The following is a 123,822-nucleotide window of genomic DNA, read 5'->3' as shown; positions in this document are numbered from 1 at the left end:
CTAAAATTTTAAATAGGGTGATACAGCTGGAGTTAAATTTTAACTGGGTAGAGACTTTCAAGTTCAGAGGAATCTCTGCAGCTTGTTGATCTCTTCTTAGATTTATCTGTGAGTCTCTGGATCATGGCCATTAATGAGCTTATATAGCACAGTTGAGGCAGTTCATGGGCGTGACTTCCTGGCTCCTGGAAGAACAGAAAGATGAGGGGAGGTTACCCAATCCCAACTCCATGAGAGCCTGGTTCACAAAACCCACATACCTGAGTTTTTCAACAAGTTCACTCATGGATGAGGCTCGTCCTGAGCCTGTGAAAGTCTGCCTTGAGCATAGCAGCAATTAGGTTCTGAAGATTTTTGGCTATAAGGGTTCTGTCTGAGTGGGTGGTGGACTCACCTATCTTCCACTGGGCCCCAGGATGAGATTTAGCCTGACTTGGTGTCTGGAAAGCCCCAGCCCTCAGTACTCTCTTCCAAGCTTTATTTTTTTTAAAGGGTGGTGTGGTTTGGGCTACACCCAGTAGTGCTCAGGGGTTACTCCTGGCTCTGCACCCAAGAATTACTCCTGTCAGTGCTCAGAGGACCAAATGGGATACTAGGGATTGAACCTGGGTCGGCTGGTGCAAGGCAAACATCGTACCTGTTATACCATCACTCTACCCCTCACCCAAAACTCTAATTTTAAAGTTAAATCACTGTATCACTGTCATCCCGTTGATCGTTGATTTGCTCGAGCGGGTCCAGTAATGTCTCCATTCATCCTAGCCCTGAGATTTTAGCAGCCTCTCTTTACTCATCCTTCCCAACAGTGCCACATTAGAGGCTCCTCAGGGTCAGGGGAATGAGACTCATCATTGTTACAGTTTTTGGCATATTAACATGCCAATGGATCTTGCCAGGCTCTCCCGTGCAGGCAGTAAACTCTCGGTAAAGTTAAATAAAAATGTAAAACTCAGCTATTCATTATTAGTCACAGTTCAATAGCCAATAACTACATGTATCTGTGACTAGTATATAGGGCAGCACAAATATAGGACATGTTCACCTTCATGGAAAGTTTTAGTGGATAGTATTGAGCTAATGAGCCGATAGTACCCTCTGTCCTGGTGTGTTCAGTCAGTTCTGGACATCACTCTTCAAATCAAACAGGGACAAAATAAAAAGTCTCCAGAAAAAGACCGACTCAGAGTCCAAAGATAGCTTCAGAGAAAGCTTAATGAACTAACTAACTAACTATGTGTGTGTGTGTGTGTGTGTGTGTGTGTGTGTGTGTGTGTGTGTGTATGTTTGGTTTGATTTGGGGACCAAACCTGACTGTACTAAGGGATTACACCTGGCTCTGGCTCTGTGCTCATTAATCACTCGTGTTGGTGCTGGGAGACTAAGTGGGATGCCCGGGTCAAACCCAGGGTTGACCATGTGCAAAGCAAATGCCCTCCCAGCTGTACTATCTCTCCAGTTTCTAACGAATACTTTAGATTAGAGAAGAAGAAAACCTAGTTCCAATGTGTAGATTCACTTCAAATACTGAAAGACTGTCACATGGAAAGGGAATTAGTATTGTTTTGTGTGACTTAAGGGATGAAATTGAACACATGGGTTAGAGTTAGAGGAAGGAAAAGATTTCAAGTTGAAGAAAATGAAGTGTTTCTTCCCCAAGAGAGCAGGCAGTACAAACAGACTGACTGCCTCCTAAAGACATGAGACTCCCCAGTCTGAATACATAAAAGCAGCCAACGACTGTCCCAGATTTGATGATGGTTCTTTTGTTTTGTTTGGGGGCCACATCTAGCTGTGGTCAGGTGCTCAGGGATCACTTTTGGCACTGCTCAGGAAACCATAAGGGTCAAAAGGGACTGGCCACATGCAAGGCAATACCTTATCTGCTGTACTATTGCTCTGGCCATGAACTTTTAGGGGAGGGTAGAGGAGGAGACCCACACACCTAGTGATGCTCAAGGTTTATTCATGACTCTGCACCCAAGAATTACTGCTGGTGGTGTTTGGGGACCATAGGGGATACCAGACATCAAATCCAGGTTGGCCGCATGCAATCAAGTGCCCTCCCCACTATACTATCTCTCTAGTCCATGAGCCTGGACTCTGAATGTCTGTTGCTCCTTTTCAGTCTTTTGAGTGTGAATTTCTGAGGAATACAGGTGAAGAATGAAATGTGAGGACTATTTTGAGCTAGGTCAGATGAAAATTCAAAAGTGAGAAATAGAGAAAGGGGGGGGCTGGAGTGTTAGCACAGCGGGTAGGGCGTTTGCCTTGCACACGGCCGACCCGGGTTCAATTCCCAGCATCCCATATGGTCCCCTGAGCACCGCCAGGAGTAATTCCTGAGTGCAGAGCCAGGAATAACCCCTGTGCATCGCTGGGTGTCACCCAAAAAGAAAAAAAAAGAAATAGATAAAGGTAAGGTACTTGCTTTGCAGGCAGCCAATCCCCCTTCAATCCCAGGCAACCTATATGGTCCCCCATGCCCAGTCAGGAGTGACCCCTGAGCACAGAGCCAGGAGAAAGCTCGGAGCATTGCTGGATGTGGTTAATTTAAAAAAAAAAAAACCTCTGAGAGATAGAAAGAGGAAGTAAGTGGGTAGTTAAGCAATTTCTGTTCTTATTAGAAGGAAAGAGAAGGTGCAAGAGGAAAGGGAGAACTTGAGGGCAAAATTACAGAAAAAAATCAAGAGGGGGAGAAAGAATGAGGTATGTGTAGATAGTTTGTGATAAAAGGTATGATCAGCATGGGGGTGGGTGGGGATTAGGGACATTTGTAGATGGCAGTGGACATTGGTAAAGAGATTTGTGCTGGGGCATTTTATACCTGAAACCCAAACATGAGTAAGTTTGTAACTCACAGTAACTTAACAAAAAGTTTTTTAAAAATAATAAAGGCATGAACAGAAGCTGTACTGTTGACTTTCCCAGTTTAATAAGTTCTTGGTAAGACCATTTGCTTAACTAGGAATAAAACAGATTCAATGAGATATCTGACCACAGAGTCTGGTAGAGGGAGAGACCCAAAAGAAGATGAACGTGATAAAGACAAAACATTTCCAAGTTTTTGAAATACCAGAGTGAAAAAAGATTTCCTCAACACCATCCACAAAGCTCAATTTCTTCTTCTTCTACCTGCCCACTCTCTAAAGTACTAATAATTAATTATATAGTGCTTCTCCTGTGTGTTCATTACAGCACTGTTCACAATAGCCAGAATTTGGAAACAACACAAGTACCCGAGAACAGATGACTGGTTAAAGAAACTTTGGTACATTGGGGCTGGAGCAATAGCACAGCGGGTAGGGCCTTTGCCTCGCAAGCAGCGGACCTGGGTTCAATTCCCAGTATCCCATATGGTCCCCTGAGCACCGCCAGTAGTAATTCCTAAGTGCATGAGCCAGGAATAACCCCTGTGCATTGCCAGGTATGACCCAAAAATAAAAAAGAAAGAAAGAAAGAAAGAAACTTTGGTACATTTGCACAATGTAACACTATGCAGCTATAATGAAAGATGAAGTTATGAAATTTGCTTATAAGTGGGTGGTCATGGAGAATATCATGCTAAGTGAAATGAGTCAGAAAGAGAGGGACAGACACAGAAGGAAAGCACTCATTTGTGGAATAGAAAATAACATAATATGAGACTGACAGCCAAGGACAGTAGACACAAGGGCCATGAATATTGCTCCATAGTTGGAAGCCTGCCTCATGAGTGAGGGGAGAAAGCAGATAGAATAGAGAGGGGATCACTAGGTCAATGACGGTTGGAGGAATCGTTCAGGATGGGAGATGTGTGCTGAAAGTAGATAAAGGACCAAATGTGATAGCCTATATTGCAAACCATAATGCCCAAAAGTAGAGAGAGAGAGAGAGAGAGAGAGTATGGGAGAAATTGTCTGCCATGGAGACAGGGGGAAGGTTGGAAAGGGGGTGGGCGTTAATACTGGGGACATTGGTGGTAGAGAATGTGCACTGGTGGAGGGATGGGTGTTCGATCATTGTATGACTGATTCTCAAACGTGAAACTTTTATAACTATCCTACAGTGATTCGATTTAAAAAAAATAATAATATAGTTTGCTTTTCTGCCAATGAAACTATATTAACTTTCTATTGCTGCAGTAACAAATTGCCACAAAGGCAGTGGCTTAAAAGGTCACAGTTTTATTCTCCTACAATTTGGGAAGTCTGCAATGAGTGAAGTGGGATAAAGGTAAAGTGTCACAAGGACTGAGCGTTTTCAGAGAGCCCAGAGGGAAGCTTCTTCCTTCCATCTTTCAATTTGCCCAGGCCGCAGCATTCCTTAGCTCATGATTGCATCACTCTAGTCTTTGGCTTTCCTGATCATATCTGCTGTTCTGACTTTTGACATTCTTGACTCCTCTTAAAAGAAGGCTTGTGCTAATTTTGGGCCCAATATCTAGGTGACATTGGATCTAAAAAAAAAAGTCTGATTTAATCCAATTTTTTGTTTTTACCCTGCAAAATAACCTATATATATACCTGAGGATTAGGACATGAACTTCTCTGGAAGGCTGTTATTCTGTCTATGTATAAAGATGTCAGCATGTGCTCTTCATAGTTAGAAAAATGATGCCAAAGTATTGCAAAAGGAGATGACAAACCCAACATGTGAAGAATATGTACTATGAGAGAGCAGTTGAGCAGAAAAAGCCAAGAACCAGCCTTAAGGGGACCTGGGTTCTCATTCTGCCACTGCAATTAGCTGCATGGCTTTAAAAAGATCCCTGCTCCCTCTCCACACTGTCCTGCCTATGAAATAAAATCCCTCAGTCTCTGATGGGGGATGACTGAAGCAGCACTCTTGGGCTCTTTATTCATTCATTGTCTCTATGATGCAATTTCCCCCTAGGATCCTGCTGGTTCAGCCTTCCAGGCCACTTGATGAGGCACTAAATCTGTTACTGTACTCTGTGTGTGTCAATAAAGTCTCCTGAAAAACAATGAAGTATGCCAGAAGAAGAAGGATAAACACTCAAAGATATCACTTGCATGTGATATTTAGAATAACTGGATGAAGAAATGCAATGGTTTAAGCAGGGGAGGGGAGGACATTGAGGGGCTGGAACCATAGAATACCAGGGAAGGCATATTTGCATTGCATGAGGCCAACCCACCAGATTTGATTCCCCGGCACCACAGTGGGTCTCCAGAGACAGCCACAAGTGATCCCTGAGTACAAAGTCAGAAGTAACACTGTGCACTGCAGGGTGGGGGTCCAAAAACAAAAAAAGAAAAAAGAGAGAGAGAAGGGGTTGAGGAGGTAACTAGATCACTCTTGGCCCCAGAGTACAGGAAGAAGGAAAGAAATCGAGTTGGGGGAAGGGGAGGAGAAGAGACACTTGAGAAACAACAGTGGGCAAAGGTCAAGGGCATTTAGGTACATAAGTGGTGTTAAGGAATGGTACAGCTAAATATCCAAACCACAGAGTCAACACTGAAATCATGAGACCCAAATTTTAACAACCGAATTTAAAAAGGTACCTGTTGAAGGTATAAATATAGATCTAGCTTTAATTCCTTGCATGTGATTATCAAATTTACAAAAATCAACTCAAAGTGGATCAAAGAGCTTGAGAGCAGACTTGAATATAATAAGTACACTTTGGGAAATATAGACAGGAACAGTCAATTCAAGACCTAGACCTCAGGGGCTGGAGCAATAGCACAGCGGGTAGGGCGTTTGCCTTGCATGCAGCAACCCGGGTTCGATTCCCAGCATCCCATATGGTCCCCCCATCACCGCCAGGAGGAATTCCTGAGTGCATGAGCCAGGGGTAACCCCTGTGCATCACTGGGTGTGACCCAAAAAGAAAAAAAAAAAGACCTAATTTCAAAGGAGTTTTCAATGACACGATGCCATTAACAATGGCTACAGAATCAAAACTGAACAAATGGGACTACATCAAACTTAAATGTTTCTATCTGGCAAAAGAAACACAGGCTAAAACTAAAACTAAACTGCTAAAACTAAAACAGCTAACTTAGTGGGAGAAAATATTTGCACTCAACACATCAGATAAAAGATATTCAGGATCTATTAAACTACTCGCAAAGATCAACAACAACAAAATCTAAAAGACCAAACAAAAATTAGGGAGAGGAAATGAACAGATACTTCTGTGAGAAAGGCCAATGGGTGGTCAACAGGTACATGAAAAACGCTCATCATTATTATTAGGGAAATTAAAATCAATACGACAATGAGATATCACCTTATTATACCTGTGAGGATGGCACATATCAAAAATACTGGGAAAATGGGGGCTGGAGCAATAGTCCAGCGGGTAGGGCATTTGCCTTGCACACGGCCGACCTGGGTTCGATTCCCAGCATCCCATATGGTCCCCCGAGCACCACCAGGAGTGATTCCTAAGTGCACGAGCCAGGAGTAATCCCTGTGCAGCGCCGGGTGTGACCCAAAAACCAAAAAAAAAAAAAAATTAAAAAAAATACTGGGAAAAATCTCTGTGGCAGGGACATGGTGAAAAAGGCATTCTCATGTGCACTGGTGAAGGGATGGGTGTTTGAGCATTGTATAACTGAGACTTTAACCTGAATGCTTTGTAACTTTCCACATGGTGACTTAATAAAAGAATTAAAAAATTAATTAATTAATTAAAAAATTAAAATATGCTGAATGAAAAAATAAAAAAAAAGAAAAAGAAAAAGGCATTCTCATCCACTTCTCATGGGAATGCTTCTAGTCCAACTCCTATGAAAAACAGTATGAAAGATACTCAGTAAACTCAGAATTGAGACCCAGCAATTTCTCTTTTAGGTATCTATCCCCAGGACAGAAAAACATTCATTCAAAAGAACATCTGCACACCACTATTCATCGCAGCACTCTGTACGATATCTAATATTTGGAATCAACCTAGATGTCCAACAACAGACAAGTGGATCATAAAGATGTGGTGTATGTACACAATGGGATATTACACAGCTTCAAGGAATGATGAAAACATGCAATTTGCGGCAACATGGATAGAACTGGAAGACATGATGCTAAATGAAATAAGCCAGAAGGATAAACATCGGATGGTATCACTCATGTGGGTATTTAGAATAACTAATTGAGGGAATGCAATTTTTTTTTTAATGAGTGCAACTTTTTATTTTAAAAAGGAGGTGCTCAGGAGGCTGGAGTGATAGCACAGCAGGTAGGGCTCTTGCCTTGCACGCAACCGAACCGGTTCGAATCCCAGCTTCCCATATGGTCCCCTGAGTAGCGCCAGGAGTGATTCCTGAATACATAAGCCAGGAGTGACCTCTGTGCGTCACCGCGTGTGACCCCCCCAAATAATAATAATTATAATTTTTAAAAAAATTTTTAAAAAGAAGATGCCCAGACCAACCTTGGCCCTGGAGTATAGAGAGGAGAACGAAAGAAAGAGTGGAGGAGAGAGGGAGAAGAGACAAATGAGAAGCAATGAGGGCCATAGCGGTCAGGGAAATCAGGGACAAAGATAGTGTTAAGGAATGATAGAGCCAAATATCCAAACACAAAGTCAACAACACTGAATTTAAGAGACTCAAACTGGGGCTGGAGCGATAGCACAGCGGGTAGGGCATCTGCCTTGCACACGGCCGACCCAGGTTCGATTCCCAGCATCCCATATGGTCTCCTGAGCACCGCCAGGGGTAATTCCTGAGTGCAGAAACAGGAGTAACCCCTGTGCATCATTGGGTGTGACCCAAAAAATAATAATAATAATTAAAAAAAAAAGACCCAAACTTTAACAACCAAACTTAAATAGGTGCCTGTCAAGAGGGCAGGTTTTCAGGCGGGGGGAGGGGTATATGGGCGGGAACCTGGGAACATTGTTAGAGAGAAGCTGACACTGGTGATGGGATTGGTGCTGCAATATTATGTGTCTAAAATTTTACGAGGAATAATTTTGTAAGTCACAGTGCTTTAATTTTTAATTTAAATTATTTTATTTTATTTTATTTTATTTGCTTTTGGGGTCACACCCAGCAATGCACAGGGGTTACTCCTGGCTCTGCACTCAGGAATTATTCCTGGTGGTGCTTGGGGGACCATATGGGATGCTAGGAATCCAACCCAGGTCAGCTGTGTGCAAGGCAAAATCCTACCTGTTGTACTATTGCTCCAGCCCACGATGCTTTAATTAAAAAAAAAAAAGGTGTTGATTGAAAGAAAAGATCAAGATAGCAGGCTGGGGGTGGAGGAGTAGAGGGGGAATCCTGGAGACACTGGTGAGAGAAGTTGATACTGGTAGCAGGATCAGTGCTGGCAACATTGTGCATCTGAAACCCAACTATCACTGTATCACTGTCATCCCGTTATTCATCAATTTACTCAAGTGGGTGCCAGTAACATCTCCATTTGTCCCAGCCCTGAGATTTTAGCAGCCTCTCCTTACTCGTCTTTCCAAACAATTGGAGGCTCTTTCAGGGTCAGGGGAATGAGACCTGTTATTGTTACTGTTTTTGGCATATCGATTATGCCACAGGGAGATTACCAGGCTCTGCCGTGTGGGCAGGATACTTTGGTAGTTTTCCGGGCTCTCTGAAATATATATATATATGCATATATGTATATATGCATATATATACACATATATACACAAACACACATTTCCCTCTAAGATTTTATGGAAAATGGGTAGGGAGTGTCTATGATGTGTCGCATGGCCGCTTTGGTCCAGGAATATGTTCACTCATGCATGAGGCTCGCCCTGAGCATGTGAAAAGCAGCCTGGAGTGCTTCGGCAGTATGGTAGTGGAGGTTGGCTGCCGAGGCTGGGTCCCTTGGGTTGGGGAGAGCTCTCACCCACCACCTTCTGGGGTGCCCCGAGTAGAAACTGCCTCTGGTGCGGAGTTCAGTGGCATGATTATGGGAGCCTCAATTTATGCTCCCATATATACCCAACTATAAATAACTGTAAATTATGGTGCTTTGGGTGCTGGAGCAATAATATAGCAGGTAGGGCCTTTGCCTTGCATGTGGCAAATCCCAGTTCCATCCCCAGCATCCCATATGGTCTCCCGAGCACCACCAGAAGTAATTCCTGAGTGCAGAGTCAGGAGTAACCCCTGAGCATCACTGGGTGTGACCAAAAAAGCCAAAGGGGAAAAAAGTCATGGTGCTTTAATAAAATAATTTTTGTTTAAAAAGACAATGTCTGAAGGTTTAATAAGAACGCTGGTATAATAAGAACTCTTAGTACAATATCCTAGACTCATTGTCTTAAACTACTATTTGAAATTATGATTTAAATTTAAAAATATTCACTAATTCGAAACCTACCAGAAGCTCTGGAGAGTTAGCCCATTGTACTGGAGCACAATGCAGGTGGCCAGTTTAATCCCCAGCCCCACATGATCTGAATAGTGGAAGGAGCAACCCCCAAGCACTGAGCTGGAAGCAACCTCTGAGCATCACTGGCTGCCCTAGAAACAAAATGAATAAGGACTGAAAAGAGAGTACAATGGGTAAGGTGCTTGCCTTGTATGCAGTCAACCCAGGTTTTATTCCCATCATCCCATATGGTCCCCTGAACCTTGCCAGAAGTGAACCTCTGAGCACAGAACTAGAAGTAAACCCTGAGCACAGCCGGATGTGGTCCAAAAGACAATAAAAATAAAACCCTGTCTGTCAGGGTCCTGGTCAGTCGACCCTGGCAAACTGGAGTATGATCAACCAGCCACCAGACTTACTCCCTATAGGAGAGGGAGTGGGAAGGGGAGAAGCCTCTGCCCTGCCCCTCAGCGCACCGTGGCCACCCCACCACAGCCACCGAGAAAGAACCACGCAGAAAGGGGGACTCTTTTTTCAATAGCGCTTACATACTGATATTTAAAAAAACTCTCATTTTAATAGTACTTACATACTGATATTTAAAGGCAAATTTTTAGGGAGGAGTGGACATTATGGACACCTGGTTATCAACTCTTGAGTAAACATTTTGCTGGGCCCTTTACAGATGTTAACTAATGATTTATGTTCCCCTCCTCTCAAGGTTGGGTATGCTAGCTCAGACAAGTGGTGACTTTCAAGTTTCATCGCATTATCTCCTCAACCAGGGAGCCTTTCTGGGTGGAGTGCTGGCACAGGGCCTTAGGGACCTGTTTGAAGAGAGCCTGCTCCTGCTTCTAAGGGCAGGGGATTTGGCCAGGGTCTCAGGCTGGCTGCTGAGACCCCAACAAAACCCCAGTAGGAGGCTGGAGAGATAGAACAGTGGATATGATACTTGCCTTGCACACTGCCCACCTGGGTTTGACCCCCTGAACCATCTCCAGCACCCAAACTTCTGGCAAGAGTGATTCCTGAATTCGGTCAGGAGTAATCCCTGAATACCACCAGGTGTAGCTGAAAATCACACAACAATGACGACAACAACAACAACAAAAAAACTACTAGAAACAGAAGACGGGGCTGGGCTGATTCCTAATAAGCTTGGTCCTTTCCTTTCTCCTTTGTTGTTGCTACAAAGCATAGCTCTTTTTTTTTTTTTTTTTTTTTTTTTTTTTTTTTTTTTTTTTTTCTTTTTTTTTTTTTTTTTTTTTTTTTTTTTTAATGTTTATTATATCACCATGTGGAAAGTTACAAAGTTTTCAGGTTTATGTCTCAGTTATACAATATTCAAACACCATCCCTTCACCAGTGCACATATTCCACCACCAAAATCCCCAGTATACCCCCTGCCACAGCCCCCCCAACTGTATATCTGATGAATTTCACTTCATTTTCTCTCTACCTTGCTTACATTCCATATTTCAAAACAAAACTCACTATTGTTGTTGGAGTTTCCCCCCAATGAAGATAGCCCTACTAAGGAAGCATTTGATAATTGGTTTGTCATTAAAAGATTGTATGTTTTCAGTTTTTAGAAAAGGTCGTGCGGCCGCGTAAGCGGCCGCGCGGCTCGGATGTGTTCCAGTCCCGCAACCCGGAGCCGTGTTAGTTGCTTCTCAGTGTCGCCAGGGTTCCATCCGGAGAAGGTGTACCAGCTGTACCTCCTCCGTCTGGATCCCTGGATCCCTGGTAAAGCATAGCTCTTGAGAGTAACAAACACTACATCGCCTAACAGAGTTCATTCATGTTTCACGAGAGTTCAAGATGCTGCTCTGTCTAAAGTTCATCGATTTAAAGAAGGCCTTTAGTTCTGTTGAGACTGAAGCGGTCATCGAAGCCCTAGTCAAACAGGGCGTTCAAACTCAATACATCAGGATCCTCCTCGAGCTGTATTACGGATTCACCACCAGGATCTCACCATTCTACAAGGAAGTGATCATCGACATAAAGAGAGGGGTTTGGCAAGGTGATATCGTTTCACCAAAACTCTTCAGTGCCACCCTCAAGAATGTCATGCAATGACTGGAATGGGAAGGAATGGGAGTGAAGATAGATGGTCAACAACGACACCACCTCTGCTTTGCTGATGACATTGTTCTAATAACACCAAACATTAGCCAAGCGGCACAAATGCTGACCAACTTCGACCGCGAGTGTGGAAAGATCAGACTGCAGCTGAATCTCAGCAAAACAATGCTCATGAAAAACAAACTAGTCCTTAACGTTCCATTTGCTATCAACAGAACAAACATCTCCGAATGCAGCAGCTATGTGTACCTGGGTTGAGAACTCAACATGAGGAATGACTTGGCGCCAGAACTGCACAGAAGGAAGAGAGCAGATTGGAACGCCTTCAAGAGCATCGAAGAAGTGGTTAAGAGGACCAAAATACTCCGGCCCTGGGCACATCTTTTCGACTCCACTGTTCTTCCTGCACTAACATACACCTCAGAGATCTGGGCCCTATGAAAAGAGGACGAGAACGCTATATGGGTATCCCAAAGAGGAATTGAAAGAGCTATGCTTGGAAAATCACATTTCACTCAAGTGAGAGAAGGAATCCGGAGTTCCAATCTTCGTCGATGATGAAGAATGAGGGACGCTGTCTCGTTTGCCAAAGCGTCGAAAATCAGATGGGCTGGACACATAATGTGATTTGGAGATGACCACTGGACTAGAGCTGTTACCGACTGGATTCCACGAGATGTTAAAAAACTGCGTGGCCGCCCACCTATGAGATGGTCAGACTTCTTCATCAAAACCCTGAATGAAGGGCTGGAGTGATAGCACAGTGGGTAGGGAATTTGCCTTGCATGTGGCCAACCCGGGTTTGATTCCCAGCATCCCATATGGTCCCCCAAGCATCGCAAGGAGTAATTCCTGAGTGCATGAGCCAGGAGTAACCCTTGTGCAATGCTGGGTGTGACCCCCACCACCAAAAAAAGAAGAAAAAAAAGAACCCTGAACAAACGGTTTAAGTCTCTTCATGTTCCTCGAGCGAGCAGATACCATTGAGCTATACTAGCACTCGACAGGGATGAATGGAGACGGTACTGGGGCCCGTGCGAGCAAATCAAAGATCAATGGGATGACAAGTAACAAGTGACCTAACAGAGTGAGCAGAATATTTGAGATTACTCAAAAGACAATTATGAGGAATAAATACAATAAATAAGGATTCAGTCTCTTGAACCTCAAATAATATCACACAAATAGAATTTAAACAACATATGAAACACACCCTACAATCAGGGGATGCCGGTGGCCCTGGGATAACTGGGCAGTAGAGCACCTACCTTACAAGTTTTTTCCTTAAGGACACAGTGTTGCCCCCTCCCCCCACCATGCCTACATGTGATCCAGGAAGTTCTAATGTTTGGAAGTCCTAGCACCAACCATCAAGTATATCTGAGCATCATAATCAAGTGTGGGAGCACTGAAACTAGATGTGTGACCTCCCAGTCATGCAGAAAAGAATGAAGGAAAGAGAAGAGGGAAAATAACAATAAAAATAAATAAAACAATAAGGAGTAGAACTTAGTCCTATATTGAGTTCCTCCCCAGCTGGAGAGTTTCTTTTCCTTTCCTTTCTACTTTCCAATAAACCTTTCTGTTACAAAACAAAACCAAAAAAAAACAAATCATGAATTACTTTGTAAACCATGGTGCCTCAGTAAAAAAAAAAAAAAAGAAAGAAAGAAAAAAAAATGGGGTATTTCCCAAAGTTATAAATAAATTGTTTTATTTATAACTTATAAAACAAGTATCATATCCCCTCCATTCCTTAGATGCTGCTCCTGCCACACAATATAAAACCAGAAGTTTTGGAGGCTAAAGAGATAGAATGAGGGGGCCAGAGTGGTAGTACTGCGGGTAGGGCATTTGCCTTACACACGGCTGACCTAGGTTTGAACACTGGCATCCCATATGGTTCCCAAAGGACCACCAAGAGTAATTCCTGAGTGCAGGAGTAACCCCTGAGCATCACTGGGTGTGACCAAAAAAGCTAAATAAATAAATAAATAAGAGAGACAGAATGGGCTAAGGTGCTTTTCTTGCATACAATCAACCTGGGTTCAATCCCTGGCACCACCAGGAGTAACTCCTGAGCACCTCCACGTATGACCCAATCCCCTCATCCCTTGCCAAAAAAAACCCAGCAGAAGTGTTTATCAAAGATTCTAAACATTTTTCCTGTTAAGATATCTTTTTACTGTTTTGTTTCTTTGTTTTGGGGGCAATATAAGGCTGTGCTCAGGGCTAATTCCTAGCTCTGTGCTCATTGCTCACAGGTGTCAGGGGCCATGTGTGGTGCTAGGGATTGAACTAGAGTCTACCACATGCAAGGCAAGCACCCTACCACTCTACTATCTTTCTAGTATATCTTTCTATTATTTTGGGGGGCGTATGAGGGCATGTCTAGCTGTGCTCAGGGCTTACTCCTCCCTGTGTGCTCAGGGGTCATTCCTGGAGGTGCTTGGAGCAACATATGCAGTACAAGGGTTGGAAGTGGGGTCTGCCATATGCAAGACAAGTGACTTATCCCCTGTACTATAGCTCCAGCCTCAATTTCCTTTACACTTAAAAAATATGTGTAGGGGCCAGAGTGATAGTACAACAAGTAGGGTGCTTGCCTTGCATGTAGCTAACCCAAGTTTGATCCCCAGTACCCATAAGGTCCCCCAAGTCCTGCCAAGAATGAATGATCCTCGAGTGCAGAGCCAGGAATGAGCCCGGAGCACTGCCAGGTATGACCCCCAAACCACAAATTAATTAACTAATTAAATTGAATTAAGGGGCCTGGAGCAATATTACAGTAAAGTAGGGCCATTGCTTTGCAAGTGGCCAACCCAGGTTCAATCTCCAGCATCCCATATGGTTCCCTTAAGTATCTCCAGAAGTATATTCCTTAGTGCAAAGTCAGGAGTAACCCCTGAGCACCACTGGGTGTGCCCACCCCCTGAAAATTAATTAAATTAAATTTAAAAGTATGCATATATTTTTCCCCTATAGGTTGGGATTTTGAAGGTTTTTTTTTTGTCAACATTTCAAATTTTTCAATAATGGACATTTATCATATAATTATATAAGAAGATATTCAATAGAAAGTAAGAATAAATAAATAAAAGTAAAATCCATAGTACTTATGATGAATTTACCATCTAAGTAATCCCTCTTTTGGAAAATAGACCTACTTAGCCAATCCCTAGGACAATAGAGTATGTCTGTAGCACACAACAGCTCTGAGTTGTCTTAGTGACCATAAAGTATTTATGATATTGGAAGATTAAACTTGAACTTCTCTCCTGCTCATTCTGGAGCTTGGGAAATGGTCAACAGTTTCTGGTCAGGCTTCACTCTGGGATTCTTTCCCTGACCTGGCACTAATTAATACTGATATGAACTTTGATGGCCCAATAGCTTTGGAAACTTTCTACATATTACATTTGCTAGTGGCCACTCTCTGATCTAAAGAACTGAGGGAGTCCACGTGACACTATTATTGCTAATCTCACCACACCAGTGCATCTCAAAACTTGACACACGCTAATTTTCAAGTGAGATAGAAAATCGTCATTGTAACTTCCTGAAGGTCAACAGGTGAAAGAAGCTAACGTAAGCACCAGCGTAAGGTTATAATTTAACTAGGGGTTCCCATTACAGATGACCACATTCCTACTCAGAAAAGGGAATGTTTGTTCAACAGTTTTATCTGTTCTTTTCCACGGGATTTGAAAGGATTTACCATTGAGAAACAGTAATGCATTATTCTAACTCCAACTACTAGAACAAACTTCAGGATGGAGCCCAATTCACAAATAAAGTTTATCAAAGGTGGACTGGGATGACAGGGTGGGACTCCTTTACTCAACCCAGAGAAATTAAGTCACATAAGGTCACATGATTCAGAAAAGAAGAAAGTTAAGAACATCGAGTTCCCAGTCTCTGGAATAATCAAGAAACTGTATTTAGTATTTTACAGAATCACACAGATTCCCTTGTAAGTTTTCGACTCTGACAGTCTCCAGTTCTCACAAGTTATAGCTTGCTGTGTCAGCCCACTTCTATTCATTCATTCAACAGTCATTTTTTGAGCACCTGCTCCCGGCCAGCCGCTGTATTAAGTGTTGGGAGAATAACCAACACATTGTAGTGTCAGGTCATTCACAGACCATTTTTTACCAACACCGTATCATGTGGCCACGTATTGTGAGCTATTCAAAATCAAACACCAAGGCTCATTCATCCTTGCGTCATCTGGGACATGGTTTGGTGCCTGCTCAATGCACCAATGTTCGATGAATAGATGAATAAATGCGGGAGAAAAATGAAGGCGTGAGTGCCTATATAAAACTGCAACTCCTGGCTCTCTGCCTTTTTTGTTGTTGTTGTTGTTTGCACAGTATTGTCAAACATTCGCTTTTTTCCTTACCTCTTTGTTTCCCTTTGGAAAAGCTTTTGGGCTTCTATTTCTCCTTTACAGAGCCCCTAATTATTCTGAGAGGCAATGCCTTGGCTCCCCAAAAGCCCCAAATCCCTGGCTGAGAGCCTTTGCATTTGGAGCTAACCAGCTCCAAAAAAGGGGGCACTGTGTTAATTTCAATCTGATTCCTTTGTTGAAAGTGAACAATTCTTACGAAGAATTGGTAACTGAATGGTGACATAAATGTTATCTCTCTCTTACTACTGTTTTTTCCCCCCACATACAAAAAAACAAATATTTTAATGTATAAAACTGGTTTCCACAACCGCTTTACGCTGAACTCCTAATTCTGTAAGTACTGGATACTCCACTTGAAATAAACTTTTAAATAATTTATTACAGGGTCAGAGCAAAAGCTCAACAGATAGGGCTTGTTGAGCTTTGTACATGGTCAACTTGGATTCAATCCTGGGCACCCCGTAAAGTCCCCTGAGCTCTGCCAGGAGTGATCCCTGAGCACAGAGCCAGGAGTATGCCCCTGAGCACTGCTGGGTGAGGCAAAAAAATAAATAAATAAACCACCTTCTTTACAGTCTAAGACCACAGAAGTTTCTTTACATTTCTTATTTAAAAATCCTTTTTTAAAATAAGTTCTGTGTTTTGTTTTGTGCCATACCCAGCTGGGCTCTTTTGTGCAATAGATAGCCCATTGGACTTCTAGAGTAACTTGAGCCACGTCCAGCAGTGCTCAAGCCATATGCTTGGGAATAAAACCCATGTTGGCCTAGTGCAATGCAAGCATCCTACCTGCTGAACTATCACTCCAGCCCCAGAAGTTCCTTTAAAAATATGTATACGTATTTCATGATTTGGGGGGAGGGGTTTTGAGGGCCACACCCAGCAGTGCTCAGGGGTAATTATTTCTGGCGGGGCTGGGGCTGGAGCGATAGTACAGCAGGTAGGATGTTTGCCTTGCATATGGACAAACTGAGTTGAATCCCCGGCATCACATATGGTCCCCCGAGCACCGCCAGGAGTAATTCCTGAGTGCAGAGCCAGGACTAACCTCTGAGCATGCCAAGTATGACCCAAAAAGCCATAAATAAATAAATAAAAATTTTAAAAATATTCCTGATGGGGCTTAGGGGACCGTATGGAATGCCAGGGATTGAACCACTACTACAGCACCACCCAAGTGCCAATAACCCTCCTCTTACCTCTGTCTTAGAGTAATTTTTATAAAGATAAATGCTGTGTAAATATGTTCTCCTAGGTAGACTAGAAACCAAGAAAGCAAGGAGAGGAGCCTCCTGCTAAGCTGATGATCACTGAATGCTCAGGAGGTGGGGGGGAGGGGGCAAGGGGCAGAGCACAGGAGCACAGGGAACCTTCTCAGCAATTAACTCTTGGCCTTACAAACAAAACTCTGTTTCTACTGTGTGTAAGAACCTTTCAGAGCACCCCCAAGTCTTTAAAACTTTTCAAAGCCTCACCTGGAAAACAGCCCTGAGGACAGATAACACACAAAAGATAAGCCCAGTTTTCCCAGCTATAAAGTGGCAAGAGTCCAATTTCTTCACACGTTCAGTTACCAACTATTTGAGTATTTGCTTATCGGGTACTGTGTTTTTTTTTAAAACACACACACACACACACACACACACACACACACACACACACACACACACACACACACACACACACACAAATAAAACCTAAACAACAGGCAGGCAGATCAAGGCCCTGCTGGGTGGTGAGGAAAGCGCCCCCTTAATCCCTAGCAGGAAAAAGACCCACAGAGATCCTACATGCAGAAGCTCCAGCTGTTCCCTCCCCCCAGAGATCAGAGTCCAAGAAGGGACAGAGTGAATTCTGGAAGGAGGCAGGAGCCCAGGAAGAAGGGCCTGAAGTCAGCAAGGACACTGAGTTTGACTCCAGCGACTCAGCGGAGCGCGGGAAGCAGTAGAGTGGGCTGCTACACAGCAAACCCAAGTCTGCTTTCCAGCATCACATATGGCCCCCAGAGTCCCGTCAAAATGAAAAATATCACGCTGCACAAGAACTGAGTGATAAAAGTAGGTAAAGGGATATACCCGACAACCTTTCAGTATCTGTATTGCAAAGCACAATGCCCAAAAGGGAGGGAAAGAGACAGAGACAAAGACAGAGAGACAGAGAGAAGAAAAGTGCCTGCCATAGAGGCAGGCAGGGGGTGAGTGGTGATGGGAGGGAACCTGGGGACATTGGTGCTGGGAAATGTACACTGGTGGAGGGCTGGGTGTTGGGACACTGTATGACTAAAACCTAATTATGAACAGTTTTGTAAGGCTCTATCTCACAGTGATTCAATTAAAAAAAAAAACCCTTGGAGAAAAAACAAAGAAGATGAGATGCACAGAAAAGAATTAAACACATGTTAAAACTAATAATAAAAGAGTGATCCCTGAACACAGAGCCAGAGTAAGCTCTGAGCAACATCAGGTGTGGCCCCAAAACCAACAAACAAAAAAGATGACCTGTGGAGCCACTCAAGAAGTGAAGTTCTGGGGGCTGGAGTGATAGCACAGCAGGTAGGGCATTTGCCTTGCATGTGGCCGACCCAGGTTCGATTTCCAGCATCCCATATGGTCCTCTGAGCATCACCAGGAGTAATTCCTGAGTGCGTGAGCCAGGAGTAACCCCTGTGCATTGCCGGTGTGACCCAAGAAAAGCAAAAAATAAAAATAGAAAATAAATTTTTTAAAAAAGTGAAGTTTTGGGCTGGAGCAATAGTACAGTGGGTAAAGTGCTTGCCTGGTATAAAGACCCCAGTCCCCCAGCATCCCATATAGTGCCCCCAAGCACTACCGGAAGTGATTCCTGAGTGCAGAGACAGGAGTAAGCCCTGAGCATCTTTATGTTTGGCCCAAACCCTTCCCATTCTCCCCTACCCCCAGCCCCACCCTCCCCCTCCAAAAAAAACCTGAAGTTCATACTTCCCAAGGCCAGGTCAGGAGGATGTGAGTAGGGGACTGACATATGGAAGAGTCTCCCTCTCACCCCCATCTTCCCTTTCTATTCTCAAATTGAGGCAGTGGCAGCAAAGCACCCTTGGGGAGGAGCTTGGGGAATGGTATGTGTGTGTGGCGGGGGAGCTCAGTCCGGTGGCTGCCTCCTCCACTCATTCTTAGGTTCCCACCCAGGACTCCAGATCCCTGACAGGAAAGCAAGTGGTCCTGAAGCGGTGGGACAGCATTCATGCAACAAGACACAACAGTGACAGTACCCCAGCAGACATGAACAGAGCAACAGAGGAAAGAGGGGGAGGCGGGCTACAAACCATGGGGAAATTTGGGGACACCCCCTTACGGGAGTTCTCCAAGGCTTGGAAGGGTGCATGGACCATAGAGACTGTGATGCTCCTTAGTTGATGAGAGAGATAAAGATTAACAGAGATAAAGATTGACAGAGACAAAGATTGACAGAGAGGGGAGGAGAATAGGGAAGGGGGTAAGGGGGATGTAAGGGAAAAGAGGGGAGGGGAGAGAAGAGAGGAGAAGGAGGAGGAGGAAGGAGGAGAGATGGGGAGAGGAGGGGAAGGCCGGAGAGGGGAGCATTAGCCCAAGGAAACAGGATCTGAAGAGGAAGAAGCTGTGTCTGTGTCTGCACCCCAGAGTGAGGTCAGGCGGGGCGCAGCACATAGGACAGAGCAAGAAACTCCCAGACGGGCTGTAGCGGTCCCTGCCCGTCACTTCCCCACCCACCCCTCACCCCCCACCCCCTGCTAGCAGAGGAGCATCGCCCTGCAAACCGAGAGAAAGAAGTGAGGCTGGTCCTAAGGGCTGGCCCTTCAAAGGCGCCATGGTTCCATCTGGAGAGTAAGAGCAGCAGCGGGCACAGAGACACGCAGCCTGTTGGCATTGTGCAGTGGGCCTTGGTCCCTGGGCAGTTTCCCTCAGTAAACAGGCTCCCTGGGTGCCTGTAGAGGGAAGAGGGCAGGGGAGTGAGTGACAGGAAGTGTGGGAAGGGTCGTGAGGCTCCAAGCACTGACTGGCTGTGTGAGAAAAACCAGCGGTCACAGGATGCTGTTGCACTGGGAGGAGGGAGCCAAAAGACTGCAGGGTGCAGGAGGGGGGACCCTCCCCACCCCCTTTGAGGGGAGGGCAAGCGTGGGAGGAAGAAGTTTGGAACAACTGCAGACCCCCTGGGCTGGGTTGACTGGATTCATCCAGAACCTCAGAGCACAGTCTTATGTGGAAACTGGGCCTCTGCAGGTAGAACATGCTAAAATGAAGTCAAACTGCTGGGGGAGGGGGGGTGTTTGCAGGCTGTGAACATAACCACTTGTGTCCTGGTAAGAAAGCAAAGATGCAGTGGGGCAATAGTAGTACAGCAAGGAGAGCTTTTGCCTTGCATGCCGCTGACCCAGGTTCGATCCCCAGCATCCCATATGGTTCCCCAAACATGGCCAGGAGTGATTCCTGAGGGCAGAGCCAGGAGTAACCCCTGAACACAGTTGGGTGTGGCCCCAGAACAGAACAAAACAAACAAACAAATAAACAAAAAAAAGCAGAGATGCGGAGTCTGGAGAGACGAGGGTGGCAGCCAAGTAAGGCAGAAGGCCCTGCAGCTGCCAGCACCTTGCTCTGAGGCTTCTGGTCTCCAGAAGTGTTTGAGAATGTAATTCCATGGTTTGAAGGCCCTTGGCTGTGCATGTGTTCGGGCACTCCTAGGAAATCATACCGACAGGAAGAAGGTCATGACAGCCATGTCCCTGCTCCCATTTATGTGCTGTGCCACAGCAATGTGGAAGAACAGGGCTGGTGAATGACAGAGAAGCCCCATGAGGCAGACTCCATGAGACAGGATTCTTGGATGCTGGGTTGGTGAGGGGGACGCTGCACACAAGGGCAAGAGACCTTCACCCAGCTCCCCAGTTTTCCAGTAGCTTGGCAGTCACACCCACAAACTGCCCTCCACGCCCCCCCGCCCCGTATCATGTAATCTCATCAACGGCCAAGATCCAGAGACTATAAAATAAATCCCAGAAGAGAGTGGTGCAGTATTTCCTGAATACTTATACTCTAGCCCAGCGGTGTACCTAAAGTAGCACACATTTGTTTGGTTTTAACATACTTGCTCGTATTCTCTTTTGTAGGGTTTAAATGGCTCCAGAATGAACAGAATGAAATACAACAACCTTCACACACTTCCCTCTTATTGTGGTGGGAAGATGCTCACTGGTGGGGTGGGTGGTGTTTGAATATTATCTGTAATGAACTATTGTGAACTACTTTATGAAAATAAAATATGTAAAAATCGCCAAAAAAGGGGGAGAAAGAGAGAGAGAGAGAGAGAGAGAGAGAGAGAGAGAGAAAGAAGAGAGAGAGAGAGAGAGAGAGAGAGAGAAGTGGGAAGGGGTGATGGGAGGGAAATTGAGAAATGTGTGTGTCCTGGGAAATGTGCACTGGTGGATGGATGGGTGTTGGAACACTGTGTGACTAAAACCTAATCGTGAACAGCTTTGTAAGGGTCTATCTTACAGTGATTCATCAAAAAAAAATTTTTTTCAAGTGGGCTCATGGGGCTCCAATCAGACACCCCCAGATTCTCTGAGCTATTTCCCTCCAGATGCCCTGCCTTGAGGCAGGACACTTTACCCCACAGCTAAAGAATGAGATTGCTCCTGTCTGTGCTGTCCTCGGTAAGTATGGAGTTGGGCGGCCAGGGAGAAAGATGGCTCAAAATAGGGGACACAGGCTTTGCATGCGAAGCCCTGGACTTGGTCCCCGGCACCACCTGGTCCCTGACTATTACTGGGTGTGTCCTGCCTCTCCCAAAGAACAATGCGATTGGGGGGTTATCAGCCGTGAGTTGATCCGTGTCCTCTACTTGAGAAATCCATCTTTCCAGGTTTAAGATGAAGTCACTCTCCCTATCCTGTAGGACCCTTTTTTCCTCCTCTACATCCTGGACACTCGCCCAGCCTGGGTTTAGAATATTTTTCTTCTCTTTCCCTTCCTTGCTCTTTCCCTTCCCTCTTGTCCTTGCTGATGTTATTATTGCAGGTGACATGTGTGAAGTGGGCAGTGAGGAAGGTGGCCTTGAGAAAACAGTGCTTCTACCTCTCTGTCACACCCTCCTCAGCCACCCCAAAGGAATGTCTGGCTGGCAGAGTTGGTCATGAGCACCCATGCCACTTGGATGCTTGTGTCTCATGAGGCAGCTGTAGAGCCATGCCTGAGGTCCACAGAAACCAGTCCTTAGCATCCAGTGGTCTTCCCTAGTACTACTCTCTCCCACTCCGGTGCTGGTTTCCTATATAGTAGGGCTTCTTCCACACTGCCCTGGCTGAAGTTCTCAACCTACAGAGACATTCATCAGGGTATTGTCAAGGGGTGGAAAAAATCTTTTTTGCACTTGACGGTCCTTTCATACCTTAGATTCTCCCTTACTGTTGGGGTACACCCTTCTCTGGGTGATGCACCTGGGTGGTTTTCTCCATCTCCAGGGAGCTCAGTTATTTGCTTCTCAAAGGTGCATGTTCTTCATGCCTCTGGGCTACTTCATCAGGTTCTTAACCTCTATAGAATCTCTCCAGATAAGCTCACTTCTCCTCTGATGCTAAATTTTATTTTTTCTTTTTGGGTCACATACAGCAATGCACAGGGGTTACTCCTGGCTCTGCACTCAGGAATTACTCCTGGCGGTGCTCAGGGGACCATATGGGATGCTGGGAATCGAACCTGGGTCGGCTGTGTGCAAGGCAAACGCCCTACCTGCTGTGCTATCACTCCAGTCCTGATGCTAGATTTTTGTTTTGTTTTGTTTTTTGACCAGTCAACCCAAAAAGGACTCAGGGCAAAGGGCAACTTTCCCTGTGCCCTGAGCAGGCAGAGATGACTCCAAGATTTCACAGCCAGGGAAGATCTCCTTTCCCTGATCACCTTATTCTGGGCGATGCTTCTGTTCTCCAGACAAGAGCCTTGTCAGAGAAGGACCTGGACTCTGGGTCTCAGCAACCCAGCTCTGGGCTCACAGACTGGTGAGTGGGCGCTGAGACAGGCAGGGAGTACAGTGGAGGCCCCCGGCAATGAGTTTCAGGAAGCAATAAAACTAAGATCTGATCTGGAAAAAAATAAGCAACTGCCTACTGTCACCAGCCCTGTGCCAGTCCTGTGCTAACCCCGAGGACAGGAAGTCTGGACCCCCTTTGGAGATGCAGGAATTGAAGACTGACAAGGCTCTTATCTTACAAGTAAGTAGTAGTAAGTAGTTTCTTCCAGTAACTAAGTAGGAAGTAAGTAGTTTCTCCTCTGGCAGAGGAGAAACTTTAGCAGGAACAAAAGGCCATAATAATCAGAAGATGAAAGACCACCAAAACGTCAAATTCCCTGATATGCAACCAACACTTATCTCCAGGAGGCCAGATGGTCTGGAAAAACCCTTTAAAACCACTCTGCAAAAGTGGGCAGAGTGCATTCCATTCTGGAATCACCATCTTACCAGCTTGGGGTGTGTCGTTCCTAAATATCTGGGTGAGGGAGTTGGACCACTGTGCTCAGAAGTGACCCCTGGTGGTGCTTGGGGGACAATGTGCCAGAGTAGACTTGAACCAGGTCAGCAGGATGCATGGCCAGCACCTTTCCACCTTCACTGTCTCTCGGGCTCCCTTTCCCTTTCGAGACCCCTCTCTCCTCTCTCCTGTTTCCTAAATAAGAGTATTTTTGTTTTGTTGCCCAAATCGAACGGTCTCCTCCTCAAATTCTCACCCATGAGAGTAGACAAGGGACGTGGGACTGACTTTGCTTTCCTGCAGAGCAGAGCCACAAACACAAGTGGTGGGAACTGACAGGTCCTTGATCTCAGCCAACACAGAGACAGAGTCAAGTAAAGTGAAGGAAGTCAGAGAAGTTTTGGGTTGGTTTGTTTATTTGTTTGTTTGTTTGTTTGTTGTAGGATAGCATAGTCTCAGGTAGCTTGGGTTTATTTGGGTTGTTCCCACCATAGTGTAAATATTGTTTTTCTCTTCTCCTTGAGTCCTTTGCATAGTTTATTCAAAGAACTGTTCTTTTTTTTTTTTTTTGGATCACACCACCCGTCGTAAGTAACACAGGGGTTACTCCTGGCTCTGCACTCAGGAATTACCCCTGGCGGTGCTCAGGGGACCATATGGGATGCTGGGAATCAAACTTGGGTCGGCCGTGTGCAAGGCAAACGCCCTACCCGCTGTCCTATTGCTCCAGCCCCGCACTGTCCTTTTTGTATGGGCACAGGAAGACAGTAGCAAATGCTATGCTTTTGTAACCTGAGAGTCATTTTACTCTACATGATATTTTCCTCCTGGGCATCTGTTCTCTCAACCTAAGCCTCAGCTGCCCTTACTTCCTAGCCCCCACCCCCAAAAGACAGGGTCCCGACGATGGACCCAGGGCAAGCGGTGAGTTATGTGCTACCCTGGCATCGAGATGGGCCTGTCCAAGGTGCCTAATGCTTAACTATAAGTTAAGAACTTGGTCATGGACAAATGCTGTCACGATCCAAAAAGTAATAACTAGATTCGGATCTGCTAGGGTTAGGAATGATTAGTCTGGCCTGAGTGCCGTAGTCTGAGTCTATGGCAAGTTGTTCCCAGAAGAGCTGCCCTATAAGCCTCAATGTATCTCTTACTGTGTCCGTACAAAAATAACTAGTATTAAGATGTTGGTTGAGTTTTTTGGACTGAGGAAAGGAGAAAAGCACCTTAAGAGGTATATTGCCTGCAGGCCGTCAGAAAGGGCTTTGGAATACCTCTAGGTGGTGTTTCCTTTGAACTTAGTGGGCCCTCAGGAAGGGCTTTCTTATATTGATTTTGCTCCAGACTGGGTGTAGTGTGTGCCTAGAGGGCAAGGTGGAGAGAGACAAGTTGGGGTGGAGAGCCAAGTGGGAAGAAGCAGAATCCAAAAGCTGGGATCGAAAAATGAGGGACTAGGAAGGGAGAGTGCTGCGGGAGAGAGATGAGAGAGTTGGAAGAGAGAGATGAGGGAGTTGTTGGAAGAGAAGCAGAATCAGAGTCAGAATCCAGAGAGGAGAGAGAGATGCTAGGCTGTGAGATGGAGAGCAGAGAGATGAGCGGGAGAGACAGGAGGAGACGGGAATGAGGGCCAGTGTGAGACTAGAATGGGGGGCTTAGAGAGACTCGAACAGGCATGTGGGGAAGATGGAATAAATGGCACTGATCACCAACTGGCTTGGTCCTCGTTTCATCTTTCATCTGCCCCATGGCCTGGGCTGCCCCGGCTGAGCTAGCGGCCCTGGACCGATCCTCCCAACCCAGGTGCCCAAGGGGAGAACCACCAGGGCTCTCCCCCGGCTGCCCCTGGCAGATTTTTTACAGGTTGTTTTTTGTTTTTTTGTTTGTTTGTTTTTTTTGCTTTTGGGTCACACCCGGCATTGCACAGGGGTTACTCCTGGCTCTGCACTCAGGAATTACTCCTGGCGGTGCTGGTGCTCGGGGGACCATATGGGATGCTGGGAATCAATCCTGGGTCGGACACCTGCAAGACAAACGCCCTATCTGTGTGCTATCACTCCAGACTGAAGTCAAAGAAGTTTATTGGGGTGCGCTCCCAGGCAGACTCTATGAACCTTGGGTGAAACTGTGGTAGAGCTGCGACCTGGGGAGACTAGGGGGGATTTTTAAGTTGTGGGCGGGAAACGGGAACCAAGACTAGTGGAACTGGGGTGCTTGGTCTGGCTCCCGTTACCTGTAGGGCGTGTCGATGGTGAGGAAGCAGGGAATCTAGCCTGATGGCCTCCTGGGCCATAAGTTCTGTCTTCCACGCTGGGAGCTAGGTGATCTCTGGTTCCAGGAATATTGCTGTCTCGTCAGCAGTCATCATTTTGTCCCTGTCACCATTTTGTCTGAGCAAACCTCACAGGGACAAGTTCCCAAGTGGTATAGATCAAGGGGACCAAATGCAGCTGGGAGGCCACCTGGGGCCTGCTAGGGGCACCCCAGTGACCCGGCAAGGGCTGTAGCAGACTGTGTCCGAACCCAGAGGCAAGTCCCCATGAAGTGGCAGTGGCCCGCAGCCCTGCCTCTTGTGGATGCTATCCCCTCCCAATCCCCCGCTCCCCCATCTTCACAGGCCACCTCTGGGGTGGGGAAAAGGGGCTGCTTCAGACTGAGAAACCGAAGAGAGGAGCAGAAGCATGCTTCAGCTCAGTCACGTGCTTTATGTGTCAGAAGCTTCACTTGGACTAAGAACCATCCTACCGCTCTCGCTTGGCCCCATCTCCAGTCTCGTCTCTGCAGCAAAGAAAGCTATTGTGGTGTACACTCAGAAGAAGGCACACAGGAAAGAATGGGTGGGGTTGGGGGTGAAGGTGAGACAATGCCGAGGCCCATATACCTCAACAATGCCCATGCTGGTTCCCTTCACCCCTGGATTTCTAGATCACAGCCAAGGCTGCTCCTGCCTTTTGTCCCTCTTACTGGGTTCAGTCTGACTGCAATTTCTTGTTCTTAATTTTGTTTCTGAGCACGGACCCCTGGTCTACATTCCTGGCAGAGAAACAAAGAGCTGGCTGGGGCTAATACCTTGCTAATGGAGCCCCAGAGATCAAAGGCAGGGGATCAGAGTGGGCAATTCTCTTCCAAAAGCCTGAAAGGCATTTTGCTTCCAGGGCAATGTTGATCTTCCTCCTTTGGGGATGGTTCTTATGCTTCTGATGATTTTTAGCTACAATGAGACCCTTTTGTCCCATCCCCCACCCCCATCCCCAGCAGCCCCAGGCCACGCTTCTTTATTGCACTTTTACAAAGAACAAGTTGAGTGGAATGAAAACTAAGAACAGACGCAAACCAAAGGTTTATCAAAAGCTTATTATGCTGAACCACCTCCACAGCCCAGGTCTGCTGACTGAGAAAAGGGAAAAGGGCCAGAATAAAAACAGAGAAAAAGGTGATAGGGAGGTTTTCTTTGCTAAAGGCCCTCTCCAGAGAGGGTGACTGCAGACCTGAATTACCCAGCGAAACAACATAGCAGGGATGCAGGAGAAATGCAAACCGTTCACACGTTCGTTCAATATTTTGAGCACCTACAGTGTGCTGGGTGGAGCGATAGGGAGTTTGCCTTACATACAGCCGATGGGGTAGATTCCTCCGTTCCTCTCAGAGAGCCCAGCAAGCTACTGAGAGTATCCCGCCCACATGGCAGAGCCTGGCAAGCTACTCGTGGCGTATTCGACATGCCAAAAACAGTAACAAGTCTCACAATGGAGACGTTACTGGTTCCAGCTCGAGCAAATCAATGAACAACTGGAAAACAGTGCTTCAGTGCTACAGTGCTACTGTGTGCTGGACATTTTATAAGGAGGGTTCTGGGGATATAAAAAGGAAAAAGAACCAACCAAATCTGGGGTGGCGTTAGAAATTAAGGAGGAAGTCTGATGCAAAGCAGAGAGGGAAAGTTGGACAGGTCACCATGGAAAGAAGCTACAGGGGTTTCCAGGGGGAGGTAATAACTTAGGTCCTTCTGCAAAGATGAGCCAGAAATCCCTAAAGATTTGAAACAGCACTTACTGGTGTCCAGGGTTGTAAAGAACATATTTTGTGGAATGAACATTAAGAACCTGGAGGCTGAGGGTTTAGGTGGTGTGGGGAATGTGGCCGGGAGCGAGGCTGAGCATCCACGTTATCTCTTCTATTGCACAAATAGTGTGGATACTGCCCTGCGGGAGGAGCTCTCCTGGGAGTCCAGGGGTGGGAGGACTCTTGGTGAGGTTTTAAGCTGTGAGACTATGAATGAATGGTGCGAGACAAGAATGCAACAAGACAAAACAAACAACAAAACTCCAGAGAGATAGTATAGTGGGTGAGGCCCCTGCCTTGCACAGAGCTGACTCCAGTTAGGATCCCCAGCGCCATACACAGTCCCCAGGCCCTAGAAGGAGTGATCCAGAGCAGAGTCAGGAGTAAGCACTCAGCACTGGTCGATGCCTTCCCCCCTCACACACACACACACACACACACACACACACACACACACACACACACACACACACACACACACACACACACACCATCACCAACCCAAGTAAAACAGAAAAGGAGGATAACAATAATAGGCAGGAAAGGAGACCACCTCCCACTACAGAGACCAGCACAAAGCAAGAAGAACAAAAACAACCCATGTTGCCATGGATGTGGGGAAAGAGCGACCCTTGTTCACTGCTGTGGGAGTGCCAACTAGCCCAGTTTGGAAGACAATATGGACATTACTCAAAAACTAGAAATTGAGCTTCCACATGACCCAACAATTTCACTTTTTAGAATATACCCCAAGACCCAAAAACACAACCCAGAAAAGACATCTGCCATCCTATGTTCATCACAGCACTATTCACAATAGCCAGAATCTGGAAACAACCCAAGTGTCCAAGAATAGATGAGTGGATCAAGAAACTAAGGTACACATATACAAAGGAATATTAGCTATAAAACATGAAGTCCTGCAATTTGCCAGTATAGCATGCGTCTGGAGAGTATCACATTGATAGTCAGATTTTGAGGGACATCCAAAATGACCTCTCTCATATGCAGGATATAAAGATATATAGTAGGCAGAAGGGTTTCAGCTGCCATATCCAAACAATTTTCTGCAGCTTCATCACTGTCAGGTGTGGAGGAGAGAGGAATTCCTGGGAACTGGCCTATAGAACTGATCGTGGGAAGGGGCGGGCTGACGAGAGCAGACAGGACTCTATGGTGGTCGAGGGAAGTGGGTGCCTGGTGGAGGGGGTGTTGCATTCAAGCTCTGGGTGAGCCAGTGGATGGCAGTGCTGGTGAGCACAAGGCCACAGCTGAAGTGGCAGGAAACCCAACGTCACTGCAGAGCCATTTTCTTGCTTTTTCTTTCTTCTTTTAGTTTTTGTTTGTTTGGGGGGCCTGATACAACTGTGCTCAGGGCTTACTCCTTGCTCTGCGCTCGGGGATCACTCCTGACAGGGCTCGGATAACTGTATGTGGTGTAGGGGATCAAACCCATGTCAGCCACATGCACGGCAAGCAAGCACCCTACCCGCTGTACTGTCTCTCTCTCCAGCCCCCTGCACAGACCTTTGATGCACCAAGGAGCTTCCTAGGAGAAAACCCCCAGGACACATGAGGTATTGAGGCAGGAGAGATGGGGCTGCCCTCACAGCCCAGGCAGAACTCCAGGTGGCACCTTGGGAGGTGGCAAATCAGAGTGATAAGACCCAGTGAGTAGAGGAGTGAAATGTGAAACTCTGAGCTGCTAACCAAAAGAGTGAACCATCCAAGAGGTGGAAGCACAGTAGACAAACATCTTTTGGGGAGGTGGGGGGAGGTTTAGGCCACACCCAGCTGTGCTCAAGACTCACTCCTGGTTCTGTGCCCAGGGGTCACCCCGGCTGGTGCTTGGGGACCCTATGAAGGGCCACTAAAGGATTCCTTAAGCAATAAGTAGGACCACAGGCTTGAGAAGTAATACAACAAGCAAGGGACTTGCCTTGCACATGGCAGACCCCAGTTTAAGCCCTGGCACTGCACAGGGACTCCCCTCCACCCAGGTCCCACCAGGAGTGACCACATACCACTGCTCAGTGCAGTCTAAAACAAAGAAAAAAGCAAGGAGGGCTAGGACATAGCTCAGAGGAGTGGAAGACAGATCTGCCACATGCAAGGTCCTGAATTTGGTCCCTAACCTGGTGTGGCCCATCCAAGTGCTTCCAGGGATGGTCTTAGTAACCCCCAAGCATCCAGCTCTGAACTGTCATGTCTGCCCCATAAGGGAAAAAAAAAAAAAAGAATTTGTATAATCAGCCAGGAATACCTGAGTCTCCCACAGTCAACAAATATCAGTGATGAAGCTGGAGCTAATCGTTGGATATAAGACAGATAACCCTGTCTGTTTGTTATCTGCTTATGCAGAAGGGGCCTCATTCCCAGTCTAACCCTTCCAGCCACCAGGGGACAGAGAAGCTGGGCTGGACTTGTCCTCTCTAGATAGCTCAGTGGCTGGGAAGAAAAAGCAACGTATTTTCCTTATTATAATTCATATTTTTCTCACCCTTTGAAATAGAAGAAAATTGTTAAGTGATCAAAAAAGAGCAAAATTGATTTTAGACACAAATACAATGTTTTACTTAAAATTCTAAGCTAGGGCCCAAGAGATAGTATAGCCTTGTATATATGATGGACCGAGGTTTGATCCCCAGCACTCCATAGGGTCCTCTGAGCCTGCCAGGACTGGCCCCGCCAGGAGTAAGTTGTAAGCACCACTGGATGTGGCCCAAAAACCAGAAAGAAAGTGAGACAAAAATATAAACCACGGTATTACACAGGTTTATAATCTACCTTAGGGGAGAAAGCTCTGGGGTCAGAGTCTGTGCAAGGTGTTGGGTTCCATCCCTGGTAGCTCATGGTGCCTCGAGCACCACCAGGTATGACTCTGATGATCCCAGCACCACTTGGCCTAAGATTAAACTGTCCAGCACGGTTGGCCAGAAATTGCTTAGAGTGGCTCCCTAGGTCTTTGAGCACTGATTGGGAACACCCCCACCCCACCCAAGTCATCTTAGGGGCTGCCTCAGCTGCTGACTGGAAATAATTAATCTGGATAGGCCGCAACTTGTATAGGATTTAAAAAAAAAAATTCAAAACACATGAAAAGTGCATTCTCTCCCATCCCTCCCTCTTAATCAACCAGTTCCCAGCTTATAGCAGAACCCACACATAGGCAAAGAGGCCGTTGACAGTCCATCATCTTCCGGCTTCCGGCTCTCATGGAAGTCCACGACACTGGCTGCCTGCATCTTGCTTCAGTGTATCTTGGAGCCTATGCCAGATTGCCAGATTAAAGTTGCCTGCCTCTTTGTACTAGAAAAGCACATAGAGGTGACAAAAAGTACATCAGGCGACAAATGCTGGATCTCCCAGGAGCAGTTGGATTGCCTCTTGGGGTTTGGGGGAGGGGGGGAACGGGGGACTAGTGGTGGCTGGGATCACATGCAGAGGTGCTTAGGGACTTTGGGGGAGAGGGGTGAACGGGGTGCCCAGTGGTGCTACTTTTGGCTCTGTGCTCGGTCGCCCTGCAGCCAAGGCGACAGAAAGCAAGTGGCCTGCCTTGTACAGGGCTCACAGATGTACCCTGTGAGCCAAGAAGATCAAGTGTGAGGTCATCTCAGTCCTGGAGGTGGGGGCACGCAGAGGTCACGACGCCCACAAGCTCACTCAACAGACCAAGGTAGAGACTGGAAGTCTGAACTTTGCCCCTGAAATAAGATTGTTTTCTGTCTGGAGTTCACTGGCCTGTGTAAGTCCACATGCTCCAGGAAACTTTCAGGCCTCCCAACCACATGCAAGGCCAAGAATCACGTGACAACTTTGCCCACAAACAGCCCCCACATCCTGGTTATGTCCACTGGCTCTTCATTTTCTTGGTGTTTCCAAATATAGGCAGAGGTTTTTGTCCCAATTCTACCCTGCTAGCAGTTTAGAGTGTGTTGTCTAATGAGCCACTAGTCTCTGCACTGAATACTATTTGTCAGTGTGGTTTTTGTGGTGGTGATGTTTTTGTTTGTTTGTTTGTTTGTTTGGGATTTGGGTGGGGGGGGTAAGTGGTGGCTTGGATCACATACAGAGGTGCTCAGGGACATTGGGGGGAGGGTGAAGAGGGTGCCCACTCATGCCCAGTGGTGCTACTTCTGGCTCTGTGCTCAGTAGTGATCCCTGGTGCACTGAGGACCATTTGTGTTGCCTGGGATTCAGACTGGGGTCAGAAGGATGCAAGCCACATGAGTGCCACAACCTCTGGACCATCACACTAGCCCTAGGGGATAACAACTCTTTTAACAGGGTAAAAAAAAAAAAACATGAAAAACATTTAAGCATGTAGCAACTATTTCAAAGATTGCTTTGTAAAAATTTTCAGTTATGGGGCTGGAGCAATAGCACAGTGGGTAGGGCGTTTGCCTTGCGAGCAGGCGACCCGGGGTCGATTCCCAGCATCCCATATGGTCCCCTGAGCACCGCCAGGGGTGATTCCTGAGTGCAGAGCCAGGAGTAACCCCTGTGCATCACCAGGTGTGACCCAAAAAGCAAAAAAAAAAAAAAATTCAGTTATATCAAGCTGGCCCTCTGAGAGCCCAGCAAGCTACTGAGAGTATCTCGCCCACACAGCAGAGCCTGGCAAGCTACCCATGGCTTATCCGACATGCCAAAAACAGTAACAACAAGTCTCACACTGGAGACGTTACTGGGGCTTGCTCGAGCAAATCGATGAGCAACGGGATAACAGTGATACAGTGATATCAAGCTGCATATGTTCTGGTCATAAAATAAAATATAACAAGTAGAGTACACTATGCATATAACCTTTGAAAATAACCAACCCTTGACCCCATGGCTTCGAGGCTGGTCTCACGTTCCGGGAAAAGGGCAACTCAGAGAAGCGATCACCAACTACATTGTAGTCAAAGGCCATGTGGGGGAAGGGAGTTGCGGGCTGAATGAGGGCTAGAGACTGAGCACAGCGGCCACTCAACACCTTTATTGCAAACCACAACAGCTAATTAGAGAGAGAGAACAGAAGGGAATGCCCTGCCACAGTGGCAGGGTGGGGTGGGGGGGAGATGGGATTGGGGAGGGTGGGAGGGACGCTGGGTTTACAGGTGGTGGAGAATGGGCACTGGTGAAGGGATGGGTTCCCGAACTTTGTATGAGGGAAGTATAAGCACAAAAGTGTATAAATCTGTAACTGTACCCTCATGGTGATTCTCTAATTAAAAATAAATAAATTAAAAAAAAAAGAAAGAAAAAAAAAAGAAAATAACCAACCTTACAAGGAAGCAGCCATCAGTGCACTTTTGAAAAATCCCTCCAGAGCATAGCATCTTGGACGAGTAGATGTTCTGAATGCTGTGGTCTGGAGAGATGGATCAATGGGCTGAATGCATGTTTTACATGAGGGAGACCCAGGATCAGTCCCCAGTCCCCAAAGATCCCTGAGAACCACAGGGAGCAGATTCTTCCACACATCCTAAGCACAGAGCCAGGAGTAGTCCCTGAGCAGCATGAGGTGTCCCCCTCACCACCCAAAAGTTTAACGAGGCTGCAAAGGACAGAGAATTTTAAGAAAGGGCCAAGGAGAGCAGGTTGGACTCAATGGCTCTGGAGAAAAGAGGGAAACCCTTGCTGTCAGCGTGGGGGTGCTCAGCCAGTTGTCACCAACTCCATGTTGTCTTTCTAAGCCAGGCCCTAATAACCTCTGATTTGAACTTATCAAAGGTAAGTATTGATCTTTCTTCTTCTACTCCAGTCAATTGCTTCAATCGGTATCAACTCAATAGGAATTCCTACCTCTGCAGTTTAAACAAGAGGACATTGATTATTCTCATGTAACAAAGACTGGGCTTGGGCTGATCAGAACTGCCCAAGGGGATCCTCTGAAGACTAAATTTGTTCCATTATGTTGGGGGGGGAGTGGTAGAGGGGGCATGGGGGTGGGGACACACCAGGCAATGCTCAGGGCTTACTCCTCACTCTGCACCCAGGAGCTACTACTCTTGGTGATGTTCAGGGGACCATATGGAGTACTGGGGATTGAATCCAGGTCAGCTGCCTGCAAGGCAAGTAAGTGCCTGACCCATTGTACTGTTGCTCCAGCATACCACCCCTGCCCCCAAGTGTCTTTTTTCTGTCTGTTCTATACCCATGGTACAATAACCTACATCCTTATGGTTGCAAGAGGGCCAATGTACCTCCAGCCACTGTGTCCCTGCCAAAACAAAAGGAAAAGCAAAGAAAAGACTTTAAAAATATAGGTATCTAGCACCAATGCAACATCTCCCTGTAGGGCACAAGAGGCTACCCCTTTGTGTGCCTCTTGGACTGGATAAGTAATCAAAACAGAATCAGATTAGCAAAGAAAAAAAATTATCTATTTAAATGCCATACGTATGCAAAATCCACACGATTGCAAATTTTTTTATTTTAAGTGTTTGGGGCCATATCCAGTTGTGCTCAGGACTTACTCCTGGCTCCGCATTCAGAGGAACATATGGGGTACCTGCTATTGAACCCTGGTTAGTCTCACGCAAGGCAAATGCCCTTCACACTGTGCTATCTCTCCTGTCCCTTGGCTGCACACTCTGAAACAAATGCTTGAGCATGTGCCCAGGAACCTGGGACAGGGATTCTGTGCTAAAAGACCCGCAACGGGTCTGAAGTGCTAGTCTCGTGTGCTGAGCATGTGCCGTGCATGCAGTAGGCCCAGATTAGATCCTCAGTTGCACACGGTCCCCTGAGCACTGTAGGGAGTAACCTCCTTGAGCACAGAGCTGAGAACAGCCCTCTGAGCACCACTCAGTGTGGCCCAATTTTTTAAAAATTGTATTTTATATTTGTTTTGTTTTGGAGCCACATCTGGAGATGCTCAGGGGTTACTCCTGGCTGTGGACTCAGGAATTAGTCCTGGCAATGCTTAGAGGGCCATATGGGATGCTGGGAATTGAAGCTCGGTCAGCTGTGTACAAGGCCAATGCCCTACCCTCTGTGCTATCTCTCCAGCCCTAAAAAAAATTAAATTAAATAGAACAGCTGCAGCATCAGGAAAGAGGAAGGAGAAACTTCCCAGGGAAAGGAGAGGATGTGCTTATCTTTGACTCTTAGAGTAAAAGCTGAGTTTCTCAGGCAGCAAAGACAGACTCACTCATAAGCCTACACCCTGAGTGACACAACAAACTATCTTCATTTTAGATCGTAGGAGGAAGAGCAGGGGCCCAGGAAGTGAGAGCCCTGAGTTCCAGCTCAGCAGGAAAGACAAACAAACAAACAAAAAAATGGTGGAAGACAGAGAGCAATGGTTGCATCTTCCTTGATCTGGCAAAGGGCAAAGGACTGAGGCAAGGACAAGAGCATCTTCTCAGCCTCTAGACCCATCCCAGTGTTTTGTTTTTGTTTTTGTTTTTTTTTTTTTGCTTTTTGGGTCACACCTGGCAATGCACAGGTCTTACTCCTGGCTCTGCACTCAGGAATTATTCCTGGCGGTGCTCAGGGGACCATATGGGATGCTGGGAATTGAACCCGGGTCGGCCGAGTGCAAGGCAAACGCCCTACCCGCTGTGCTATTGCTCCAGCCCCCCCATCTCAGTGTTTTGTGTGTAAGCAGATCTATCTTGAGAGAATTATTTCACGCTCACACACATACATACATCTTGTCACCAAAACCTGACTCCATGGGTGTCATCTACAGTAGTATATTGTTGTCAATTTAGATCTACGTTTATTGGGTACACTCATGAGTCGATAACATTAAGATTGCATATACAGGGGCTAGAAAGATAGTACAAGGGTTAAGGCATTTGTCTTGGATGCAGCAGACCTGGTTCAAATCCTGGCACCACGTATGGTTCCCTGAGCACCACCAGGGGTCACTCTTGAGCACAGAGTCAAGAACCACCCACCGAGCACCGTGTCAAAGCACTGCAGGCTGTGCCCACTACCACCCTATCCCTCCCCACCCAATAGCATATAGGTAACCTCCCATTGTGAAAACAAGATAATACTTATTGTCAGTTGATATTTTTGTTCCATTAATATTCAGACACTGTAAATAATGGTTGTAATGCTATCCCTCACCATTATTTCCTTAGGACCGAGTCCTAGAAATGGAACTGCAGAGCCTAAAGGCCCAGCAGCATCAGACATTGTCTCCAAGAAGTATCTACGAGGTCTTGCTCCCAAAGGAAGCCCCCATGTGGCCAGCACCCCAAGAGCACTCAGCATAAGTTCGGGCTGCAAGGATGTGGCACCCATCCTTCTACCCACCCTTGGCCTCAGAGGGCTGAGCAGCAGAGACATGCCCAGAAGTCAAACTTCTTTTTCAGCCCCATTGGACAATCCAGAATTCCCTTCCCCAAGGTCTATTTTCACCAGAACTCCAGAATGTGGCAATGACTCTGCCAAACCTGAGTATCTGTTCTGGTTCAAGGGCTATATTAGTTTTCAACTTGGGGAACTTTTTTGTTTTCCCTGGATTCATGCCTTGGAACCCAATTCTACCAGGGTTTCACCCAGGCTCCTGCTAATCTGAGTCATCTTTTTCCACCACCTCAGCTGTAATCTCATCTCCTGTTTCTATTAGAGTTTCACATTCTAGAAGTAACTTGTGGTCTGGAACGGTACTGCCCAAATAATCCAATTATGCATAAGCCCTAGCCTGCTATTATTATTATTGTTATTATTATTTTTAGCCCCTTAGGACTTACTTACAGGGTCTGTGCTCAGGGATCATTCCTGTTAGGACTCAGGGACTACCTGGTGAGCTGGGGATTGAACCTAGGTTGGCTGCATGCAAGGCAAGGCTCCCGGCCCACTGCACTATCACTCCAGCCTATAAGTCCTAACCTGCTCATTCCACAATGTCTGGTCTGTAATCTGAGGCTCCCTGATGCTCTGACAAGCCCAGAGATATCTGGAGTATCTGGAGAATGTGTGTGTGTGTGTGTGTGTGTGTGTGTGTGTGTGTGTGTGTGTATGAGGGGGTGCACTAAGCAATCCCAGGGTCTGCAGAAATGAGTGCCTAACTAGAGCTGAGGTTCAGAGTTTCCTGTCTCTGGAGAGGCTTCTCAGAAGGTGGACTGTATGGGGAAAAGTCAGGTTCCCCTGGTGGCTGGTTCCTAAAGAAGCATCCAGGTCAGTACAGCCAGAGATGATGAGGTGGGGGAAAGACTGCAAGTGCCCAGGAAAGTGCCACCAAAGCCAAACCCAATTACTGTTGGTGCAGGCAACACTCAGACTTACTCGGGTGGTGCCAAAGCTGAGAAGATGGTGCACTTGTCCCTCCCACAGAACATCTGCCTCTCTGGCTGGGTCTAGGGCCATCTATAGGGCTGCTTGGGAAAGCCGATTCAAGAGAAAAGTGGGTATTGGGTCAGGGGGAGGAGGAGTCTCCTTCACAGCTGGCAGGCAGCTATTTAATATGTCCTGGACATGGTTGTAAGTTCTGGATAAAGTTTGGTGACAACCTCATTCAACAAAAACCTCCTGCACCTCTAGGACTGCCATGGCAGCCTGAGGAGTCTTAGTGGAGGGCCTGGTGTCAGCAAGAAGGGATGGAGGAGGGGGGAGGAGGATAACAATAAAAAAAAAACCACTAAGAAGCAGCAGCAGCAACCCAAGCATTAAATAGCATGACTGGATTAAGAAACGATGGTTCAGATACACAGTAGAATACTACTCATTTTAAGAAAAGATGAAATCATGACATTTTTCTACTACATGAGTGGATCTAGAGGCTACCCCGATGAATGACATTCAACAGGTAGATACAGAAGGATCTCTCATATGTAAGATACAAAGAAATGTAGTAAGGGAATAACAAACAGCCAAAGGCAATAGAACTGAAGCCTTGGTCTACAAAACTGCGCTCTCCTGGGGGCTGGAGGCATTGAGATGTGTCCCTGGGACACTAGTTGGGGGGAAACAGGCACTCCAGTGGAGGGTGTGGTTTTGGAACAATCATTGACAGTGTTGCACACCAGGGTTCACTTTTTTTTTTCTTTTTGGGTCACATCCGGCGTTACTCAGGGGTTACTCCTGGCTCTGCAATCAGGAATTACTCCTGGCGGTGCTCGGAAGACCATATCGGATGCTGGGAATCGAACTTGGGTCAGCTGCATTCAAGGCAAATACCTTACCTGCTGTGCTATCCCTCCAGCCCCAAGCTGGAGGGATAGCCACTTTTTTAAGGATGTAAGATGAAACACTCAGGACCACCTTTGAGAAACACAAGCATTCTCCACGGCTTCCATGCGCAGGCCCTGGGAGGTGGCTCTGTCCGCAGTCCACGGAGAGCTGCAGTTCCACTGTGAGTACATGGCCTCTGGCACCCCACAACCAAGTGTGCGACCCCAGCCATCATAGCAGGAACAAAGGGAAGGAGAGGGAAAACCAAACAAAAAAAAGTTTGAGAGCACACAAGACATATCTTTGTATCTACAAGAACAGCTATAATAAAACCAGAAAACAAGTGCTGGTAAGCAGGTGGGGAAATTGGAACCCTTGGACACTGCTGGTGGGAGTTAGAACAGTGCAGTTGCTGTGGAAATAATCTGGAGACTCTTCAAGAAGTTAAACATAGAATTCCATGAGATCTAACATGTGTTGATCCCACTCCTGGGTATACATCCAAGAAAACTAAAAACAGGTTTTCAAGGCCCAGGAGATGGCTCGAGGGCTGAGCACCTGCTGTGCAGACAGAAGCCCTGGGGCTCCTGAGCACAAAGCAGAGAATTGCCCCTGAGCACCGCTGGGCATGGCCCAGAAACAAAAAGAGAATGCAAATTTATATGACAAGAATGTTCACTAAAATAGTCCAACAATGGAAACCAGCCAAATGACATCAACAGATGAAAGGATAGAGAGGCTGAAGAGATAGTATGGGGGTTGGATGCTTGTCTTGCACAGCTCACCTGGGTTCAAGCATGGCATTGCACATGATCTCCCAAGCATGGCCAGGAGCAGTCCCTGAGCACAGAGATAGGAGTAAGCCTTGAGCACAGAGATAGAAGTAAGCCCTGAGCATAAAGATAGGAGTAAGCCCTGAGCACAGCCAAGTGTGTACATACAGTGGGATTTGTTGACTATATAATTGATGGACTACTGATATATTGTATAAAATGGATAAACAGGGCTGGAGCAGTAGTACAGCCTGAGGGGCATTTGCCTTGCATGCAGCCGACCTGGGTTCAATCGCTGGCATCCCATATGGTTCCCCAAACACTACCAGGAGTAATTCCTGAGTGCAGAGCCATGAGTAATTCCCCAGGAGTGACCTCTGAACATCACCAGATGTGACCCAAAAAGTCAAAACACACACACCACACAATGGAAAAATAATGAAAATGTTCTACAGAGCAAAATAAGTCAGTCAGGTGGGGGCTGGAGCAATAGCAGAGCAGGTAGGGAGGGCATTTTCCTTGCATGCAGCCAACCCGGGTTCGATTCCCAGCAATCCCATATGGTCCCCTAAGCACCATCAGAAGTAATTCTTGAGTGCAGAGCCAGGAGTAACCCCTGTGCATCGCCAGGTGTGATGCAAAAAAAAAAAAAAAGGAAATCAGTCAGGGGACCAGTGGGTAGCTCAGTAGCTTAGTGTGTCTACCTTGCAGGTATGAGGCCATGAGTTCAAGTCCCAGTGCCATCACATGCTCTCAATATGGTTCCAACAGCTATGCTGTTTTTTTCTGGGAGCTCTGCTGTCTATAATCGCCAATTCACAAAAGATATTTCTGCCAGTGTGAGCTATGCAACTGACAAGGTATGATTCCAGCAAGCAGCTCAATAGACAAAAAGATGCAAACATCATAGCCAGGAGCACAAGATTTGTGAGTAAAGGGGATAGAAAGCAGCATAGCAGGCAGGGCACTTTCCTTGCATGCAGCCAACCCAGGTTTGATCCCTGGCATTTCATATATTCCCCTGAGCACCACCAGGAGTAATGCCTGAGTGCAGAACCAGGAATAACCCCCAGCATTGCTGGGTAAGGCCCAAATTGGGGGGCGGGGGGAAAGAGGTAACTAAAGAGGCAGGGAGAGAGCTCAAGGGGTTGGAGTAAGCCAGGGAGTTGCCAGAGAGCACAGCAGGATATAGTACAAACCACCCACCCTCCACCAAAAAATGGAAATCCAGAAGCAATTTTTTTTTGGGGGAGGGGGCACAACCACGTTGCTAAGGATTGACTCCTGACCTTGTACTCAAGATCACTACTAGCTCAACTCAGGGGACCATTTGTGGTACTGGGGATCAAATCCAGGCTGGCTATATGCAAGGTAAGAGCCTGCTCCCATGTACTATGAATCCTGCCCAAAGATGAATCACTGAAGTAAACCCCTCAGACAAGGACTTCATGTCCCCTTGGTGAAATACAATTTTCACAAATTTTCTTCTATGGAAAAATTTTTTACTATCCTGTTAGCCATATAGTAGTAACAAACAATATAAAATAAACTGTTGTGGGCCTGCTACAGCCTCAGGGACAGGCTTGAGGGGTGGTTGAGGAAACGGAGACAACGGTGGAGGGAAGGTGACAGTGATGGTGGGACATTGGTGTTGGAACACTGAATGTCTATAACAAATCATCATGAACAACCTTGTAAAAAACTTAGTGTTTAAATATATTTTTCCTCCACTTTAGTGGAGGAAAAATAATATTAAAAAAAATTTTTTTTAAAGATGAATCACTTAAACACAAAGGAAACTACTTCCTGGAAGACGTTTCCTGGTGCCAAGGCCAAAGAGAAGTGGCTTTTGCAGATGTTCAAAAGGAGGATCGGATGGACTGCAGAGAATGCCAGGCCCAGCGTTATGCTTCCAGCAGGATGCTGGAGAACAAGCTCTCACACGGGCCCCCCAAACACTAGAGCTCAGAGCCCTCAGGTCTGCCCAGCCAGCCTCCCCAGCAGAAATCTGACCCTCGCAACTGGCTCTCTCACTCAGCCTTTCCATTTTCTTTCCTCCTGCTCTTATTTACAAATATACTGTGTGTTTGTTGAAGAAAACAAAGACAAAGGAAAAGAGGAAGTGAAAAATAATTCATAATTCTCACCACCTAAAACCATCACTCTATGGAACCCTAGTGGAAATATAAGCCACTGGGGACCATGAAGATAAAGAAACGGGGTTGGAGCAGTAGCACAATGGGTAGCCTGCTTGCCTTCATGCGGCCCCCCCAGGGTTCCATCTCTAGTGCCACATATGGTCCCACCCACTAATAGTAATCCCAGAGTGCCCAGTCAACCCTGAGCACTGTCAGGTTGGCCAAAAAAACAACAAAAGATAAACAGTAAGCAAAGGGTTGCTTGGGGGCAGGGAGCGGGGGGGGGGGGGGGGGGGGAGAGAGAGAGAGAGAGAGAGAGAGAGAGAGAGAGAGAGAGAGAGAGAGAGAAGAAAAGTGCCATAGAGGCAGGTGATGGGAGGAAACCTGGGGACACTGGTGCTGAGAAATGTACACTTGTGGAGAGATGGGTGTTGGAACACTGTCTGATTAAAATCTATCATGAACAGCTCTGTAAGGGTCTATCTCACAGTGATTCAATAATACAGTTTTTTTTTAAAAAAGAAAAACAGTGGGGAAAAAAGGAAAAAAAGAAAAATGTTGCTTAAAGGAAACCTACTGAAAAATAAGTAGCAACACTTCATAGCAAACTGCGTGCACAGTGGGGAGAGGAAGGCTTGATTTGGAGTCTATCTTCAAAAAAAAATTAAAACCAGGAGCCAGAGTGATAGCTTGCCTTGCACACGGAGGATCCGGGTTCAATTCCTGGCACCCCATATGGTCCCCCTGTCAGCAGGGCGAGGAGTGATCTCTGAGTGCGCGCAGAGCCAGGACTCAGCTCTAAGCATTGGCGGGTATGATCCAAAAACCAAACCCCCCCAAATAAAACCCAAACTAGCGAAAATGTTTACAGTTTATGTTGTTTTGTAAGCATGAGTTAAGCAGACTTTGATTTTGGAGACGTGTTCTTTTTAAAAAAACTTTTATTCGGGGGAGGGACGAGGTTTGGGTCACACCTAGGTGTTCGTTCCTGGGCCTCTGCGTTTAGAAGTGCTGACCCCTAGTGGTGTAGGGGCGGAAGTGGAATGGGAAGCCGAATTTATGCAAGGCAAGTGCCTGAACCCGCGTACTGGCTCTCTGGCTCAGGAGACCTGGGACTTTTTTTTCCTGGTTTTTGTTTGTTTGTGTGTTTTTTGTTTGCTTGTTTGTTCGTTTGTTTTGATTTTGGGGTCACACCTGGCAATGCACAGGGGTTACTCCTGGCTCTGCACTCAGGAATTACTCCTGGCGGTGCTCAGGGGACCATATGGGATGCTGGGAATCGAACCCAGTTGGCTGCGTGCAAGGCAGCCGCCCTACCCTCTGTGCTTTTGCTCCAGCTTCTGGAGACCTGGTTTTTTTTTTTTTGCGAGCATATTTGTTTGAGAGACAGACTATACAAACTTTGCTTCACTGTTTCACCAAAATCCCATAAAAAGCATCGCTAATGGGAGCCGAGGCCTAATAACAGAAGCTAGGCCACATGCCTCCCATGCATGAGACCTGGGGTGGATTTCTGGTACCACAGGGTGCCCCCAGCATGGCTGCCGTGTGGTCCTGGAGGACCCCCAGAGCCCCAGCTAATTTACATCATCAGAGGGCCTAAGCACCATTGAATCCTCAGGCCAGTTGGGCTAGAATGGTGGTGGTGTGGGGGGGGGGGGGGTGGCAAACCTCCTGAATACCACTTGGGAGTACCTACCCAAAAGCACTGCTTCTGTCTATATACATATTGAGAACTTCATCCATTTTTCAAAGGGCCTGGTTCTTCTTTGCTACAAACTGAGTGACAATGAGTTCAAGGTTATACTCTGCTATGATCACACAATGGGGCAGAAGCTGTAAGAAAAAAATCAGCAAAAAAGCAAAGGACTAATACACCCAACAACATGGTCGAACCTTATGCTAAAACACAGCCTAAGTGAAAGAACCTAATCACCGATGAACACATACGGAAAATTTCATAACAGGCAAATCCATAGAGACAGAAAGTCAATCAAACCCCTTGCCCCAGGGGCCTGTCCTCCATTCCAGATCATTCTTTTCATTCTGAGCTAGACAGTGAAATAAATGTTTTTGAGTTGGGAAGCAAAATGCGACTGTATTACAGATTTATTATCGATCATCCATCAGGCGCATCTAAGACACTCCCACAGATACTGATAATGGTATCTAGAGGAGCCCCAAGTTCTATGGAGGTGCCCCCCTTCATGGGCCCTGGCCTCCTGATCCCCAGCTTACTCTGTGACTGCCGTCCCAAACCCTTGGCATGACAGCAGAGAAGATGGAGGCAGCAGAAGTAAAAGGTGAGAAATGGAAGAAGCTGAAAATGGAGACCCAGTTAGAGGCATTCGAGGAACGAGGGCCAGTGATGGGTGAGAGTAAAGATCTGGGGCTGGGGGTAGAGAATGGTGAGGAGGACAAATTCTGGGCTAGTGAGCACAGAGATTAGGGCACTTGCCTGTCATGTACGGGGGCTGGAGTGATAGTACAGTGGGTAGGGCGTTTGCCTTGCACTCGGCCGACCCGGGTTCAATTCCCAGCATCCCATATGGTCCCCCGAGCAGCACCAGGAGTGATTCCTGAGTGCAGAGCCAGGAGTCAGCCCTGAGCATTGCCGGGTGTAACCCAAAAAGAAAAAAAAATTCAAAAGAAAGGAAAGGAGGGCAAGCGATAGTACAAGGTATAAGGCCCTTGCCTTGCCTGCAGTCAACTCCAGTCCAGTCCCCAGTACCACATATGAATGAATGGTCTCCTGCGCACCGCCAGGAGTGACCCCCGACCACAGAGCCCTGGCACTGTCGGGTGTAACCCAAAGACCGAACAAAAACAAGTTCTGGATTGACAAATGGTGATGGCTGCACTGCTTTTGACCACTGAAGTGTAACATTACATGGTGAATGTTATTATATCTCAGTGATTTATTTTTAACTTGGGTGTGTTTTCTTTTTTAGTTTGTTTTGGGGTCACAACCAGTAGTGATTGAGCTAACCCCTGGCTCTGCACTCAGCGATCACTCCTGGCAGGCTCTTGGGACCATGGAGGGTGTCCAGGATTGAACCCAGCCTGGCAGTGTGCAAGTGCCCTACCCACTGGACTACAGCTCCGGACCTTTAGTGAGGATGTGAAGGAAAACTTAACACTCCCTGACAACTTTGCAGAGTCCAGCTGTTGTCTGCAGCTGGCCAATGAGCTGTCTTTTACAGCAAACTGAGGAGCCTGAGGATGAGCAGGGATGGGGACAAGACTAGCAGAGTCCCCAAAGGCCACTCAGACCAAAGCTGGGAGGGCTGTTTGGGACACAGAATCTCATGGCAAAGAAGCTGCAGAGAGTTGACCCAGCTGGCAACCCCACATGCTGCCCTCATGGCAGAGACGGGCATGCGATGCTGTGCTGTCTTGAATTATAGGCCATGAAATCACACAGGGCTACATACCTCTCTGTTGCAGAAGCCTCTAGGTAACTACTGAAGGAGCGCGTGGATGGACAAAGCTTGCAGGGAGTTTTGTTTCCTTATTGGGGTGCCGGGAACTGAACCTAGAAACACACACGCAAGTGCGCTGCCACTGAGCGGCAGCCCTGGGCCGGCGGCAGGTTTTCTACGGGATAACAATATTCTCGTCATCCTCGCTCTCCTCCTTCCACAGCTCCTTTATTCTCGAATTTGCACAGCAATTATGAGCGATTACAAGATTTAATCCTCTAATACATTTTCCAACCATGTAATCATATCTTTTATCGGAGTTAATACCTTGGTAGGTACCACTTAATTCCAAGTCCCTATTATTTTTGCTTTTGTTACTTTTGTTTGTTTTTAATTGGGGCCAACACTGCTTGGGCCTGGTAGAGCTAAAACTATTTAACTGGTTGTTAAACCCAGGTGGGTTTTTGGAGGTGCGTGTGTGTGTATGGGTGGGGTGGTGGTGGTGTTATTTGATTGTTGTTCTTTGGGTCACACTGAGCAGTGTTCAGGGCTGACTCCTGGCTTTCTGCTCAGGGATCACTCCTGGATGGGCTCAGAGGACCATAAAGAGTCCCAGGGACGGAACACAGGTCAGCTATATGCCAGGCAAACGCCCTACTGGCTGTCAGTCACTCCAGCCCCAGTTGGCTGGTTTTTGGGCCACCACTAGTGCCACTCACGGACTATTCCCAGCTGCTCAGGGATGATTCCTGACAGTGCCAAGCAGAATGGGGCCCCAGCCCACACACTGTTTCATTTATTGCCTTCTACACACATCCTAGTTGGCTACAAGAAGAGGCTTCCTGGGGCTGGAGCCATAGCACAGCAGGTAGGGCGTTTGCCTTGCACGTGGCAGACCCGGGTTCAATTCCCAGCATCCCAGATGGTCCCCTGAGCACCGCCAGGAGTAATTCCTGAGTGCAGAGCCAGGAGTGACCCCTGTGCACAGCCAGGTGTGACCCAAAAAGAAAAAAAGAAAAAAAAGAAGCGGCTTCCTTTCTTCCACTATAATGTGACCCTCTTGGTGTACGGGAGCCATTGAGCTCCACCCAGTCTTTCTGCATCTCAGCATCTAACAAGGAGAAATGAAAACATCTATTCCCAATAAACCAATACAAACCTTGATCAGTGAATGTGCTTTCACCTATTAAACCATCTCTGGCAAAGTTCGGGGAAATATCAATCCCTTGTTCTGGACACACGCCAGGTAGTTCCGATTTCTGCAGAACTGGTCCAGAGATATAGTTTGAGCTGATTAGTGAATACTTGGCTTCTGTCAACTTCACTTTATTACCATGTTCATATCAGGTTTTATTGTTTTCAGATTTTCTTGCCCAGCTTACATAAACATTTCATTCATTCAGTAGAACTGAGTGATCTACTTTTATCAGTATAGTTTGAATTTCCTCGAGCTCGTTCTTGAAGCCTGTTCTATAGCTGTTGGTTTACCAGATCATATCTTAACTGTAGAATTATGCTTCTTTTATCTTGTGTATTTCCCCCCTAGGTAGGTACTGGACTTTTTGGGGTTATTTCTGCTCACTCCCAGCAGTGCATGGAGGACTAACTAGTGCTGGAGATCAAACTAATTGAACTCCTCCTGTATTGAACTATCTCCCTAACCCTCATGTACCAAACTTTTTAATTTATTTCACTGTTTCTCCTCGCCTCCCTCTTGTCAACTTTCCAAGCCTACCAATATATTTGATCTCCCAAAATATTCTATGTTTATGTCATCTAATATTCATTTCTTTATTTTACCCACAGAGTTATGTAAGACTGTCATCTCTGTTTTTATTCAAGTAGAAGATAAAGTTTTTCAAGGAGATAAAGGTCAAGGACAAAGCTCTGAGGCTTGCCAATAAAGATTTCCTTTGCAAAAATTAAAAATAGAACCCACAAATCCAGCAACTCCACTTCTGGGAATAAGACCAAAGGAAACAGTAACTCAAAAAGCTATCTATACCCCCATGTTCATAACAGCACCATGTGCAGCCGGTAAGACATGGAAACGACCTACACAAATGTTCACTGATGGGTGAACAGATAAGGAAGCTGTGGTATATATTAATACCGCAGAATATTACTCACCAATACAATCAAAAGAAATGCCTATTATTTGTGTCACAGGTGGACCTTGAAGTCATTACACCAAGTAAAATAATTCAGAGAACAACAATGTCTTTGTTATCTCACAAGAGGAATGTTAACAGAAAAAAACCAGGGGTGGGGGCCAAGGCAATAAAGGGCTGGAGCACATGCCCCGCATGTCCAGATCCCCACATCCCAAAGGCGTAACGGCATGGCCTGCTGAGTACCAATGGGTGTACCTCTAGTGCCCCAGAATTGCTGGGAAGGTCTTAGAAAGTCAAAAACACTAAGCCGGAGTGATAGGACAAAGGGGAAGGCATTTGCCTTGCATGCAGCCAACCCGGGTTCAATCTCTGGCATCCTATATAGTCCCCCAAGCACTTCCAGGAGTGATTCCTGAGTGCAGAGCCAGGAACAATCCCTGAGCATCACTGGAAGTGGCCCCAAACAAACAAAATCCCATCTTCTCAAATTTAACCAATGACTTAATTTTGATTTGCTTTGCACATTTATATCTTCATATAACAAGAAAAAAGAAAAAAGCTGATTATTAGTTGATATGTAGCTTCTGTTGTTCAATATTGTGAGATTCACTAGTATTCTTTAGGAACTTGTGGGGGGTGCATTTAGTTTGGGATCACACTTAATACAGATTCTGGCTTTGTGCTCAGGGGTGCTGGGGGTTCAAACCAGGGTCAGCAGGATGCAAGGCAAGTGCCTTAATCCCTGCATTCTCCAACTCTGAAACTTGCATTTTTTTGTTTTGAGGCCATACCTGGTGCTCAGGGTTTACTCCTGGGGGGCTTAAGGGACCATATGGGGTTCCAGGATTGAACCCATGTCAGCTGTATGCTAGGCAAGCACTCCTACTGCCTGTACTATCTCTCTGGCTCCTGAAACTTGCATTTTGTTTCATTTGGGGGCTACACCTGGCAGTGCTCAGAGAGTACTCCTGGCTCTGCACTTAGGGATCATGACTGGCTGGCTGGGGGAACTATACGGGGTGCTGGGGATCAAACCCAGGTCAGTCACATGCAAGGCAAACACCCTACCTGCTGTACTACTGTCTGGAACTTGCATTTTAAAAGTGATAAGAAACAAAGCAAAATGTTACTATTTTGGTCTTGGGGTCATACAAGGGTGTGTGGGGACATTATGGAGCTAGTGATCCAATGTGAGCCTCCTACATGCAAATCTCTCTCTCTCTCTCTCTCTCTCTCTCTCTCTCTCTCTCTCTCTCTCTCTCTCTCTCTCTCTCTCTTTTTCCTCCCTATCCCTCTCTTGCCCAGACAGGTGATTTACATTTACTTCTCAGCAACTTTCTCACTAATCAGAAAAATGACATTTTGGAGGTCAGAGTGATAGTACAGCAGGTAGGCCATTTGCCTTGCACGCGGCCAACCAGGGTTCAATCCCCAGGATCCCATATAGTGCCATGAGCACCGCCAATTTCTAAGCACAGAGCCAGATGTTGCCCCCAAACAAACAAAAGACATTTTTTTTGAAAGAGAAAAAAACTTTTACTTTCTAAATGGTAACCATATACAAGGCATAACTCTAACACGAGGCCTACAGCTTGATAAATGCAGAGTTGAGATGGGTACAAACACTGACTAGTTATTCTCAGTTCTTAAGGCACCCAGGCTAGGTCCTTCCGAGCCACCTTAGACATCATCATCCCCCTTCACTGCCATCAGAGCCAAATCTCAGAGAACTGTTAGCAGTTCTGCCTCACTGTTATTTCCCCAACAATTCCTTCTAGGTGACTTGACTGTGCTTGCCTGGCACTGATTTTCCATTCATCTAACCCCGAGGGTTCCTCTCTGGTCTTTCTCCAACGTGGGCTCTGCTGTTTTCACTTACTGCATGTGGAAATCACCTAGTAGTCAGCTCAGCAGCAGAACCAAGGGGCCAGCTGCCGTACCACACAGGGTACCGGAGACTGAACAAGAGATGGCTGCATACAAGCCAAACTCCTTACCCACTGTACTAACTCTCCAGCCCCCACCAGTGTAATTCATCAAATGTACCAGGTAAGTAGCTGTTTTGCCTCCTGGCCCCTCCTCCTGAGCTCACGTGCAATTCTGAGGAATGAGGACCCGAACACAAGCCTCAAACCCAGCTTCACTCACCCTGGCTGCACGTCCCTTCCCCCACCTAGTGTGCCTCCAGAAATCCTAGGCTCTAGCATGGGTGTGGGAGAGGGACGTGTGGGTTTCATAAAAGCATCATCTGTCGCTCTGCTTAGAGCTGAAGTCTCCAAAGTCTGGCATTGAGATAACAATCTTCTGATGGATAAAACTGATTAAAATTGAACTGAAAAGTAAACCTTCCTTTGGCTAGATGACTATCTATTTGGACTTTATTACCGACTTAAAGTTCTTCCCAGCCCCATCCTGCTTTCGTTCTTGATTTGAATGTCTACTTTGAATTGTGTGTGAGAAGACCAGATTTGAGCACTTAAGTTTAAAAAAGCAATCAAGGGCTGGAGACAGTTCAACGGGTGACGCACTTTCTTCCAAAGAGTCCCACCTGGGGTGGATCCCCAGCACCCCACATGGTCCCTCAAGTCCCCCAGGCGTGATCCTTGAGCACAGAGCCAGGAGTAAGCTCTGAGCACAAACAGATGTAGATGGAAATAAATAAAATTAAATTAAATCAAAAGGGAGTCAAAGTTCATGAGATCATATAATTTGTTGTTAGTAATAACAGCTTTAGGAGAAAAATGTAAGGTGCTTGGAATAAGGCAAGACTATATTCTTCACCAACCCAAATTCCAAAGACAGGTCATTTACCATCTCTATTGAAATGTTCTAACTTAGACTATGGAGTAAATTTTTATTATGCTCTGAAGATTACAGTCACCTGGAAATTAAGAGATTACACCTTACAAAATTATATAAGCAGTTGAACAAAGGCTCCAAGTGGTTCTGAACTGCAACAAAAAGACTTCGAGGGTCACAGACATAGCCCCACAGGCTGTACACACACGTTGCCTGCTGAAGACGCAGGTTCAGTGCCCAGCACTGAACAGAGCCTGAGCACTACATGGAACCTCCCCAACTGCCAGGATCAGCTCCTGAGCACAGAGCCAGGAATAGTCCCTAAGCACCGAACGTGGTGAAACAAGATCTTTCAAGTCTCTGCATTCAATTTCATTAACACTGTATACTTCAGAAAATGCATATAAATTTACTTACCATTAGATAAAATTATATAGTAGAGGATGCCATTACCAAATCTTAAACAAGTAGGGTTACTGACTCGACAGAACCTTTTATGTATGTACCTTACATACACCCGATCCTAGTTTGATCCTCCGCCCTGCATGGATTCATGAGGTATGGTCCTGGGGTCCCTCAAGTGCTGCTGGGACAGCCCTGAGGATTCCTGGCACCGTAGGAACCTAGCACTGAAACTTCAGCCCAGTTGGCTGAGGATTGCCTGGAGTAACTGCCAGGCCTCTAAGCACCTCTTGGTAGGAATGAAAGATTTAAAAAAATAACCACCACCAGCGGGTAGGGCGTTTGCTTGCACGAAGCCGACCCGGGTTTGATTCCTCCATCCTTCTCGGAGAGCCCAGCAAGCTACCGAGAGTATCTCAACCACAAGGCAGAGCTGGCAAGCTCCCCGTGGCACATTCGATATGCCAAAAATAGTAACAAGTCTCACAATGGAGACATTACTGGTGCCTGCTCGAGCAATTCAATGAGCAACGGGACGGCAGTGATACAGTGATACTGTGATGATAATGTCCCAAATCATGAAATAAAGCCATCCTTATGGTAAAGTTAGTTGAAACTGCCATTAATTGCTTAGGTAGAGCTTCCTGATGGAAAAAGGGCCGGGAGAACAAGGTTCTCTCTGGAACTGGCTGGTGAGAAAGACTCAAGATTTTTTCCCAAATCATTAGATGGATCAGTTAGAAGTCAGGCCTTAGGGAAGACCTACACATCCAACTTCTCTCACCATCTCCTGTCCCTCTGATGACTTCTCCCTCCCCATATATTGCCCATGCATCTGCAGATGATAGTAATCACTTCAGCCCTTCCTCCCCATTTAAGACATAAAATACGAATGTCTATTTCAGATCTAAGACTGAACTTGTTATAGACTTTTGCTGACTGTACATTCAAGCAGCATGTATGAGTGACAACCAGCTCTCATTTTTATGAGGGGAGGAAAGTATTATCCTGCAAAGAGAAGAGAAAGACAGGCTGAAGGAATGTGTTCACAAGAAGGTAGAGAATATGGGAGATAGGGGCCAGAGATTTAATACAGTTCAGGTGCTTCCTTGAAAACAGCCGAGCCCAGTTCAACCCCAGCACCACCTTAAGTCCCCAGTACACCACCAGGAATGATCCCTGAACACAAGGGCAGTAGTCCCCGGGCCCACCAGAAGTGCCCCTCCACCACAATGGACAGAGATGCTAGTTTTTGCTTAGTGTAAACAAACTTAACATAAATAGTTAAGGGAGGGGCTGGAGTGATAACACTGTGGGTAGGACATTTGCCTTACAGGTAGCCGACCTCAGTTCGACTCCCAGCATCACTTATGGTCCTCTGAGCACCGCCAGGGGTAATTCCTGAGTGCAGAGCCAGGAGTAACCCCTGTGCATCGTCTGTTGTGACCCAAAAAGCAAAAAAAAAAAGGGAGCTCCTTGACATGGACTTGGAAACAAAAGCATTTCTACTTCATAAAGTGTATTACAGTCTATGCACATTTCTGCTCTTACAGTGCAAATAACTTACATTATATAAAGGAGTTCTTTTTTTACTTGGGGGCCACACCCAGCGGTGTTAGTCCTGACTGTGCTCAGAGGTCACTCTGGAAATGTTCAGGGAACCTTAGTGGTGCCTGAACTTGAGTCAGCTGTGCACCAAGGCAAGCACTACACCCACAGTACTATGGCCCCTAAAGGAACTTCTTTACCAGAACTCAAAAAAACTAAATTCCATTCTTAGGGAAAAACAAGTACAGAACACTAAGAGGAGGATACAAAATCTCTTGCCATTTTCTTAGGCACAGATCCAGTCCTCCAGAAAAAGTCTAAACAAGCTAGTTGGCTTACTGCTTCACCATGCATGGACATCCAGGGCTCTTTGTGACCTTTGGTTTCCTGGGCACAGCTGAGCTCCACTGAGTTAGAGAATATGGAAATGATCAGGCAATTGCATTCTCTCAAACACTTATTTTGACACACAAAGCTTACTGTCTCAAGTCTCCCACTGGTGGAATTCCAGGCAGAGTAATGAAGGTTACCCCCGGGCCAAAAATAACAAGTCAGGTTGAAAATGAGTATTGGGAAATATAGAATCAACTTGCAAGTATCGGTGTGCCATTTTTATTTTCCAAGCTTTCCTCCCTTTATCTGATTCTTAACCCAGAAATTCTCCAAAGAATACCAAAGAATACCACTGAAGAGCCCTCTGGTGGGAACTGGTGGTGTGGCGGAAAGATGTTAGTTCACTTCTGTTGTCTTGGGGCCACACCCAACTGTGCTTCAGGCACCTGCCCTACTACTGTACTATCACTCTGGGCCTAAGAAATATCTTCAGCTTGTGTGTTGTAAACCACCCCTAGCTTTGCACTCAGGGGTCAGACCCAGGGATCCCCCCTGCAAAGCATACACTCCAGCCAGTCTTTCCCACAGTGGGCAGCAGAGGCGGGGGAGGTGGGATGGCAGCGCCCTCGATCCAGCTGGGGTCAGGTGAGGGTCGGGGGGAGTCATGCATTATGTCTGCTTAAAGAAGGTAGATTTGTTGGAGGCTGGACCAATAATTCTTCTGAAAAGATGGTAGTAATTAAGTTGGGGAACCTCTGTCCCGCCCTTCGAGCTAGGCCCCCCGGAGCAAAAGGGAAACAACTTACAGAGAAGGTGGTACATAAGGGTGTGATGTCTCAAGAAAGTTACTTTCAACCAGTATTAGTAGTCACTGTTTATAACATAGTTTAGGAAAATTATATTATAAAAATTACGTGAGGGGCTGAAGCAATAGCACAGGGAGTAGGATGTTTGCCTTGCACGCGGCCGACCAGGGTTGGATTCCCGGCATCCCATATGGTCCTCCGAGCACGGCCAGGAGTAAGCCCTGTGCATCCCTGAGTGTGACCCAAAAAGCAGAAACAAACAAACAAAAAACCAACCCGAAACTCCATCAAACTCTGAAATGTTTGATGCATAATAATTCTGTTAAATAATCAGAGTATAATAAAAGGGAAGTTATTAGCTGAGTTCCATCAATTTGGTTTAATTCGCTTTGACTTTTTCTCCTGGTCTTCTGTTATCTTTTCTGCAGGTCGCTTCTTCAACCCTTTCATTTTCCTGGTTTGTAGTTTACTTAGATCTTGCTTCTGCATGTGAATCCTTCCATAAGTTGTACCGAAAGTATCATGGGAGATATTTTTCTTCTTCTTTGGCTATGAAACAAAATTAATGATCTCTATTATCATGAATTGACAAACATCTAATATGCAACTACATTACTAACAATTTTCATTAGTGACACCCCCCCTTAAAGTTATCTAGTCTGCACCCCAATAAACCTTTCTTCTCAAACCAAGTGCAAATGTATCACTTGATAATCTTTTGAAAACTAGGTCCTAATTCAGTGGTTGTAGAATGGGATTAGAACATTCCCCCCCCCCCCTCCGCTTTTTTTGGGAGAGGTGCCAGGCATCGAACCCAGGTAGGTCGCCTGCAAAGCAAGCACCCTACTCACTGTACTATGACTCCAGCCCCAAGACTCAGCATTTCTAAGAACTCCCAGGTATACTGTCTGACCACATTCTGAGACGAGATACTAGGGAATACAATAGCCACTGCCACGCAGAGAAAACAGCTCTGTGTTTACTGAAGGATTTGTGACCAGCACTGTCACTACCACTCACATGCCCAGTCTTCTTCAATGCCCAAGAAGATTCTCCATTTTTTTTCCCCCTAGAAAGTGGCAGTCTTGGCTACCAGAAAGTTCTTAGTCACACTTGAAGGCTGCCAGGTTTCTCCAACTTTTTGCTTCTTCTTCCTATTCACAGTTCCAAGATCTAGTTTTATCTATTCTACTGATCTCTTTGTATGTATGACCTTTAACGTAATATGTCATATATTCTTTTCAGAAAGAAAAAGGAATATACAAGTAACCACGATGCCAATCTGCATGTTACATACCTTGAGGGCTTTGGGCACTTTCATAGCTAACTTATAAAGGTCATCTGAAGCCAGATGTGTCCTCCTCAGAACCAAATCTAACGAGGGTCCCATCTCTTCCAGCTCGACCCGTGGTGTTTTGCAACCGGATTTCAAGAGCAACCTTTATGAAATATGAAAAAGAAATGTTGTGTTGACTCGAATAAAAGATAAAAGCCCAAAACATTTTGTTGAATTATAGACCCACAAAATGATATAAAATGTTTAGAAAAGTTGTGCTTCTGCATAGGGCCCAGAGTGATAGTACAGCAGGTGGGGAGTTCGCCTTGCACGCAGCCAACCCCGACCCGGGTTCAAGGGTTCAATCCCCAGTTTAATTCCCAGCATCCCATATGGTCCCCCGAGCAGCACTGACAGAAGTAATTCCTGAGTGCAGAGCCAGGAGTAACCTTGAGCACTGCTGGGTGCAACCCAAACAACAACAACAACAACAACAACAACAACAACAACAACAAAAAACCCTCTGCATATTTTATCATGGCAATAAAATTTCTGGAAATTAATAAAGCCCCCAGTCCCAAATTTGACCCACTTGGTGTATACAGAAAACAAGACCGGGCTGGAGCGATAGCACAGTGGGTAGGGCATTTGCCTTACACTTGGTTACACTCGGGTTCGATTCCCAGAATCCCCTTATGGTCCCCCGAGCACCGCCAGAAGTGATTTCTAAGTGTAGAGCCAGGAATAATCCCTGAGCATTGCCAGGTGTGACCCAAACAGAAAACAAGAAAGACCTGATAAGACCTTCTCCAGCAGCAGACCCTGAGGAGGCTGGACGCCTTCCTACTGAAAGGGCCTGAAGGAAATTACTGGAGAATCCTCAATTCCTTCCTTTAATCTGATATGCACTCAGCTAGCCCAGACCAGAGAAGGCTGGACCCACCCTCCCAGAAGGATCCAGCAGGAACAAAGGTCAAGAAAAGCAGTTTCAAAGAGGATCATCAACAACTCTAGTCCCTTGGCAACAGCCCTTGCATACTTAGTTAAAAATCCCCCACGTGGGGCGGATTGGAGAAATCTTATAAAAGTCACTTTGAACCAAGGAAGGGTGCCCATATGCTGCCCTAGTCCATGTGTTGCTTGTGCCTAACGTGGCCAAGCACATGTCTCACCCACATCTCCCCTCTTGAGATGTGTAATCTCATGCTTTCATATCTAATGCTGGGATGTGTATAGAGGCTCTCTCCACCTTTGGAGAAGTCTGAATTCTCTCTTGAGTGCTCTGTCTCTGTCTCTGTCTCTGTCTGTCTCTCTATGTCTCTCTCTTTCTCGCCCTCCTTCCCCTTCCTAAAAAACTACAAATAAAATCTGTTTTACTTCACTGCCCGTCTACTCCTGAAATACTTTTCTGCAGGGTAAGACAATAACCCAGTTACCCTGGGTAAGGCCTAGGACTGACTCTTCTTTCCTGCAAAGAGCAATTCCTCGCCCCAACACGAGTGTGTGGCTCCCCGAGAAACCAGGTGTCGGGGATCAACTCCTGTGACGTATGTCTTGATGGCCACTTCTCGGGACTGGCAAGCTCTGGCCCACGCTGTGCAGGGGCGTTATCAGGGCAGAAAGTGACCTCTCTCCTCTACCTCACACAAGCCACCTGTGCCGACCACCTACTTCCTAATAATGATACAATACTGTTCTCTTCTACTTGCAGTGCTGCTACACTGTGCCCAGCACCAGAGTCCAGTGTGCCAGAATGTTTACATTATCCTGAGGTCCCCTTCCCATTCCTGTCCTATCCCTGTCACTGCTCTACTGACCTTATCTCGGGGTTGTTTCCACTGGGATGGTCTAATCCTTTGTTCTGTTTCTTTATACTCAGTGAGATCATCTGGTGTTTGTCTTTTTCTTTCTGGCTCACTTCATTAAGCACTTCCTCCAATTCAATCCAAGACACAGCAAAATGCATCCTTTCATCCATCCATCATTCCATCCATCCATCCATCCACCCATCTATCTCAGGATTTCTTTTCTCGTCTCTCCCTTTTGTTTTAGGGCCACATCTGGGGATGAAACCGGGGTCTGCCACATGCAAGCTAAGTGCCTTATCCTTATACAATTTATTTGGTCCCTATACCACAATTTCTTGCCCTACTCACCTGCTACTGTTGTTGACACTTGGGTTACTTCTGCTTTTTGGTTATTGTAAATAATGCTGTGATGAACCTAGATATGCACATGCCCTTTGGGATTAATGGTTTTGTATTTTTGGGGTAGATTTCCAGGAGTAGAATTGTAGGGTAAAATGGGAGCCCCCTATTTTACTACTTTTTAATTTTTTAATTATTATTGAGTCATACACTCTGTGTACCAACTATATTATTTGGAATCTTTTAAATATAAAAAAGATTTATGTAAACAGTGTTGTTTAAATAGTGAGATAAACAGTTCTTCTAAGAAACAGAACACTCTGAAGGCTGGGGTGACAGCACAGTGTGTAGGATGGTGGCCTTACACGCAGCACCACCTATGGTCCCCTGAGCCACACCAGGAGTGATCTCTGAGCACAGCCAGGTGTGGCCCAAAATATAGAAACAAAGAAATAAAAATAAATTAAATCCTTTAAGTTCATCTTATTTATATGTTTACACGATTAACAAATTCTCTTTCTGTTTTTATGGGGGGTGGGGACAGCACACCCTGCATGCAGTACTCAGGGATTATTCCTGACTCTGCACACCCCTGGTGAGCTTGGAGAAGCATACGGGACACCAAAGATAGAACCCAGGTAGGCCAAGTACAAGGCAAACCCTATCTGCTGTACCATCTCTCTGACCTAATTCAAGTTTCTCAAAGAGCTACTCAGAATCAACTTCTCTCCTTAGCACAGACATTAGCAGATCTCCATAGATTGGAATGAATTTAAAATCTTAATAAAAACCACAACTTTCTGGATACCATATGTCCAATTAGTGGCAAAATTTTTTGCAAGTGATACCATAGAACAGCTGGAAATCCTGAAGATTATGTGAGCTGAAACTCATTTTTGTAACAGTGGCGAGATTGCCACATGGGGGTGGGGGGTGGAAAGAGGATAATATAACAGTGTTTATAAAGATAAGCCTTTCAAACAAAAACTGAAGAATGAGAGAGGCAACTGGTGATGTGAAAGAAGAGAAAGCAAAGTAAAAAAAAAACTTGAGAGAGCAACAAATACCAGAGAGCAGAAGTAATTGTGCAGAAGCTCACTAACATCTCTTTGGGGCCTATATCCCTGCAGATGGCAAACCAAGATTAGCTCCACCCACAGGCTGTGCACTTACTGGGGTTGCAGAAAAAGCCACAGCAATAGATATGTTAAAATGGACATAGACACCCAACTGAACAAAAGTAAAAGAAGCAGAAGTGTTAAATTAAAAAACTTCTAGATAGGGGATGGAGTGACAGCACAGGGGGAGGAGGGGGGCAGAGTGTTTGCCCTGCACAGAGCTGACCCAGATTTGATACCAGGCATTTTATATGGTCCCCCAGGCATTAGGGGTAATTCTTGAGCAGAGCCACAAGTAACTCCTGAGCATCATTGGGTGTGGACCAAAAACAAAAACAAACAACAAAAATCCCAGCATCCTTCATGTACTAAGTACTATCGCAGCAGCTCTGGGCTGTGAGGTAGGGTGCCACCAGCACAGGCGAATGCTGGTTGCACCACAGCCAGGTAGATATAAGTAGCACAGGAGGATGTGTGACCCCTGGCAAGCAGCAAAAGAAATGTGAAAAAGAAACAATGCAGAAGTTCAGCCTCTGGAAAGCACAGTAACCCTGGCACCATTAGAAGTGATCCTGAGCACTAGCAATAAGGCACCAAGCCCAGAAAAACCTATCACCATACTTAAAACTACAACCATAACTTCTGCGCCTCCACAAGAGCACGATGCCCAGTGAGCACATGTGAAAACACAATTAAAATCCCAGAGCTCACTGCAGTCAAGAACAGGGGTCCCACAACTTCAGTGTGACTTCCAGTATATCACAACAAAATGAAAGGGGCTGGGGACAGCCAACAGGCTGAGCTCAGGTGCTGCATGCAGGAGGACCAGGTTCAATCCCTGGTTCCACATGATCCCCTAAAGCACCACAAAAAGTAAGCTCTGAGCACTGAGCCAGGAAGCACATGAGTACTGCCACATGTGGCCCAAAGTCCTCAAAAAGGGAGGGCAGGGCCAGAGAGATAGCAACAGTGAGTAGGGTGCTTGCCTTGCACACAGTTGACCCAGGTCCAACCTGCGGCTTCCCAAAAGGTCCCCTGAGCACCAACAGGAGTGACTCCCTGAGTAAGGAGCCAGGAGTAAGCCCTGAGCACCAGGTGTGGCCACCCCTTGCCCAACCCAATAAAACAAAATGGGGGGGAAGGAGGACAGCAGTGGCATTAGGGGAGAGAAATGAGAGGGAAAAGGATGGATGAAATTCTTTCGTTGTTTTTTGGACCACACCTGCAGTGCGCAAGGCCTACTCCCGGCACTGTGCTCGAGGCTCACTCCTGCCGGTTGCCTCAGAAAAGATCTGTAAAAGGAATCTAGTCACTGACTCTTCTTCCCCCTCCTCTCAGACTCAAGTTTTTGGACTCAGTGTTTTGAAATTTGCTTTGGCTAACCGAATGACACCTTGTGGCTGGGTGCTCAAAACCTCGTCAAGAAAAATCAGGAGCTACTGTGGAAGGAGCCCCAGGGAGAGCAAAGGCGGAAGGCAGTGGTGGCGGCACCCGTGAGCGGGAAAAAGCTACGTCGGAAGCGGAGTCAGCAAAAGAACAACAGGCTTGAGGGTCGGAGCAGAGCTGCTGCCACTACAATCCCGCAAACCTTCCAGGCTCTTGGCCAGACACCAATTCTAAGTCAGAATTCCACATAAACAGTCACACTGACATGCTACCCTGGAGGATTAACAGAGACATGCCAAGAGATGCCAAGAGATACACTTACTTATAGCTTCGAAAGTAAATCTTCCCGTTGAGTGCAGTGAAGTGCAGAACATACTCTAAACCAGCCAGGCGGATATTTGATACTGTGGGGCCTCTGAAGAAATCTAAAAAACAGCACAAATGAGGTGGTTTCAGAAAAAAAATAAAGAGAGAGACTTACAAGATTTAAAATTTAGTAAACAAAATTTAAGCTGAAAAATAGAATTGTTTCTGTTTATGCAGGCTGCATTCTAAATGTTCCCAATGTGTATACCAAGTGCTCCCATTGTGTACCAAAACTCATCTGAAGAGCAAACAGCCCCAAACCCATCCCTGAGACTGCCTGAAAGTCCTACCCCTCCATCATTTAATCACACGGCCTTACTTCGAGGTGCAGCTCACTGAGCCACATGCCTTTTCAGTCCCGAAATCCACCTGCCAATGCTTCACACAGGAGTACACCATGTTATCAGGGAGTAAAATTTTAATCTCAAAAACAGATTAAGACTACAAATGTCGGGGCTGGATCGATAGCATAGCTGGAAGGGCCTTTGCCTTGTAAGCGGCCGACCCGGGTTCAATTCCCAGCATCCCATATGGTCCCCCAAGCACCGCCAGGAGTAATTTCTGAGTGCAGAGCCAGGAGTAACCCCTGAGCATTGCAAAAAAAAAGTTAAAAAAAAGAGAAAAGAAAAAAGATTACAAATGTCTGGGGCCGGAGCAGGTAGGGTGTTTGCCTTGCAAGTGGCTGACGTGGGTTCAATCTCCAGCATCCCATATGGTCCCCCAAGCACTGCCATGAGTAACCCCTGAGCATTGCTGGGTGTGACCCAAAAAATTAAAAAAAAAAAAAAAGACTATAGATGTCTTTAAAAGAAAAAAAGTTGTTACTGAAGCTTAGACTCGGGGGAGGCCGGTGTGGGGAGACACCTGGCAGTACTCAGGGATCACTCCTGGTGTGGCTCAAGGGACAATATGCGGTGCAGGAATAGACCCCAGACTGGGCACCTACAAGGCAAGTGCCTTTCCCACTGTACTACCGCTCCATCCTGAAGCTTAGATTATTTACCCAGATGACATTTGTATTATGAGAAGGTGCAAAACGCAAGGAGGTTCTAAGAAGAAATCTTAATCTGAGTAAAGGATAACACATTTCATAAAGTATCAATAAAGATGGAACCACTTTGACCTACAGTGTTTGACCATGTACTCTGGTGGCAAAAGAGATGTTTAACGATATGCATGCAGATATAGTTATTAATACAACTCTAACAACAAGTCTCACAATGGAGACATCACTGGTGCCCGCTCAAGCAAATCAATGAACAACAGGATGACAGTGACAGTGACAGCCCCCCAAGCATCTCCAGGTGCAGTTCTGGAGGCGCCTATAACCACTAGGATGGCCGAAGTAACCTGGTGCCAAGGATTCCAAGTAACACTGGGTCCTTGGGCCCCAGCATCGGAAGGCTACCTAGGCTGGCCAAGAATCACTGGGAAAGGACACTGGGTCTGCAGAGCGCCACTTGGGAGATTCCCCTCCCCGCCTCCAAAGAGTCCATTTAAAGAAAAATCTTGTGATCAACACGGTGGCTACTAAATGGATTTGATTCAAATTATAAAGGCTGCACACAAAAGAAAGAAGCAGAGAACGAACATACAGTACATACAGGTAAGGGACTTGCCCGGCATGCAGCAAAACCCCCAGCACCACATGGTTACCCAATCCCCAGTGGGAGCAGCTACCAAGCTCGGAGCCAAGAGTAGCTCTGAGCACAGCCAGTGTAGCTCAACTACTCCCAAGGAAAATAACTTAATAAGGTACGTTTGGGGGTGCAAGAGTCAAGCCTGAGTCCCTCATTTTATACACACACACACACACACACACACACACACACACACACACACACACACACACACACACACACACACTCTTTTAATTGAGGGGGTGGAGGGGTTGGCCACACCCAGCTATGCTCAGGACTCACTCCTGGTGGGGCTTGGGGGACCATACGGGTTGCCAGGGGTTGAATCAGGTTGGGCCACCTACAAGGCAAATACCTGCTGTACTGTCTCTCCAGTCCCATGAGCCCCTCATTTTACACCTAAGAAATCTGACCCCCAAGCAGGCTTAGTGGGAAATGAACAACACTTAGCTGAGAGGAAAGGACACAAGGCCAGGGCCATAGCACAGCAGGTAAGGAGCTTGCTCTGAATGCAGCCGACCCAAGCTCAACCCCCAGCACCCCGAAGTGTCCCCTGAGCCACACTGAGAGTGATCCCTGAATGCAGAGCCAGGAGTAAACCCAGAGCACTGCCAGGTGTGGCCCAAAAACATACAAAAAAAAAAAAAAGAAAGAACCTGCAAATTGAGCTGGAGGCATAATCACACAAGAAAAAGAACTATTTGAAGTGACTTCAAAGCACAGTCATTTGACCTATTTCAAAAAGCACATAGCTTCAAAGAACTACAGAACAAATTATGTTGGGGGGTCATGGAGGAAAAAAGCCTTTGTCATAAATCTGAATTAACAGTTCAATATGTGCCCCAGCAATAATCAGATGGCCAATGTTACTCTGACCATCAAGTGTGCTATGCCCATGAGTACAGTACTATTTGGGAATAGGTACAAGACCAGGGTATTAATGAGGAAAAAAAAAGGGGGGGGGCTTATAGCCTATCCTGATTTTATACTAGTTGGTCCCTCCTATAATCAACTGAATAAAATGACATCAATTTCTTCTTTAATAACACAGGAATAATATTATCATGATAATATAAATGCCGATGCCTGCCACATCCCCAAATTCCTATGTTAATAAAGCCCATAACCCCTAGTACAGCTTTGTTTGAGGTAACAGCTCTAAGAATAATTACAGCTGATAATCACAGTTAAATGAAGTGCATAAGGATGAATCCCTGATCCCACAGGATTAATATCTTTGGCAGAGGAGATACTAGAGGGGCTGGAGAGACAGTACAGGGGTGAAGGCACTTGCCTTGCGGGTGGCCAACCCAGGTTCAATCCCTAGCTCCCAATATCATCTCCCTGAGCCCTACCGAGGGTAAGCCCTGAGCACTGCCAGATGTGGGGCTCCCATCTCCCCACACACACCCGGGCACTATACTAGAAAGTGATGGTTTTCCTTTCTCCCTCCTACTTCCACTGTAAAGAAAAAGCCTGCCATATGAGCCTATGGCAAGCAAAGAGGAAGAGTGTCTTCACCAGACAACACGTGGGAGGGAAGACACAGGCTTCCCAAGCAGTGCTCAGGAGGCCTGGGGTCCCACTAACGATTCACGCCAGCTGGGCCTGGCAGTCCAACACAAGACGACCGGGATGCGGTGCTGCTCGGGCCCTGTGGTGGCAGGGAATACCTAGCGCAACCCACCGGAGCTGGCATGTCCAGAGTCATACCCTAGAGTACCTGGGGGCCTCCAGAGCTGCACCCAGCCATGTTCAGGAAGAACCATTTGGTGTCTGGAATCAAACCCAATGTTCAGGAAGAATCAAATGGAGTGCGTCCATTTGTCTAGCACGCATCCAAACTGCTGTACTGTCTCCCAGCCTCTTCACCAGAAAACTTAATCTTGGACATTAAACCATCAAATTCTTTAAGAATGAGGAAATTAAGTTTTAAAAAGTAAAGCAATGAAACAAAAGTCAGATCAAAATGGATTAAAGACCTCAACATCAGACCACAAACCATAAGGTACATTGAAGACAAGGTCGGCAAAACCCTCCACGATATTGAAGATAAAGGTATCTTCAAAGGCGACACGGAACTAAGCAATCTAGTAGAAACAGAGATCAACAAATGGGACTACATTAAACTAAAAAGCTTCTGCACCGCAAAAGATACAGTGACCAGAATACAAAGACTATCCACAGAATGGGAAAGGATATTTACACGATACCCATCAGACAAGGGGTTGATATCAATGGTATATAAAGCACTGGTTGAACTCTACAAGAAGAAAACATCCAACCCCATCAAAAAATGGGGCGAAGAAATGAACAGAAACTTTACCAAGGAAGAAATACGAATGGCCAAAAGGCACATGAAAAAGTGCTCTACATCACTAATCATCAGAGAGATGCAGATCAAAACAACCACGAGATACCACCTCACACCACAGAGACTAGCACACATCCAAAAGCACAAAAGCAACCGCTGTTGCAGAGGATGTGGGGAGAAAGGGACCCTTCTACACTGCTGGTGGGAATGCCGACTGGTTCAGCCCTTCTGGAAAACAATATGGACGATTCTCAAAAAATTAGATATTGAGCTCCCATTTGACCCAGCAATACCACTGCTGGGAATATATCCCAGAGAGGCAAAAAAGTATAATCGAAATGACATCTGCACATGTATGTTCATCGCAGCACTGTTTACAATAGCCAGAATCTGGAAAAAACCCGAATGCCCTAGAACGGATGACTGGTTGAGGAAACTTTGGTACATCTATACAATGGAATACTATGCAGCTGTTAGAAAAAAGGAGGTCATGAATATCGTATTTAAGTGGATCGGCATGAAAAGTTTCATGCTGAGTGAAATGAGTCAGAAAGAGACAGACAGACATAGAAAGATTGCATTCATCTATGGTATATAGAATAACAGAGTGGGAGACTAACACCCAAGAATTGTAGAAATAAGTACCAGGAGGTTGACTCCATGGCTTGGAGGCTGGCCTCACATTCTGGGGAGAGGGCAACTCAGAGAAGGGATCACCAACTATAATGTCGTCGAAGGCCATACGGGGGAAGGGAGTTGCGGGCTGAATGAGGGCTAGAGACTGAACACAATGGCCACTCAACACCTTTATTACAAACCTCAACAGCTAATTAGAGAAAGAGAACAGAAGGGAATGCCCTGCCAGTGGCAGGGTGGGGTAGGGGGAGATGGGATTGGGGAGGGTGGGAGGGATGCTGGGTTTACTGGTGGTGGAGAATGGCACTGGTGAAGGGATGGGTTCCCGAACTTTGTATGAGGGAAGCATAAGCACAAAAGTGTATAAATCTGTAACTGTACCTCACGGTGATTCACTAATTAAAAATAAATAAATTAAAAAAAAAAAAAGTAAAGCAATGAAGCTGGGGAGAGAGCACAGGGGTCGGGGTAGATTAATTCACTGGCACTGCATGGCCCAAGGACCAGGGTACCGCTCTAGAGGGCCATGTGTGCAGCTGGTTGACCCTGGGGGTGGGACCTGGCACCTCGGCACCCAAGAATCATGGCATCCCCGGGCTCTGATGTTGAACTGCCAAGTGCTGCCGGGAATGCGACTCCCAACCCCTATTCCCAACTCCCTGAGCAGAGCTCGGGAGACGCATTCCCTCCCGATAACAAAGACCACTAACACAAATAAAAGCCAAGGAGCAAAGGAACCCAAGTGGAGAGCTGTATTTTCACATCAGGCCTTAAAGGAATATTTAAAATTAAACTATTACCATCTTAAATAGTCATATAATGAATAAAATGAATGTTTGGCATAAAACACTTAAGTGAAGACAGTTAACTTTTTTCCCAATGAGTTTAAAAGAAAAATTTTCTGGGCCGGAGCCATCGTACAGTAGGTAGGGTGTTTGCCCTGCATACGGTTGACTCAGGTTTGAACCCCAGCATCCTATATGGTCCCCTGAGCACCACCAGGAGTAATTCCTGAGTGCAGAACCAGGAGTAACCCCTGAGCATCACCGGGTTTGACAAAAAAAAAAAAAAAAAAATTCTGGGGCCCAAGTACAGCAGGTAAGGCGTTTGCCATGCACATGACCTAACCAGGTTCAATCCCCAGCATCCTATATGGTCCCCCAGGCACGGTCAGGAGTAACTTCTAACAGCAAAGCCAGGTGTAACCCATGAGTACCTTCAGGTGTGGTCCAAAAACCAAAACCAAAGAAAAAATTTCCCTAAAGAAAATGCTTTCTTTACTGTTAAAATTCTTCTTTACTGTTGTTCTACTTTACTACATCTGAACTTACCACATGAACTAAAAGGCCTTCCGCTAACTTTATAATGAAAATACTTGATTTCCTACAATCTCACTTTTCCTCTATTTTTCTTTTTTCAGTCCCCAGATCACTTTTCACATTATGTGGCCATTCCTGCCACCTAGTGGAAGCAAAAAATAGTAAGATAAAGCTTTAATAAAAACCACTGAAGTGTCAGGAACATGTGAGAGGCCTGGAAAATCTGAGTTAAAAGAGGGCGTGGGAAGGGGACTGGTGAAGGAATAGGTATTGAAACATTGTATCTCTTAAACCCAGTCATGGTTTCACATGAGTAACGAATTTAAATAAAGAAATAAAATCTGGGTCAATGGAATACAACAGAAATTTTGGTTAAAATACACCCCCCCACACACACACCCAGAAAGATATTTGGTTAAAATACACCCACACCCACACCCACACCCATACCCCCCCCCCCACACACACACACACAGAGACGGTAAGGTGCTTGCCGTGGACATGTCTGATCCAGGCTTGATCCCCAGAACCCCATATAGTCCCCTGAGCCTACCACCAGTAACTCCTGAGCACAGAGCTGGGTATGGTCCCAAAACCAAACCAAACCACAAAAACACATGGCTGGGGTGGGGGGCTCTCTGGGGAAGGGGTACAAAACAATAGTACTGTGGGTAGTGTACTTACTTGCCTTACACATAACCAACCCAAGTTTGATCCCTGGAACCCCATATGGTCCCCTGAGCACCATCAGGAGTAATTCCTGAGTGCGGAGCTAGGAGTAACTCCTGAGCACTGCCAGGTGTGACCCAAAACAAAAGCAAAAGAGTGTAACATTTCTCTGACTTCCCTGTCACAGCAGAAAATAAACAGTAATAAAAAGGAGGGGGAAGAGAGAAATGGAGAGGAGCTATACACCTGAAATGACATGACAAAAATAGTACAAATGACAACGCTATATTCCTTACCTAAGCTGCTCCAATGATGAGTATCATTGGAGCTCACTGATGAGTATCAAACCAAGAAACTTTCTCACCACAAAAGAAACTAGGACCAGAATAAAGACACCCCACAGACTGAAAGAAAATATTTTCTCACCACTCATCTGACAAAGAGTTAATATCCAAAATATATGAGGCACTTGTAAACTTAACAGGAAAAAAGAAAAATCAACCCCACACAAAAATGGGGGAAAGATGGGCTGGAGCAGTAATAACATTGGCCTTGCATGTGGCTGACCCGGGCTCGATTCCCAGCATCCCATATAGTCCCCTGAGTACCACCAGGAGTAATTCCTGAACGTAGAGGCAGGAGTAACCCCTGTGCATTGCCAGGTATGACCCAAAAAGCAAAAAAAAAAAAAAAGAAAAAAAAGACAAAAATGGGGGGAAGAGAAGAACAGACACTTAGTCAAAGGAGACAGATGGCCCAAAGTAATGAAAAAATGCTCTGCATCACTGATAATCAGGGAAACATACATCAAAATAACAATGAGAGGTCACATTACAACAGTGAGACTGGCACGTATCTCAAGATACAAAAACAACCAGTATTGGAGTAGAGTAAGTGTGAGGAAATGGAACCCTCTTCCACTGCTAGTGGGAAAGTCAAATGGTCCAACCTTTCAGAAAACAAAATAGACACTGCAAACTGTGCTTCCATATAACCCAGAAATTCCACTTCTTGGCATCTATTCCAAGGGCCCCATCAATTCAGAAAAGACATTTACATTCTAGCAGGACTCAGAATAGCCCAAATCAGGAAACAACAAAAGGGTCCAAGAACAGATGACTGGATAAAGAAACCATGATACATATACACAATGGAACATGATTTGGCCATAAGAAAAGATGAAATTATGCAATTTGCTGCTACGGGGATTAGTCAGAAGGAAGGGGGACACACAGAGAACTCTGTCTCTCCTACATGGGCTCTAAAGAAACGGTATGGGAATAATGAGAACCCGAGTACTGGTCTCCAGCAGGTACTGGGGTGGAGGGGGCGGGAATCACAGGAAAACAGGAGAGAGATGCGGCGACTCAGGTGGGGCTGGGACCTGTGGTGCCGGGACAGTCTATGCATTAACAGTACTGGAAGTCAGTTGACTAAAATGAAAAAAACATTTTTCAAAAACGAAGTTTTCATGTACTTACCAATAAGAAGGTTTTTTAACCTTCGATAGTCTTCTGTGGTATCGAAGTCATCGCCAGCAAATACCAACATGGGCTTCGTTCCCTCAGGACATTTACTATTCTACAACAGGAAAAAGTCAAAATGCAACTATCAAGGGTGAAAACTGTTTATATGCTAATTTTAAAGTGGTCAATGCTTATATACACCGATTCACTTATTTGGGGGTTTTGTTTTCCATTTTTTGGGGGGGATGCAGGGGGGGGGAACCTAGCAGTGCTCAAGCCTTACTTTTGACTCTGTGCTCAGGAATCACTCCTGGAATCACTCAGGGAAACATGAGGTGCTGGGGGCTGAACTGGGGTTGTGTGCAAGGCAAACACCCAACCCTGCTATACAATTGCCCCTCTTTCACATTTTCCTTTTTTTAAAAAAATTTTATTGAATCACTGTGAGATAGTTACAATCTTTCATGTTTGGGTTACATTTTCTTAATAGTCCTAAAACTGTGTCTACAAATATTGCCTTCAGGGTTAAAACCAGAAATGGCATTTTCATTTTCTTTTGTTTTCGGGGTCACACCCAGGAATGCTCAGGGGTTACTCCTGGCTCTGCACTCAGGAATTACTCCTGGCTGTGCTCAGGGACTCTCTGGGATGCCAGGGATCAAACCTCAGTAAGCTGCGTGCAAGGCAAGTGCCATACCTGCTGTACTATCTTTCCGGCCTCCAGAGTTGGCATTTTCTAATGTGTAGAGTTTTACATTAAAAAAGTAATTTTTCGGGGCTGGAGCAATAGCACAGGGAGTAGGGCGTTTGTCTTGCATGTGGCCGACCTGGGTTCCATTCCCAGCATCCCATATGGTCCCCTGAGCACTGCCAGGGGTAATTCTTGAGTGCAGAGCCAGGAGTAACCCCTGTGCATCGCCAGGTGTGACCCAAAAAGCAGAAAAAAAAAGTAATTTTTCATGGGTTTGGAAAGACAGTACAATGAGCAGGGCTTGCCTTACTAGCAGCCAACCTGGGCTTGATTCCCGAGCACAGAGCCAGGAGTAAGCTGGGTGTGGCCCAAACACACACACACAATGCAAAAAAGTAATTTTTCATTTCACTCCCTGAACACTACCAAGTTAGATTTCTAGGGAGGTGCTCGGTGATATTTTTTCCTTGAAAGAAGGGCAGTAGGGCTCTTAGGACTGAACTGGGATTGACCATGAGCAAGGTAAGCACTTTAACTTCTGTACTATTGCCCTGGATCCCTAGAAAGATTTTGTTTAAAACTAGCTTATTGGGGCTGGAGTGATAGCATAGCGGGTAGGGCATTTGCCTTGCACACGGCCGACCCGGGTTCAAAACCCAGCATATGGTCCCCTGAGCACCGCCAGGGGTGATTCCTGAGTGCATGAGCCAGGAGTGACCCCCATGCATTGCTGGGTGTGACCCAAAAAGCAAAAAAATAAAATAAAATAAAATAAATAAAATAAAACTAGCTTATTTTTATTCATTTGATTTTGAAGTTATACCCAGTGGTACTCGTACTCAGGAATTAATACTGACTTTGTATTCAGGGTTCACTCCTGGTAGGATTCAGGGGTCCATATGGTGCCAGGGATCAAGTCTGGGTCAGCCACATGCAAAGGAAGTGCCCTCCCTGCTATACTATCTCTCTGTCCAAGTCCTCGATTTCAAATATTTTAGCCAACTAGGGTGTGAACTCCTGCCTCATGCATATAGAAAGGTCCTCTTACCACTTGAGCCACATCTTCTAATCATTTTCTTATTATCCCATCGGTTTTTGTATCTCTTTTAAAGCAGTACAGATTACCCAAAACCAACTCAAGAAAATCCAACAACAGGTACATCCTCTGTCCCAAACCATAGCCCACCAGCTGCTTCCCACTTTCCCATCATCAATCTCACTGACACGCATTCTCTGACTCCAGGCCAGGAGTCTCCACCTATCTATACCCAGGAGACATGTCTGAGGGATGTCACCTGACTGGAGATCAAACAGACCATCAACATTCAGTGACTTTTCTGTGAGCAAGTGATGCTCATCCTGCTCTGCCTCGGCCTGTGGGGGACTATTCTAGTGCACAGCAAGAGGCAACTTCAACTTTGACTTGAAACGACACTGACAGGGTTGGGATGTAGCTCAGCAACAAAGCACAGGCCCTGAATGTGTGGAGGCTCTGAGTTCCATTCCTAGTCCTGGGAACAAAAAGCCAATCTGACCACAGTGCATAGTAATAATAATAAAATAATAATTTAAAAAAAAACTATTTTGTCAGGGCTGGAGCGATAGCATAGTGGGTTGGGCGTTTGCCGTGCACGCAGCCAACCCGGGTTCGAATCCCAGCACCCCATATGGTCCCCTGAGCACCACCAGGAGTAATTCCTGAATGCAAAGCCAGAAGTAACCCCTGTGCATTGCCAGGTGTGACCCAAAAAGCAAAAAAAAACAAAAACAAAAACTATTTTGTCATGACCTAGGACTACAAATCATAAATATATCAAGCAGTACGTAACACGTAAATGGTCACTAATCAGAATTCCAATAATCTGAGACTGAAAATAAAAAATACTCCAACACCATAATACAGTATATATTTTAAGTGAACTAATCTTTTCAAGGAAAAAAGAATTCTTACATAGATTACACATAGAATTTCAAAACTTATGATCTTGGTCTTTCCTTCTTGCCTTTGTATAAGGCCAAGAGAGACACGTTGGCTACTCTGACAACCTTAAAACGGACTCCGGGAATGTCACCAATGGCAGGCCCTTTGCGACCAAATCCAGCAACCAGAACTTCATCATTTTCCTCAATGAAATTCAAGCAGCCATCATTGGACACAAAGGCTATGATTTTTTGCTGTTCTTGATCAGCTGAACACGGACACACTTCCTAATAGCAGAATTTGGCTGTTTAGCCTCAACACCAACTTTCTCCAGCACGATGCCCTTGGCGTGGGAGGCACCCCCGAGCGGGTTGGCATGCCCAAGTGCACCTTCTTGTACTCCTTGTCGTGCCACTTCTGATCCCGCTGGTGGCTGCAGAGCTTGCGGGCAGTACGGAGGCCGCGACACTTACCCATCCTGCCGGCAGCGCGGGCCCGATCGAAAGAGTCACAAAGTATTTTATCCTAACTAAAACATGTAAGCTTACAATTTAATTTTGCAGTGCTAGATACACACGAGCACACGTGCACAAAAGGCATCTGCACTATTGTTGAGTTACATCTCTGGCCTCACCTTACAGTTCATCTCATTCATTAAGACTTCGTGTATGCATCTCTGGCTAGACCGTCTGAACACTGCCAACCCTGCCTGTTCCTGAAAGGCTTACTTCATGCAGACTGACATTCCCTAAGTTTCACCATCCTAGAAAACAGGCTCCTAGAATGATCTCTTAATTTCCTGCCACAGTCAAGTAACTTGTTCCATAAGAGTTACCACAAGGAGGGGAGTGAGGCAAGGGAAGGGGAGAGATGCAGAAGGAAGGGGAGGGGAGGGGAGGAGAGAGGAAGGAACTGGAGAAATAGTTCAGCCCTCTGAATACACACTCTACATGCAGACGCCCAGGTTGAATTTCTGGGACTACATAGTCCCCTGAGCACTCCCAGGTATGGCCCTGAAACAGAGCTGGGTAGCCCAGCAATGCCAGACAGGCCCCCTTCACACAAAAAAGAAAAGGGGAGCAAGGGGATTGACTCAAGGGCTGGAGCCCATGCTCTGCATGCAGGAGCTCCAAGGTTAAGTCCTAGTCCCTTGAGGACCATGCAGTATGCACAAACATCTGCGCACTCACACACACACATACATACCCACACGCGTGCACGCGCACTCACATGCACCAAGTCAAGCGTAGCTCCCAAACAAATCTGGGAATAGCCCAGGAACCAAACAAAACCAAAACAGTTACCAGAAGGAAAGGAGGGAGGATGGAAGGGAGGGAGGAAGGGAGGGAGGGAAGGAAGGATGGAAGGAAGGAAGGGAGGGAGGGAGGGAGGAAGGAAGGGAGGGAGGGAGGGAGGGAGGAAGGAAGGAAGGAAGGAAGGAAGGAAGGAAGGAAGGAAGGAAGGAAGGAAGGAAGGAAGGAAGGAAGGAAGGAAGGAAGGAAGGAAGGAAGGAAGGAAGGAAGGAAAAGAACCACCATTTTATTCAGAATTTTTTCTCAGGTATATAGGATTTTAACTTTTATGTGCTTCTTACATTTTAAAATTACAATGAAAAATACTAACAGTGAAAAACAAAGAAAGGGGAAAATGAAGTCAAAATATCAAGAAAGGGCCAAAGAGATAGTACCACTGTATTGTCTAGCATCGAATGATTCTTCTATTTGTGCACAGCATCTTCTTACCTTAATATCTTTTAGAGAAGCAAACTTCTCGATACCTAATTCAATCATATCCAGCACATGGTAGTCATACATACGACCTAGAAGAAAAATACATTTTTAAGCAGTCAGTCATTTTCCAAAAAAATTAGTCATCTTCTACTTATACACTAGATCCTACTACCTGACTCTCTTCTTTTTTCTTATATCCCCAAATATGTATCTTTCTTAAATTTTTATCTTTTTTTCTTTTGGCTTTTTGGGAGAGCACCTGGCAGTATTCAAGGCTTACTCCTGAGTCAGTGCTTGGGGGAATATGCAATCCTGCAACTGAACCCAGGCCACCAGCATGCAAAGCCTTCAGTTCGGCCCACTCAGCTATCTCTATGGCCCTTCTTAAATTTTTAGCTCTACTAAAAAAGATTGTTTCGATACAACATTGAAAAAATGTCTTAACAGATCATTTAGAAATCTGTTTTAGTTTGTCTTTGCTATTTTGGGCCATACTTGGCAGTGCTCAGAGGTTACTCCTGGCTCTGCACTCAGGAATTACTCCTGATGGTGTTCAAGGGACCATATGGGATGCCAGGGATTGAACCCAGGTTGGTCGTATGCAACCTGGACAGTACAGAGGTTAAGCAACTACCTGCTGTACCATCTCTCCAGCCCCTGTATGTTTTATAATAGAAAAATGTCTACAACTTGAGGTAAAATATTTACATGTCATTATTTACCTGAGAACAGATAACATTTTTTATCTCACAAGAAAATTAAAGGAAAGAATTAAGCTTGGGGCCAAGAGGTGGCTCAAGTGACAGAGCACATGTCTTCCATGTGTCAGATCCTTGGTTTGATCCTGGGCACAGTAACAAAAGTAACCTGATTAATTTACTGGTTACTCCTGAATCCTCAACACCAATCAATCTGAATCACAGAGCTGACACTACAAATAAAAGGTACGCTTTGTTTTGGGATTTTTTTTGGTGGGGGGCATAAATGGTGATGCTCAGGGGTTACTCCTGGTTCTGTGCTCAGGAATTACTCCTGGTGGTGCTCAGGAGACTTATGGGATGCCAGGGATCGAAACCAGGTTGGCCATACACAAGGTAAACACCCTACCTGCTGTATTATCTGAAACTCTAAGTGAAAGGTTTTGATTTTTTTGGTCACACTCAGCAGTGTCAAGACTGTTCATAAAGCACCTGGCACAGTGTTCAGAGCACCTGGCACTGGGACCAAACCCCGTAGCTCCCACACGCAAAGCAAATGCTCCTGCCCTCTGAATCATCTCTCTGGCCCTATAAATAAAATTTTTATAAACAATACATACCGATTACGAGATTGTTTGGCCGCTTCTTATTATGGGAGCCAAACATAAATAAAGAACAATCTGATTTCTTTGAAAAGAATTCCTGTAAAGCCAAAGAAGTTCCATTCAGTTAACGCATAAACATTAAGAATGACAGAATTATACCTCTGAGTGGGCTGGAGAGACAGTACAGAGGTTAAGGCATTTAACCTTAAATTCCTCAGACCTGGTCTGCAACGCTGGCACCACATATGGTCCCAAGTACCACCACGGGTCACTCCAGAGCAAAGCCAGGAATCACCTGAGCACAACCAGGTGTTGTGCAACCACTGCCCACCCACCAGCCACATAAAGGTCATATAATGGTTCCAGCCATAATGAACCTTAGGAGGGGAAAACAGAATTGCATCACTTGAAAAAAGTCTTCCAGTCCTGGGATCGGAGCCATAAACAGCGGGTTGCACTGGCTGACCCAGGCTGGCTCTCCCACATCCCAGATAGTTTCCCGTGCACCACCAGGAATAATTCCTGAGTGCAGAGCCAAGAGTAATCCTGAGGATCACGGGGAGTGACCCAAACTCCACCCCCTTTTTGGGAGTCTTTCTTTTTTGAAGTCTTCCCGTCTTATTTTTAGTAGAAATTAATGAAAACTTAGGCACAGGGCTTCTGAAAGGATTTTATTTCTAGTCTTTTACCTCCAATTTTCTGATCTGAAAATCAATTGTGTGGGGCCAGAGTGAGATCTCAAAGAGTCTCTCACATGAATCGTAGGCAGAAGGTCCAGATCTGATCCCCTCAAGCACGGGCAGAAGTGACCCCTACACAGAACTGGGAATAGCCCCTGAGCACTATTGGTTGTCTCTCTCTCTCTCTCTCTCTCTCTCACACACACACACACACACACACACACACACACACACACATACCAAACAGCTACACACTCAAAGTTCACTCACCATTTATTTTTATACACCTTTTATCTTCTGATGTCATTCACTAGTCCTTGAAATTTAGTTTTGGCTGTTAATAAACTGAAAGAGAAACTTGATACACTGTAGTAAAGCAAGTTGCAATATAAAGAAAAGATAGTTGGAGATAAACTTTGCTCCAATGGGCAACTATGGACAAGACACTAGAGACTTCCTACCTATTTCATCACCCTGGGCTTCAAATATCTTATTTCTCAATGCACATCTGACATCCTTTACAAAAACAATATGGAGTTTCATTTGTCAATAAGTGCAGTAAGTTATAATAAGCAAAGATTATTGTTTAAAATTTAATATTTTATCAGGTTTCCTCTAAGAAACCTTTTTTTGGTCTGATTTTTTAGTGCATTATTTATAACAATAAATGCAAAATAAATTAAAAAAAAAAGATATCCGTGCTCACTTCAGCAGCACATATGAAAAAAAATGTTTTAAATAAAAACAATACAGGGAGGAGAGGAGAGAGAGAGAGAGAGAGAGAGAGAGAGAGAGAGAGAGAGAGAGAGAAATACAGTGGGCAGGGCACTTGTCTTGCATGAAACCAACCGGGGTTAGATCTCCTGAATCCCATATGGTCCAGGAGCAATACTAGGAGTGATACTTGAATGCATTGAATGCAGAGCCAGGAGCAACCCTGGCTCAAAAAAAACCCTATCCTTTTTTAATCAAGCAAGTTTTGTTCTAGAACTTGCACTTTTGTTTGTATACTTTAAGAAAAAGAAACTACTGCTCGGACTATCAATAGCAACTGCAACTTGCTCTAGTACAGTGTATCAAGTTCCTCTTTCACTTTATTAACAGCCAAAACTAAATACCAAGGACTAGTGAATGACATCAGAACATAAAAGTGCATTTTAAAAAGCATTACTGGGTATGGCCCAACTCCTCTCCACATACTGTCTGTAGCACTGTCGTCCTGTTGTTCATTGATTTACGCACGTGGGCATGAGTAACGTCTCCATTGTGAGATTTGTTACTGTTTTTGGCATATCGAATATAACATGGGTAGCTTGCCAGGCTCTGGCGTGCGGGCGGGATACTCTGGGTAGCTTGCCGGGCTCTCGAGAGGGACGGAGGAATCGACCCAGGTCAGCCGTGTACAAGGCAAACACCCTACCCACTGTGCTATCGCTTCAGTCCTCCACATACACCCCCCCCAAAAAACAGATAGTACAAAAGGAAAAAAAAAAGTACAGCAGGGAGGGTGATTGCCCAGCACACAGCCAATCCAGGTTTGATCCCCAGCCCTTTATAGAATCTCTTGAACCCTACCAAGAGTAATCCCTGAAGCGGAGCCATGAGGAAGCCCAGAGCACTGCTGCATATGCCCCCACACACACATACACACACCCCAAAAACAAACAAATAAATAAGATTAACAGGTGCCAGAGAAATGGCTGAGTTAGTGTGTAGTTTGCATGTAAGAGCCCCACATTTGATTCCTGGTTCCGCAAGGTCCTCCTGTAACTGCCAGGAGCAACCAACCCTCTATCACAGAAAGCTGGAAGCTATGGTAAAAAAAAAAAAAAAAAATTTTTTTTTTTTTTTTGGGCTTCTTGGGTCATACCCGGTGATGCACAGAGGTTACTCCTGGCTCATGCACTCAGGAATTACCCCTGGCAGTGCTTGGGGGAACATATGGGATGCTGGGAACCGAACCCAGGTCCACGGCGTGCAAGGCAAATGCCCTACCTGCTGAGCTATTGTTCCAGCTCCTGGTCAAAAAATTTTTTAAATCTGTAACCATTTTCTTTTTTTGCAAATTTTTGACTCATATACTTAGAAAGCAATTCCAAAGCCTAGACACATGATTCAGTGGTAAAGTACGTGCCTCAATGTGTGAGGCCCCTGGGAACGCAGCTAAGTGCACTTCCCCGCACAGGGTGACCCCAGCACAGCAAAACAAAAAAATTCTTTGTTTTGTTTTGTTTTGGTGCCATACCCAGTGATCTCAGTAATCATAGCTCTGCACTCAGGAATTACTCCTGGCGCAGCTTGGGGACCATATAGGGTGCCAAGGATTGAACCCAGTCAGTCAGGTGCAAGGAAAAGCAACCTAACTGCTATACTATCTGGCCCCACAATAATTCTACTTCGAAGCAGTGAATATAGCCTAACCACAGTGAGATGTAAGCTCTCTAGAATTATTTTTTAAAATATGACAAATTGTTCCCCACTTTATGCCAAAATCCCTCATATAGGATTTTTTTTTTTAATGATGGTGCCAGGAATTGAACCCAGGACCTCTCACATCCAAGTGCTCTACTGCTGAACCACATCCCCAGTCTGATGATTTCTCACTAAAACAAAACAAAACACATGAATTGTAAGAATTAAACTTGTCTTGCAAGCCAGTGACCTGGGTTCAATCCCAGCACCCCATACGATCCACCACTTGTGGTCCCTGAGTAGAGACCTAAAGTAAGCCGTTGAACAGAGCCAGGTATGGCTCAAACCACCTATGCCCCCTAAGTAAATAAAAATACTTACAGGCCCATAAGTTAGAAAGATTTCCCGTACTTACCAATGAAGTCTGATCTTCAAATGGTCTCGTAATATTTTTCCTAAGATATGAAAAAAGATGAGTCTAATTTTAATGCTATGTAACTCACCCCAGGGCCAGAGAACGATAAAAAAGCTGGAGCACATGTCTAGCAAACACAAGAGCCCTCAATTTGATCCTTAGTACTGAATAGCCTTTAGAGTGCTGCTGTGTGTACCCTGGTTGTCCCTGGAACTGCCCAGGCGACCCAAAACTAAAAGGCAATATTTGGATAACTCAGGGGCTGGAGCTATAGTACAGCAGGTAGAATAGTACAGACCTTGACAAGGCCAACCTGGGTTTGATCCCTGGCACCCCAAATGGTCCCCCAAACCTACAAGGCACTGCACAGGATGTGGCCAAAACCCCCCACTCCCCACACCCCCAATGAAATTAAAAATACTAACATATGTATATAAAGAACTGTAGTGGTTTTTTTCTGTTTTGTGACCAAATCCAGTGATGCTCAGGGATTAACTCCTGGCTCTGCACTCAGGAATTACTCCTGGCAGGACTCAGGGGACCATATGGGATGGTGAGGATTCCAGCTGCATGCAAGGCAAGTGACTTACTTGCTGTGCTATTGGTCTGGTCCCAGAACTGTAGCATTTAAAAAATACTTTCTTTAATGGTGGTGGGATGGTGAAATGGTGGTCGGACTATTTAATGTCTGTAACAAGTAATCATGAACAACTTTCTAAACCAGAGTGTTTATATAGTGTAAGGGGAAAATAAAATTTAAAAAAATTTTTTTTTTTTTTAAATTTCCTGAATCTTCATTTGTGGGCCCAGAAGAGCTCAGAAAGTCTACCCTGCAAACATGAGGGCACAGGATTCAACTCCCAGTGCCCCACATGTACCATGCATCATCCTGGTAGCTCTACTGCCTTTGTTCCTCGGCATAGCAAGCAATGTCTCCTGTGCCGTGTGTGTGAGCACCGTAAAAAAGTGGCCATTTGCTTTTTTTTTTTTTTTTTTGGTTTTTGGGTCACAGCAGGTGATGCACAGGGGTTACTCCTGGCTCATGCACTCAGGAATTATTCCTGGCGATGCTCAGCATACCATATGGGTCGGCCACATACAAGGCAAATGCCCTACCCTCTGTGCTATCTCTCTAGACCCCATTTGTTACTTTAAAAATGGTATCAAAAAAAAAAATTTAAGTAAAAAATGTACTTACTTTTTATACAGAACACCATATGGTTTTTTCAATGCATACTGTAAGACACAATTCACAATTCTCAAAATACATTATTTTGAAAAGCAGAGAAAATTAAGCACTACAGCATGTAATCATACATTACTCTAACATCTAAATTCTATTTGTGATCTTCTTAGATTCCCTTGAATTACTAAAAACTTGAAACACAACTCTAATAATCTAATCTAAACTCAATTTTCTTAAGCAAACACTTTCCACATGCTCTAAATAAACCAACTTAAATCACTCTCGTGGTTTCCTTAAATGTACCAACTCATGTTTTCCTCAAACAACTTCAAAAACAATGACCAGAGATAGCTCAATGGACTGCAGCACATGATTTGCATTTGAGAGGCCCAGGTTTGATTCCCAGCACTGAATGGACCCCCAAGTAGAGAGTCAGGAGTGGTCTCTGAGTAGTGCCGGTGTGACCCAGTTGTTCTTTTTTTTTAAATTTAAAAATAGAAGGGCCAAAGCCATAGCACAGTGGGTAGGGAGTTTGCCCGCATGCAGTCAACCTGGGTCCAATCCCTGACATCCCATATGGTTCTCCGAGCACTGCCAGGAGTAATTCCTGAGTGCAGAGCCAGAAGTAACTCCTACGTGTTGCCAGTAATGACCCTAAAAAACAAAAATAAATAAATAAATAAATAATAGAGATGCCTTCAGACCCCTCGCCAAGCTGACTCTCCTCCGGGACACCCCAGAGGGAGGCAGGAAATCCCACAACCTGCCCAAAAAGAGTCCTGGCAGCCAAAAACTTCCACACTCCTATCACCAACAGGTTCACAGCCAGAATCTATAGGTTCGGGATAAGCCTCATCCAGGAATGAATCTGTACGTGGGTTTTGTGACCAAAATCTCCAGGCTCTCATAGTCAGGGATGGGCTCCCCATCCCAATCTCCCTGTGCTTCTGGGAGTCTGGTGGTCACACCCATGTTCCAGAGACTCATAAATAAATCTCAAAAGAGATCAACAAGCTGCAGAAATGCTCCCAGACCCCAAAATCACCATCAAATTAAAATTTTAACTCCAAGGGAGAGAGAGAAGAAAAGCGCCTGCCATACAGGCAGGCAGAGGATGGGGGATGGAGGGGATGGAAGGGAACCTGGGGACACTGGTGCTGGAAAATGTACAATGGTGGAGGGATGTATGACTGAAATCCAATCATGAACAGCTTTGTAAAATAATAATAATAATAATAATAAAATTCAATTAAATAAAATTTAACTCCAGCTATATCACCCCTTTAAAAATTTTAGAGTTCCCAGAGAGACATCTCATATACCACTGATATACTAGGAGTAGTACATCACACTGGATGGGATATAAAGTAGAAGTTACCTAATCTTAAGAAAATATTAGCACACCAGGCTTAACCTATTAACAATATGTTAGTAATCTCTTATACAAGGGCTTGGTGGCTCCAGAGTGAGATACAATAATCTTCATATACTTTCTTCTAAGGAAATCTTTTTTGATCATTCATAGTGAATTATTCATAACACTGTCATCCCCTTGCTCATCGATTTGCTCGAGCGGGCACCAGTAACATCTCCATCGTGAGACTTGTTACTGTTTTTTGGCATACTGAATAGCTTGAGTAGCTTGCCAGGCTCTGCCTTGTGGGTGTGATACTCTCGGTAGCCTGCCAGGCTCTTCGAGAGGAAGAATTGAACCCGGGTCAGCCACATGCAAGGCAAACAGCCTACCACTGTGCTATCGCTCCATAATAAGCAATATAAAAGAAATTAAACAGGGCCTACTATTAGGGCAGGCTTGAATGGTGGTTGGGAAAATTAGAACCATAAAGCTGGCAGTTCTATGTTTTGTTTTATGATGCCACAGATAGCAGAGCTCAGATCTGCCTCCTGGCTCTGTGCTCAGGAATCACTCCTTGTGGCCTCTAGGAATCACTCCTGGTGGGAAATTAAACCTAGGTTGGCTGCATGCAAGGCAAATGCCCTGCCTGCTCAACTATTATCTCTGGCCTAATGCCAGCAGTTCTTGAAGCAAGCCTATTCCTTGGATTGCCAAGTTATTATGCAGAACTTTCCAAAATTGACTTCAAAGCAATTTTAAAAATTAAGTACATATACATACCATATCTCTAAGTACTTGGGTCACTATTAAGTTTGCATTTCCCCCTTTAATCAGCATGGCATTTTTAATATTTTCATTGAGCTTCGGTTCTCTCTTCTCAAGAAATCTCTTGGCTCTCTTCGTTTTGGGTTTTCTGTTAAAAAGAAAAATCACAATTCATAACAACTTAAAACATTCTGCTCATATTATAAAACCATGACTTTTAAACTCTTAAAAATTGAATGATATTGGGGCTGGAGCGATAGCACAGCGGGTAGGGCGTTTGCCTTGCATGCGGCCGACCCGGGTTCTAATCCCAGCATCCCATATGGTCCCCTGAGCATTGCCAGGGGTAATTCCTGAGTGAAGAGGCAGGAGTAACCCCTGTGCATCGCCAGGTGTGACCCCCCCCAAAAAAACCCAAAAATTGAATGACATTAATATTTTTCAGGAACCTATTACCAATTAAATCCCTTTTTTAAATTAAATCCCATATTTTATTTTTTTTTTGATTTTATTTTTTTTTATTATTTTTTTTTTATTAAATTTATTTATTTTTAATTAGAGAATCACCGTGAGGGTACAGTTACAGATTTATACACTTTTGTGCTTATACTTCCCTCATACAAAGTTTGGAACCCATCCCTTCACCAGTGCCCATTCTCCACCACCCGTAAACCCAGTGTCCCTCCCACCCTCCCCAATCCCATCTCCCCCCCACCCCACCCTGCCACTGTGGCAAGGCATTCCCTTCTGTTTTCTCTCTCTAATTAGCTGTTGTGCTTTGCAATAAAGGTGTTGAGTGGCCGCTGTGCTCAGTCTCTAGCCCTCATTCAGCCCGCAACTCCCTTCCCCCACATGGCCTTCGACTACAATGTAGTTGGTGATCGCTTCTCTGAGTTGACCTTTCCCCGGAACGTGAGGCCAGCCTCGAAGCCATGGAGTCAACCTCCTGGTACTTATTTCTACAGTTCTTGAGTGTTAGTCTCCCACTCTGTTATTCTATATACCATAGATGAGTGCAATCTTTCTATGTCTGTCTCTCTCTTTCTGACTCATTTCACTCAGCATGAAACTTTTCATGCCCATCCACTTGACTACAAAATTCTTGACCTCCTTTTTTCTAACAGCTGCATAGTATTCCATTTATAGATGTACCAAAGTTTCCTCAACCAGTCATCCGTTCTGGGGCATTCGGGTTTTTTCCAGATTCTGGCTATTGTAAACAGTGCTGCGATGAACATACATGTGCAGATGTTGTTTCGATTGTACTTTTTTGCCTCTCTGGGTAAATCCCATATTTTAGTAATGCATATTTAGCTATTGCCATCAAGTGTATTAATTTCTATTAGCTTTTGAGTTTCAAGCCTTTCATTTTATATTCCTAGCATTTTTCGATTTCCAGTTTCTAAAAAGAGATTCTTAAGAGGGGTCAGAGAGTGTGGGCAGCAGACAGAGTGCTCGTGATCAACAAAGGTTCGATATGGTTATGGTTCCCTGAGGTGGGTGTGGCCCAAAAACCAAGGCAAAAAGGGGGACACATTTCTTCCTGGCTGCCTCACAACCTGCAATGTGATCTCTCTCTCTCTCTCTCTCTCTCTCTCTCTCTCTCTCTCTCTCTCTCTCTCTCTCTTCCCCCCCCCTCCCTTGCATTTTCCTAAACAACATTATTTTACTTTAAAAAAATAAAATCATAAAGTGGGACAGCCCCTGGCATGATTCAATCCACAGGCAAACAGAGAACCAGGAGGAGCTCCTGAACACCACCAAAAAACAAAGCTTCAAATGAAATAAAAAGAGCTGAGACTGGGCTAGAGAGACAGCACAGCAGGAAAGGTGCTTGTCTTGCACACGGCTAGGTTCAATTCCTGGCACCCCACATGATTCCCTGAGCCTACCAGAAGCTATCTCTAGTAGAGGCAGGAGTAAGTCCTGAGCACAGACAGTGCCCCCCAAATCCGCCCCAAGGGGCAAACAATATTTTCTTTTAAGAGCTCAGATGAGGCCAGGGAGATAGCACAAAGGGCTGAACATACACGGCTTGTGGAAGACCGGAGGGCAACTCCCAGGACCACACTGTCTCCTCAGCATCACAGGAGGCAAAGCATGAGCAATGGCCTGAGTACTCCTTGAGCACAGGTGTGGTCCCAAATCGACCTGGACCCTAAAACAAGCAGTCCCCTAACACAGACAAGTGCACACCCACTACTGACAGACCCGAGGGCATTTGCTAAGCACAAGGAGGCTAATCACAGCTTCTCTTTCCCCAGGTGGAGGTCTACAGAGCCTGTCAGGAAAGCACACGCAATCCCTCTCCACACATCACTCTTGACAAAACCAAACTTCACTGTCCCCAAAGGTGAATACGGGTTGACACTATCTAGGCTTAATCTTCACAAGACCCTATGAGGCAGGCACAATTTTGTTATTTTATACAGACACCGGGAAGAAGAATGATAGCAAAGTTACAGCACACAAGGCTGACCCAACCCACCAACCACCAGGATGGGGGTCCACACCCCAAGAAATAAAGTTATCTATACAGTGGAGCCAACTGAGACCAAACAGGTCTTTTTGTTTCTCCCAAGATCACAGTTTCTAAGTCAAGATGCTGGAAGAGGACTACAGATGTAGCCTTATACCAATCACACCACACGGCAAATCCCTCATTCTGATTTTATGATGGAGCACATAAGCATCTGTTCATATATATTTCTGTTCAGAGAAGGATCTTGGGCCGTTTCCACTTGCAGCAAACATCCCACTTTTCCAAAAAGTTCCCAGCTGTCTACCTAAAGTTCCTCCTTGTTTTGAATAACTAGCCTCCTCCTCTTTCCGAGTCCACCAGACAAGGCTTTGAAAAGCAAAACACTTAGAAAATTCTCCTCTAGAGGGCTGAGAGATGGCACAACAGGTAGGGTGCTTGCCTTGCATGCAGTCAACCCAGGCTTGATCCCGGGCATCCCATACGGTTCCCTGAGCCCTGCCAGGAGTAATTCCTGAGTGCAGAGCCAGGAGTAACCCCTGAGCATCTCTGGGATGTGCCCACTCTCCTGCCCGCCCCCCCCCCAAAAAAAAAATCACAAAAGAAAAAAAAAGCTAATGAGTATTTGTACTTGCTGTAATCAAGACTTTCTCACTCATACAACAGTCGGGCACAACCAGGCGCGATGAATGAAGGCGAAGAGAGGAGACGGGGGTGGGGGAGGGCAACTGGACTGGCCGCGATGCCGAGATCAGGGCATCCAAACCCTCACTCCATCTTTTCAAGACGAGTCTGGGGAGGCCGGGACGTTTCTACTGGGTTAAAGATCAAAGCGCACACGGGTTCGGGGACCTATAGCGCCCCCCCCCACCCCTACCCCACCCCCACCGGCCGGGCCCCGGCAGGGAAAGGGTGAGTGCAGAAGTGACAACCAGCAGCGGAAAGCAGAGGCGCCGTCCCTCCTCGCCTCCAAGCTCCGCAGGACAGCGACAGGGTAGCGACGAGCGGACTTACACGACCCGGTCCAACGCGTCCATGGTTAGAGTGCCCAACACGAACCCGGGAAGCGCACGTGCACCGCCGGCGACTCCGGTACCCACCCCCGGCGCCCGGACACGCGGAACCGGAACTAGCTCTCGACGTCACTTCCGGGCAAGGTCGAGCGGCCGCCGCTTAGAGGCGTTTAGCGGCCATCTTGGGTGGGACCGCGCCGTTTCCTTGGTTACGGGATCTCGGCCCACGCAGCAGAGCGGAGTAAAACGAAAGGAGAAGCTTCACCTCAAAGCAGGCTGATGTACAAGCCTGCTTGTATTCCCGAAGTCTTAGTGCTCTGCTGAGGGGTCCCCCAGGATGCTAGGAATCTTGATGGCATAGTCACTTGATTTTTTTCTTTTAACTTGTGAGATCTACCCTAAATTGGGATGTGCCCGAACTGTGGGAGATCAACGAAGAATTTACAAATGCCAATGCCTGGCACCCAAAAGCTGCGGAGAAAATAATACGACTGGTCATAGTATTTCCCCATCTTTAAAAATTATTTATTTTTCAGAGTTGAATCACAGTGAAATTACACAGTTACGAAGTGGTTCATGATTGCGTTTCAGTTATATAAAGTTCCAAAACTGTCCCTTCACACCTGTGTACATTTCCCACCACCAATGCCCCCAGTTTTCCTCCCATCCCCACGTCCCAGCCTCTATGGCAGGCACTATCTCTCTCTGTGTCTCTGTCTCTCTCTCTCCCTGCCCACCCCAATTTTAAAACTGCTATATACTTAACATAAAATTTACTCTTGTAAAGTGCACTGTTCATGTGTTTTTCTTTTTTTGGTTTTGGGGCCACACCTGGTGGTATTGAGGGATTATTCCTGACTGCACTTGGGCTCAGGGGACCAGATGGGATTCCTACCTGCTGTCCCATCTGCTGCTCTGACCCCCAGATATTTTTCAGTATATTCACAGCTAAGTGAATTCATAAAGACATCACTAATTCACAGACATAATTTCAGAAAATGTTGTATCACTTCAAAAGATAACAGCCCCTACCTAACCCAGCAGTCATCCCAACTCCTATTTTTCCCCTCTTCACACCCCTTGGAATCATCATCTATGTCTGCCCATGGATTTGCCCAGGCATATAATGAGTTCACACATCACATTCCTTCTGTGTTCATGTTTGAGATTCCAACATGACACAGTATACTATATTGTTTTATCACATTTGTGATGTTATTTTAAAATGATGGGTATTGGTGTGCTCTTCAAGCCCATGTTCTCCTTTGAACATGCATTTTGCTTGCTTGTCTGTTTCCTTACTGCCTGTGTTCTCTTTTGCCTAGCTTGGGCTGATCCAGGTTTGATATCTGGCATCCCATATGGTTCCTGAGCCCTGACAGGAGTGATCCCTGGACCCCAGAGCCAGGAGTAAGCCCTAAGCACAGATGGATGTGGCCCCAAAACAGAATAGAAAGAGCTGTCTTGGGGCTGGAGTGCTAGCACAGCAGGTAGGACATTTGCCTTGCATGTGACCAACCCAGGTTCAATTCCTCCGTCCCTCTCGGAGAGCCGGGTAAGCTACCGAGAGTATCTCACCCGCATGGCAGAGCCTGGCAAGCTACCTGTGGCGTATTCGATATGCCAAAAACCGTAACAAGTCTCACAATGAAGATGTTACTGGTACCCGCTTGAGCAAATCAATGAACAATGGGACAAGAGTGCTACAGTGGGGGGGGCATGGGGCACATTCAGTGGTGCTCAGGGCTTACTCCTGGTTCTGCACTCATGAATCACTGAAATGGGGGCTGGAGCGACAGCACAGAGGGTAGGGCGTTTGCCTTGCACGTGGCCGACCCGGGTTCGATTCCCAGCATCCCATATGGTCCCCTGAGCACCGCCAGGGATAATTCCTGAATGCAGAGCCAGGAGTAACCCCTGTGCAGAGCCAGGTGTGACCCAAAAAGCAAAAAAAAAAAAAAAACTGAAATGGGTACTGGAGTCATAGTACAGTGAATAGGGTGCTTTGTCTCCATGTGACCAACCTGAGATCAATTCTCAGCATCCCATATGGTCCCTCAACCCCACCAGGAGGGATTCCTGGGTACAGAGAATCATAATGGGGTGGTGCTGGGGATCCAACCAGCGCGAGCCCCATGCAAGGCAAGCACCCTAATTCCTGATCCCTCAAGCCTGGTCTCTGAACACCACAGGTGTGGCCCCCAAAACCAAACAAAATGAAATGGGTCCTGAAGTGATTTAGCTAAAAATAGGCTGAATGTTTTGTCTGAAGGCAGTCTTGTTTAATCCCTGGCACTGCAAGGCCTCCGAAGTGCTGCAGGAATGACCCCTGAGCACCTTTCTGCAAGGTCCAGATAATGTTAGTGTGACCCAAATCCTTCTGTCCCTCCTCCCCCCAAAAACTAGAATGGTATACAAAGTTTTGGCTGGAAATGCTTTTAATCAAGGTAAAGTATTTTCCAATTAAATAGTAAAATATTACAAAACATATCAGGAAAAAATTTCATCTAAAATAGGACTTAAATTTTCCATTCAAAACTGCTCTTCATCTGAGAAATTCAACACGTGAGCATTACAAGAGATACTTTCAATTCATTAAACATTTGTTTTTGTATTTTGTTGCACATTCAGAAACCTTTTCCTCTTTTTTTCAAAGTTTTAGCAACCACCACATATTAAGCAATCCCATGTGGAGGTCTCCACACCCAGCTTAAGAAGCAAAGATCTAGAACATTAATTTGCTAATTGTAGTTCTATCTTCAACAGCTATGAGATACAATTAGTATGAGGTATGTTTGAACTTTATTGCAAGGTTAAACTGTATGCAAATGCTAGCCAGAAACTAATATTGGTAAGTTCGTGTAAACTGTAATATGGTATGCTTGTGATTAATTTATTTTTAAAAAAAACAGGCTGGAAAGGTAGTACAGAGACTAATGCATTTGCCTTACATGGAGTCGACACCACTATGATGGCACTACATTTGGACCCCTGAGCACACAGCCAGGAGTAGAGTAGCCCATGAGCACCACCAGGTTGTGGTCCCACACACCTCCACAACTTACAATTTAGGAGCTGGAGAGAGAGCTCAATGAGTGTGTGGTCTGCATGCCAGAGGCCTGGGCTCAATCCCTAGCACCGCAGGGTTCCCGACCACCAGCAGGAGCAGCCCCCTAAAACACACACACAGTTTACCAGGGATTATATGGCTCAGGTGGGAGGCCCTGGGTTTGATTCCTAGCACCACATGGTCCCCAGTACTTGCTGATGGGACCCAAGCACCACCAGGTAAGACCCCAAAAGAAAAAAATACCAAAAACTGTCACTAGTTAAGGTTATAAACCTTAAAATTGGGAGGTTATTATCATAGCTTGGTAGTATAGTTCAAAGTTGGGAAATGATACCTCCCATCTCTATTTTTCCCCCCTTAGGAGTACTTAGGCTAATCGTGGAGTCTTACAATTCCATACAAATTTTAGTAGCATTTGTTCTGTTTTTGAAAAAAAAAAGTCACTGGAATTTTAATGGGTGTTGCATTTAATCTGTATAGTACTTTGGATAGGACTTCATTTTAACATGTTGATTCTTCCAATCCATGAGCAGGAATGTCTTTCCATTTCCCTTAAAATTGGGAGATTATCCAGGTGGAGCCATGGTAATAAAAAGGAAATTTAAAAGTGAAAGCAAAAGAAACAGAACGAGAATGATAAAAAAAAAAAAAAAAAAAAAAAAACCCGGCACCAGAGAAAGAGGGACGTGACCTTTCCTGGCTCAGAAGGGGATCATAAAGCAAGGAAGACAGGAACGTAGAAGCAGAAAAACACCCTCAGCCACAGCAAGTAAATGGGACTTTGATCACCACTTTGAGTAAGAGAATTTTAATTCTGCCAACAACTCAATGAACAAGGAAATGGAGACCCTCGGTTTTACCAGTTCCCCCATATTCCAGAAAAGAACAACGTCCTGCTACACCTGAACTGCAGGTCAGATGAGACACGATAAAGGACTGACCTACCTACGACAGTAACCTGCAATATTTATTTGCTTAAATTCATTTATTTTCATTCCCTCCCATTCCCCTTCCTCGTAGAGATGATGAGTGGAGAGGCGCGCTACCTGCACGCTGACGTGGCAGTGGTGCTCCCCGAGCTCTGCACACCTTTAGCTGCAGGGCTTCCCTGCTTGCTTCCAGGGCCTTGCCTGGAGTCCAGGCAGTTATGGCTGTGGTGCTCACACATGCTCACCACAGGTCACTTCCTGGACTTGGTTCTAGCACTTAGTTCTCGTCTTTACCAGGGTTGCACCCCTTTTTGTGGGGCTCACACACCTTGCTCGTGGCGCAGCCAAAAATCACTTGAGATACAGGGGATAGTTGTTCCTCATTAGCAGAGCTGCCTGGACCATGCTTAGCATGTGTGGGATGCCAGGGATTTAAAGTCATGAACATACAGTGACAAAACAGGTGCTTGACATCACTGCCCTATTCCTCAAGGTCTGACACCTGTATAGTTTAAGTCATTATGCTTGTGGTCACATGACAGTTGCAATAGAAAACATACACTCACCTCAGTGATTAAAGGACTCAGGGCTTCTGGAAGCAAAACATGCAAAAAACATATTTTTAACATCTTGTATCAAGTCCTTAACGATTCTGGTATATTAAGTTGTGCCGTAAGTAAAAATGTGAGTATAGCTAACAAAAAGAGTAAGTAATTAAGAGAAAGCTACAATTAATTCTTCTACATAAAAACTCTAAATAAAGTTCATGAGTATTGTAAAGAGTATTTCATCTTGGGGTGATTTCTAAGGCCGTATCTTGGGTTCCCATAAAAACAGAACCGTCCGTCTCACACGAGAGAGCAGTAAGAGGACCAGAATCCTCTATTTCCAAGTCCTGTGGTTTCCCCTGCTCATAATCCGGGTTTGAATCATCTTTCACTTGGGTCTCTTCCAACTCCAAAGGTTTATCTGAAACTGGAGTTACAACTTCTTCATCTTCATTTTCATGCAGAAAACTACAAATCATGTTGGGTCTATAGGAGAAATGATTGTCCTTGATTTGCAGCCATTCCACGCCACCTAGTGGGGAGGATAAACCAAAAAGAAACCGTGAGAAAGGTTTTTCAGTGACTTTGGTTTTTTTGTTTGTCTGGGGGCTATGCCAAGAAGTGCCGGAGGGACCATGCTTTGCTGACCTCCTCCATGAAAAGCAGGTACTTAGCCCTATAGGCTCGTTCTGGTCCACATCTACACTTTTTAAATAAACAGAAAATGGGGCCCCTAGCCCTCCCATCCCCAATCCCAAATACCTGGCCCATTGTTCCTAGTGCCCACAAAGTGGTGGTATCACCCACATTGGGAAAAATTTAAATGATAGCAAGGAACTGGAGAAATAGAACAGTTGGTTAAGGCATTTGTCTTGCACATAGCTGACTAGGGTTTGATCTCCAGCACCCCATACAGTTCTCTGAGCCCTTCAAGAGTGATTCTGAGTGCAAAGCCAGGAGTAAGCCCTGAGCACAGCCAGGTGTGACCCCCGAAACAATAAATAAATAAATATTTTTATTCATTAAAATACAATAAACTTACAAAGCCATGAATATTCAACCCTAGTGTCATATTTACTAGAATTTCAATCTTATTTTTGAGCAATGAGTTTTTAAGACCATAAATTATTATTTATGTTTATCTTTATAAACATGTGCCTATTATGGGTTCATCTTTATAAACATGTGCCTCTGACCCTTAACATATTAAGCATAGGTTCAGGGTCAGAGAGATAGTTCAGGGGTTGAATGCCTACCTCTCATGAGGTCAACACTAATTCATCCCTGGCACCAGATACTCCCTTTAGCACAGGGCCATAACTAGCTCCTGAACACCTCTGGGTGTAACCAAAGCATACCCGGGCCAGCCCCCGCCCCCCCCCCCCCGAAAGAACTGTATTGAAGGCCAAGGAGATAAGAGACGGCTCAAAGGCCTAAAAAAAAAAGCATGCTCTTCATGCAAGAACCCTGGGTTTAGACAGAGTGGACCAGCACCACATGGTCCTCCCAGCACTGTTGGAGGACCACCCCACATACCCAAATAACCACCAAAAAACCCAAATGTGACTGTGGGGCAGGGACAGCGCTATGGCTCATATGGGAGAGCACATGCTTAGTAAGATAAAGCTCCCGAGTCTGATCCCTACACTAAATGTCCCAGCACTGCCAGAAACACTAAGTATAGCACTAGTATCCCTCATTCCTAGAAAGAGATTAAAGAAAAAAAAAAGAGAGAGACTGAGAACTAACAACTGTGGTCCTAGGTCCTTTCCTCACCTCTCACACATAGTTTTAGTTATGAGACAACTTCTATGCATCAGTTGCTAAAAGTGTCCAAAGACCGCCTGAAACTATACACCTTGACATTCCAGATCCACTCTCATTTCAGGTTTGTTTGGGTTTTGTGATACACCGAACAGTGCTCAGGGCTTATTTCTGACTCCATGCTCAGGGATTATTCCTGAAGGGACTTGGGCCTAACCTACTGTACTATCACTCAAGCCCCTAATATTTCAAGTTTTTACTTAAAAAATAATAATAATAATAAGTGGGAATTGAAGAGATAGGGGTTCAGATGCTTGCTTTGCATGAGTTTTATTCCAGTTCATTACCCAAAGCACCACCAAGAGTTATCCCTGAGTTCAGTGCAAGAAGTAAGCCTGAACACAGCTGGGTGTGGTCGAGAAACAGAAAAGAAAAAGTGCTGACTGAATCTCTAGGAGGTGGAAATCATACCAAATTTCCTTAACAACTACTCACAAATGGTTTCAATGTAAATCAAATAAGAGATTTCGACTATGTCCTTAATGACCTTTGCTTACTAAGAGTTGAGCTGATTTTTAATTGTATTTTATCATCATAGAGCATTTTCAATTTCATTATATTTAACAGGCTGGAGCAATAACGCAGCGGGTAGGGCGTTCACCTTACAGCACACGGAAGACCCAGATTCGATCCTCCGTCCCTCTCGGAGAGCACGGCAAGCTACTGAGAGTATCTCGCCCACACGGCAGAGCCTGGCAAGCTACCCATGGCATATTCGATATGCCAAAAACAGTAACAAGTCTTGCAATGGAGACGTTACTAGTGCCCGCTCGAGCAAATCGATGAGCAATGGGATGACAGTGACAATGATTATATTTAACATTACATAGTTTTTCTTTCAGAATATAAGAAATGTCCTGGAAGCAACGTTACTGGCAAAACCAATACTAAATTATTTATTTTCAGTGAATTATAAACTTACCTATGTTTTCTTCGCCTTCCTTCTTTTCTGTCAGAAGAGTTCTTGTCATGCTGAGCTTCTTCGTTGTGTGGCATTTGTATTTTAGTACTGTTTTATTACAGCCTTCTGCATCCACTAAAATATAAATAAAATGGAATTAACTATTATATTGCTGAACACCACAAAATATTAAGTTTCAATAATTCCATTTAATGTGTTGAATAAATACTTCCTGTCAAAAAGTATATTAAGTACAGCAAGAGGATAGGATGCTTGTCTTGCACACAATTAACCTGGGCTTGATCACCAGCACCCCATATGATCCCCTGAGCACCGTCAGGAATGATCCCTGAGCACAGTGGTTGGGCGTTCACCTTTCACGCTGCCGACCCGAGTTCGACTCCTCCGCCCCTCTCGGAGAGCCTGGCAAGCTACTGAGAGTATCAAGCCCGTGCAGCAGGGTATATTGGATATGCCAAAAACAGTTAACAATAAGTCTCTCAATGAGAGATGTTACTAGTGCTCGCTCGAACAAACCGATGAGCAACGGGATGACAGTGACAGTGACAGTATTTTAATATAATAAAAGTGTTTGTTATAATTTGTATCTAACTTGAAAATGGGACCAGAGAGAAAATACAAAGTGTAGGGCATTTGCCTTGCATGCAATGACCTGGGTTTGATGCCCAGTGCTACACATGTTCCCCCATGCCCCACCAAGAGTTATCTCTGAGCACAGAAACAGGAACAAGTTCTGAGCACCACCTGGTATGGCCCAAAAAAGCAAACAAAAATTGAAAATCTACCCAAAATGCTGTTTGTGGATATGCACAAGCATGTAATATAAAATCAGGTACAGGAAAGAAAATCGCTAAATTTAAGAGAGTTATTACCCCCAAAGGTAGAAAGAATTCCTGGGAATACATTTATTAAGTTGTTTTTGGAGGATTGTGAAGGGGGGCTGTTTGGGCCACATCTAGCTGTGCTCAGGACTTACTCCTGGCAGTGCTTTGGGGACCATACACAGAGTTGAGGACCAAACTGGGGTGCAACACAAGCATCTTACCTCAAACTGTCTCTCCTACAAAAGGGAATAAATTTGAGGAAAGGGAACAAAGGACTTCAAATGTAACTGGATTGTTTCATTTTCTTTCTTTCTGGCTTTATTCCTGGGTTACACCAGGCAGTGCCCAGGAGCTACTTCCAGCATGGTACTCAAGGGACTTTGCAGAGCCAGTGTGTGTTCTCTGTGTGTTCACACACAGAGAACACACAGAGAACACACAGAGAACACGGGCACTCTACCCAGCCCAAATACATGAAATGATTCTTAGCTAGCTGCCAAAAATGGTGGAATATGACACCAATCCTAGACAGGTAAGTACATGATATGTCTGATTTTCTGTTTTGTTTTTTGAGCCGCACTGGACAAGCTCAGAAACTATTCCTGGCTCTGTGTTCAGCAGTGACCCCTAGGTATGACCAGGGGCCTGACCATATGTGGTGTAGAGAATTCCAACCAGGGTCAGCCATAGACAAGGTAAGCATCTTATCTCCTGTCCTATCTCTTCAGTCCAAGGTGTTTAATTTCAATGTTAACTGTACTAAAGTGAGTTTAAAATGATTATAAAGTATGTTTTTTAAAAAGTTGCCTTAGGGCTGGGAGTGTGGTTCAGTAGTAGAGCACCTGCTCTGTGTATGTGAGCACACAAACTTTGGGTTTGATTCCTGAAACCACCCCAAGAAAAAAAAAAAGTTGATTTATCATAGCAATTACTTACCATGTTCAACATCCTCTTCAAATATAACGCAGGTCCCAAGAGCATCTGCAGGAAAATTTGAAGTTAAAAAAAAAAAAAAGCAACTTAGAGCAATTTTCTCTGAAAAGCATAATTTAGGGGGTGGGGAGGTTGATCCCTTAACTGGTGATACTAGGATTATTCCTGGCTCTGTGCTTGGGAGACATTCCTGGCAGTGCTCAGAGGATCAAACAGTGCCAGGGATCAAAGTACTGCCAGACAAGCATCTTAACTCAAGTATTATTTCACCAGTTCTGAAAAGCTGGGCAGCACTCGGGCATGCTCAGGGACTACTACTGTGTAATTTCACATATAAATACATAAAATATATTTTTGTACTTTATTTTTATGCCAAATACAGTAACAATGATGGGTCTCATTCCCCTTATCCTGAAAGAGCCTAGAATGCGGCACCACTGGGAAGAATGCGTAAAGAGAGGCTGCTAAAATCCCAGGGCTAGGACAAATGGAGACATTACTGGTGCCCGCTCAAGCAAATCAATGATCAACAGGATGACAGTGATACAGTGATTTTTAAATTATATTTTTTCTATTTTAATATCATTTAAGACATTTAAAACATTTATTCAAAACATTTTATGTTATTTATTTTTTTTTTTTTAATTTATTTATTTTTAATTAGAGAATCACCGTGAGGGTACAGTTACAGATTTATACACTTCTGTGCTCACACTTCCCTCATACAAAGTTTGGGAACCCATCCCTTCACCAGTGCCCATTCTCCACCACCCGTAAACCCAGTGTCCCTCCCACCCTCCCCAATCCCATCTCCCCCCCACCCCACCCTGCCACTGTGGCTAGGCATTCCCTTCTGCTTTCTCTCTCTAATTAGCTGTTGTGGTTTGCAACAAAGGTGTTGAGTGGCCGCTGTGCTCAGTCTCTAGCCCTCATTCAGCCCGCAACTCCCTTCCCCCACATGGCCTTCGACTGCAATGTAGTTGGTGATCGCTTCTCTGAGTTGACCTTTCCCCGGAACGTGAGGCCAGCCTCGAAGCCATGGAGTCAACCTCCTGGTTATGTTATTTATTTTTATTTATTTTTATTTTTAAAAATATACTTCTTTTTTTCAGGCAACACTCCATGGCATGCAGGTCTTACTCCTGACTCTGAGCTCAGGAATCACACCTGATAGTACTTATGTGATTGTACGTGGTACCAGGAATTGAACCCAGATCAGCCACGTGCAAGGCAAACATTTTACCCACTATACTATCTCCCCAGTTTCCTGAAACGCATATTTTTAAAACTGGTTTGGGGCCCCGGAGCTAGCTCGCAGGCTGACAGCATGCTCTGCATGCAGGAGACCTGGCGCTGGCACCAAATGGTCCCCAAGCAGCAGGTGCAGCTCCTGAACACAGAGCCAGGAGTAGTCTTCCAGCACTGCCGGGTGTGACCCAAATACAAGCACTACTTTCAGAACTAAAGAAGTGGTACAGCAGGTAGGGCACTTCTCTTACACATGCCCGAACTGGGTTCGATTCCTGGTATCCCATATGGTCCCTGAGCACCACCAAGAGTAACCCCTGAGCATCACCAGGTACGACTCCCCCCCCCCCACAAAAAAAAAATTTGTCTACCTGACATCCATCTTACCTTCATACTCTCCAGCAAAGACATAGCTGTCCACTTGCAGAATGGGTCTCTCAGTGTCAATTCCCTAAAACAAAATAATCATTAGAGGGAATGGGGCTCAGTTGGTAAAGCACAGCACATCACACACACACACACACACACACACACACACACACACACACACGGTAAAGTACAACAGACACACACACACAGAGCTAAGAGCCTTCTCCATGAAACCTTGCTTCCAAAGAGCTTCCAAAGACACACACACACACACACACACACACAGAGCTAAGAGCCTTCTCAGTGACACCTTGCTTCCAAAGAGCTTCCAAAGAGACAGCTGTGGAAAACAGGAGACCCAAACACATTTTCCTCACTTACTATCATATGTTTAAACCCCTTTGATGGCAGCACCTATAATCTGCAGGCTAGTAAGATCTGTTTCAACCAACACCCTCTTAGAAAGTTTTGTCTTAGCCAGATTTAAATTTGCTTTGTTTTGTTTGGGGGGTACAGGCAGATATGCTTTTGGCTTACTCCTGGCTCTTTACTCAGGGATGACTGCTGGTGGGGCTTCAGGGGACCATTTGGGGTGCTAGGAATTGAACCCAGGTTGACCAAGAGCAAAGCAAATGCTATACTCACTGTACTATCCCTCAAGCCCACAAGGTCAAGATTTTATTTTTATTTATCTGTTTATTTTTGGCTATTTGGGTCACATCCGGCGATGCACAGGGGTTGCTCCTGGTTATGCACTCAGGAATTACTCCTGGTGATACTCAGGGGACCATATGGGATGCAGGGTATGGAACCCGGGTAGGCTGCGTGCAAGGCAAACATGCAAGGCAAATGTGCAAGGTGAACGCCCTACCCGCTGTACTCTCACTCCAGCCCCCAAGGGCAAGATTTTAAAGTGATAAAACTCATGATACCACAGCTCCAGGATGGGGAGTGCTGTGGATACAGGGAATGTAAAGTCTGTGAGCCGTGAACGTCAGCCTCCCTCCCTTCTTGCAATTTCCCCTGGAGGGATCTAGGATTGCTCTCCCTTCTCTTTGCATTTCTTCTCCCCTTACTTTATCCAGTTTTTCAAAATCCATCATAATCGCTCTCGACAAAATTAAGAAAATACCACCTCTGAGGCCAGTAGGGCGCTTGTGGCTGACCCAGCTTGGACTCCCCAGCACCCTATGTGGGTCCCCAGAGCCCACCGGGAGTGATCCCTGAGCACAGAACCAGGAGTGAGCCGTGAGCACTGCCCGATGTGAAGAAAAGAAGGGGCTGGAACGATAAGCATAGTTGGTAAGGCACTTGCCCTGCATGCAGCCAACGCAGCATTCCATGTGGTCCCCCTTAGCACCGCCAGGAGTGATGCCTGCGCGCAGAGCCAGGAGTGAACCCAGGACATCGCCAGATGTAGCAGCCCCCCCAGCCCCGAAAAGAAAAAACAAGACAAAAGACGGACTACCTCTTCCAAATCTTCCCCGTTTGGGAAGATGCATCCTCCCACCTGCTCCCAGAGTCGTCGCTCCCCCGCTCCCCCCTTCCCACCCTCCCCCCACCAACGCAGTCTTGGTGTTACTGCTTTGTTAACGTAGAAAAAAACCGTCAGCCTCTTGGGGAGAGGCACCCACCCTTTCAAGCCCCCCACCCCATTCAATTCCTCCCATGCCATTCTGCGCCCACCTTCGAATAGAAGGACTCACCAGAATCTTGCATTTATTCTCACATTTTGAGAGGAAATCCGAATCAATAATCCCGGACAACTCCACCAGAACCAACTGCTCCTGGGAAGAAGGAGGGGTGACAAGCGGCAGGCGATGAACACTGACACCCCCACGCACGCATCGGGCCCCCTTAGTGCAAGCCCTGCACAGAGCGGGGGCGCCGGCGGCCTCTGGGGTCGCTTCCCGCCCCACCGCCCGCCGCGAGCCGACCGGGCAGGGGCCGCCGCGCCTCCCCGGGCCAACGCGCTCGAGGTCCCGCGGCGGTCCCCACCACCACCCGTTTCCACACAGCCGGCTCGGACCCGCCGCGCAGCTCCGCGGAGTCGCACTCACTACCTCCTCTTCCTCCTCCTCCTCCTCTGCATCCTCCTCCTCCTCCTCGGCACCGCGCTCCGCCGCCGCCGCAGCTGCCGCCGCCGCCATGATCGCGCCGCTACGCTCGGCCTGCGCGGCACTGGCCACGCCCACGCGCCGCCGCCATCTTGGGTCCGGGCGGCAGAGACTCGGCTCGCGCCGTGCCAGGATCAGAGATGGCCGCGCCCGTGCAGCTCCCGCCTGCAGCGTCACGCCCCACCTCCGAGCTCTTGCTGGGAGCCACCAGGAGGCTCTGGATGGGGAAGAGCGGTGGGGATGGGGGACGGGGATAGGAGTGGGAGTGGGGGTGGATCCTCTGGAATTTGCGGGGCAAGGGCCAGGGCGGGGGGGAGTGTGCCTTGCACGCAACCGAACCGGGTTCGATCGCCGGCATCCTCCCCCCACCCCCACACGAGCACCGCCAGGAGTAATTTCTGAACATCGACCCTGAGCATCGCCGGATGTAACCCCCCCAACAAAAAAAAAAATTTTTTTTTAATTTTAAATAAAGGAGATGTAAGCAACGAAGGTGTCGTTGGCGGGAACTGGTCACTGGTCAAAAGCCTGTAGGAGCTCCAGCTCCTGCACCCTGGCACACACAGGTCCGGCCAGCTCCCCAGAGAATCCGGCAGGTTATACCTCATACCCACTTGATCCGCAGAGAACTAAGGTGACAGTGTATAATAGTGGCATATAATAAGTGTGTGGGGGGGTCCGTCTTGCTAAGTGATGATGCTGAGCCGCGGAAGCCTGTAGAGCCGCCGAAGCGCTCAGTGGATTTGCACCACCCGCAAGGTGGAGCCACCACACCCAAGTCCAAAACCAAGAAGCAAGGTTTTGACTACTCCACACCCAGAGCAATCCAACAATCCTATTGCCCTGATTGTCATGAAAGATATAAATCGTTATCTCTTTAAGGAGGCGGAAGAGATGTTCAGCACTGTTGTACCTGCAGTGTATGAGGGAGGCCCAAAATCATTGCCCTGCACTCCTTGGTCCCCCTAGCACCCCAGGTGTGGCCCTCCAAAAAACAAAATTGCTAAGGGAATACAAACAGAACCAGGGAGGTGAATTTTTTTTTCTTTTTGGGTCACACCCCGTGAGGCACAGGAGTCACTCCTGGCTCTGCACCCAGGAATTACTCCTGGCAGTGCTCAGGGGACCATATGGAATGCTGGGAATCGAACCAGGTCGTCAGCGTGCAAGACAAATGCCCTACCTGCTGTGCTATCCTTTCAGCCCCCAGGAAGTGAAAATTTGACCAGAAGTTTCTTGAAGAAATCTCATTTAGTTTTCTGATTAAGTAACAAATGATCTCTCTACTTGAAACGGGATGGTTCTAACCATGACCTATGAGGTCTGATACATCTAGTTCGGTGGCTTTATTAGCAACAATGCATTATGCATATTAGTTATTGTGAGGATTAAATGAGGTGCTTTGTAGGGAAGTATGATCTGAAGCTCAGATTATCTTAGCCAATAATGTGTTTCACACAAGTTGGCTATGGCACAATGAAAACTTCACATGACTGCTATACCCTCATCCATTCCTTCCTGAGGAACAGAGACGCTGAGATTAAGGAAGCAAAAAGCACCCTTGGTGCGTGGTGGGGTGGGTAGGTGTTGGAGACTTGTACTTTGGACATGTGTCAACGCCCACCCTGAAACACTTTCTTTTGGCTTTAATTGAAGAGGCTTAGGAATACCAGAGCTTTGATGAGAACCCCAGACCACTGCTCAAGCAGAACTGGTCAGTGGAGACAGTGCTGTGGAATTCTCGTTAACCTCTCTCCTCAAGGTATCCCCAAACTCCCCCCAGTGGCTTTTCTCTGCTGTTTCCTGTACAGACACGGTATAATTACCGTCATTGCGTGTATATTCATTGTGTTGCAGGCAAATAGGATAGGGGACCCCCAGTAATATACTTTTGTGAAATAATAAAATTTAAGAAGAGATTGACTAGTCCTGAAGTAGCTCAAAGGCACGCACTGAAGACCATACAAATCCTAAACTCTTGGAGAAGAAAAACAGAGGCACCACAGTAATGCAGAAATCTAAGGCCCCACCCAGAGAGGGTGAACTCCCCAGAAAAGAAGAGGCTACAGAAAAGCGTATGAGAGTATGAAGAGGCCATCAACAGTATAACAAGTAAGATTATTAATAGAGCAGTGCAAAGTTTTTCTGTGACAACACCCAGATTAATATTTTATGTATGTAAAACTCCAGGAAAACCTATTTGGAAGTATTGTATAAAAGCTCCTCCCAAAGGCACAGAGTAGGTAGGTATAGCAGGTAGGGCATTTTCCTTGCACATGGGGCTGATGACCAGGATTCAATACCCCGCATCCCATATGGCCCCCTGAGCACTGCGAGGAGTGATTCCTGAATGCAGAACCAGAAATACCCCTGAACATTGATAAGGTGTGGCCCCCAAACAAAAACAGCTCCTCCTGAAAGTTTGTTCTTCTTGGGGCTGGAGTGATAGCACAGGGGGCTGGAGTGATAGCACAGCGGGTAGGGCATTTGCCTTGCACGCGGCCAACCCGGGTTCGATTCCCAGCATCCCATATGGTCCCCTGAGCACCGCCAGGAGTAACTTCTGAGTGCAGAGCCAGGAGTAACCTCTGAGCATCGCTGGGTGTGACCCAAAAAGCAAAAAAAAAAAAAAAAGTTTGTTCTTCAAGCTGTGTTCTCCCTTGAACTGTATTTTACTTGCTTGTCTCTGTTGCTTGTTCATTTCACTCATTCTCACTTGAATACATTTCCCCTCTTTGTATGCTCTTGCATCTTTCTAAGTTTTATTCTATATGAAGTACCTCGACTTCACTACTTTATTTCCCCCTGAATTTCTTTTCTCCAAAAGAAAGGCAACAAGCCCAGAAAGCTTTTGCCAGGCTTAGGACTGGCTACTTTCCTGCAGAGAGCAGTCTCAGCATGAGCCCATGGCTCCCTAAGGAAGAGGGTGGCAGGAACCGTCTCCCACGCTGTGCAGAACAGGTTGAGTCTAGGTGCAGCTTCACAACTGCCTCGTGAGGCTGGCAGGAAACAGACGTCTCTGCTTTGCAGGTGCTCACGGAAGACTTGAATGGTCCTGACCCAAGGCAGGCATTTCCCAGAGCACTGATGGCTGAGGTGGGTTGAGCAAACAGGTAAAGACACTCACGAGTCTAACTTCCTCCCCATTTTACTAAGTCACCAGCAACAAAAGAAACATAAGAGAACACAGTCTTATCCACAGTCGAAAAGGTGGAAAGAAGAAATATGTGTTCAAGGGACTACATGACCTTAAAAGAATAAACTAAGCAAAGAGACAGATTATGCTTCTGGAAGAACACTTTTTAGGAGAGCAAAGCCCGTATGACTTTCAGAAGGGAGTTTTATATGATTCCTCCCAATGATTCTTTCCCCCAGAGCTCTATACATACTTACAAGTTCATCTGGGGGTTGTTGCAGGTTCTCATAATTTCATCATGACCTTTAGATTCTTCTGTAGCCTCTTTTTTTTCCTAGGTGGTCTGCCCTTCTTTGAATGGGACTTCAGATTTCTGCATCAGGTGGGGTCTCTTTTCCTCTCTCCAAAGAACTCAGGGTTTTCATTTGAAAAGGATGTTGTCGGGGCCGGAGTGATAGCACAGTGGGTAGGGCGTTTGCCTTGCACGCGGCCGACCTGGGTTCGATCCCCGGCATCCCATATGGTCCCCCAAGCACCGCCAGGAGTAATTCCTGAGTGAAAAGCCAGGAGTAACCCCTGTGCATTGCTGGGTGTGACCCAAAAAGCAAAAAAAAAAAAAAAAAGAAAAGAAAAGAAAAGAAAAGAAAAGGATGTTGTCTTCATGGCTTTGCGCTACTTCAGGTCTGGGCCATTTCATCTTAGTCTTATTATTTCCCAAAAGTATGTTACCAGGCCCACCTACCTATGTACCTGCAAAAAAGTGACATAAATTATAGATTTTCTTAGATTCAAGAGAATATAAAGAGGGCTGGGGAGATAGAACAGAGCTTAAGGCATTTATCTTGCATGCAGTTGCCCCCAGTTTGAACCCTTGGCACCAAATATGGTCCATAGAGCACTACCATATGTCATTCCTGAGCACCCTGGGGTATAACTACTTCAAGAAAAATTAAACTAGTGCCGAGAGAGAGAGAGAGAGAGAGAGAGAGAGAGAGAGAGAGAGAGAGAGAGAGAGAGAGAGAGAGAGAGAGAGAGAAAATGGGGCAGGTGTAGAAAGATAGTATAGGTGGCAAGGTTTGCATATGACCGACCCTGATTCAGATCTTGGCACCATATGATCCCCTGAGCATTGCAGGAGTGATCCCCCAACACAAGCACAGACCCCAGACACCACCAGGTGTTGTTCCTCCCCACACACACATACACAAACCCGAATGGGGAGCAGAGAGATAGTCCAGGGCTTAACCCATTTGCCTTGCATGTGCAGACCCCAGTTTGATCCGGGTTAAATCCCTGACACCAAAAATAACCATAGAATCAGAACAGGGAAATCATTTAAAAGGAATAATGTTGGGAGAACTGAGCAGGGAATCTTACGTGGTTGGGGGTCACACCCAGAGTAATCACCAAGATGTGAGGCACAGCTCCAGCACCGCTGGGTGTGGCCCAAAACAGAATGAATCATCAAAATGTGCTCTATCTATACAATGAGATCTTACTTGTCAATATAAAGGAATGAAGTCAAGATACATGCTACAACATGGGTAAGCTTGAATATGATATGAAGCCAGACACAAAGGCCATTGTTATCTTTTGAATGATTCCATTTATATAAAATGTGCAGGACAGGCAAGTCTGCAGATAGAGGAGGCAGCTTACTGGATCTCCTCGGGGCCTGGGAGCAAGGGGCAGCAGTCTGACTGCTGCTGGATACGGAGTGGGTGATGAAAATATTTGGAAATCAGTGGTGGTTGTCACTCAGCTAAGTGAGTGTACTTCCAGCCCTAAATTGTACTTTTTAAACTGTATATTTTAGAGGGTGAATTTTACACTATGTAGAATACATATGAGGAGTTGTGAAGGCCAATCCCAGTGTTGCTTGGAAGCTACCAAGACTGAACCTGTGGGTGTGGCAGGGCGTCTCACGTGGGCTGGGGATCACATCCAGAGTAATCTCCAAGATGTGAGGCACATACTCTACCACTTAAGCTACATATCTTCCGGCCTATAAATTGTAGTTGGTGTAAGATCTTCCTTTGGGCCATTCCCAGGGTCTATTCCTGGCTCTGGGCTCAGGAGCGACCCCTGGTGGTGCTTAGGGGACCATATGCAATGCCTGGGATGGAACTGGGGTCAGTCCTGAAAGGCAAGTGCCTTACAAACTTTACTATCTCTCAGGCCCTATGAATTTTATTTTAATCAGGCTATAATTATTTGTTCTATTTTGTTTTAGGGTCACATCCAACAGTGATCAGCAGTCACTTCTAATTCTGTGTTCAGCCGTCACTCCTCTTTGTGGGGAAGGTTTTGGGCCATATCCGCCAATGCTCAGGGGTTACTCCTGGCTCTGCACTCAGGAATCTCCTGCTGGTGCCTTGGGGACCATATGGGATGCTAGAGATTGAAAATGGATCAGCTGCATGCAAAGCAAGCACCTTTGCAAGCTATACTATCTCCCTGGCTACCTTGGGGGTCACTCCTGGTGATGCTTAGGAACCATATTGGATACCAGGCATTGAATGAGCATCCGCTGTGTATTTACCAAAGGGCAGAGGCGCTCTATCTCTCTTGTCACTTGTGTTCAGTGAACTTGGGCCGCTTTCCCCACCCCAGGAGGCCGATGGCAATGGGCAGGCGAAGGAAGGAACGAGGGTCAGGCTGGTCACTATCAATTGCAGTTTATTCCATTCCCATCTCCATTCTCCTCCTGCTTCATCCTCCCCCATGCTACTTCATTCTCCTTCTGGATCCCCCTTCATTCTCCTGGCTCTGGATCCCCCTTCTGCTTCTCTCTCTGGAGCCGCACTCACTCTCACTCTGACTCTTACAGCCTTAGTTTATATAGCAGTCACATGGGGTGGTGACACAAAGGTGGGTTGAACATTAACAAATCAACAAGGAGGTATAAGACCACTCCTCCAGGGTTGACTCCATGGCTTCGAGGCTGGCCTCACGTTCAGGGGAAAGGTCAACTCAGAGAAGCGATCACCAACTACATTGTAGTCGAAGGCCATGTGGGGGAAGGGAGTTGCGGGCTGAATGAGGGCTAAAGACTGAGCACAGCGGCCACTCAACACCTTTATTGCAAACCACAACAGCTAATTAGAGAGAGAGAACAGAAGGGAATGCCTTGCCACAGTGGCAGGGTGGGGTGGGGGGGAGATGGGATTGGGGAGGGTGGGAAGGACGCCGGGTTTACGGGTGGTGGAGAATGGGCACTGGTGAAGGGATGGGTTCCCGAACTTTGTATGAGGGAAGTATAAGCACAAAAGTGTATAAATCTGTAACTGTACCCTCACGGTGATTCTCTAATTAAAAATAAATAAATTTAAAAAAAAATTACTCAAAAAAGTATAAAAAAAAAAAAGACCACTCCTCCAGGAGATTAACTCAAGGACCAAATCTCATCTAAGGAGATTACTCCAGATTACTAGGAGATCTGTCTAAGGGTGGGATCCCATCCAGGGTGTGTTGCTTTCTTCTTTCCTCAGCTAGTAATCCACTTAAATAGTCACAGTAAGTTTACTTCTAGCAATGTCATTCTCTATGATCACAGTAAGAGATATATCAAACTTATAGTTTGGTTCTTCCTGAGGTCATCTCACTATATTTTCTAGACCACAGTCCTCAGGTCAGGTTAGTCTTCCTAACCCCAGCAGTCTCTTCGTTACTTTTGGATCATGACAGCATTTGTCCATGCTCTCAATTTATAGTTGAGTATTGTGGCACTTTGGCCTGGCCCATTTCGATGCCAGGGTTCCTCACAGCTGGCCCTGGGTCCATTCTATCCCTTGTTGGGACCCTGCTTTTGGAGTGCTAGGAACTATGGGCAACTGAGTCGAGAAAACAAATGCCCAAGAGTAAATATTATTGGAGTCAATCAGCTCCCAAGTTACAAAGCATAATATTAACTATCTTCCTGTGTCCATACAGAAAGGATGGCAAGGTAAAAAAAAGCTTTAAGGTAAACTAAGTTCCCTGAGGCAAGGCTAAAAGGACAAACCCAATGTTATCCTACAGTCAGCCACATACAAAGCAAGATTCTTAATCCTTGTGCTACCTCTCCAGACCAGAAACTATGTTTTAATAGAATCTCTGTGAATTGCAAAGTTACAAAGAAATTTACAATTGAGCTTCAGGTGTACAATATTCCAACACCAATGTCCACTTCTCTGAACCAATGTCACCAAGAAACAACTAGTTTTAAACTGAACAAGTTAGAGAAAATTGTTTGAGATAATTAAAGAAAACTCTTTGAATAAGCTAGTTGACTTCTGGTTATCTCTTATTACTTCTTTCTTTTAGTTTTTTACCTCTTCCACCCCTCTTCCCCTCTAGTGGCAAGAATAAAAGTCAGGACCTCACACATTGAAGTCCTCTAATACTGAACTATATCCCCATCCCTAGGAAAGAAGCTCTGAAAATGTAATCAGCCAGATACCATTGCAGCTTCATAGCAAAAGTATAATTTGGCCCTGGATCCAAAACAATGACTTAAGGACCCATGTTTGGAAAGAAGTAGTGGGAAGAATTGGCAAGAGCCAAGTGTTATTAACCAGCTTTACTGAACCCACATTAAGCTAAATGATAAGCTCAAGAGGGAATATTATCAAGAGTGATGTTGGATTTTTTTTTTGATGTTGGATGTGTTTAACAAATTGTAGGACACGGGCACTTAGTTATGTTGGAATAGTTGGTGGAAAAGCTTTGTGATGAGGAGTTCTGACCCAGATTTTAGGGCAGTTGATTTTTACTGAATAATAAGAATTTAGTAACTTGTTACTAAATGTAGTAATTTAGTATAGTTTGTTCACTGTATACAAGCTAAAGACCAGTCCTCATTTGTTTTAGCTTCCAGTTTAAGCATTAGGAAACACTATAGCACTGTAGCATTGTCCTCCGGTTTTTCATCATTTGCTCAAGTGGGCACCAATAATGTCTCCATTATGAGACTTGTTGTTACTATTTTTTGATTATTGGATACTCTATGGGTAGCTTGCCAGGCTCTGCCTTGTGGGTGGGTGAAACTTGTTTCTCTAACTTATTCCACTGTTCTCTTTTCTAGGAAAGCAGAGAAAGAGGAGTGAGAGGAAACATCTGACCTTCACAGAGCACCTGGCCCCAAGGTCCTCTGGAGCTGCACCTCTAATAAAGCCTGGCCAGTTACATTGTTCCATGGCAACACTTGAGAGAAGCCAGGATAAGCATCCCTTGTCCTGTGAACCTGTCCTCTATGTGTTTTTATTTTTTTGGTAGAGAAAAATTCTCTTTATTTGTAAAAAGATAATACTTCTTAAAGAACCCCTTATGACCAGGTCAGACTTGTATTTCTTTGAGTGAAACTCTCCCAAACATTGAAATCTTCCTCAAATGAAATCCAAATTGTGTCAAGGAAAGAAGTAGACACATAGTTGCCAGCATACCATCCCACAAAATGTAACAAACAGGCCAAATCAAGGACTTCTGCATTTAGTGGCCAAACTATACCACGTCTTTCCTTTTTTTGGCTTTTGCTTTTCTTTTTCTTTCTTAATTGGAGCACTGTGAGATACACAGTTACAAAGTTGTTCATGATTGGGTTTCAGTCCTATAATATTCCAATACCTGTCACTTCACCGGTGTACATTGGCACTGATGTGCTCTTTCCTCTGGGTTACTCCCTGGCAGAGTTTGAGGCTTCTCCTGGATCTGCGTTTGAGGTCACTCCCTGCATTGCTCTTGAAACCATGTGATTGGGGAACAAATCAGGCCTTCTGTATGCAGAGCATGTGCTCAGCCCTCTTCAACCATTTTTGCATGGTTCTTTGTTGTATTTCGAAGCGGGTAAATTATGGTCAGAAACTTTATTCAATATATAAGAAGACTGTTTCTTCATTTTCTTTAAATCAAATTAAATTTGATAGAACTACTACCATATGAAGATACTTGAAAATTTTTATTTCCGCCTATGGAAATTACTTTTCTTTCATAGGCAGAAATTAAATTTAGGGGGGGCAGAGTGATAGTACAGCGGGGAGGGCATTTGCCTTGCACTCGGCTGACCTGGATTTGGTCCTCGGCATCCCCAATAGTCCCCCAGCACTACCAGGCGTGATTCCTGAGGACAGAGCCAGGAGTAACTCCTGAGCATCACCGGGTATGACCCCAAAAGCAACAACAACAACAAAAATTAAATTTAGGGATATCGGTGGAAATCTCTCGACATCGCCAAAGGATTTGGAGAGATATCTCCAGTCTTTAGCACACCTGTTTTGTTTGTTTAAAACTTTTTAAAATTATGGGACTGGAAATAAGTAAGGAGGGGTAAGGCCTTGTACATGACTGACCTGAATTAGATTCCCAGCATCACCTATAGTCCCCCAAGCCTACCAGGAGTGATCCCTGAGCACAGAGCCAGGAATAAACCCTGAGCATCACTGGGTGTGGCCCAAAACACAAAACAAAACAGTACAAGACTTTTTAAAACAATTATAGTTTAGGTGATATGGTTACAGTAATGTATAAGTTTATAGTATTGCTTTGCAAAATTATTTTACCTGTCCACCAGGAAAATGTCCATGACCCTGCACCCCTGTGTCACCTCTGATCTGATTTTAATTCCTCACCCACTGCTTGTTAATAACATATGTAATCCAAAGCTATGGTTTATTATTGTTTAATACTGTCAATTCCCTTGTTTAGTCTCTTATCCACAAATGAGTGAGATAATCTAGTATTTGTCCTTCTTCCTCTGATTTATTTAACTTTATTTGTTTTGGTTTTTGGACTACACCCAGCAGTGCTCAGGACGTATGCCTGGCTCTGTATTCAGGATTACTTCTGATAAGTGCCTAACTCTGGTATTATCTCTTTGGTACCTGATCTTAACCTGTAGGTATTGTCCAGTTCCATCCACATTAAACAAAATTGTATTTAATTACTTATTTTGGTTTTCTGAATCACATCCAACAGTGCTCAGGGCTTATTCCTGGCTCTGTGCTCAAGGATCTCTTGACAGGCTTGGAGGACCGTTGGGGTGCCAGTCATTGTACCGAGTTGGCCATGTGCCTATGTACAAGGCAAGCACACAACCCACTGTACTATCGCTCAGGCTCTCCGTCCACATAGCAGTAATCAGCATGGTTTAATCTGTCCTTACAGCTGCATAGTAATCCATTGTGTATATATGTCAAAATCCTTTATCCCTTGATCTGCAAACAGATATTTGGGTTAGTTCCATATCCTGGTTATTGTACTCAGAGTTGCAATGAACATAGGTATGCATTTATCTTTTTGAATCAATGTTTTTGTTTGGAGGGTAGCTGCCAAAAAGTGGATCACTATGTTATATGGGAGCTCTACTCTTACTGTTTTGAGAACTCAATATAGTTCAATGGTTACCAGTGAGATTCCTGTGGTTGAAGTCACAAAGACTCGTAAAATGTAGGGATTCCATTTGGCAGAACACGGGATCTCTCGCCTTCCCAGCAGGCCCGGCTTAGCCCTGGGCATTTTTGTTGAGCATTGCTATGGGAACAATACCCCAACTTGCACTCCTCTGCCTAAAGAAATCACTCTCTCCAATTTTTGTGTTTCAGTTTTTGGGTCATATCTAGCTGTGTTCAGTGCTAATATCTATCTGGCGCTGTGCTCAGGGATCACTCGTTGCATTGTTTGGGAACCATATGCAGCGCCGAGCATTTAATCCTGGATGGTTGCATCCAGGCTTGACCCCTGAACTATGACTCCAGCCAGTATTTAATGAAGGCACTCCTCCTCTTTTCCCTTGTAGACATTCTAACATCATTTCTTCAAATGACCTCAGACTCTTAAACACAGGCAGGAAAGGGCATGGTTTTCAAGTCGTTTCAGCTTTCCATTCTTTTAGCAGCCCACACAAAGAAATACAAAGGGCCTTGCTCCCAGTTTGGCAGGGATAATGGGAAAGCACAGGACATTACTATTTCCATAAATTATCCTGCCAGATCAATAAAATCCTGAGGGGAGGGAAAGAGGAGCAAACCTCTTCTTGTCAGTTTTAAGAGCAGAATGAATTGGGTCACACCCTAGGTCAATATAGCCTGGGAACTAGCGGGCTTAAGGTGCTCATTCAAAAGAGATTTAGAAGAAAGAAAAAACAAATTAAGAATAAATTACAAAAAAAAAACAAAACAGAGGAGAATCTATTGCATGGTTATCCAATACCCTGGAAGTGGTATGTGGTTCCTGGGCCATTGTGAATATCCAGAGGAGTGGGTGGAGTGCAGGATAAACAACAGGTGCTGCTGTAACCTGATAAAGGAAGAAAATATACTTCACAGTGATTGAGGTGAGGAGGTGAGAGGGATGGACAGGGTGGCTCAAGTGGCAGAAGACATGCCTTGCATGTGTGGCACCTGGTTTTGACCCCCAGCACTGCACGAACCTCCTCCCTTAACCAAGTTCAGCCAGTTGCAGCCCCCAACCCCACCCACAACTACAACAAAATGATTTTTTGTTTTGGGGCCCACACCCAGTAATGCTCAGGGATAACTCCTGGCTCTGAAGGAATCACTTTTGACGGTGCTCGGGGACCATACGTTGTGCAAGGATTGAATCTTGGTTGGTTGCATGCAAGGCATTATCATTCCAGCTCCAACAAGAAGACAATTTTTAAATGTCTTCTAAGTAACTGAAGTTAATCTTTTGCTGTTGTTATTGCTGTTGTAAGATTTTTGTTTTGATTTTCTTGGTTTGGGGGTCACACCTGGCTGTGCTCAGGGCTTACTCAAGGTTCTGTACTCAAGGATCACTTCTTATTATGTGCCAGGGAACAAACTGAGGTTATCCACATACAAGGCAAGTGCCTTAACCCCAGTATTATTTCTTTAGCCTTTCAGTTGTACTTTTAGGAAGTTAAAGATGACAAATGAGGAATGTTTTACAAGTCCATTTAGAAAGACCTATCCGTGTAAGAGACAAATTACATTATTTTTTTGCAGCCACAATTGGAGCTACTTGGGAAAAGAAATTTATTTTTATTATCTGGGGAGGTAGATAGTTACTAAGAGGGAATCATAAAAAATATTCAGAAACTAAGTTTCTGAGAAATATTAAATGGGATGTTGGGTTTAGTATTTAAAAGCCTGCCACTAGGTGGAGACAAATGAATTTAAAACAGTTTAGTTCTATTCTTCCTTTGGAATAGTTTTTCAAATTAAGAAAGAGCCTATGTAGAAAATACATTTAGTACCAGGATTCTAATGAAAGCATCGCTAGGTTTGTTGTTTTCATGCTGTTGAACTCAGGGCTTAACATAGGCAAGTGCTCTACCATTGAGTCATATCAACAGTTAGAAAAGAGTATTTAGTATAATGGGAAGACATCTGCGGGGGCCAGAGAAATAGCACAGCAGGTTAAAATGTTTGCCTTTACATGGCCAACCTGGGTTCAATCCCTGATATCCCATATGACCCCCCCATGCCCCACCCCTAAGGATTCCCTCTTCCCCCAGTAACTCCTGAGTGCAGAGCCAGGAGTAAGCCCTAAGTGTCCCTAAATGTGGCCCCTACCACACACACACACACACACACACACACACACACACACACACACACAAAGATATCTATGCATCTATGCTTGGGGCTAGAGCAATAGCACAGCGGGTAGGGCATTTGCCTTGCATGCGCCCGACCTGGGTTCGATTCCCAGCATCCCATATGGTCCCCCGAGCACTGCCAGGGGTAATTCCTGAGTGCAGAGCCATGAGTGACCCCTGTGCATCGCCAGGTGTGACCCCCCCAAAAAAGCAAAACAAACAAACAAACAAACAAACAAACAAAAAACAAAGACATCTGTGCTCCTATGTTTATTACAGCACTTTTTACAATAGCCAGAATCTGGAAACAACTCAGATTCCAAGAATAGATGACTAGGGGCTGGAGTGATAGCACAGCAGGGAGGGCGTTTGCCTTGCACGCGGCCGACCCGAGTCGATTCCCAGCATCCCATATGGTCCCCCAAGCACTGCCAGGAGTGATTCCTGAGTGCAAAGCCAGGAGTAACTCCTAAGCATCGCTGGGTGTGACCCATAAAAGTGAAAAAAAAAATCGATGACTAGATAAAGAAATCATGGGGCCCAGAGCAATAGTACAGCAGGCAGCCCACTTACTTTGCACATGGTTAGCCTGGTTTCGATCCTCAGCACCCCAAATCCTGAACATCAATCAGGTGTGCCCCCTACCTCTACAATAAAAAATGGTATATATATATATGTATATATATATACAATGAAATATTACTGAACTATGAGAAGACACAAAATTATACAGTTTGTCACTATGTGGATGGAGCTAGAGTGTCAAGCTGAGTCAAGTCAGCCAGAAGGAGAGGACAGCCACAGAACAATCTCTCATGTGTGGGAATATAAAGAAACATAGTAAGGGAATAACAAATACCTAAAGGCAACAGAAACTGGTAACTGGTCTAGAGAACTAAGCTCACCATGGTGGGGAGACAGCGGGGGTGGGGTGGGAGGGAGTTACAGGGGAAACCCTGAGACAGTGGTGGAGGAGTTTGGATATTTAGTGCAGTGTGGGGTTGGAATGTTGTTATGAATGAACTTATTACCAACAGTATTGTAAATCATGGTGACTAAAATTTTAAAAGAAAGTTCAAGCAATAGTAACATTTTGACTTAAAAATAAAAATTTTACATTGTTAGCAGTAGTATGGAGCTGGAGCTGGAGCATAGTGGTAGGGCATTTGCCTTGCACACAGCCGACCCGGGTTCAATTCCTCCGCCCCTCTCAGAGAGCCTGGCAAGCTACCGAGAGTATCTTGCCCGCATGGCAGAGCCTGGCAAGCTACCCATGGCATATTTGATATGCCAGAAACAGTAACAACAAGTCTCAAAATGGAGACATTACTGGTGCCTGCTCGAGCTAATCGATGAGGAACGGGATGACAGTGACAGTGACAGCAATAGTGTATTTTCCATTAAGGTCTAAAACAGAAATTAAAGCACTAGTATATGTCCCTGGTTCAAATCCCTGCACTACATATGTTCCCCTGAACACCATCAGGCATGACGCCAACAGCACAGTCAGGTGTGGATCCTGAGCACCACTTTATGTGTCCCTCTGTGAAAAAAGAACAGTGAAAATGAATATCTGGGAGCCAGAGAAATAGCACAGTGGGTAGGGCATTTGCCTTGTGTGCAGCCAACCCAGGTTCGATTCCTGGCACCCCCTAGACTCCAAGCAAACCAGAGTGATACTTGAGCACAAGAGTAAGCCCTGAGCATCTCTGGGTTGTGCACTGTTCCCCCACAGAACCACCCCCCACCAACCCTCACAAAAAAACAAACAACAACAACAAAAAACATATCTATGGCCAGAGAAATAGTATAGGTGGCAAGATGCTTGATTCATACGCAGCCAAGCCTGGTCTGATCTTCAGCACTACAAATGGTGCCCCAGATACCAGGGGTCACTACTGAACACAAAGCCAAGGATGGCCCTGAGCACCTCAGTGTGGCCCGACCCCTTCCCAAATGCCTATCTACTTCCCCCCCCCACTTTATTTAAACATCATAGTCTACAAAGTTGTTACAGCGTCCAATATTCCAACAGCAAGTCCACCATCACTGTCACCCTCCATTCACTGTTGCCTCCATTTTCCCAACCAATCCTCAAGCCTGCCCCTGTCGCAGGCCCACATTAGTTTATTTTATATTATTTGTTACCACTAAATGGCTAATGAAATGATTGAAAAATATTTTCATAGAAAAAAATTGTGATAATTGTTGTGTCTCATCCTGGGAACATAATGTCCCTGTCTGAGGGTTTACTAAGCTGTTGTTGCAAGTTGAGCCTTCTGTGTTAATGTTTTTGTTAGTTGAGATTAGTTGGCTTCTATGTTACATTCCCACCCACTGTGGTGCTCTTACTGGGATATTAGTATTGTAGAGTTTGTAGATGTTGCTTCAGAAAAGTCCAGAATATTTAACTGGGCAGTCCAGTGGAGGCATGGTGATGACTACTGGGGCTCTGGCTCAGTGGGAACGTGGTCCACCCTCCTCCTGAGATATCCCCAGAGAACTCAGTTGGGACCAGATATCTGAGAAATTTTTGCATGGAGTGATAGCACAGCAGGTAGGGCATTTGCCTTGCACACGGCCGACCCGGGTTTGATTCCTCCGTCTCTCTCAGAGAGTCCGGCAAGCTACCGAGAGTATCCCACCCATATGGCAGAGCCTGGCAAGCTACCCGTGTGATATATTCGATATGCCAAAAACAGTAACAACAAGTCTCACAATGGAGCAGTTACTGGTGCCCGTTCGAGCAAATCTATGAACAATGGGATGAAAGTGGTACAATGCTACAGTTGATCTCTTTCATGAGTTATTTATGAGCCTCTGGAACCAGACCGGTAGATGAGCTTACATGGCGGTGGTGAGAGGTGGGTGTGGCTGCTGGGTCTTTGGAATATATGGAGAGGTGGGGGCAGGTCACCCATGCCAACCCCTAGAAGGCCCAGCGACTAAATGCATATCCTGGAAACAATCCAAATGTCCAATAACTGATGAATTAATAAAGAATTCGTGGCATATGTAAATGCACAATGAAATATTATGCAGCTCTAAGAAAAGATGAAATCATGCTGTTTGCTGTGTGGACCTGGAAAGTATCATGTTAGGTGAAAACGTCAAAGGGAAAAGGACAAATACCAGATTACCTCATTTATTTGTGGGATATAGAAGGGGGAATGGAACACATGGTATTAAATGATGACAAACTTTTGTCTTTAGATTACAGAACAGAGATGGCCATGCAGTGGGGAGGGGTTGAGGAGGCGGTAGAGGAGGACTAGGAGTGACATAAGGACAGTGAAAGAGGGTCTGCAGCACTTTGGTGATGAAGTGCAATAGCTGTATGTCAAAACCAGAAACATTACATGACTGTACACATGTCATCTAGCACTGTAGCACTGTTGTCCCCTTGTTCATCGATTTGCTCGAGCGGGCACTAGCAACGTCTTCATTGTGAGACTTGTTACTGTTTTTGGCATATCGAATACGCCACAGGTAGCTTGCCAGGCTCTGCCGTGTGGGTTGGATATTCTCGGTAGCTTGCCGGGCTCTCCGAGAGGGATGGAGGAATCGAACCCAGGTTGGCCGCGTGCAAGGCAAATGCCCTACCCGCTATGTTATCACTCCAGTCCACACATGCCACCTAAACTATAATAATTTAACAAAAAATATTTAATCTATCCTTACCCTTTTACAGATACAAAAACTAAATCTCAAACTTCAGCTACTTCAGAAGCACCTAGAGGGTTTGTCCGATCACAGGCTGCTCAACCCTAGGCAGCGATTTTTTTTTTTTAATTCTTTTATTGATTCACCATGTGGAAAGTTACAAAGCTTTCAGGTTAAAGTCTCAGTTATACAATGCTCAAACACCCATCCCTTCACCAGTGCACATATTCCACCACCAAGAATCACGATATACCTCCCCCCTTGCCCCCACCTCCCCAGCCCCCCACCCCGCATGTGTAACTGGTAAATTTCACTTTACTTTGATTACATTCAATATTTAAAACAAAAAAATTCACTATTATTGATTTGGAGTTTCTCCCCCCTAAAGTCGATCTGCTGAGAAGAAAGCATTTGGTAATTTGTTTTCCATTGCTGAGAATGAAGAGATATGAGGTCAGGAGGCCGCACTAGCAGCAGTACAATTTTGGATTTCTGTATTTTAGTATTTTAGTAACTAAGTCCAGAGAAATGTCTGCCAGGAATCGCAACATTGTAAGCTTGTACCTCTCAGCTACTTTATATTCCACATATGAGTGCGATCTTTCTATGTCTGTCTCTTTCTTTCTGACTCATTTCACTCAGCATGATACTTTCCATGTTGATCCACTTATATGCAAATTTCATGACTTCATGTTTTCTGACAGCTACGTAGTATTCCATTGTGTAAATATACCAGAGTTTCTTTAGCCAATCATCTGTTTTCGGGCACTCTGTTTTTTTCCATATTGTGGCTATTGTAAACAGAGCGGCAATGAACATGGAAATGCAGATGTCATCTCTACTATACCTTTTTGCCTCTCCGGCATATATTCCCAGGAGTGGTATTGTAGACAGCGATTTTGAATCAGTGAGTCTGTATGAGACAGGAAAGAAATTAGCGTTTCTGGGGTTGGGGAGAGAGTACAGCAAATAGGGCACTTGCTTTGCATGGGGCTCACCCCAGTGTGATCCCCAACACTGCATATGAGCTCCTGCGCACTGCCAGGAGTGATCCCTGGCACCACCAGATGTGGCCCCCAAACCAAGAAAGAAGAAAATTTCTGTTGTAGTGGGGCAGTCACACCTGGTGGTGTTCAGGGGAACCGTATGGTGCCAGGGATTAAACCTAGGGCTCCTCATGTGATATGAGTCATCTCTCCAGACCCAACATTTAAAAATTATTGACTTAAAAACTAGAATTGGGAGTTGGCCAAAGGGGCTGGAGCTTATTCATTGCCTGTGAGAGGTCTGGTTTGATTCTCTCCCCAAGCACTTGGAAGAAACCCACAACCACTAAGCTGGGAGTAACCCCAGAGCACTAGTGAGTATAAACCTAAAACAAAATAGATAAAACATGTTGAGGTAACCAAGAGTTAGTGAATGTACTGGGCAAAGGGAATCAATAGTGCATTTGAGGGTGCTCAGAAGGGCAAGGTGATTTGTCAGCGGTATGTAATATAAAGCTCTTTGAAAATACTGATTTGGGGGAGATGGGGCCCTAATTAGAACAGTCACTGAAGAAAATGTGGTCAGAGAAGATACTTGAAAAGGCAGTAGGGGTCTGGAGAGGGTAGAGCAGCTAGGGTGCTTGCCTTGCTTACAGCTGACCCTGGTTTGATCCCTGGCACTGCATATGGTTCCCCAAGCATCACCAGAGTTATACCTGAGCACAGACCCAGGAGTAAGCCCAGAGAACTGCTGGATATAGTCCACCCCCCCCAAAAAAAAAAGAGTTTCAATAATGGGACTGGAAAGATAGTACAGCAAGTAGGGTCTAGAGCTAGACCTTGCAGGGGTCTAGCCCTGGTTTTATCTCGAGCATGCCACGTGGTTCCCTGAGCAAGCCCAGAAGTGAGCCCTGAACACGGAGCAGGAGTAAGCTCTGAGAAGTGTTGGGTGTTGAGGGAGACATATCTCTCCCCCCCACACACTGCCCCCCCCCACCAGAGCAGCAATAGCAAGAAAAGCCACAAAACCTCCAATTGTGGGGACAGCTGCATTGTCTGAACAGATGCAAGGGAAATCAACAGAGCCAGTGGGCTTCCAGTGTGCGCCATCAACCAGCATCCCTTGGAATCAGGTTACAAATGCAGATTCCAGGCCCTATTCCCACCGCTGAGTCAGGAACCCTGAAAAGCTTAGCTACCCGGCAGCACAAGCTCTCCAGGTGATTCTCACACACACCTGCAACTGAAAATTGAGCTAAGCCAACCATTGTTTTCTTCTTTGAAAATTTGAACTGGGAAACGTGGTAAGAAATGGTCTTGTGGGGCTGGGGTGATAGCACAGCAGGTAGGGAGTTTGCCTTGCACGAGGCCGACCCGGGTTCGAATCCCAGCATCCCATATGGTCCCCTGAGCAGCGCCAGGAGTAATTCCTGAATGCAGAGCCAGGAGTAACCCCAGTAACCCCTGTGTATTGCTGGGTGTGACCCAAAGAGAATAAAAATAATAAAAAAAAAGAAATGGTCTTGTAATTATGGGGAGAGAAGCTGGGAGTTGGTCCTAAACTATGAATAAACTCAAATGCCGAGTAAGTGAAGCTGTAACTAACAGTGGTGACTGAGTCCTGGGGCCTGGCCCTGCCTGCTGCCCACCCCCCCATCTCACGCCCCACCCCACCCCCCGCCCCACTCCACCTTCTCCCGCATCTAGGTGTGTGTGTGGAGGCGACCGCTTCAGGACTCTTTGACTTCCCCGCCAAGCCCACTGCTATTCTTAGGTTCCTGTGATATTCTTATCTCTTTTATTGTCATGTGCGGCCTTTAAATAGATTTCCCATTACTGGAGGTGACCCGAGTCAAGCTGTGTTCTGAAAAAATAAAAAGCTCCAAAGTAGAATGAGCCAAAGTTTAGGTGAACAAGACAAAGTCCTTTTACAAGCACATGGCATCACACCAGACTGGATGAGATGTAATGTAGAAGGCAACCAATCTCGGTTAACAAAATATAAACATAGAAGGCTTAACCTGTAACAGCATCTTAGTAATCTCTTATACAAGGGCTTAATGGCTCAAGGGTGAGACACAACAATCTTCATGAACTTTCTTCTAAGGAAACATTTTTCTGATCATTCTTCTAGCAAATTACTTATAACAAGCATATAAAAAATAATTGAGGATCTGCTGTGGGAGCAGGCTTAAGGGATGACTAGGAAAATAAAAAATAATAGCAGTGGGAAGGCACAATGGTGGTGGGAAGGTGCAATGGTGGTAGGGTTGGTGTTGGAACATTGAATATCTGTAAGAACTCATTATGAACAACTTTGTAAACCACAATATTATATAAAGTGTATGGGGAAAATAATATTACAAAAAATACACAGCATCTATTTCTTATTCTTTTTAGAAAATAAAATGTACCAACATTATCAATTTGTTTTGTTTTTCAGCCACATCTGCAGGTGCCCAGGCCTTCTGCTGGCTCTACATTCAGGGATCACTCTTGGGAGACTTGAGAAACCATATGGGGTGCATGGGATCGAACCTGTGTATGCCACGTGCAATGCTAATGCCTTACCTGCTGTACTATCCAGCCCTGGAATGCTTTTAATTTGGTCAAGAATCACTTTTCATTTACTTTTATTTTTGCAGTTCTGGGGAACAACCCTGGGTCTTTACATGTCAGGCAAGTTAAGTGCTTTACCACTGAGGAATATCTCCAGTCCACTATCACTTTTTATAAAGAATTATTTTTACCCTCCTTTTTTTTGTTTTTGTTTTTGTTTTTGAGCCACACTCAGCAGTGCTCAGGGCTTATTACTGGCTCTGCGGTCAGGGGTCACTCCTGACCGCAGAGCCAGCTGGGGGACCATATGAGGTGCTGGTCAGGGGACCATATGGGATGCCGGGAATTGATCAAACCAGGGTCAACTAGATACCTGGCAAGCACCCCACAACTCTGCTGCCCTCCCTTTTTTTAAAAAAAATGTTTTAAATTTTATTGAATCACCGTGAGGTAGTTACAAGCTTTCATGTTTGGGTTAAAATCTCACAATGATCGGGGCTGGAGCGGTAGCACAGGGAGTAAGGCGTTTGCCTTGCAAGCAGCTGACCCGGGTTCGATTCCCAGCATCCCATATGGTCCCCTGAGCACCGCCAGGATTAATTTCTGAGTGCAGAGCCAGGAGTAACCCCTGTGCATTGCCAGGTGTGACCCAAAAAGAAAAACAACAACAACAACAATCTCACAATGATCAAACACCCATCCCTCCACCAGTGCACCACCAATATTCCGGGTATACCCCCCCTTTCCCACCCCCCTGCCTCTATGGCAGACAATATTCCCCAAACTCTCTCTCTACTTTTGATTATCTTCCCTTTTTAAGCCCTGATCGCTGCTGGATGGGACCAAAACCAGAACCAAAAAGAAAGGCGGATCGTAATACTGAAGTTGACTTCACAGAGTGCAGTATCCACCATGTAGCACATGGACTAGTTCCAAACAAGGTTGGGCGGGGGAAGTATCACTTTTTGAGGGGCCTGAGAGATTTCTCAGCAATGGGCAGAGCTCATGCTTCACATGTGGGAGGCTTTGCATGGGTTGAATCCCCGGCACCTCCTGGTACCCAGCACCACCAGGAACAATCCCTGAGCACCAAGCTGCAAGTAGCCCCAAGTAATGCTGGCATAACTCCTCCATCCCCCTCTAAAATAATAATAATATCTATATTTTTTCTTTTTGGGTCACACCCGGCGATGCTCAGGGGTTACTCCTGGCTCTGCACTCTGGAATTGCCATTGGTGGTGGTCAGGGGACCATATGGGATGCCAGGAATTGAACCCGGTCACGTGCATGCAAGGCAAATGCCCTACTCGCTGTGCTATCACTCCAGCCCCACTGTCACTGTTACTGTCATTGTCATCCCATTGCTCATTGATTTGCTTGAGTGGGCACCAGTAACGTCTCCATTGTGACACTTGTTGTTACTGTTTTTGGCATACTGAATACGCCACAGGTCGCTTGCCAGGCTCTGCCGTGTGGGTGGGATACTCTCGCTAGCTTGCTGGGCTCTCTGAGAGGGGCGGAGGAATCAAACCCGGGTCAGCTGTGTGCAAAGCAAATGCCCTACCTGCTGTGCTATCGCTCCAGCCCTATAAAATAATATTTCTTCAGGCAGTGAATTTTACGTATTTTAGTTTGGGGGCCACACCCGGCTCAGGAGATTGTGCAGGGACAGCCTGGCTTGTGCTTAGCCCAGTTGTGCTCTTTCTCTGATCTAGAAAGTGTATTTTATTTATTTATACACTTATTTAGTTATGTGGGGTTGGATCAAACCCAGCAGTGCTCAGGGCTTACTCCTGGCTCAGTGCTCAGGGATCATTCCTGGTGGGGCTCAGGGGACCATATGGGGTGTCAAGGAGGCCAGTTGCATGCAAGACAAACACCCTGGCCACTGTACTATGGCTTTGGCCCAACATAAAGCAATCATTTGAATGGGGACTACTCAAGGGCCAGAGAGAGGGTCTCGGTGTTAAGACACTTGCCTTGCAGAACAGCTGTCTTGGTTGAATTCCAGGCACCACATAAGGTTCCCTGGCACTGCCAAGAATGTCCCCTGAGTACAGAGCCAGGAGTAAGCCCTGAGTACTGCTGAGTGTGGCCCAAAAACCAAACTAAAAAGAAAGCAATAAATAAACAAATAAACACATTTCAGGAAAGGAAGTTCAAGTTCTAACAACAAAACTGTTACACTTAGGAAATTATGAGTATTTTAATCTGTTATGACAGTTTGCCTGGTATCAGAACTTATTGTACCTTATCAGGCCTCACACTCTTCCTTTTTACCCACCAATCAACCCTTTTGCTCCAGCTAAGACAATCTGCTGAAACTCTATATCCTGCTTTTCCTTTCCACCCCCATCCTTTGACTGTTGGATTTTTGCTAAAGTCATCTGCTCCACCAGGCTGCCTTTTGCTATCAGTCTCTACCAAATACTTCTTACTCCAAGAAATGTGTCCTGAATAGCCTCTTCTCTTCTTTCATTCTTTCAACCTGATCTACACAGGATTTGGTATTTGCAGGACTTCCTTCTATTTAAACTATGAATTTCTATAGGCAACTTTACATCACATCATTCACATTACTTTGCACTTGTTACTTCCCATTTCTGTGCTTTTGAAAGTGAGTTCATTTCTTTCTTTCTTTTTTTTTCTCTTTGAGTCACACCCAGCGATGCACAGGGGTTACTCCTGGCTCTGCACTCGGGAATTACTCCTGGCGGTGCTGGGGGACCATATGGGATGCTGGGCATTGAACCCGGGTTGGCCACGTGCAAGGCAAACACCCTACCCGCTGTGCTATCGCTCCAGCCCTAAGTGAGGTCATTTCTTACCCTTCCTGATTGTAGGTTCATTAAAGGTTACTGAGCGGATGAATAAATGAATGAATGAACATAAAACTAGTATGACTCAAAGAGGGAAACACTAGAATTTAGAAGTCATTCTTAGTTAAAACCGCTTTAAGGACTATGGTGTAGCTTAGTTTCCCTGTATGAATGATACCGGGTCCCTGGGGGCATTGGAATGATGAGAGTAGACAGTTCAGGTGCATTTGTAGGGTTCTTTCTGTTTGTTCACTTATGGAATGTGGATTTCACGGGGGCAGGTGCTGAGCAATTTTTTTTCCTGTGAGGGGGCGATAACCAAATAAATTTAGCAACTCTGAATGACCTAACTGCACTAAGTGCTCTGCTTCGCCCTGCCTATTTTGTAAGGAATCATTCTTTTTTTACAATTATTCACTATTTACATTTGCTTTTCTAAAACAGTGAATTGTCCCAAAGACTCACACAAGTGCATCATTCAAAAAGTACTTGTTGAATTATTAACACAAATTAGCATGTATTGTGTTTAGCTTTTGCAATAAGCATGGCAGGAACCCTATATCTAAAGTACACAGTATCTTGTGTACACAGCTTTAAAATCAATATATTTCTGAGTGTATAGAGGAGTACTTTATTAACAAATGCTTTGTGAAGACAGTGAATAAGTTGTATAGAGAAATACCTTTCCCCTTAGATAAATTTCCTTTCCCTCAGTCAGGATTTCTTAGTGTAGGCTGGAGCCCTTAGAACAAGTTGACGTGCTTATTTAAAACTGATTCTTCAATTTTAAAAAAATCTTGAAAGCCATAGATATTACTGGTAAGGCATATGCCTTCCATGTGGCTACCCTTATTCTACTTGTTCATTTATTTGTTTGTTTATTTATGTTTTCAGGTACAGAACTGGCAATGCTCAGGGATTACTCCTGGCTACAAACCAGGATCCCTGATCTTGATGATCAGGGATCACCTCTGGCAGTGCTAGGACAACCATAGGGGATGCTAGCAGTGAAAACCAGGTGGGCCACATGCAAGGCAAGTGCCCTACTCAGAACACAGATAGCCTGCAGCACTATCTGTGTTCTCCCGAGCACTGCCAGGAGTAAGTCCTGAGCACAGCCAAGCACAGCCCTCAAACCAAAAACGAACAAGCACACACACAAATTCTTGTAAGGCATTTGCCAGGCTTTGCCATAGGGGCAGGATATCCTCGGTAGTGCTGGGCTCTCCGAGAAGGATGGCTTGCACTCAGCCAACCCTATTTAATCCCCCTGACACTACCAGAAAGGACCCCTGAGCAAGAACCAGGTGTGACCCCAAAAAACAAAATAGGGACCAAAGACAGAGTATAGCAGTTAGGGAGCTTGCCTTAAATGGAGTTTGATCTCCAGCATCCCATATGGTTCCCTGAGCAGAGCCAGAAGTAAGCCCTGACTACCACTGGCTGTGGTCCTAAAACAAAATTTAAAAATAATAAATAAAATATTATGGGGGGTGGCAACGGTGCCAACTGGTGAAGAGTGAACCATCCTTCTCGGAGAGCCCAGCACTACCGAGGATATCCTGCCCCTATGGCATAGCCTGGCAAGCTACCTGTGACGTATTCGATATGACAAAAACAGTAACAATAATGGGCCTTCTTTGTCAAGATCCTGAATGAATGGTTTGATGCTCTTCATGTTCCTGGAGCGAGCAGACACCACTGGGCTACACTAGCATGCGACAGGGACAAATGGAAATGTTACTGGTGCCCACTCGAGCAAATCGATGAGCAATGGGACGACAGGTGATACAGGTGATTAGTTTTGAATGAAAGAGCTCAACAAGCTGGAGCACATGCTTTGTATGCAGGTGACTTGGGTTTCATCCCCAGCAGAGTTTGGTCCCCTGGGGAAGCACCAGGAACTGACCCCCAGACACTAAGCCTGGAGTAACTACTAAGCAACATAGGTGAGAACCCTACCCCTACCCCCTTAAAATACATACACACATATGATACATATATACGTATATGTTTGAGTGTGTGTATTTGCTGGAAGCAGAGTCTGAAGATATTAAAACTATGCATATGTTCGCCATTATTAGAATTAAAAGTATCGACTATCGGCTTTCCAACAAAAAATGGTGTATAAAGCCTGCCTGTCGTAGACCACTCCACCCACAAACTTTGTCCGTTCTTCCTTTCTGCTTTTCCAAGCTATTGCCTTATTGTAAGGGCAACGGGCACGACGAAAGCTTGGATCTTTTACCGCCTGCTGATGAGCCAGCAGCAGTCAGTACTCAACCTGCTCCGTAATTAAAATCACATAAAAAGGGCAGGGATTCGAATGAGTCGAACATGTTTTCTCACTCAGCCAGAAAGTGGGCAGCTGCCGAGGTGCCGAAACACAAAGTCTATTATAGTAATGATCAGATGACCAAGTCCTCTCCTGTCCCAAGTACACTCGAAGTCTGGACTCCAGGGCGGCGTCTCCCCTTCTCCTCTGCCTCCAGGAGGTTTGTTTGCTTTCGGGAGATGGACGTGGACCCGGCCAAACCAGAGCGTAGATCCCTGCCTTCTCGAGGAGAAGAGCTTTGTCCGTGTTCCTACAATGCGTTCCTTGTCTGCCTCTGTATCCACACTGGGTATGATTCATGGACTTTAAAATGCAGGCTTTTCTTTTATCACATGACTTCTGGAAAGTGACTTGGGATGAGAATTTCTATTTCCCTATCTGCAAGACAAAACTCACAGTGAATATTAGACTTAATAGGAACTTCTAATATAATTTGCTATAATTCCTTAAATTTTAATAAATTTTGATAAAATCTGCTTTGATCCAGAGAGCTTAAGGGACTTATTCAGAAGTTTGAAGAGTAACTGGTTGGATAAATGCAGGAATAAAATGCACAGGGTTTGGCTGTTAATAGGACAATAGGGGTCAGAATGATAGTGCGGCGAGTAGAGCGCTTGCCTTGCATGCCGCTGACCCAGGCTTGATTTTCAGCAACCATTATGTTCTCCTGAGCTTCTCCAGGAGGGATCCCTGAGCACAGAGACCAGAATAAGCCCTGAGCACAGCCTGGTTACAGCCCCCAACCAACAGCAATAACAAAGAAACAGGACCAAGATGAGGGGATTTTTATTGAAACCAAACATTTATTTCATGTATTTATTTTTGTGGTGTGTGTGTGTGTGTGTGTGTGTGTGTGTGTGTGTGTGTGTATCAGCGATAACACAGTGGGTAGGGCATTTGCCTTGCACACAGCCAACCCGGGTTCGATTTCTCTGTCCCTCTCAGAGACCCCGGTAAGCTACCCGGGGCATATTAGATATTCCAAAAAGAGTATCTCGCCTGCACAGCAGAGCCTGGCAAGCTACCCAGGGCATATTAAATATGCCAAAAACAGTAACAACAAGTCTCACAATGGAGAGGTTACTAGTACCCACTCTAGCAAATCAATGAATGGGACAACAGTGCCACAGTGCTACAATGTGTGTGTGTGTGTGTGTGTGTGTGTGTGTGTGCGTGCGCCCATGCGCCCATACCGGCAGTGCTCAGAGGATCATGCGGTGCTGGGGCTGTAACCTGAGCCTGTGCAAACATTCAGACTATCCCTTTAAGTCATCTCTCCAGCCATAAAGATTTTTTTTTTTGCTTTTGTTTTTGGGTCACAGCCAGTGATGCTCAGGACGTACTTTTGGCTCTGTGCTCAGGGATCACTCCAGGCAGGGTTTGGGGGACCATATTTGGTGCCAGGGATCAAACCCACATTGGCTATGTGCAAGGCAAATGCCTTACCCACTGCAATATTTCTCTATCCCCCTTTAATAAAAGATTTTTTAAAAAAATACACTATCAGGGGGCATTGAGCACCATCAGGTATGGCCTAAAAAAAAAAAAAGCAAACAAAATACAGTATCAGGTTGGGGAAGTAATTAGTGGTAAATTACTTGCATTACATGTTTGAGACCCTGAATTCAATATCCAGCACCACAAAGAAGAAAAATAAATAATAAATAAAAAATAATAATTGAATAAACTATGATATGAAATACCCAGAAAAGTTGCAAGAGTTACACAAAGAATCCCCAGTCTTCACATTATACATTAAATGTAATATTTGGCGTACATATATTTTTCTTTTTTTTCTGAGCTGATTAAGAGTAAGTTGCAGACATGATGCCTTTATTACCTTACTTCCTAATTGGAAAAAAATAAACTGTATCTAATAGCTGTAGAGTAATCCGGTATTGTTCTTTTCAGCAACACCCACTCAGACAGATAATAATCATTGTTGATAGCATCATTTTCAAATTGTAACATCATCTGGCTTGAACAATGATAGATAAAAATCTAGCCGTAAGAACAATTAGTATGGCTTTCTCCCTACCTCAACTAATATTTATTAAAGAGTAGACTGGTTCATTTCCCAGAACCACATGTTCCTGAGGACTACTCACTATATGTGACCCCTGAGCACTGAGCCAGGAGTAGCTCCTTGCTACCAGGTGTGACCCCAAAACAAAATAACAAAAGTAAGCTGATGTCCTAGTAAGTGGAAGAAGATACAAACCATATTTTGCTCATTTGAGAATGCTGAATTCAACAAAGATGCACCTCCACCCCTTGTTTTCCTCTATTTCTCTCCCCAGTTTTGCCCTACTTTCTTCTGTATACATTAAGGTATGTTCTTTTAGGGTGATATGAGGATTTAAAATAAAAGCTAGGATTGGTTAGAAGAGCAATAGTACAGTGGGTAAGGCATTTTCCTTCCATGCAGCAGACCCGGTTCAATTCCCAGCATCTTGTACGGTCACCTGAGCTCTGCTGGGAGCAAGACCTGAGCACAGAGCCAGAGGTAAGCCCTGAGCACTGCCAGGTATAGGTCCCCTCTTCCCATCTACCAAATTAAAAAAGCCATAAGGAAAATAAATTAAAGGTGCAGGCAGAAAAGATAGCTCGAGGATCTCATGTATGGACACACTTTACATTCCATGGACCAGACTCAATACTAAGGCCATGAGGTTCCCTGAGCACAGAGCTGGGAGTGGCTTCCAACCATTGCCAGGGGCGGCTCCAAACACAGCCCCTTACAAAATAAATCATTAGATAAATAAAATTAAATTGCATGCATCTGTTTTATAGATGAAGGATTGATGAACCAAATCAGTCTAAAATGACCAGTTTGGGGCAGAGGATATAGTTCAGTGATAAAACACTTGCCTTGTGGGGCTGGAGAAATAGTTGTACAATGGAGAGGGCATTTGCTTTGCATTGGGCCAACTGGGGTGTGATCCCCAATATTGCCCCTGAGCACTGCCAGGAGCAATTCCTGAGTGCAGAGCTGGGAGTAACCCCATTGGAGAAGTAGGAGGAGGATGTGGAGGAGGAGTAGGAGAAGTTGTCAAATTCTGGCTTGTCATCTCTGATTCCATTACTGTATGCTAGCTCTTAGTATTTCTATTGGAGTTAGACCAGAATCCATGGAAAGGGTGGGGTGTCAAATAGGTCCAGAACTCTTTCCTGTCCCTCCTATTATCTTCCAAATGAGGTAAAAATTCATGAAATACATAAACAATTTCATTTAGCTCATGTGTGCTGTTCTTTTTCCTTTTTTTAATTTTTGTATTTGGGCCACATCCAGCAGTGCTCAGGTCTTAACTCCTGGCAATACACACAGGGGTCACTCCTGGGAGGCTTCAGGAACCATTTGGGTGCTGGGGATTGAACTCGGGTCATCCCTGTGCAAGGCAAATACGCTACCCACTGTACTATCTCTCTGCCCCTTCTGTTTTTCTTGTATCACACTTGTCACTTGTCATCCCATTGATCTCCGATTTGCTTGAGTGGGTGCCAGTAACATCTCCATTCATCCTGTTGTGTGCTAGTGTAGCCCAATGGTATCTGCTCGATCCAGGAGCATGAAGAGCCTCAAACTGTTCATTCAGGATTTTGACAAAGAAGTCTGACCAAAAAAGTCTTTTTCTCTTATGAAGCAAAATTATTTTATTGAGAGAAATACAAAGTGCATGTGGGGGTGGGAGAGAGAGAGAGACAGAGAGAGAGAGAGAGAGAGAGAGAGAGAGAGAGAGAGGAATTGTTCAAGAGTAAAAATGCAGTCTTCTGCAGAGGGGAAAGCTCAGAGTGTTATGCCATAAAGTTAAAGGGAATTATACATCTCATGTCTCATCTCACATGCTACCTGTCTGAATGAAGATTCCGTCCCAATGTAAAACCAGCAGGACCATTCTGTTGTACAAGAAGGGA

At 45.4% G+C, this 123,822-nt stretch overlaps 2 protein-coding genes and 1 pseudogene across 3 annotated transcripts; all 3 read right to left on the bottom strand.

Moving 5' to 3' along the window:
• Positions 1–52,063: 52,063 nt before the first annotated feature.
• Positions 52,064–82,216, bottom strand: RPF2 (ribosome production factor 2 homolog). Its single transcript, XM_055136863.1, has 10 exons — positions 82,071–82,216; positions 78,593–78,725; positions 76,468–76,505; positions 75,270–75,309; positions 71,778–71,859; positions 70,472–70,548; positions 66,133–66,232; positions 58,030–58,132; positions 53,078–53,219; positions 52,064–52,329 (listed from the first exon to the last, which is right to left on the bottom strand). The coding sequence occupies exons 1-10, from the start codon at positions 82,091–82,093 to the stop codon at positions 52,150–52,152; spliced, it is 918 nt and encodes a 305-aa protein (XP_054992838.1). The 5' UTR covers positions 82,094–82,216; the 3' UTR covers positions 52,064–52,149.
• Positions 68,661–69,363, bottom strand: LOC129404411 (40S ribosomal protein S23-like; annotated as a pseudogene).
• Positions 82,217–84,965: 2,749 nt separating the features above from the next.
• Positions 84,966–95,025, bottom strand: GTF3C6 (general transcription factor IIIC subunit 6). 2 transcript variants are annotated; one of them, XM_055136646.1, is made up of 6 exons: positions 94,797–95,025; positions 94,443–94,523; positions 92,755–92,818; positions 91,123–91,167; positions 89,363–89,476; positions 84,966–87,148 (listed from the first exon to the last, which is right to left on the bottom strand). In XM_055136646.1, exons 1-6 carry the CDS (start codon positions 94,884–94,886, stop codon positions 86,856–86,858), a joined length of 687 nt encoding a protein of 228 aa, XP_054992621.1. In that variant the 5' UTR covers positions 94,887–95,025; the 3' UTR covers positions 84,966–86,855. The 2 variants fall into 2 exon arrangements, with proteins under 2 accessions (XP_054992621.1, XP_054992622.1); XM_055136647.1 differs by having other exon boundaries at positions 94,800–95,025.
• Positions 95,026–123,822: the final 28,797 nt, after the last annotated feature.

Source organism: Sorex araneus, chromosome 4 (genome assembly GCF_027595985.1).
Source record: "Sorex araneus isolate mSorAra2 chromosome 4, mSorAra2.pri, whole genome shotgun sequence".
Classification (NCBI taxonomy): domain Eukaryota; kingdom Metazoa; phylum Chordata; class Mammalia; order Eulipotyphla; family Soricidae; genus Sorex; species Sorex araneus.
This window is presented reverse-complemented; position numbering and strand designations above follow the sequence as displayed.

Excerpts from the sequence above, each read along its gene's own strand:
- GTF3C6 (XM_055136646.1), bottom strand. The coding sequence starts at position 94,886 with ATGGCGGCGGCGGCAGCTGCGGCGGCGGCGGAGCGCGGTGCCGAGGAG. Across the intron at positions 94,524-94,796 it reads AGGAGGAGGAAGAGGAGGTA|GAGCAGTTGGTTCTGGTGGA; the intron begins GTGAGTGCGACT and ends CCTTCTTCCCAG. Across the intron at positions 89,477-91,122 it reads TGAAGAGGATGTTGAACATG|TGGATGCAGAAGGCTGTAAT; the intron begins GTAAGTAATTGC and ends TTTATATTTTAG.
- RPF2 (XM_055136863.1), bottom strand. The coding sequence starts at position 82,093 with ATGGACGCGTTGGACCGGGTCGT. Across the intron at positions 58,133-66,132 it reads GTTAAAAAACCTTCTTATTG|ATTTCTTCAGAGGCCCCACA; the intron begins GTAAGTACATGA and ends GCTGTTTTTTAG. Across the intron at positions 52,330-53,077 it reads AAGTGCCCAAAGCCCTCAAG|CCAAAGAAGAAGAAAAATAT; the intron begins GTATGTAACATG and ends TTTGTTTCATAG.